The 136,735-nt window shown below is 47.1% G+C and overlaps 1 protein-coding gene across 1 annotated transcript; it reads left to right on the forward strand.

The window, feature by feature from the left end:
* Positions 1–5,093: 5,093 nt before the first annotated feature.
* LOC137543819 (uncharacterized) lies at positions 5,094–113,875 on the forward strand (the record flags this gene model as incomplete). Its single annotated transcript, XM_068264904.1, has 15 exons — positions 5,094–5,166; positions 7,731–8,060; positions 41,663–41,962; positions 42,935–43,219; positions 46,428–46,535; positions 50,934–51,061; positions 51,092–51,254; positions 59,443–59,790; positions 60,058–60,375; positions 61,361–61,705; positions 64,085–64,381; positions 81,138–81,428; positions 84,318–84,716; positions 85,150–85,233; positions 113,608–113,875. Coding segments are annotated over 14 exons (3,465 nt in total), but the record flags the coding sequence as incomplete, so codon positions are not given.
* Between the last annotated feature and the right edge of the window lie 22,860 nt (positions 113,876–136,735).

Genomic DNA, 136,735 nt, shown 5'->3' on the forward strand with positions numbered 1-136,735 from the left:
GACCAGTGTGGTTTGAATTATAAAACAACATATTTTTCTTATGAAATCTTTATATTATGCAGGACTAGGGGTGTGCGAGGGGCGTGATCAGGGGTGTGGCAAGGGTGTGGCTTAAGTGTCCTTTTTTTTCTCATCTCAAAAAGTTGTGAGGTATGGTCAGAGTATCAGCAGCGCGAATACAGGAGAAGTGACTTACCTCTCCAGGCTCCACTGACGTTCTAGTTCCCCCTGGCAACCCCGTCTCCATGACTGCAGCGTCCTCTCCTGTCATGTTATGTGACAAGAGAGGTCACACTAATCATAGAGACAGGGAGACCTGGATAAAATAGAACATCAGTGGAGCCTGGAGAGGTGAGTCACTTTTCCTATGCTCCCACTTATGATACGCTGCAGGGGAGGGAGGAGGTACATCTAGCTACTGGTGGGTCCTTCTGCCTACCTGTATAGCCCTTCCTACACTGGGGCCCTTCTGATTACCTTCCTATGCTTCTGGCTACCTTTACTAGGGGACCTTCTCTTTACCTATAATGGGGGTTCCTTCTGACTATCTATACTTTGGGGGTCACATTTGACTACTTATACTGTGGGCCCTCTGACTATGTATTCTTGGGGTAAGGGTTTACATCTAACTTCGTATACCGGGGGATCCTTATGGCTACCTATACTTGGGAGCGACTACTGGATACTGATACTGGGATGTCCCCGCTACCTGTACTGATGGGGCTACTACTGGCTACCTATATGGGGGGGGCTACCTAAACTGTGGGGCAGTACTTCTGGCTACATATACTGGTGGGAGAGCCTCTGGCTACCTATACCGGGACCTACCTGGGGCCAGGGCCGGGCCAAGGCAGAGGTGGGAGAGGCTCCAGCCTCAGGGGGCAGTGTAGAAGGGGGCGCACAGCTCACTCAGCTATCATCCCCCTGCTGTGTTTGAAGCAGAGAGAAATAAGAAAAGGGGATACATGGCAGTGACTGCAAGCAGATAACTAGAGATTGTGTTGGGGGGGGGGTCTGGTTAGAGGTACTGGGGCACCTCTTAGTCTAATAGCAATCAGTGTGTTACGGCTGGGGTGGAAGGATGGGGGGGGGGGCGCGCAATTGGTGTCTCAGCCTTGGGTGCTGGAGGACCTTGTCCCGGCTCTGCCTGGAGCCATCTAACATTGAAGGTACCTCTGGCTACTATTTTTAGAGGGCTGATTAATACGGGGAAGGGGGGGGGGGAGAAGTTCAGGATACTTAAAGTTGGTGCTTGGAGAGGGCAAGAGGGGGCAGTGTTAGGAACCTACTGCATCCACTATTCCCCATCAGGTGGCTCTGCTATTAGTGCAACTTATCTGCAGTTCCCAGTTTCACCACAAGATGGAGTTTCACCGTTTGGACTTCTGTCTCTGATCAGCAGGTGTTCCTTTGCAATCAACCACCTGGATTGTCTATTTAATGGGAGCCGGAGGTGAGAGGGAAATATTTTTTTCCTTTTAAACAACACTAGTTGCCAGGCTGTCCTGCTGATCCTCTGCCTCTAATAATTTTATAAATAGCCCCTGAACAAGCATGCAGATCAGATGTTTCTGATGAAGTGTGACTGGGTTAGCTGCATGCTTGTTTCAGGTGTGTGATTCAGACACTACTGCAGCCAAAGAGATCAGCAGGACTGCCAGGGAACTGGTATTGTTGAAGGTGTTGGCATTATATAAATAAAAAAATAATAATAATAAAATGTAAATTGATATGGCAGCCTCTATATACCTCTTGCCTCTGGTTCCCTTTAAAGTCTCGACTACTGCAATGCCCCTCTGTCTGGTTCCCTATGACCCGAACAGCCCCACTGCAGTCCATCATGAATGCAGCAGCCAGAATTATCCGCTCATCCCATCGCTCCACCACGGCGGCTCCCCTCTGTGAATCCCTCCACTGGCTTCCTATCCAGTCCAGAATCAGATTCAAGATACTGTCTGGCCTACAAATATGTCCACAAAACCTGCCCAACCTACATTTCCGATCTTACTCAGAGGTACACACCTAGCCGCTCACTCCACTCTTCCAATGAACTTCGCCTAACCGCCCCCCCCCCCCCCCCCGCATCACCCAGTCCCATACACGCCTCCAGGACTTCTCAAGAGCTGCTCCAACACTATGGAACTTCCTACCTCCACCCATTAGGGCAGCCCCCTCCTTCAACATCTTCCTAGAATCACTCTGAAATCCGCTCCAAAAAACGCTAGCTTTTTGTGGAACTGCTAGCGGTTTTGTTGTGCACTGGGCCTTACCTAGGGAGAGGGAAGGCTGTGGGTCCTAATGAGCCTTCCTTCTCCTCTCCCGATGCCTGTTCCAGCGCAGGATCCCCCTTAGCAGTATTCAGGGCCGGCCTTAGGTTTCACAGCGCCCTGAGCGAAACCTGATTTTTGTGCCCCTCCTTCATTCTCTTTGCGCACACACACACACACACGCGCACGCACCACGCATGCACGCATGCACACACGCACGCACACATGCACACACACACACGCACACATGCACGCACACTCACACACATGCACACATACACACACACACACGCACGCACGCACACATTCAGGCCCATATGCAATTCACCTTTTCTCCAGAGATATCTCCTAGGACAGCGGTTCCCAGCCTTTTTGATGTTGTGACACATCACGCCAAATGCTCAGATCTCCGTGACACGTCACATATGTATATAGGAAAAATACTATTAATAGCCACGAATGGATGGAAAGAGTGCATTATCCTGAATAGACTTAAAAATGAAGGCTAGAACTTTTCAGGAATATTAATAAAAACAATAACAATCAAAACAATCAGTGGGACAGTTAGCCCCCCCCCCCCCCCCATTTAGAATGATAGCACAGCACCGACAATTCGTACCACGCGTTATAGCGCAGTGCGCCCCCCCCCCCCAAAAAAAAGCCTTCAGACTCAGTATAGCTAGGGAGCCAGGTATATGTGCCCCCAGTATAGGAAGTCAGTTGAAGGTCTCCTTCCCCCTCATAGGTAGCCAGGTGTAGGTGCCTCCAGTATAGGTAGGCAGCTATAGGTACCCCCAGTATAGGAAATCAGGTGTAGGTGCCCTCAGTATAGGTAACCAGCTATAGGCGCCCCCTTGGAAGCTGGCGCCCTGAGTGACCGCTCCGGTCGCTCAGGTCAAAGGCCGGCTATGGCAGTATTCAACCAATTTGGTCAAATACTGTTGTCTCCACTGCTGAAGGGAGGCTTCGGAAGTCTTTGGGAGCCGAGACCTCTAGAAGATAGGCCGCTCCCTACTGCGCACGCACGAGCGACCTCTCTTACGTGTGCGCAACATGGAGCCACTTGTCTTCGGGAGGACTTGGCTCTCTAAGACTTCCGAAGTCCCCCGCGGCGGGAGGAGCTGCCCCTGCAATGAGGGCAATGAAGGCACTGGGAGAGGAGATGGAAGGCTCATTAGGACCCAGAGCCTTCCCTCTCCTTAGGTAAGTATCTGGTTTCTTTTTTTTTTCTTTAAAGACTCCTATTAGCTTTAAAGCAGTAGGATGAGCCATACTATGCCAGGGAAAAAAACACATATGTAAGTAGATAAATACTTGATCTACTTAAATAATACATGTATTATACTGTCCACGTTTTGATTTCAGTGAATGTTATATAGTAAATGACGAGAATTCTGTTCCTGGTGGGGGCCATGTCTTTCGCCCACAGTTAAGGCTAACTCGTGATGTCATTTCTGCCCTTTACTTTTTTTCTTGTCTCCTCCAATCACTGAGTCCCCTCATCCTTGCTTGTAAACACAAGTGAGTAGGGGATCAGGTTTCAGATAAGCAGCTGGCAGGGAAATAAAGGAAAGAGGAGGAATACATTATAGATAAAAAGAACCCCCAGCATGCAATTCTTTGGCACCGACCACTAAAGGGCCAGTGCTCCTTAAGTATGTGGTAACTCCAAATCATAACAGCAAAAAAGGTTTTGAAAGTTTTGAATGCAGGATTAGCATCTTTATTACTTAATACACTCAGACCAGTTGCTGTTGAAATTTGATTTTTATGGTGACGATACCGCTTTAAGGCTGTTACTCCCCTTGCAATAGTGCCAGAGCTCCAGTTAGCTTGGCTTCTGCTGCTGGCATATCTTTGTACTCTGCCCTGTACTCGCTTATCTTGAGGTATATGACATTGGCTTGTTTCCTGACCTTTGTTTCTGGCACCTGATGCCTGGGGGAGCCGTAACAGGCACAAAGGTGCCTTATCATTTTGTGGGGCCCTAACAAAAACGTAGCTATGGGTAGGAATGGTTGGAAATGCTGTTTTCCAATTCCGCAGAAAATCCGATTTTCGCCAATGCCAATTTCCCATTTTGCGGATTTCCGAGTTGCCTTTTTTGGGTTATTTTTTAGCATTCTCTGACTGGCCAAATACTTCCAAGTTGTTTTTGCATTCTCTGACTGGTCCAATGCTTCCAAGTTCTGAAATTTCCAAGTTGCGGTAATATAGTAGTTCCACCGAAATCCGATTTTTGAGTCCCGTTTTCCGACTTCCAATCGGAAATACAGATTTCTGAGCAGAAATGCGACAATTTCAATTCTGTGAAATGGGAATGAGCATCCCTAGCTACGGGCCTAATGATTTCTAGCTAAGTCCTGGAATTACCCTTTCATAAAATGTAGAAGGACTTGTTCTGTATACAGAAAGTGAAACTAATATATTGGTCATTCTTCATACGAGACGAGATGTTCAGAAGCATTCTGCTGTTTCTCTGCTTTCACCATACAGGTAAATATAAGCGTAGCAATCACTCCTGCGACCCCTGCCATCACAGGGGGGGCCAGAGGCTATGGGGGCCCGTCCTCCTCCCTCTCCCAAACTACAAGTGCAGCCAATTAGCAAAGAAACCTCCCCATTCATTTACAAAAACCCATGTGCAGGAGGGTGTGTAATATTTCCCTGCTTCTAGAGGCTGCTTCACAGCAGAACACTCTCTGCTGCCATTCCCCAGCTCACGATCCTATGGGGTTAGAGAACCAAAGGGGGCATCATGCTATCATTTTTGCAGTGGGGCCCTACTAAATCTAGTTATGCCCCTGCAGTTATATATACCTGCAGGGTATAGAAGAAGCGTTTGAGTGCCACATACGGCAGCGGATTACCCCCTCCAGTCCTTCTCCTGGGTCCACCTGTAAGTTTCTATTCTCTAGATCTCTCTATGCTTCCTTTCCTGGAATTCTGGGGGGCATCCAAATAGCTGCAGAGCTGTTGAGCACTGCAGAGAAGGTAGCGCTCCACTCACATAGCACTGGATGTCTCCTCGGGACCTTCCACTATGTAACTATGTAACTAAGTATTATGTTCCGTGCACTGTGTAATCACTACTAAGTGTAATGTACATTACTGCTTGCGTTTTGCTGTACCATCACCGACCCTGTATGTGCCAAAAATAATTCCAGGTACAACCCCCGTTGTACTTGGCAAAATAAAATGATTCTGATTCTCTGATTCTGATAATGGTGTGTTGTTTACAACCGATGAATATGATCCACATGCTGTAATCACTGCTGATGACAGGAAAGCAGAGAGGGTGTCTATGGCCCAGTGCACACCAAAAACCTCTAGCAGATCTGCAAAACACTAGAGGTTTTTGAAGCAGATTTTAGAGCTATTCTAGGCATGTATAGAGAGGTTTTCTAAACATGCCTAGTGTTTTTTGGAGCGTTTTTATGTAGCAGATTACAAATATTGTTACAGTAAAACCTGTTACTGAACAGTTTCTGTAACAAAAACGCCCGGAAAACCAATCTGATGTAGCGTTTTCCAGAGCGGTTTTCCACTTTCCTATACTTTAACATTGAGGCAGAGACGCCTCAGAAATCTAAAAAATGTTGCAGCCCCTGAGTTTGCATTTGAGGAAAAAACGTGCCGCTCTGGTGTGCACCATCCCATTCACTTTCATTAGCCAAGCGGTTTTCCCCCCACAATCATTTTAAAAAACGCCCCAGAACCGCTCTGGTGTGCACCAGACCATTCTCTGATCTGTGACAGATAACATCACCGCAGGCAGCTACACATAGGGGTTGTGTTACACAAGGGCTGGAAAGCGTTGGAATACACTAGACAATGTTTGTAAACATTATTATTTAGAGGAATGTGCCCCTTTATGAAAGATGATGTGGGGTGAGTACCCCCAGTATCTATTTATGCTGTATGCCTTTTAATTAACTGAAAAAATACTTATTCAGGCTTATTTATATATAAATTATAATTTTTGAATGCCCAAGAGATTGAAATGTTCAGATCCTTCAGTTCCACACACCCCAAGGGGTACAAAGGCGTCATTAATCCTGGGACATAACAGATTCTGCAAGTCAGTCACTACCTTAAAGCAGACCAGAACTCATAACTTCCTCTCTAGTCGAAAAGACAAGCAACAGCATAATAACCTTTAAAGAAAAATATTACTTTGTTACAGCTGATACAAAAGTCGGGGCAGGCAGCGGAGGTTCAACACAAAATACAAGCCAAGGGTTGGTGCAGGCAGCAAACACGCATAGTGAAGAGCTTTAGCCAAGGATCAAGACAGGCAGCCGGCAAGCGTAAAAGAGGAAACAGGCCTGGTAAGTAACAAGGATCAATATGTAACATCACAGCGAACCTGAAGCTGTGCAGATCAAGGCAGCCTTTTATATGGCAGGATGGTTTGTTTTGGGACAAACATTTGTGCTGCACACGTGCAAACAAACACGCAAAGAGTGTGCATGCTTTACAGAGTCACGTTCTTAATCAAAGAGGTAAAGGTGTGGCCTACCTTGCATGAACAAGGAGGACGCAGGAAGGGATACAGCGTGAGTATAACACTAACAAAGTGTACCTGTGTGGTTAGTGCCTTCTAGAGTTCTTTTCTGATAGCCTATCATGGTTTTAAAAAAGATAATGGTCTATGAGCTGGTGCCAAGGGCGTAACAATAGACCCTGCAAGGGATGCAGCCGCAGGGGGCCCCGTGGAGGGAGAAGTTTCTTTTCCCTGTCCTAAGAGACTGACAACTAAGGGCACAGAGAGAAAATTGTTCTGCTCTCTGCACAACTGTTCTAATGACTTCATCTGTTCAGCCACCGAGAAAGAATCATACAAAGATTTGTAGACAGTCCCTATTCAGTGTGCAGCGGGCTCTTGTGTACTGCGCCCAACCTCTCTACCCCTCCCCAAGTGCTGTGTACTGTAGTGATGCTGGAGAAGTCTGCAGAGCCAGTTCTGTTCCATCAGAGGAGGTCAGAGTGAGTGTAATAACCTGAGGCTGGGAGCACACTCATCTGTCGGTTTTCTGTGAGCGTTTTACTGCACATCATGTGTGTCTGTATGTGTGAAAGCATGCATGTTTTATCACAGAAGCTAATGTAATTGATAGAGAAAATGCCTGCAGTGCTTCACTGCTGTCTGTTTTTCTCTGCATGGGGAAAACACATTACAGTGTGCACTAGGCAATTGAGTAACATTGGTTCTCAGCCTACCTGTGCAGAAAGTGATGGGGGGTAGGGGGGCCCAGCGATTTCTAGTTATGCCCCTGGCTGGTGCAGCTAGTATTTTTTTTCTATTTTAATGTATAAAAAACGCAATGATTTTACAAAAACTTTTATGCATATTTTACAGCAATTTAAAATTATGTCACAATAAATGCAAAATGTGTGCTTTATGAAATCTTTTATATGTACAGTACCTACCGTATATAAACTAAGTTCTACTGTCCACAGGGGGCGCTCTCCTGGTGACTGCTCCTGTAACTCATCAAGCCGGGATGGGGAGAGATGTGACCATTCCCTGCTCCTTCACAGTCAGAGATCCACCAATCGATCACAAACTCCTATCAGTATACTGGTACTTCCAGGGAAAGGAAATATTACGTTTTTTGAATGGAAATGTGGCATCAGCATATCCCCGGCTGTCCTACACAGGGAGAGCGGAAGATGGGAAAGCTGACCTGTCTGTTTACAACGTCACCATAACAGATGGTGGAATCTACAAGTGTTCCATACTGTACAGCACAGAGAGGGGGGAGAAGGAGGTCAGACTAGACATACAAGGTAAGTGTTTCAAATATATTTAACCAACATTGTTACTATAAGCAACAATAGTAAGGGGGCTTTTAGGACCATTGTAGTCCCTTACACACTCCAATGAGTTCTGGGTCACCATGAGCTTGCTGGTTAGTCTGTGCCTCTCGGATTTACAAGCCCTACTCCATAGAGCCAAATTAATCCATGCCATGCACTGATGAGGATCAAACAATCCGAAACAGTCTGTATGCATGTTGGATTATTATGGCTCTGTACAAATTAACAAGCTGACACATCATTGCATTCCAGCGGTTCTGGAGGTGTGTTTAGCTTCTAAGTGTAATAATGGTTAATTTGCATATATTCAGCAGTGGTGCCTGGGAGACATCTCAAGCTCACTCCAACCTGAATTATCGCAAATTCTTTCTGCTTTAGGAAAGCAAACTTTTGTTTTTGTGTTACTATAAGCAGACAGTATTTTTAAGAATTGAATTTTAAAGGATCACTCCGGCGAAAAAAGTAAGCACAACCGAGAGGTTTTGGACTAGTCCAGTCTATAACCTGTTTCAACGTTAGGGCTAAAAATCCAGGGCACATGCCCCAAATCCCTAGCCCTGATTTCCTATTCCTTCAATGGAATTTGATAATGTAGTTTCGGGATCTTTTCAAGTACCTCTGGACAGATGGGCAGCACCGATTAGCTGGCATTGCATTCTGTAGTGTCACCTTTCAGCCCTGGGACCAGTATCAGCTCCCTTCCACCATGTGGTCTGGAGGAGGCTTCACCCTTGGCAGGCAGACTGGTGAGTACTGTATTTTTCTGACTATAAGACGCTCTTAACCATAAGATGCACCTAGGTTTAGAGGACAAAAACCAGGGAAAAATATATACTAAACCTGGTGGATCCATGGGAAGGGGCATCTTGTGGATTACCTTGTACCTCTTGTGTCTCTGTAAGGAAACGCGGAAAAAAAGCCGCGTGTGCTGATAGCAAGGCGGCTGATTCCGCGTCCAGCGCGGCGGTTTGCACGCAGGAGCGTGCGTCTGGTGTGGCTGGGTCTGTTAGTTCACACAGATTGAGGAATACGCGCGCGCGCTGAGAGGCAGAACTTTTGTGATGGCCAAGGGGAGATCAGCTGACCTGGCTGGTCAGCAGACCTCAGAGCAGGTGACTATTGGTCTATCGCTTAGGGGTGGCACCAGAGAGCACTGCTCTGTGTATAGTTACTACTGGCCGGTCGCAGGTTGTCTGCCGTTGCGAACACTACGTGGAAGCACTCAGACCTTAGTCAGATCCTACAGTGTGTTTGAACCAGGAGGACCTGGGAATTCACACTGAGTCAGATTACCTCTATTGTTATCATCCTGTTATACTTCGGGCTGGTTACGGGGTGTCGAGACCACGGACCTCACACCCAAGACTAGGGACTTTGTATTATCATCGTGTTATACTTCAGACTAGTTCCGGGGTGTCGAGACCACGGACCTCACACCCAAGACTAGGTGTTATCAATCAGTTATACTCCAGACTAGTTCCAGGGTGTAGAGACCACGGACCTCACACCCAAGACTAGGCATTGTTGATATATGTTATGACCTATTGCATTCCCGACTATCCCTCTGCTTTCCGATTCGGTACCTACGCCTATCTGATTACCTGTTGCCAAACCCTGCCTGCCTTGGATACCGAATCAGTCTTCTGCCTTTGTACTTTAATCTGTCTGTGTGTTGCCGACCTTGAGAGCTATCTCTCCCCTTAAGAGATAGTCTCCAGACCTGCTAGTGACATCCACCTTCAGGTGTCACTCACTTATAGGTCCCACCTACCTTCACCCTGGGACTCCACCCTTTGGAGGCTCTGATAGCAGTGTTGCACACACTGCCTAAGATCACCTGCTCATCAGGTGCGTTACTCAAAGTCATACTGTTACACCAAAACACTCACGATTATATACAGGTGTCCAGAGGTTAGTACTATATCTGTATTATCGGTGATTCTGCAGATCATCCATAATCAGGTATATATCTGCATTCTTGGTGATACTGCAGATCACCAATAATCAGATTTTCTCTGCGTGCTGACACCAATCGTTAGTCTCCCTGTGTCCTCCTCTGTCCCTCTTGTGTCCCCCATGTGTCCGCCTCTGTCCTTCTCTATGCCCCTTTGTGTCCTCCTCTGCATGGGCACAGTACAGGGAGTCTTCAACATTGCGGCGGGTTGGAGGCTCATATTAGAAGGTCTTCAAGCCTGAGGTTTGTCATGCTCCCAGCCTGCTGTTTCCCAACCTCCCAACATCCAGCACAAAACCTGCACCCTTCCACCCACCCAGGCATCGTCCAGCCATCCACCAATCCCACAATCTCTCACCTAGCCACCCATCCCACAATCTTCCACTCAACCGGCAGATTCCCAGCCAACCTCCCAGTCGACATACTCCCAGCCATCCACCCATCTTGCATTCCCCCACTCAGCCACAAGCCCACAGTCTCCTACAGACCCACCTAGCTCAGTTTCTCCTCAAGCCTCTCACTCAGTCATGCCTGCAGTTTCCTATCAACCTAGCCTACAGACTTCCATCTACCCTCCCAACTCATTCTCCTAGCCTGCATTCTCCCACCCACCCAGCCTGAACTGTGCTACCAAGCCAACCAGCCTGCAATCTCCTACCTAGCCTGCAGACTCCCACCAAGCCACACACCCAGCCCTCAGACTCCCACATACCCTTTCAGCCCACAGTCTCCACCACTCACTCAGCCTGCAGTCTCCCTAATCACTCACCTAGCCCACAGTCTCCCAGCTTTCCAGCCAGCCCTGAGTGTCCCACTTACCCACCCACAGCCTACAGTCTCACACTTGGCCCTTGACAACTTTTCCACCTTCCCATGCAGACTGCATTCTCCCTTCTAGCTTGCTGTCTACCACATAGCATGCAGACTAGCAGCCTCACACCTAGTCACCTACCCAACCTACAGTATTGCATCCTTCCTCCTATCTAACCACATTTTAGGAAGCAAACTCCTAATTTTAAGAAGCAAACTGCCTAATTATGTAATTTTAAGAGTTTAGGGGACATTATCTAGGTGTGTTTTTTGGGGGGATATGCTGTTGAATTATATTGTTTAAAGTTGTTTTAAATTCTGTAAACTAAAATGTAAGCTCCTATTCTTACATAAAAAGAACAATTAAAATTTTGTGTAATTCTGTGTAAAACTTCCAATGTAGATAGCAATAAAAGTTGGTACTGCTCTGATAATCTCTGCCAGGGCCGGGCCGACACAGAGGCCCGAGAGGCTCCAGCCTCTGAGCGGCAGGTCATCAGGTCAGGATGGGGCACTTTCAAAGATATTTCAATCCTCAGGCAGTCCAGTGACAAAAAAAGGTTTTTTTTTCCACTGTCCTGAGAGACACAGCTAAGGGAGGGGAGATAAAAATCTCTTTGCACAGTTGTTCTGAAAGACTGCACCTAATAGGGAGTCCTACATAGTTTAGATTAGTAAAATTGGTAGATAGTTTCTTGTTTGTTTTTTTAACTCTTCTTCACTGACTTCTGTCAGTGATGTCATCCAGCTGCTCCCCCAGGAAGCCACCTAGTCAAGCATGGCTGGCTGATGGAAAATGGAATTCTAATGGCTAAGGCAAAAGGTATGTGTGGTGTGTGTGTATGTGAGAGAGCAGCCCTGTGCCCTTCCTCCATCCTGAACCTGTGCTCTGGAAGTCACGGAGACAGGCTGTAAAGGCTTCTATGCTTCTCCCTACTCCCTTCACTCCCAGTACTGAAAAGGACCTGAACTTACAGAAATGACACTGCAGTGTCCTAATGCTGCCATGCTGGAGTAAAGGCAGCCATACATCTAGCGATGATGGGCAGATTTCACCAAGAGACAAATCTCTCTCTAATCCAATCTGATTAGAGAGATATCTGTCAGATGCCCATACACCTCACACCGATTCCCCATCGATTTTGCATGACATCTCTTGGGAATCAGACGAGTCCCCTGCTTCTGCTGCATCCGCCGCCACCCCCTAGTGTATAAATGTGCCCCCAGTGTGTATTTATACATCACCTGTCCTGTGTTGCCCACCGTGCTGTGCCCATACGTCTTCCGCTCCTCCATTTGCGCTTCACACGCCGCTGGCATTTAGCACACGTGACATCACACATCCGTCACACACTATATGCTGGTGACATGTGAGCCACAAATGGAACAGGAAGAAGCTGAAGACGGATGGGCACCGTGTGGTAAACGACACAGGACAGGTAATGTATAAATGCACACATGGGGGCACATTTATACATTTGGGGGAACAGCACCAGGGGTTTTGTCGCATCCATCCCTTGCACCACTTTACAAAGTACATAGTCGTGTCACTGACTGTCCTCTGATGAGCTCACTTTCTAATCTCTGCCATAGTCATAGTCTAATCTCCTACCATATTATTATTATGTATTTATAAATCACTGACATCTTCTGCAGCACTTTACAGAGTACATAGTCATGTCACTGACTGTCCTCAGAGGAACTCACAATCTAATTCCTACCATAATGTAAGGCTTGGTGGTGTATTCTCCACAGTCAGCATGCAACGCATGAGCTGACGTGGAGGAGGTACACACACTAGCATACGGAAACAGGATATCCCTAGTGTAGTGGAGGGGAGGACTGACTCCAATAGGAGATTGTGGCGCACAGAGCCGGTGCAGATCTGACAGCCACAAACAATGCTTTCGTTATAACGTCTCAGCGCAAAGTAGCGCTGAGCGCACAAACCAGAACTGAGGAGATCAGGACAGGTAGACAGAATGAACGCTTGCTAGCAAGCGGCTACTTAGCGACAGCAAGCGTCCAAAACAAGACAGACTGGAATGAGGCAGCCAATGCGCTGCGGCGATGGCGTGCCTCACAAAGACAGGACAGGAATAGTCAGGAAATAGCAGGATTAAGATAGATGAACGTAACACAAATAAATATACAATAAGTATGTTTTCCTAGCGTATTACAATTACAGCTATCAATGAAACTATTTGTAACGTCTGACTAACATATGTATATATCGGCAATGAACCGATATATGACATAAGCAGGAACGCTGACTAGGACTGGAGTAATACAGGGAACAGGACTCAGAAGGATTCGCTATCTCTTCGCAGAGATGAACGCAATCCACAAACGGTAACAGAACAGGATTCAGAAGGATTCGTTATCTCTTCGCAGAGATGAACGCAATCCACAAACAGTAACAGAACAGGATTCAGAAGGATTCGTTATCTCTTCGCAGAGATGAACGCAATCCACAAACAGAACCAGGAGCAGGGTAACTACCTCAGCACGGGTGGTCACGGTACGCGCAACCTACCAAAACGTGCTGGAAAGCTGACTAACTGCACACAGGATATAAACAGTTCGTGTACGTATACATCAGCGACACTGATGTATCAAACGTAACACGAATACAAGGAAAATAATAAACGTGCTGGTATGCATATATATTGGCAATGAACCAATATATGATGCAAAGACCAGCAAAGTATCTTTATAACAAGAAACACGATCGGGGGCTAAAGCGACAGCAAGGCAGGCTTAAGCTGAAGCTATGAAAACCCGAGGAAACCCTGCAGGAAGCAGATCTTTATACTGAGGTCATCCAATGGGAGCAGACATGCAGATTCCCACACAGGTGAATGATAATCAGTCACAAGCTGACAGCAGGGAAAGGCAGACAAATCTATGCAGCTTGCATGGAAAGAGATCAAAACTGCCTGAGCTGCAGCACTACTACTTCCAGCAATAGCTGCTGCAGCAGCGATCATGACAGTACCTCCCCCTTTAAAAGCGGATTCCAGACGCTTTTCAAAACGGAAATTCCCAACAAAACAGTCTGACTGATAATTCATGATGACCGGGACAGCCCGGCAAGACCAAATTCCAGAATCAGTCCCCACAAGACTGGACCCATCAGAACCAGAACCTACAGAACCATACCCATCAGTACTACAAGCCCCAGTGTGACACCCATCAGAACCATGATTTCCAGAAGAAAGCCCTCCGAAACTCCCTGAGCGATACCCACCGCCTTCCAAGAACCGTTCAAAAACGCCAAAGCCTTTGCAATGCCCACCGGGACTGTCTTTACCAACACAAAACCCACTGTTGAACCAGTCCAAGGCACCAGGACAAGTTTCCTCAGAGATCTCCCAGAACACTTCGAAGCTCCAAAGAGACCCCCATAGGTCAGAACGCCCCTTAGGCTCACATGGAGAACTATCAAGAACCCCTATGGAACCTAGGGCAATTCCCGAGTCAGGGCCACAGGGACAAACATCAAGATCAGGGCTTTCAGAGACCAGAACCATCTCTGGGCATGCAGGCAGACTGGCAACATCAGAACATGTTCCCACTAAGGAAGCATCAGAGCACGCTAACACCTTAGACACACTTGGGCATTCTGGCACACAAAGAACATCTGGGCACACTGGCACAAGAGAAACCTCTGGGCATGTCAAGGAACTGTGAGCCTCAGGGTCAGCCAAGACAGGACCAAAACCAGGACTGGCCAAAAAAAAATCATCATGACTAGACTTCGCAACTACTGGACTTTCACACAAGAATGCAGGATCAGACTTAGATGTCGCTGATTCCAGCAAAGTCAGTAACAAATCAGGTTCAGGGGCACTAACAAGACGGGACAAATCTTCTGATGTATGCACTGAACCAGATAGGGACTCCACAACTACCTCTGGACTGGACAGAGACTCATCTAATACACTGGATTGGAGCTCATGAAGGGCTGCAGAACAAATCAGTATTGCAGCAACCCCCACTGGACCAGGCAAAACTGAGGGATTCCCTGGACAGGAAGGGAACTCCGGAATCTCTGCCACACCGGCCAGAGAATCGGAATTTTCCAAGATACCAGACGGGTTTTCAGGAACACTTACTAAATCAGACTGAAATTCTGAGACTTCTGTTATTTTGACCAGAGAATCAGAATTATCCATGTTACAGGGCAAGACTTCTGAAACATGCAGAGGACAGGGCTGGAGTTCCTCGGCTGTTACAACACTGGAGAGGGACTCAACAACATTGGTTAAATCAGACTGTGTACAGGGCAAGGTATCTAACACACTTGCTGACGAGGACAATATTTCAATGGCTTCTGCTTCTCTGGGCAGAGATTCATCAAGTTTTATTAGAGCAGACTGTAATTCCAAAACAGCTGCTAAACAAGTGAATATTGCTGCAACACCCACTGAGGTAAGTAGTGCCTCAGCGTCTTCTGCTAGAGGGTTTGAAGTATCCAAAGTACTGGGTGAAGCATAAGACTCTGCGACCCCAGCTTCACTGGACAGGATCACTGAACAGTCCATATTGCAGGGCAAAACCATGGAAGCACCTGCTGGACAGCATAATGATTCTGTGACCTGAGTTTCATTGGAGAGATCTACTGCACAATTCATGGTACAGGGCACATTTACTGGAACATTTTCTGAACAAGGTAATAATTCTGCGATTTCAGGTTCACATAGCAGATGCTCTGAGCTATTCACGAAACTAGAGCGAGGTGTAGAAACAGGAAGATCAAGACACAATGTTTGCTCATCTGAATCACCATTCATCTGTAAAATTGGGAAATTCAGATGCTGGGGTTCTGAGGTTTCTAGACAGGATTGCTGGGACTCGGAAACTGATGTAGTGCATCTATTGGCATCTGCTGGATCAGACAGGAGTTGAACTTTATTAACACAGGTAATTTCTGCAGAAGTGTTTGCAGAGGCAGGCAAGATTTTTCTGGTGTCTGTTTCACTGAACAAAGACTCATGAGTACTGGCTAGACTGGACTCGGAAGTCAGCAGGACCTCTGGATTCTCTGCTGAGAAATTTGTGCAGGGCAAGGTTAAGAAAGTATCAGTGGCTTCTGTTTTACTGGGAAGTAACACTGAGTTATCCATGGTACAGGGTGGAATTGCAGGAACTTCAATTTCACACAAAAAGAGCTCCGAATCACCTGCTGAATCAGCGAAAGGTGCTGAAGCAGGCGGGTCAGAACGCCATATTTGCGAATTCGGAGTCACATAAAAATCATCCAAAATCAGTTCCCACACATCAATCAAAGGAGCCACACAGTCATACCTACACACACCAGTCTCTATTAGGTTATAGGCTGACTTAATGCATGCATTCAATACCATTTCACTTTTTGCACTGTAAAATTGACAAAATGAACTTGAATCATTCTTCCATTCACAGACCAGGGCTTCCATCTCTCCCTTCTCGAATGGAGGATCCCATGCATACTTAGCTGAACATTCAGGCTGATTACAGTTTGCAGATATGATTGTGGCAGCGACATGTATTGGGTTAATTAGCAGGTGATTGGCAGATTCCTTATTCTTAAGAATCTCCAATACCTGTAGCAAGTGTTGAACTGTAGTGTATGCAAACTTCCCTTGCTTCACAAATAAGTTGATTTGTTCAATACTCTGTAATATCTCCTCATAATCATACTCAGATAATTCTTTTAAGCAAAAATCTTTATTTTCCCTAGCCAGTGATGAAAGTTCATTAGTAGTTTCATAAGTCCATTTAACTCCCCTGAAAGACAATTGCATTTCATTATCTGTTAATGGCAGAATCTCATTATAGGTCTCAGTCGCTAAGGATAACGACTCTGCAGATCGGATACGTTTCTTATAACGTTTGCGTTTGCGTTTGGCCTTAGACCCTGCTGCGTTTGGTGATTTATTCAAAGCTGCAGGAAAATTATCAGGAACACTCTCTGCTTGCTGAACATTTTTGCAAGCAATTGAAGGAGAAGCTGATTGGCCTGCTGCCAGGAGTTCATTAAGAGGAAAAGGCAATGGATCTATGCGCAACCAGTTATGGATCACAAACGCTAGAAATTCCAGCGGTCTCTCTTTCAAATCGGAATGATTGAGAACATCAAATGCCCACTGGAATAATTCCCCTTTAAATAAAATATAACTTAGTTGGAGTGCCCAGGTTGAAACAGGAGTCGCTTGGAGATCGGGATTGGCCAGGAACCTGGCACATTCAGAGAAAAACTCATTTTCTGTTTCAGAGCTAAGTTCTTCAAATTTCTTAAAGGAACAGGAACCATAATTAACAGTGTCATACTTTCTGGGAATCCCCCCCACAATGGGGATTGGTAATGGGGTTTTCATAATGTAAGGCTTGGTGGTGTATTCTCCACAGTCAGCATGCAACGCATGAGCTGACGTGGAGGAGGTACACACACTAGCACACGGAAACAGGATATCCCTAGTGTAGTGGAGGGGAGGACTGACTCCAATAGGAGATTGTGGCGCACAGAGCCGGTGCAGATCTGACAGCCACAAACAATGCTTTCGCTATAACGTCTCAGCGCAAGGTAGCGCTGAGCGCACAAACCAGAACTGAGGAGATCAGGACAGGTAGACAGAATGAACGCTTGCTAGCAAGCGGCTACTTAGCGACAGCAAGCGTCCAAAACAAGACAGACTGGAATGAGGCAGCCAATGCGTTGCAGCGATGGCGTGCCTCACAAAGACAGGACAGGACAGTCAGGAAACAGCAGGATTAAGATAGATGAACGTAACACAAATAAATATACAATAAGTATGTTTTCCTAGCGTATTACAATTACAGCTATCAATGAAACTATTTGTAACGTCTGACTAACATATGTATATATCGGCAATGAACCGATATATGACATAAGCAGGAACACTGACTAGGAATGGAGTAATACAGGGAACAGGACTCAGAAGGATTCGCTATCTCTTCGCAGAGATGAACGCAATCCACAAACGGTAACAGAACAGGATTCAGAAGGATTCGTTATCTCTTCGCAGAGATGAACGCAATCCACAAACAGTAACAGAACAGGATTCAGAAGGATTCGTTATCTCTTCGCAGAGATGAACGCAATCCACAAACAGTAACAGAACAGGATTCAGAAGGATTCGTTATCTCTTCGCAGAGATGAACGCAATCCACAAACAGAACCAGGAGCAGGGTAACTACCTCAGCACGGGTGGTCACGGTACGCGCAACCTACCAAAACGTGCTGGAAAGCTGACTAACTGCACACAGGATATAAACAGTTCGTGTACGTATACATCAGCGACACTGATGTATCAAACGTAACACGAATACAAGGAAAATAATAAACGTGCTGGTATGCATATATATTGGCAATGAACCAATATATGATGCAAAGACCAGCAAAGTATCTTTATAACAAGAAACACGATCGGGGGCTAAAGCGACAGCAAGGCAGGCTTAAGCTGAAGCTATGAAAACCCGAGGAAACCCTGCAGGAAGCAGATCTTTATACTGAGGTCATCCAATGGGAGCAGACATGCAGATTCCCACACAGGTGAATGATAATCAGTCACAAGCTGACAGCAGGGAAAGGCAGACAAATCTATGCAGCTTGCATGGAAAGAGATCAGAACTGCCTGAGCTGCAGCACTACTACTTCCAGCAATAGCTGCTGCAGCAGCGATCATGACACATAAACAGTCTACTGTCCTACCATATTATTATTATGTATTATATAGCACTGACATCTTCTGCAGCACTTTACAGAGTACATAGTCATGTCACTGACTGTCCTCAGAGGAGCTCACAGTCTAATCCTACCATAGTCATAGTCTAATGTCCTACCATAATAATATTATGTATTTATATAGCACTGACATCTTCTGCAGCACTTTACAGAGTACATAGTCATGTCACTGACTGTCCTCAGAGGCGCTCACAATCTAATCTTACCATAGTCATAGTCTAATACCCTACAATATTACTATTATGTATTTATATAGCACTGACCTCTTCTGCAGCACTGTAGATAGTACATAGTCGTGTCACTGACTGTCCTCTGAGCTCACTTTCTAATCTCTGCCATAGCCATAATCTAATCTCCTACCATATTATTATTATTATGTATTTATAAATCCCTGACATCTTCTGCACTGACATCTTCATTGGGGAACATTTATACGTTTGGGGGAACAGCGCCAGGGGTTTTGTCGCATCCATCACTCGCACCACTTTACAAAGTACATAGTCATGTCACTGACAGTCCTCTGAGCTCACTTTCTAATCTCTGCCATAGTCATAATCAAATCTCCTACCATATTATTAGTGTGTATTTATAAAGCACTGACATCTTCTGCAGCACTTTACAGAGTACATAGCCATGTCACTGACTGTCCTCAGAGGCGCTCACAATCTAATCCTACAATACTCGTAGTCTAATACCCTACAATATTACTATTATGTATTTATATAGCACTGACATCTGCTGCAGCACTGCAGAGAGTACATAGTCATGTCACTGACTGTCCTCAGAGGCTCTCACAATCTAATCCCTGCCATACTCATAGTCTAATGTCCTACCATATTATTATTATGTATTTATATAGCACTGACATCTTTTGCAGCACATTACAGAGTGCATAGTCATGTCACTGACTGTCCTCAGAATAGCTCACTATCTAATCCCTGCCATAGTCATAGTGTAATGTCCTAACATATTATTATCATGTATTTATATAGCACTGACATCTTCTGCAGCACATTACAGAGTACAGAGTCATGTCACTGACTGTCCTCAGAGGAGCTCACAAACTAATCCCAGCATAGTCATAGCCTAATGTCTTACCATATTATTATTATGTATTTATATAGCACTGACATCTTCCGCTGCACTTTACAGAATACATAGTCATGTCACTTACTGTCCTCAGAGGAGCTCACTATCTAATCCCTGCCATAGTCATAGTGTAATGTCCTAACATATTATTATGATGTATTTATATAGCACTGACATCTCCTGCAGCACTGTACAAAGTACATAGGCGTGTCACTGACTGTCCTCAGAGGAGCTCACACTCTAATCCCTGCCATAGTCATAGACTAATATTTTCACTATAGGATTGTTTGGGGGAAACGTGTATGGTTTTGTACCAGTATGTTTTGAAGATGTAGGAGAATATGAAGTATCTGAATGAAATCTGGGGGCACTTATACCTGGCTTCCTATATTGGAGGCACCTATACCTGGCTACCTAAAACTCATAGCAAAAAAAGACCTCAAGTGATCTCCAGTACTGATGATTACTGTATGCGTGCCAAATCCACTCCTGTGGAGCAGCTCACTATATACACCAGCCTGTAAAGAGGAACAACGATTGATATGTGGCCGATGGGGGGGGGGGCGCACTTGGGCAGCTCAGCCTCTGTTGGTGGTAGACCTTGTCCCGGCCCTGATCTCTGCTAATCGGCAAATGTAATCATTGCCACCTAGAAGCTCTCTGCCTGGTCTCTTTTATCTGCCCCCCTTCCCTCGGAAGCAGGAAATTTGGGCGCATGAGGCAGGTGGACAAAAAGGGCGCCGCCATTCACTCCCATAATAAATATCGTTTAATCGGCGCCCAACAGGAAAAAAGGGCGCCGGAGAAAAATAACGTTTTAAAAGCGGCGCCCGGAGACTTTTAATGTTTTATAACTGTTTCTCATGATTACACATTATTTAATGATTTATAATTTTTTAAACATTATTTTTAAACGAAAAACAGTACAATATTTTTTTTTTTTTTTTTTACATTTTTAAACGAAAAACCGCACCATATTTTTTTAAAACGTTATTAATGCTTATCACAGGGGGGTCTTAGGTTTAGGCACCACCAGGGGGGTCTTAGGTTTAGGCACCACCAGGGGGGTCTTAGGTTTAGGCACCAACAGGGGGGTCTTAGGTTTAGGCACCAACAGGGGGGTCTTAGGGTTAGGCACCAACAGGGGGGTCTTAGGGTTAGGCACCATCAGGGGGGTCTTAGGTTTAGGCACCAACAGGGGGGTCTTATGGTTAGGCACCACCAGGGGGGTCTTAGGTTTAGGCACCAACAGGGGGGTCTTATGGTTAGGCACCACCAGGGGGGTCTTAGGTTTAGGCACCAACAGGGGGGTCTTAGGTTTAGGCACCACCAGGGGGGTCTTAGGTTTAGGCACCAACAGGGGGGTCTTATGGTTAGGCACCACCAGGGGGGTCTTAGGTTTAGGCACCAACAGGGGGGTCTTATGGTTAGGCACCACCAGGGGGGTCTTAGGTTTAGGCACCAACAGGGGGGTCTTAGGGTTAGGCACCACCAGGGGGGTCTTAGGTTTAGGCACCAACAGGGGGGTCTTAGGGTTAGGCACCAACAGGGGGGTCTAGGGGTTAGGGATAGGTACAGGGAGGGTTCTGTGTGAGAGTAGGGTTAGGTATAGCTTTAGGAAAATTCATATTAATGTTTTATAAAACGTTATTATAAATTTCAATTTTTAAACAGGGAAGATTAACGTTTTTAAAATTGCCGATTTTATACACATTATTTAATGATTTATAACTTTATAAAACATTATTTTTAAACGAAATATAACACAAATTTTTTTTAAACGTTATTCATGATTATCTTTTAAAACCCTGTGCCCTTTTTTTCCCGGCGCCCTTTTTTAACGTACGCCCTTCCCTTGTTGTGAAATACCACAAATCGATGTCTTGGAAGTAAAGTATTGGTTTATTTACTGTACAGGAGACGAAATTTTAGTCTACTGAATAAGGCTCGTAACAGAAGTTATATACCCCAAATTACACATTACAATCATTCCTCCTACCAATAACCTGATTGGATCCTCACAAAATCTCTGAGTTAACTATTGGAATACAGAATACAGCATAAATGAATACATGAATACATATTAATATTTAAGTGGATGAGATCAGTCAGTCGTTAATTATTATTAGAGGTACATATTTCATCAGCAGCTTGTTTAATTTAAGGCTAGTTTGACTGGTGAGATTCACACAGCGCCATCCTTATCTACAAGACAGACAAATCTCCTAGTAGCACATTCCAAACCCCTGAGACCATGTGAAAAAAGAGAACTAGTCTTATGCTGTATAGAACAAAGGGAGTATGGCAAAATGGCTTACAGGTGGCCATTTTATTTATCAATTTTACTTCATTCCCCCCTGTTGTTGGCAACACCAACACGGACAGACAAGGGAAAGGTAATGCTTGCAAAAGGGTCAACTTTTCTCTCTTGGGCATCAAAGGTCCATGGAGTTCCATTTCTCAAGGAAAAATTCTCCATCTTCGATCATCTGCAAAACATCTGTCGACTCAGTGACTTCCAGAAGCTCTGTATGGCTTGGTGTATGTAAACAGGCAACATAGAAGTGGTTGCTTTAGTTACCAGTTTCTTTCAGAATGGAATGAGGAGTACTCCAATGCAGCATAACATGATGATGGGTAAGCAGGGGTAGGCAAGTGATGACGCATGTCTTTATTAAGGACAACTCCCAGGCTGGAATTTCCTCTGACCAACCTGAAAACAAGTCTCCAGTTATACCTTCTTCTTCAACCATCTGTTTCCTTAAAGTATGTAGGCACTTGGAAGTATGGAGCTTTAACCAGTGTCCCATTGTTCATCATCATTAGCAGGGATAAAAGTGCAACAAGAGTCTCCAACCAAAGCACTGACCCTTCCCTTAACTGCTGAGGTCACCCAAGGCATGTCTGTTCTGTAGTGTAGTGAGCCTGAGACCATGTAACTCCTCTTTGACAGCACAGAAAGCTTCATCAGTAATGTTTATAAACTTAAACAGTTCATACCTGTTTTTCTGTATCCACTTGGAATTGGCAGCAGCCTGTACACCAGGGGTTAACCAGCTTGCGAAGAAAGCCTCTGCATCTGAGAAAAGTCTGAACTCATCTGGTACATCCAGTGTTGTAAAGTAGTTGCTTCGTTTAAATCGTTTCTTACCTAGAGCCCATCCACATTTAGGGATAACCAACAAGGGGTGGGTGAGTTGAACTATGGAGCACACACCTGCCCAACCTCTATGGAGGCTAGGATAGCCATTTTACTACACTTCCAGAATATTCATTAATGTATAAGTACCCCCTGAAAACATTTTACTAGTTTCATTAATCTAAGCGCTTGAAGTTGTATACCATTTTGTTTTCATTTAAAATTAATGTTCCCAAATGGCTTGACTTAATAGGGAAAATTAACATTAATATCAGAACCAATATTTCAGTTAAAACCAGATTTAAAGCTTAGACTAAAAGAAAGTAAAATCTTAGGTTAAGTTAAGCGGTAAGTAGAAGTTATTGCCATTAGTAATAAATATTCAATGACAGATTAGTGCATTTCAGTGTTGTCAGTACTTTGTTAAAATAATAAACAATAGTGTTCTTAATCAGAGCAGTTAGTAGCTTTAGACAGTTTAACGTTTACAGCCCACCATTATTGTGCATAGTACAGTCAAATTTAAAAGTTACAACCTTACATTGTTAGTGTTATCAGTTAGCATAAATAAAATGGATCCTGTATAACTTAAAATTCACATTTTTACAAAACTTCAACTCAACCTAACACTACATAGAATGTCATACTAAAGGAGTACATTTTAACAACAGTTGCTTAAAACACAAATTATCCATGAGAGTGATTTTTTTTTTTTTTTTTTAACTACAACTTGAAGAAGTTCTCTTCTGTATAGATAAAAATAGTCCAGTCCAGGTTCAAAAAATAAGCAAAATTAAAATGGCTTATATATGCTGATACCCAACAACTAGGAATGTTCAAGTCCGTTTCTGTATTGGGATAAAATAGGAGTAAAGCACTGTCTTTCCAGATTGTGATGGAGGGCTGTGAAATCAGCAGCACAGGCAGTAAAACACTCATGATTAAGCACAAAGTATAGTTCTCACAGTATGACACAGAAGGAGGGCAAGAGGCAGCTATAGCCACCCACACGAGAAATGCAGACAGATATAAGGTCATCCTTCCAGGGCTGCAGCTGTCCAGTGGATTGGAACCAGACAATCTCCAAAATCTGTAGTAGTTGGAGGACACCACAACGGCTCTAATCTAATAACAAAGAACAACTTGTGTAGACAAATTAGTAAAATGCATAAAAATAAGAGGTCAAACTACATCAATTAAAAATCCATGAAAAGAAAGTTAATACAAGAGTTTCAAGAGCTTAATGGGGTGTGTGTATTTCAACTATATTCCACAAAAATGTAATACTTCCTAGCTAAATACTGGATAAAAGTTCTTTCTCCACTTTCACTAGCATCTCTACTTTCTTCCCTGGCTCTAAGACACTAATACCATAGAGTTTAACTTTAAATACCTGTATAATCAATTAACCTATCCTTCACTCTAGTTTTGAATGTGTCACAACAAATTCATTAATGATGATTGTAACATTGCCCTACCTTTTATAATACAGCACTACTACAAAAGAAAAGTCATAAGAACCGTTATTTTCCTGCAACCCATAACAGTAATACTCTTCCTTAAGACTACAGTTCAATCTAGCACTACGGAATTAACATTACCTGTTAATTACCTGTCTTTGCTCTGTTAAGGCACTACCTGTCAGGAAACTGCTATAGATAGGGGTATGAGAGGCTGTCTGATTAAACTACATGCTCTTTATTTGATCCATAATGTCACCCTGAAAATTGTGGGTGATACAAGGGATCAACTCTGTCTGTCTATGGTACGATCCCAACTTCATCTATCGATTTCTATCTGATTGCAATATCTGTCTGTCTATGGTACGATCCCAACTTCATCTATCGATTTCTATCTGATTGCAATATCTGTCTGTCTATGGTACGATCCCAACTTCATCTATCGATTTCTATCTGATTGCAATATCTGTCTGTCTATGGTACGATCCCAACTTCATCTATCGATTTCTATCTGATTGCAATATCTGTCTGTCTATGGTACGATCCCAACTTCATCTATCGATTTCTATCTGATTGCAATATCTGTCTGTCTATGGTACGATCCCAACTTCATCTATCGATTTCTATCTGATTGCAATATCTGTCTGTCTATGGTACGATCCCAACTTCATCTATCGATTTCTATCTGATTGCAATATCTGTCTGTCTATGGTACGATCCCAACTTCATCTATCGATTTCTATCTGATTGCAATATCTGTCTGTCTATGGTACGATCCCAACTTCATCTATCGATTTCTATCTGATTGCAATATCTGTCTGTCTATGGTACGATCCCAACTTCATCTATCGATTTCTATCTGATTGCAATATCTGTCTGTCTATGGTACGATCCCAACTTCATCTATCGATTTCTATCTGATTGCAATATCTGTCTGTCTATGGTACGATCCCAACTTCATCTATCGATTTCTATCTGATTGCAATATCTGTCTGTCTATGGTACGATCCCAACTTCATCTATCGATTTCTATCTGATTGCAATATCTGTCTGTCTATGGTACGATCCCAACTTCATCTATCGATTTCTATCTGATTGCAATATCTGTCTGTCTATGGTACGATCCCAACTTCATCTATCGATTTCTATCTGATTGCAATATTATATGTCTGTTTGTAGCATACCATGCCCTGCTATCTGACTATGGACATTCTTGGTTTTAAATTTGTGTCAACCTCTGATCTTTGGTTCCATTCCACTAGTTCCCAGCTTTTGGCCTTATCTAGGTCTTGGCCTTAAATTAACATATAATTTATTGCCTTGCCAGCTGTTTATGCAGTGTTCTATGCTGTGTTTGATCTGTGAGTTAAATTTCTGTCCAGCCCCATACAGAGTCTCCTTTAAATCCCAGCCTACAAGACTGAGACTCCCATTCAAACACTTCACCATCTCACCTGCATTCAGTCTGCTAATTAAGATGCTGGCAGCCTGTTTGCATATAGCTAGCATAGGAGGTCAATTTTGACCACTGGTCAGTTTTGAGCATCTGAACTCAAAGTGCATCTGTAACTCTAAGTGTAAAGAAAATACAACGACCAAAATTAGACCAGAAATTGAACCAGAAGGGAACAGAAGGAACTGACAGAAAACTCTGCTTCTCTGGTTAGTTGCAAAAATGTTTAACCTAGTGTTTACTATCTGCCTGCTCTCCCCAGCCATCCTCAAATCTCTCCACACACTACATCCCCCTGCTGTCAGCAATATGCTGTACATTTCACCATCCCTCCTATCCACTCCACAGCTCGCCTCTCATGAGATTTTCTTGTACTTACAACCTCACCTTCCATGTCACACCAAGTCTAAATATAAGTCTACACCACAACTGCTGCTCCGCTATATCTGCCTACTCCTCCTCCTTGTTGCTGGGGACATTTCACCTAACCCTGGACCCCCACTCCCCCCTGCTAATCACACTGTTTGCAATACATCAAATTTCCCTTCCTCTTACTGTAACCTTATTAATATTCCACTCCTTCCCCCTACACCCCCTCCGATCTCGGCTGCCCTCTGGAATGCCCGCTCAGTCTGCAACAAACTGCCCTTCATCCATGATCTTTTCATTTCCAATGCTTTCACATTCTTTGGGATCACTGAAACCTGGCTGACCCCTTCTGACACAGTCTCACCTGCCGCCCTCTCCTATGGAGGTTTCCACTTTAGCCACACTCCTAGAGGTGGGAATAAGCATGGTGGTGGTGTGGGAATTCTCCTCTCAGACAAATGCTCCTTCAAGCCTCTTACTCCTATTCCCTCACTCTCCCTGCCATCCTTTGAAGTCCATGCAGTCCGACTATACTCTCCCTTGAACCTCCAAATTGCAGTTATTTACCGCCCTCCAGGCCCTGCTTCTGTTTTCTTGGACCATTTCTCTGCATGGCTTCTCCAGTTCCTCTCCTCTGACATCCCTACCATCATCATGGGTGATTTTAACATTCCTATTGACACCAATAACACTGTCTCCAAAAAACTTCTATCACTCACTTCCTCCTATGGCTTGTCTCAGTGGTCCTCTACCTCAACCCACACTGTTGGCCATACGCTTGACCTTGTATTCACTCGTCTCTGCTCTGTCACTGACTTTACTAATGATCCACTACCACTCTCTGACCATAACCTACTTAGCTTCTCTCTCTCCTCCTCTTTTCCTACCACCCTGGCACAAGCACGCTCACATACTCGAAGAAACTATCGCAATCTTGACATTCAAACTGTCTCTGATGCCCTGGCACCTCTCCTCAAACAATCCTTCACTGACCCAGACTCGGCTGCTATACACTACAACAGCTCCATTACAAAAGTCATGGATGACTTCACCCCCCTCGTCAAGGCCCGCCCTCACCATGTCTGTCGCCAACCCTGGATGACCAAAACTACTAAACAGTTAAAAAGATGCTCTAGAGCAGCTGAACGGCGCTGGAGGAAAAGTAACACAAGTGAGGACTTCATCTTATATAAAATTGCATTGAACAACTTCAGAAACACACTCTCTGTGGCAAAAAAGTCCTATTTTTCTTCCCTAATATCCGCCCATTTACACAATCCAAAACGCTTGTTCAGCACCTTCAACTCCATTCTCCATCCCCCTCCTCCTCCTCCTTCATCTTGCTTATCAGCTGAAGAATTTGCAACATACTTCACTGATAAAATTGACAAAATCAGAAGTGAATTCTCCATGCGGCCCTCAAATCCCACCTCCACACCTCTCATTGACTGTTCTCTAACTGCCTTCTCTCCACTCTCTGAACACTCTCTTTCCTCTAAAATTGCCAAAGCTAATCTAACCACCTGTTCTTTGGATCCTATTCCCTCCCATTTCATTCCGCAGCTATCCTCATCTCTCTTGCCTGCACTAACAACGCTATTTAACCTCTCCCTCTCTACTGGCATCTTTCCGTCCCCACTCAAAAAAGCTGTTGTGACACCACTACTTAAAAAACCCTCTCTAGATCCTACCACACTTGCCAACTACCGCCCAGTGTCACTTCTCCCATTTGCATCCAAACTACTTGAACGCCATATACATGCAGAATTAAGCCATTATTTATCTGCTAACGCCCTACTTGATCAGTTCCAGTCTGGCTTTCGCTCTAACCACTCCACGGAAACAGCCCTTACCAAAGTGGCCAATGACCTTCTTACAGCCAAATCCAAAGGTCAATTTTCCATACTCATCCTTCTTGACCTGTCATCAGCATTTGATACTGTCGACCACACCTTACTCCTACAAATACTTTCAAATGTCGGAATAAAGGGCCTTGCTCTCACATGGTTATCTTCCTACCTCTCTGGAAGGTCCTTCACAGTCTCCTACTCAGATCAGATCTCTTCTCCTCATGCTCTGTCTGTCGGGGTTCCCCAAGGCTCTGTCCTTGGTCCCCTCCTCTTTTCCATCTACATGCATGGTCTTGGTGATTTAATCAACTCATTCGGTTTTCAATACCACCTCTATGCAGACAATACACAACTGTACCTCTCTGCCCCAGACCTTAACTCCCTCCTTAAACGTGTTCCTAACTGCTTGTCTGCTATATCCTCCTTCATGTCCTCTCGCTTCCTAAAACTTAACATGAGTAAAACGGAACTAATAATTTTTCCACCGTCTCTGTCCACCTCCCTGCCTGAAGTAACAATAAATGTTAATAACACTCCCATAACTTCAGTTCCCAAAGCTCGGTGCTTGGGGGTGATATTCGATTCATCTCTCTCTTTTATTCCTCATGTTCACTCCATAACCAGCTCCTGCCATCTCCAACTCAAAAACATATCTCGCATCCGTCCCTTTCTCACTCAAGACACAACTAAAATGTTAATACATGCTCTCATAATTTCTCGTCTGGACTACTGCAACGTACTACTTTGTGGACTACCGTCTAACAAACTGGCCCCGCTCCAGTCAGTACTGAACTCAGCTGCTCGTCTCATTCATCTCTCTTCTCGTTCTTCCTCTGCCGACCCTCTTTGTCAAGCTCTTCACTGGCTGCCAATTAACCAGAGGATTCAGTTCAAACTCCTAACCCTAACCTACAAAGCTCTCCACGATCTCTCCCCCCGGTACATATCCTCATTAATCTCCAGATACAAACCCAATCGCAATCTCAGATCGGCACATGATCTTCTGTTGTCCTCCTCTAGAATCAACTCCTCACATTCACGTTTACAAGACTTCGCACGCGCTTCACCCCTCCTCTGGAATGCCCTCCCACAACACATCCGTCACTCGCCAACCTTTGCTACCTTTAAACGCTCTCTAAAAACACACTTGTTCCGACAAGCATATGCTCTACCTTAGGCCACTTCCCTTTGTACTAAGACCAAATTGCACTCCTACTAGGTATCCTAAAACACAAAACCTCTATATATTTGCTGCATACTACCCCTCCTCTTGTTTCCCCCCATTCCCTTTAGATTGTAAGCTCGCAAGGGCAGGGCTCTCTCCCCCTTTTGTGTCTTGGTAACCATTATACATTTTATTCATCATGTTAATTTTATCACTGTCATTACCAATTCTATAATTTGTATTTTGTATCATTCTTTGTATTTTGTCACTAATTATGTATCTTGTATATTGGTGTACACCATTGTCTGTATTATTATGTACCCCATGTTTGTTTCTTACTTTGTACAGCGCCACGGAATATGTTGGCGCTTTATAAATCAATAATAATAATAATAATAATAACTCTGCCTCTCGGGAAGCCTGCCCAAAATATACAATGATCAGAATTGTTTCCCATATTTTTCAGATTGTACCCATAGGACTGACAACTTACTTATTAAGGTGTATTCCTTAAAAGCATTAGTATGAATTTCCCTTTTTAGTGCTTTAACATCTTATTAACAAATTCACAGTATTTCCCTTCTGCCAAGTCTCTTTATTAAACATATAAATAGTTAATATTCGTCAGACTAATTTCCACAAACACACTACACAGGAGTAGTAACAGTGTGCCCTCCAATATTAGGGAAAACACCCATCAGCACTTGGATTAAAGCAATTACTTGGTTAAATACAATACCCTAATTATTTTAATGGGAAGTGTCAGTTAAACTAAGGATTAAGTTCTCAGTCTCATAGCTCACTCAATCATTGCTATAAGATTAACATTGAAAATGTGGAGACCGATTTCTAATAGTTTTGTCCTAAACGTCCAGTCCATTACACACACACAGCTTACTTCACTCCAAAACAGCCAGATATGTATTATCACACAGCTCTCATTTTACGCTTTACAGACAAAATAACATTCCCCTTGCGTACAGACTTACTGTATCTAGCATTGTAACATTCTTCCTCTTTCTTAGCTCTGGCTTCATTAACCATACGATAAACATGTACATTTGCTATCAATTTCCCTGATTTTAAAATATCAACCTGTCAAACAGCTCTGAGACACACACACATTCTCACATGAGACATGGATATCTTCACATACAAATCAGCTTTATTCAACCAATTTCTCATTACTATTTAAAATAATGCTATATCTCATAGAGCAAATATTCTTCATTTATTTATATCATTTTATTGTATTCCATGTATTATCTTGATGATCTGCCAATATATGTTTGTTTAACTAATCTACTCCCCCCCTGTTTGTGCAGCGCACTAAAATGTATTGAACACAATTTGCACTGTTACATTTTCCACTATCTTCTTAAAGTTGTAAACATTCAGTCAGACAACCTAGTAAAGGACTGCACTTCTAGCCATACAATCTTACAATATCTAGTATACAATCCCCACACACATCAAACTGCTGCATAATAAAATTCATCAAACAAACATAACACCACCTGTCACATATAGACTGCAGATTATGATGCCGTACAAGTCAGCCCCTTTTTGAATGTATGAAATGGTTAAAATTAGTTAGTAGGTCCCAGTACAAGAACTGATCGGGATATATAGAGTGAAAGAAACATTCCGTAAGGACAATATTTACTATTTTGATTAGAACTAGACAAGCAAAGGGCATAAATTAAAGTTCCCCAAAAGAAGCCTTCTGTCTCCATGCTGATAAACAGGGATTGCAGTCAGAATGTGAGTGTAGCAGCTCTGCCAAGTTTGTACTGGGTGTCATATTTTTCATGTTTACAGTTCTCCAGGGCCCATGTGTGTTTAAGTTCTATGGGCCTACATTATTAACCTTAAAAATTATATGTTTAAGGGAAATGGGTTTGATTACTGTATGAAGTGTGATAAGGATACTATACTATTTCTAAGTCTTCTAGTTTCCCACATCCCAACATTGTGAGAATGGGGCCCTTCATTCTTTCCATACCCCTATTATGAATCCCTTCTCGTAAATGTTTTGAGAAACCTACTGTATGTAAAGTAGGAGGTGGTAGACAATTTGTCTTTTGAAAACTGCTATTTCTACCACTACAAACAGGCCAAAAAGTGTGCTCTGTACACATTCCAGTGCTATGGGACCAGAGATTGTAGAACTGTTATTGACACTTGGCTACATTCACACAGAAAAAAAAATCAAAACTTATTAAAAGGCATACAATATCAGACTTAATTATGTTTACCTTCTCTATCAATCATATACAGCATATACTTTATGTAGCTTTTCCTATTTTAACTTTCCTGAACCATCCAACAACAGCTATCAACAAATTCCAGCTTTGATATATTTTTCTGAACAGAACACTATATATTGTCAAGCAGTCTCAGCTCACACACACTGGAAAACACAGTCATCACATGCATTCCCTGCATAACTCACACTAAGACTTCTCAATCTGCTAATTAGACAGAAAATACACCCAAATTAGTAACAACCACTCATAACCCTTCTCCTTTCTTGCACAATCCTCTGTGATTTCATCACACAGAAGCTTCCTTACAGACAAGAGATATCATTTTCATTTTTTCCTCCTCCATTATTATTTTGTATTTATTCATTATATCATAAGTTCTAGATTACCCAGCAAGCTCATGGCGAACCAGAACTCCCAGCAGTGCGCAAGGGGCTGAAAGAGACCAAAAAGCCTCCCCACCAAAATGCTATACAAAACAGAAGCCTGTCTCCCTACCACAGAAGGCACTTGCGATCATTCTACCCTTTAATACTATTATCCCCTACTGGCAGTTCACGTAACCCTTACTAGCCCATGATTTCTGTAGAGTCTTAGTCTGTATACAGGCTGATTCCTTAGGAGGGGGCATAGTGAGCTCACAGCTGCACACAAGCTCTGCTGGTACAGGGGGGTTAATGGAACACTGCAGCAGACCTTTTCACTACCAAATACAGATTTTCCCAATGTTAACCTTAATCTCTAACTCTAACATTTTTGTAGCATGGACGTTTCATTTAGTAACCATTTGGATCTGAACCATGTTGTTTTTCCCAGTAGTAACTTCTTAAATGTATACATAATTCAATTAAATTTTTGTTTTCTCAGGCCATTTACCACTATACTAAATTAAACTTGTTTTACCATTTGGATGTCTAACACATGTGACTTGTAATGGTGATTCCATATTCTGTATCATTTATTTAAACAAGCAGTACTGTGCAGGTCCTGCTGACCTGAATTGTGGACCTGCATGTGGAGAATGTGATTGAGGATGTGGCTGGGGTTGTCTGGCAGGTGGAACATGTGAGGAAAGACAATTATTAAATCTACACTGTCTGGATATGTGTCCTAATCGTCCACAAATCCAACATTGTGATGAAGAGGGTCCTTTAAAAAACCCTCGTCTAGAAGGATATCCTCTCCTTTCTCCTTCACCCCCCTGTTGTGCATCCCAGCTAGACATTAGTGTTGGGCGAACATCTAGATGTTCGGGTTCGGGCCGAACAGGCCGAACATGGCCGCGATGTTCGGGTGTTCGACCCGAACTCCGAACATAATGGAAGTCAATGGGGACCCGAACTTTTGTGGTTTGTAAAGCCTCCTTACATGCTACATACCCCAAATTTACAGGGTATGTGCACCTTGGGAGTGGGTACAAGAGGAAAAAAAAATTTAGCAAAAAGAGCTTATAGTTTTTGAGAAAATCGATTTTAAAGTTTCAAAGGGAAAACTGTCTTTTAAATGCGGGAAATGTCTGTTTTCTTTGCACAGGTAACATGCTTTTTGTCGGCATGCAGTCATAAATGTAATACATATAAGAGGTTCCAGGAAAAGGGACCGGTAATGCTAACCCAGCAGCAGCACACGTGATGGAACAGGAGGAGGGTGGCGCAGGAGGAGAAGGCCACGCTTTGAGACACAACAACCCAGGCCTTGCATGAGGACAAGAAGCGTGCGGATAGCATGCTTTGTACCACCATGCAGTCATAAATGTAATAAAGATAAGTGGTTCAATAAACAGGGACCACGCGGCAACGCTAACCCAGCAGCAGCACACGTGATGGAACAGGAGGAGGCGCAGGAGGAGAAGGCCACGCTTTGTGAGACACAACAACCCAGGCCTTGCATGAGGACAAAAAGCGTGCGGATAGCATGCTTTGTACCGCCATGTAGTCATAAATGTAATAAAGATAAGAGGTTCCATAAACAGGGACCACGCGGCAACGCTAACCCAGCAGCAGCAGCAGCAGCAGCACACGTGATGGAACAGGAGGAGGCGCAGGAGGAGAAGGCCACGCTTTGTGAGACACAACAACCCAGGCCTTGCATGAGGACAAAAAGCGTGCGGATAGCATGCTTTGTACCGCCATGTAGTCATAAATGTAATAAAGATAAGAGGTTCCATAAACAGGGACCGGCAACGGTAACCCAGCAGCAGCAGCAGCAGCAGCAGCACACGTGATGGAACAGGAGGAGGCGCAGGAGGAGAAGGCCACGCTTTGTGAGACACAACAACCCAGGCCTTGCATGAGGACAAAAAGCGTGCGGATATAGCAGCAATGCTTTTTGCCGCCATGCAGTCATAAATGTAATACAGATGAGAGGTTCAATAAACAGGGACCGGAAACGCTAAACCATCCCAGATGTTCATCGGTCATGTTACTTGGTTGGGGTCCAGGAGTGTTGCGTAGTCGTTTCCAATCCAGGATTGATTCATTTTAATTTGAGTCAGACGGTCTGCATTTTCTGTGGAGAGGCGGATACGCCGATCTGTGATGATGCCTCCGGCAGCACTGAAACAGCGTTCCGACATAACGCTGGCTGCCGGGCAAGCCAGCACCTCTATTGCGTACATTGCCAGTTCGTGCCAGGTGTCTAGCTTCATGCCCGGTTTCAGGTCCAGCGGTGCCAGCCACAAATCCGTCTGTTCCTTTATTCCCCTCCAAATTTCCTCCCCTGTGTGCTGCTTATCCCCAAGGCAGATCAGCTTCAGCAACGCTTGCTGACGCATGCCAACAGCTGTGCTGCACTGCTTCCACGATCCTACTGCTGCTGGTGCTGGGTTAGCATTTCCGGATGAGGTACAGCTTTGAGATGCGTTGGAGGAGAAGGAGTCAGAGAGGTAGGTGCTGCTGTTGTTATCCAGCTGTTTGCGGCGTGGGCAACACCCGCGCCGTAGCAGGTGAGGAATCGCTGCCAGGCTCCACAAGGTTCACCCAGTGCGCGGTAAGGGAGATGTATCGACCCTGGCCGAACGCACTCGTCCAGGTGTCAGTGGTGAGGTGAACCTTGCAGGCAACGGCATTCTTCAAGCTTCGGGTTATTTAGCTGACCACGTGCTCATGCAACTCAGGCACTGCAGAGCGCGCAAAGTGGTAGCGGCTGGGAACAACGTAACGTGGGATGGCCACTGACATCATGCCCTTGAAGCTGTTTGTCTCCACCACTCGATATGGCAGCATTTCGCAGGCCAGAAGCTTGGCTATGCTGGCTGGCTGTTACTGCCACGGCCCGGGGGTCATTTGCTGGCAATTTCCTCTTGTGCTCAAACATCTCAGAGACAGACAACTCAACCGTAGCGCTGCACACCGAAGGGCTGTTGGTTGTTGTGTTTGATGAACACTGGGAGACCTCAAGAGCACTAGTCCGGAAAGTGACAGTGTCAGCATCGTCTGATGTTTGTGAATGTTGTGAACCACGCAATGGCTGGGCTACTGCTGCTGCTGAAGCGGGTCTGGTGGTGAGTCTGGTGAACCCAAGGGAGGCAGTGTTGCTGGTGGTACCCTGTCCTGCCGCGTTTGCCCACAGAGTGGGATGTTTGGATAGAATGTGGCGGCTCATGCTGGTGGTGGAGAGGTTGTTAATACTTTTCCCCCTGCTCAGGCGGGTCTTGCACACCTTGCAAATCGCCATGGTAACATCCTCAGTGCAGTCTTCAAAGAAAGCCCAGACTTTAACTGGCTGAGGACTCGGACCTCGTGCGTGATGTGCTGGTGCTGCTTAACCCACTGCTGGACGCTTGAGAGGTCATCCAAGTAATTATCTGGTCCTGTTCTTTTGGATCTGTGAGGGTTGTTGTCCTGGACAACATGGGCAGTATTGAGTGGGTTTTCTTGGGTGCTCCCCTGTGGCCTGTACGTGAACCGTCAGGGGAAACACCTCTTCCCTTGCCCCTCCCTCTTTCACCGGATTTCTTCCTCATTTCACTTATCCTTAAAGTACACGCTGACTGGCAGCAGTACAGTGGCAGTACAGAAATGCTATACAGTGGTGGGTGAGCGGTGTACCACTATTGTCAGCAGTGACACAGAGCACAATGCTATACAGTGGCGGGTGAGCGGTGTACTACTGTTCCCAGCAGACACAGAGTGGAAGTAAACACAATGCTATATAGTGTGGCTGAGCCGTGTACACAGAGTGGCATTAAACACAATGCTATATAGTCTGCTATATAGTCACCCCGAACAGGGTGATGTTCTGCAGAACCCGAACAGTGGCAAACACTGTTCGCCCAACACTACTGGGAGGGAACGCAGATTTTAGTACCTAAACACACGATACAACATGTTTTCCGGGGTCGGACTCTGAGGCACATACAGATGGTCCCGATCATCATCCTCATCATACAACTCTTCTCCTGAGTCTGACCCACCCACCACCTCTGCCACCCCAACATCCCCAGACACAGACCCCTCATCGTCCTCAACATTAACTTGGGATGCTGGCCTGAGCCAGACCTCCTCCTCCACATCAGGCCCCATCATCTCCTCAATGGCAGCCCTCATTAATCGCTCTGGCGACGGACTGATGGACACAACGTTCTCCTCCGGGGAGGGCTGCTGCTGACCACTGGCTGCTGGGGTGGATGTTATAGCTTGCGTGGGGCGTTGGCTGTTGCTGTTGTTGGGAGTGCTGCTCACAGCGGAGGTCTCTGGGGAACTCATGTTGAGCTCATATAGTGGTTGACGGTGAGTGGAGTATTACTGATCCCAGCAATATACACACTGACTGGCAGAGTACGCAATGCTATATAGTGTGGCTGAGCGGTGTACACAGAGTGGCAGTAAACACAATGCTATATAGTCTGGCTGAGCGAGCGGTGTACTACTGTTCCCAGCAGAATCAGAGTGGCAGTAAACAATGGTATATAGTCTGGCTGAGCGGTGTACACAGAGTGTCAGTAAACAATGGTATATAGTCTGGCTGAGCGAGCGGTGTACTACTGTTCCCAGCAGAATCAGAGTGGCAGTAAACAATGGTATATAGTCTGGCTGAGCGGTGTACACAGAGTGTCAGTAAACAATGGTATATAGTCTGGCTGAGCGGTGTACACACAATGCTATATAGTCTGCTATATAGTGTCAGTAAACAATGGTATATAGTCTGGCTGAGCGAGCGGTGTACTACTGTTCCCAGCAGAATCAGAGTGGCAGTAAACAATGGTATATAGTCTGGCTGAGCGGTGTACACAGAGTGTCAGCAAACAATGGTATATAGTCTGGCTGAGCGAGCGGTGTACTACTGTTCCCAGCAGAATCAGAGTGGCAGTAAACAATGGTATATAGTCTGGCTGAGCGGTGTACACAGAGTGTCAGTAAACAATGGTATATAGTCTGGCTGAGCGAGCGGTGTACTACTGTTCCCAGCAGAATCAGAGTGGCAGTAAACAATGGTATATAGTCTGGCTGAGCGGTGTACACAGAGTGTCAGTAAACAATGGTATATAGTCTGGCTGAGCGGTGTACACAGAGTGTCAGTAAACAATGGTATATAGTCTGGCTGAGCGGTGTACACAGAGTGGCAGTAAACACAATGCTATATACTCTGGCTGAGCGAGCGGTGTACTACTGTTCCCAGCAGACACAGAACAGTGAACAGAATGCTATATAGTGTGGCTGAGCGAGCGGTGTACCACTATTCCCAGCAGACACAGAACAGTGAACAGAATGCTATATAGTGTGGCTGAGCGGGCGGTGTACCACTATTCCCAGCAGACACAGAACAGTGAACAGAATGCTATATAGTGTGGATGAGCGAGCGGTGTACCACTATTCCCAGCAGACACAGAACAGTAAACAGAATGCTATATAGTGTGGCTGAGCGAGCGGTGTACCACTATTCCCAGCAGACACAGAACAGTGAACAGAATGCTATATAGTGTGGCTGAGCGAGCGGTGTACCACTATTCCCAGCAGACACAGAACAGTGCACAGAATGCTATATAGTGTGGCTGAGCGAGCGGTGTACCACTATTCCCAGCAGACACAGAACAGTAAACAGAATGCTATATAGTGTGGCTGAGCGAGCGGTGTACCACTATTCCCAGCAGACACAGAACAGTAAACAGAATGCTATATAGTGTGGCTGAGCGAGCGGTGTACCACTATTCCAAGCAGACACAGAACAGTGAACAGAATGCTATATAGTGTGGCTGAGCGAGCGGTGTACCACTATTCCCAGCAGACACAGAGTGGCAGTAAACAGAATGCTATATAGTGTGGCTGAGCGAGGTACACAGAGTGGCAGTAAACAGAATGCTATATAGTGTGGCTGAGCAAGCGGTGTACTACTATTCCCAGCAGACACAGAGTGGCAGTAAACAGAATGCTATATAGTGTGGCTGAGCGAGGTACACAGAGTGGCAGTAAACAGAATGCTATATAGTGTGGCTGAGCAAGCGGTGTACTACTGTTCCCAGCAGTGACACAATGACAGGGGGGACCCTGGCTAGCGTGGCTGGAGCGCGAACTACCCTGCCTGCCTACCCAAAGCTAAACCCACAGACAAATGGCGGAGATATGATGTGGTTCGGGTATTTATTTACCCGAACCACGTGACCGTTCGGCCAATCAGAGCGCGTTCGGGTCCGAACCACGTGACCCGTTCGGCCAATCACAGCGCTAGCCGAACGTTCGGGGAACGTTCGGCCATGCGCTCTTAGTTCGGCCATATGGCCGAACGGTTTGGCCGAGCACCGTCAGGTGTTCGGCCGAACTCGAACATCACCCGAACAGGGTGATGTTCTGCAGAACCCGAACAGTGGCGAACACTGTTCGCCCAACACTACTAGACATCCTGCGTGGTGAGGCAGCATTAGCTTGGCCTTGCTGGGGATTATTTTGTGAAAAAACTGCAGCTTCCACTACAGGAGTAGTCTTCTGTCTGTCCTTAAGGCAGCCATACACTGGTCGATGTGCCATCAGATCGACCAGCTGACAGATCCCTATCTGATCGAATCTGATCAGAGAGGGATCGTATGGCTGCCTTTCCTGCAAACAGATTGTGAATCGATTTCAGCCTGAAACCGATCACAATCTGTTGTGGTGGTGCTGTCGCCGCTCCCCCCGCCGGTATACATTACCTGAGGCTGGCTCCCGGGCGTGATGTCCCCGTCATGTGGCACCTCCGGCTCCGGCATCCGCATAGAACTTAAGCTATCACACCAGTGACAGCGGAAGTTCAAATAGAGCGCCCTCTAGTTGTACTTCCGCTGTCACTGGCATGACAGCGGAAGTTATGCGAGGATGCCGGAGGCGCCATGACGGGAGCAGTGACGGACGGGATGCCCGGGAGCCAGCCTCAGGTAATGTATACCTGATCGGATCGGCCGCCGCTAGCGACGCGCTCCCTACCCGCGGGCGATCGAGGGTAATTTCCCGCACGGCGCGATCGACGGACCGATCCGATTTCGGGAGGAAATCGGATCGGCGGGTGCGTGTTGCGCGAACGATTGGCAGCAGATTCGATCCCAGTGATCGAATCTGCTGTCGAAACTGCCGCAAATCGGGCCAGTGTATGGCCACCTTTATTCTTTTGTTTATCTTTCTCGGACTCCTCAAGCTGTTTGTTGTAATGAACAATGTGTGCCTGTATTTCAGTCCAAGGCTTATTTTCTAAAGCTACTACCTGGCTTAACTTTTTCTGCAGCTCTGGTGGAAAGGTTTTTAATAGTGTCTGGAAAAATAGAACATGGCCTCCTCCTGTAACATCCCAATCCTCCCCTACTCCTCTCACTTCTCTTTCTAATAGTTTATTTAGACTGTCTGATTTATTATCCCCAACTAGCGGATTCTCATATCCTCCTGCCAAATTGTTATCATCAGTAAATTTTAACACAGCCTGAGCACAGGGAATGTTACAGCTTTTTTTCTGAACTGGCTCCTTGTAAGGAGGAGGGGGCATGAGGGCACTCGCAACTGCAGAAACAAACTCTTCTGGCGAGGCAGTTAATAGCAGGTCAGACACAACAGTAGAAACTTTCTCTTTTAACTTCTGAAATTTTTCAAACTGAGTTTGAACCTCTAATCCAGCTTCCTCAGTGGCACGATCTCTCCATTTTTGTAATATCTGCAAGTGGGCCACAGTTTTTTCCCTTTAACAGTGGCTTCAATGTAAGTCTGCAATGATTCAAGATCTTACAATTGAAGGAGCCAGTCTTTGGCCATGCCACTGTTAATACTTTAGTTTTTTCATACCATTTATCATTATACTTAGTAAGATTCTTTGCATCATTTGGATACATATCACAAATAACTTGCAATGGCGATGCCATATTCTGTATGCCAGACAGTTAAGTCACTACACAAGAAGTGAAGATGTCTCAGAACTTTCTGAATCTCTGTGATATGGCTGTCTGGCCTACAGATAGTTAGTACACTCTCATGCACAGTATGTCCCTAGGTTCGTTGGAGGTTGCCGTGAAATACTACAACCCCTTCTTCAAGGAACTGGGTGCAATGTTCCTTCAAGTACAGTTAGCCTTGCACTAACTGCACATGTTAGTAGACAAACAAACAAATGCGCAGCCTGTTTGCTTAATAAAAAGTAACTGTCCCTAATCTTTCCCTAATTATAAATGCATTTTTGAACCAGTTTCCCTTGTGACCCAAGTGTTACTACTATCTTCTAGTTAACCATATGCCAAAATGTTCTAAACCACTTACAAGCAATTTCACTCAAATATAATTATTATTTACCACTGACAACTGCAACTTTCATCCACATTTGACACGCTCTATAACTTTCACTCCTTTACTCTTCCACACAGAATGTCACCTTGCTGGATATATCCCTTCCCACTATAAACTAGTGAGGATTTCCACTAGGCTTAACCAGAGGTAATTACTCTCTGGCCGTGATGAGTCTAATACCCAACCCGTTACCTCTTCCCGTTAAGAACGAAGATTTCCCTAGGAGTTATCCAACTGCCTGCATACAGATGATAAGTCCTCTTCTCAGCCTATTGGTGGCCATAAACTATGCAACCTGAGGTGCAATCCATCCCAGCCTCACTTCAGCTATGCAGTACAAGGGACTGCTCAGAGAAGACTAGGATCAAGTGCAGAGGCTGCACAGTATACAGGCAGCACATAAGTGAGGATTTCCACATTTCCTACAGACGTCTCTTCCCACTATTCACAGACAGTGAGGATTGCCATTTTTACAAGTCCAAATTTTACAATAGTTTACTTCCAGACTGGTTCGGAGTGCCACCTTACAACCAAACCTTCTCTGGTAATTGCGCTCCAGGTACAGCACCAAGTGTGACAGATTTTAGCTAAATGCAAGGTATCTGCTTACCTGTATTGTGCACATTCACACTGGTAGCTTGTCCTCAGAGCGCTGGACCAGATAGGCATCGGGTGTCAGGCTGGACCCTCCTGGCTGCTCGTCAAACTGTTGTGAAATACCACAAATCGATGTCTTGGAAGTAAAGTATTGGTTTATTTACTGTACAGGAGACGAAATTTTAGTCTACTGAATAAGGCTCGTAACAGAAGTTATATACCCCAAATTACACATTACAATCATTCCTCCTACCAATAACCTGATTGGATCCTCACAAAATCTCTGAGTTAACTATTGGAATACAGAATACAGCATAAATGAATACATGAATACATATTAATATTTAAGTGGATGAGATCAGTCAGTCGTTAATTATTATTAGAGGTACATATTTCATCAGCAGCTTGTTTAATTTAAGGCTAGTTTGACTGGTGAGATTCACACAGCGCCATCCTTATCTACAAGACAGACAAATCTCCTAGTAGCACATTCCAAACCCCTGAGACCATGTGAAAAAAGAGAACTAGTCTTATGCTGTATAGAACAAAGGGAGTATGGCAAAATGGCTTACAGGTGGCCATTTTATTTATCAATTTTACTTCACCCTCCTCTGCTGAAGTGATTCAGCATTGCCATGGCAGCATGTCTATTCAGCAGAGGAGGGAGGGGGAGCAGACTGAAAAGGTAAGTTGTGTTCTTAACTTATTTCAAACATTAACACCAACTTATAATGAGCTATATAATGTGCAGATCCCCAATGGTGGTGCTAAATGTTAGTAACATTCAGGCGCTGCATTTCTAGTAACTGAAGTTTCTGTTGCTAGAAATAACATAACTTAGCACATGGTATACGAGTATATGGACTGCATGCAATGCTGTTAGCAGTTAATCATAAACCATTTATGATTCTAGAACAATGAGTTTTATGTGTTACAGCTCCTCCACAGATCACAATCACAGATAAACTAGTTCTGAAAAATAACAAGAGTCTCCTGCAGAGCTCCATCTCCGGTTTCTACCCGGTGGACATTGACATTAAATGGCTCTGGGGTGGAGAGACACTGGACAATGTGATAGTGGAGAAACCCCAGAGACTCCCGGATGGGACGTACAGTGTGACCAGCTCAGTGACAGTAACTCCCACCGAGGAGGACAGAGGGCGGACCTTCTCCTGTAGAGTCCAACATGAGTCCCTCACCCAACCTCTCCAGGAAGACTTCACGCTGGAGTACGGAGGTAATATTATCATTAATCTATTTACAAAGTGCTATAAATTTAGATACTAGAGGGAGGAGGTACCCCTAGCAAATAAAACATTTAAAGACATTGTAAAACATGATAAGAGGTGGATTACCTCAGACTATAGTTAATAAACACAAATTTATTGAACACTTTAACACAACGCATTTCACGGCCATTTCCTGCTTCTTCAGGTTAATATAGTGTCTGAAGCCACACTGAGAATGGATGGGAGCCGTTGGTTGCCATAAATTAGTTACATGAAGCAGGAGGTAATAATGGCTAGGTTAGCTTATGACCTAGAGAGGGGTCACCATGGGTCGGGGCTATTAAAGTAGGAAGGGGGGGTACAGGAAAGGTTGTCTGTGGTACTCCATTATTTGTAGTCATGCCCTGCCCAGTCCACACCTTTTTTATGCTGGTAAAAAGTTAGTGTCTTACAAAAAGGATAAATAAAAGCACATAGTGCAATGACTTTGTGGCAGGCAGGACAGGAAGCTAATTTCGGCACAGACCTGCTCTGATGATTTGGGCGCCGCCATAGGCCATAATGAGGACAACGGCTATAGCGGCGCTCAGTGACTAATTTGAGCTGCCGGCATTAGCCGGTGCCTGAATTACATCTCCCACCAAGTTGCTACAATTCAGAGGGGGAATAGTTTTAACGCCACCCAAGAGTTTCAGCAGGCGCAGGGTGAGCCTTCTTTCGCTTCTACCCAGCAATGAAATTTGGCCGCGCCCGTTTTCAATGTACACCTGGGGAGGGTATAGGAGAGGTTCAATGCTTGATTACATACTATGTAAGGAGGCAGTGGACAGAAAGTAGGCAGTGGAAAATCACCGGCAGCCTTCTGTCTGAAAAAGCCCTTACCGCAATTGGATGAGATTTGTACGTATCAAAGATTTATATATACAGAAAGTGTCCATGCACAACCATTAGGATGACCTGACCTGCTACTTTTATTTCAGCTCTTCCATCTGTTCAAATTTCCTCCCAAACATTTAAACTGAATGTGGAGCAGGATTTGGTGTGCAGTGCTTCTGGGTATTACCCAGAATCCATTGCTGTAAAGTGGTTCTTAAACGGTTCCCTGGTGGAGAGTCCCAAGACCGAGAAGATAAACAGCTCTGCTGTGGAGTCTGTCTACCGATTCCTTCCGACCAATGAGAACTGGGGCCTGGAGATCACCTGTGAGGTGGAGCATAAAACCCTCAGCAGCCCGAGGGCGGAGAGACTGCTGGTAACTGGCCCAGGTGAGTGACACAGCTACAGACTACAAACAAAAATTTGAATGCAGGTTTAATTGAAGTTAACAATAGTACCTTGGATATACTCACAGTAATGCGATGCAGCACAGTATAATGTCTACTTTATAGGCCCGGATTTACATCACAGGAGCCAATAGGCACCTTAGAGTTTGCCCTCCATGGACCTACAAACCCCTGCCGAACCATGACACAAGTGTGCTGGTGTAACGATTGGTGTTAGCAAGAACAGACTTCTGATTATCAAGTGATCTGCAGTATCACCTATAATCAGATATATACCGGATTATATGGTGAGCTGCAGAATCACCAATAATACTGGTATATAGGTGCTGATGTGTAACAGGTAAGTAATACCACTTTATTGCACTGTGTGTAGTGATTGGTGCAACAATAAGTACTGACAGTTTCAAGCAGTACCTCACCAGAGGAGTAGATGGGCACTGCCAGTACAGCACCTCTCACCAGAGACGAGGGCTCCCTGGTGAGAGTAGAATGGTCAGACAGAACGGTTCGGCAACAGACAGACAGATTACAGTACAGAATCGACAGGCAAAGGCAGAACGTTATTCAGGCAGAGTTTGGCATTAAGGTCAGATGGGCAAAGGTACAGAATCAGGAGACAGAGACAGAGTGTTTAACAAGCTGAGTTGGCAACAGGATCGGATAGGCTAAAGTACAGAATCACTAAGATTAAGATAGGTCAGAGCTAGCCAGAGTCATACACAAATAATACACAGTAATAGTACAATTTAAGCTATCAAGTGTGAATTCCCAGCTCCTGCCGGTTCTAACACACTAGGGGCTTGATTCACAAAGCGGTGCAAACACTTTGCACGCCTGTGAAAACCCCTTTATCACGCCTAAACTCAGTTTAGGCATGATAAGAAGAAACTCGCGCGAATTTTCCGCACGCAAAACTGGCAGCGGCCCCCGCTTCGCGCAAAGCTCCCATTAAGCTCTATGGGACTTTGCGCGCGCACGTACGCACGGAAACTTCGCGCGAGTTAGAGCACAAAGCGGTGATAACTTTGCTGGTGCAAAGGTTATCACGCCTAAAGTCTTTTAGGCGTGATAACTGAGTTATCACCGCTTTGTGAATCGAGCCCTAGAGGACTGACTAAGGTCTGAGCGCTAACATGAAGTATTCACGACAGCAGACAAGTGAAGCAGAGAGGCTTAAGAAGCGGAGGAGACCCTCCAGGCACGCCCATCAGCCTCAGCCAATCAGGAGAGGCGAGCGTGCTCCCTGACGTCAGCCGACCAGCTGGTCAGCTGACACGCCTCCTCATGGCATAAAGCTCCTGACGGTGAGCACACGCTAATGAGCCCCTGACACGCGTCCCCGGCGTACTAGACGCCTGGGACATGGAAAACCTGGCAGGCAGGGACCCAGTAATGCCCGCGGTGGACCCACCATCCACCGCAGCCAACAAGTGACGACCACCCACACCTGTCCTCGGCGTGCTAGACGCCTGAGGCACAGGGAGACTGGCATGCAGGGAACCAGCAGCAGCTGCGGTGGTACTGCTATCCACCGCAGCTGACCATTCACTATTCATTACAGCTGGCTGGCCCAGCTGTCACCTCCCCCTTAATTCCCCTGCCTGGTGTAGATAGCTACAGGTGCCACATAGTATGAGGTAGCCAGAGGTTCCCTCAGTATTAAGTAGCTAACAGTGCCCTTTGACTGAAGGGAAATCTCATCAGCGGAATCCTGAGAGTGAGTAACCTCTCATTACACTCTCATCAGGACTCTGCATAGGGAAGGAGGGAGAGAGGCACTCGGGCAGGGGCGTGAGCCGCCTTTCCATCATCAGGCGCCTGTAGGCATGTGCCTATAATGCCTTATGGTAAATCCGGCCCTACATGGCTTACCGCACTGCAATGCACTACCTACATGCGTCATTCACAGTGCAACGGAAGCATTGCGGTATAACAGTGTGCAGCATTGTAATACACTGCATGCAGTGCGTTACCACACAAGGCACACATTAACAATTATACTGAAGCATACTTTTCATTAATTGTATGTTTCACTGTATAATACGACGCAACACGCGGATAACGTGCAGTGCAACGTTCACGTTCTGTTGCATTCTTGCTGTCACAGGCCACTGCGAACCTAGCCTCAGATTTTATTTGTAGCTTATACTAATACAAATATCAACTTCACTATCATCCTTAAAGGAAATCTGTAATAAAAAAACACAGCCCCTGGGAGGTACTTACCTCGGGAGGGGAAAGCCTCTGGATTCTAATGAGGCTACCCCCTTCCTCCTCACCCTCTATACAGCGCTGGCAGCCCCCTAACACCACGTCCGGCAATATTTACAATCTATGCTCCTGCACAGCCACAGTATCAGCCTTTAAGCTGGAATTTTTTATTGACTTGAGTATAAGTCTACCCAGCAAAGTTAATGGCGGCATTTGGGGCTCATGAGGGGTGAATGACTGCACTGCATACAGTGTTACAGCCATTAACCCCTTCTGGCCCTTAAGTGCAGCCAATATCTCCTCCAGGTCCCTAAGTGCTGCAATTATTCACTCCCCTTCCTGCAGCCCAGTATTTCCCTCCTGCCCCTTTCCTTGTTAATTGTTGTGGCCGGGACTTTCAGACCTGTGCTTTCTTGGCATTTCTTTTATCAAGAAAGTATCACTTACCACTGGGTAAATTGCTGCAAATGGGAATGTCACTATTAGTACACACATAACTCAGTGCGCTCAGTGTTGCATGTGACTCGTGTATAAGCCGACCCCTATACTTGTATGAAGTGAATCATACCTACATTTCTAGCCTTGTACTCGAGTATGTAATGGTTAAGGGCTCTGCCTCTGACACAGGAGACCTGGGTTCAGTAAGCCAGCACCTATTCAGTAGGAGACCTTGGGCAAGACTCCCTAACACTGCTCCTGCCTATAGAGCGCGTCCTAGTGGCTGCAGCTCTGGTGCTTTGAGTCCGCCAGGAGAAAAGCGCGATATAAATGTTCTGTGTTTGTTTGAGATATATATATATATATATATATATATATATATATATATATATATATATATACACTGTATATACTGTATATAATTTGCTTTTCCAATAAAACTATTTGTGAATGAGAAATTAATGTGTGCACATCAGGGAAGATATTCCAGTTGCACAATGTACTTGCTGATTAACTGCCTTCTATGTTATTTCCATTTCAGACCTGAGAGCTCACGCTAAACCCTACATTGTCCCTGTCTCTGCATTGCTGGTCACAGCTCTCGCCACTGCTGTCATCACTGTGCTGCTCACTAAACACAGGAAAAAACGTAAGTGTTCTATTTCAGCATAGAGGACAGAGCTGGAATACGGCTACACAGGGCCCAAGCATAGCAAGGTTTACTCAACAAAAGATTGTTGTCGGAAGGTGGATTCGTTTGCTAACTAGCAAATGATTTGCCTTAAAGCAAACCTGAACAGAAAATTAGAAGTCAAAATAAACACACTGTTAAACTGTAATTTTGCCCACTTGAGCCATAGGGAAACATGGACATTACCTTGCACATCAGTTGCCCTTTCAGTTATAACTGACAGCAGCTGATATATAACTGACATCAACTGATATATTTCAGTTGAAAGGGATCATTGTTAGAAGAAAATGGTGAGCTTCTGAAAGGAACTGACAGCGAGGAAAGTATGTAATAATAATAATTTTACTCGGTTCAGGTCCACTTTAACCATTTAAGCCTTTTGGAAGTAACTGCTACATCTAAAAGGCTGCTGCGCACTCCCGTGGCCGATCGCGTGCACTCCCGCGCGCTCCTGTGCCACCGCCCGTTAGCCCGGGGATCAATGAATGGGAACACTGTTCCCATTCAAAGATCTAAGTCTTCGTTAGAATGATCGCTGGCTTCTATGAGAATCATGATCGTTCTAAGTCACACATTCCCTCTTCACTTCCTGTAAGCGTACGTGGTATGCTTAAAAAGACTGAGGCCATCTTGTGGCCAACTAGTAAAACTACATCTACATACATTTTTGTCAATGAACAGACCCACACTTACATTTAAAATTAACTGTTTACCTCCCACACTCTCCCAAAAATACCCAAATAACATTTTTAATTTAAAAAAAAAATTACAATTCAAAAAAAAGTAATAAACTTTTTTCATACGTACGTCAAGAGGGTATATTACTATTATTTTTTAAATTATAAGCTGGTAAATAGTGATGGACACAAAACTGAAAAAAATGCACCTGTATTTCCAAATAAAATATTGGTGCCATACATTGTCATGGAGACATAATTTAAATGGTGCAATCACCAGAACAAATGGGCAAATTAAATATGTGGGATTTAATTATGGTAGCATGTATTATTTTAAAGCTATAATGACCAAAACTGAGAAATATTTTTTTTCTTAGTATTCCTGTTAAAATGCATTTAGAAATAATAAATATCCTTTGCAAAATGTACCTCCCAAAGAAAGCCTAATTGGTGGTGGAAAAAACAAGATATACCGTATATACTCGCATATAAGCCGACCCGCATATAAGCCGACCCCCCCCCCCCCCCCCCCCCCCAACTTTTCCCTGAAAAACCAGGGAAAAATGATTGACCCCCATATAAGCCGGGGGTAGGAAATGCTGGATTGGTGCAGCCCCCCAGTGTGTCCCAGTATAGCTAGTATAGTGCCCAGTATGGGTAGATAGTGCCTCAGTATAGCTAGTATAGTGCTCAGTTTAGCTAGTATAGTGCCCAGTTTAGCTAGTATAGTGCCCAGTATAGCTAGTGTAGTGCCCAGTATAGCCAGTATAGTGCCCAGTATAGCCAGTATAGTGCCCAGTATAGGTAGGTAGTGTCCAGTATAGCTAGTATAGTGCCCAGTATAGCTAGTAAAGTGCCCAGTTTAGCTAGTATAGTGCCCAGTATAGCTAGTAAAGTGCCCACTTTAGCTAGTATAGTGCCCAGTATAGCCAGTATAGTGCTCAGTATAGCCAGTATAGTGCCCAGTATAGGTAGGTAGTGTCCAGTATAGCTAGTAAAGTGTCCAGTATAGCCAGTATAGTGCCCAGTATAGCTAGTAAAATGCCCAGTATAGCTAGTAAAATGCCCAGTATAGCTAGTATAGTGCCCAGTATAGCTAGTATAGTGCCCAGTATAGCTAGTAAAATGCCCAGTATAGCTAGTATAGTGCCCAGTATAGGTAGCTAGTGCCCCAGTATAGCGCTCCCCCCTCCCCGCTCCACCCGCGGCCGCCGCTGCTATTACCTGCTTAGGCAGCGGCCACTTCCTAATCCGCGTTCCCCTTCTCATGTTGCAGAGTGTATCACAACAGCGTGCCCGGCGCTGCTGCTGTGACGATGCAGGGGGCAGGAAAGAGCACGGCTCCCTGTGGCGGCGATCTGTATCGCCGTTACCAGGGGAACCACTCTTTCCTGCCCCCTGCATCGTCACAGCAGCAGCGCCGGGCGCGCTGCTGTGATACACTCTGCAACATGAGAAAGGGAACACGGATTAGGAAGCGGCCGCTGCCTAAGCAGGTAATAGCAGCGGCGGCCGCGGGGGGAGCGGGGAGGGGGAGCGGGGCGCGGACCACCCGACCACTAGACCACCAGGGAAGGCTCGCATACAAGCCAACCGCCCAACTTTTGACCCCCTTTTTGGGGGTCAAAAATTTGGCTTGTATGCGAGTATATACGCTAGATCATTTCATTGTGATAAGTAGTGGTAAAGTTATTGGGGAATGAATGGCAGGTGAAAATTGCTTGGATGCATAAGGTGAAAAAACACTGAAGGCTGAAGTGGTTAAAGGAAAACTGCATGACTATAGTAGAGCACGATATGTGTGGGAAATGAGTACAATAACCTAATTTGCTCATCAATGCTAGAATTTTGGTTTTAAATTAGTCCAACTGAGGTGGTAGTACAAATCAACAGGTCCCCAGAATTGGAGGTAAACAGCTTGAGAGAAGGCACTTTTCCCCATGGATAGGAAAGGATACGTAAATATAAACTCACATACAACGCACAATGCATAAGCCTGCCATAATAAGTTAAAATTACCACTTCCTCTCGTGGGTAATCCTCGCTCAAGGGTAATTCGGGGCTCCAACGATCACCAGACCCTGAATTACATAGTATTTAACACTCCTAGGGCTTGATTCACAAAGCGGTGCGAACTGTTTAGCATGGGTGTGCTAAACAGTTAGCGCACGAAGTGCCATTCGCGGACTTTTGCGCGCGCAAAGTGCAGCGATTCGTGCGATCGCGGCACTTTGCGCGCGCGCAAAAGTCCGCGATTGCGCAAATCGCGGCACTTTGCGCTCACAAAAGTCCGCGAACGGCACTTTGTGCGCTAACTGTTTAGCACACCCGTGCTAAACAGTTAGCACCGCTTTGTGAATCAAGCCCCTAGGGTATTAAGAGGCAGCAGGGGGACCCCTCATTCACCTCACCCTGCACCTAGCTCATGCATGGCCGAATGACACAAACGCCTCTCCTGTAACCTGTGATGTCACTTCCTCTCCTGTAACCAGTGATGTCAATTCCTGATGAAGTATAACTGCACACAATTCAGTCCACATATTTAGAAGATCTGCAATACTTACCACAGTTAACCTGTAGGCCTTGCCTCTGTGAGACCCCCTGTTGTCCCCAGTCCACATGCTGCAAAAAAACCCACTCTTTCCATGAACTGTGGTACAGAATTTAAAGCCTTAGTTCAAGCTGGTTTTAGTTTTGTATTTTAGTTTTTTTGTTTTTCTTTTCAATGCACATTGTGCAAAATATGTAATAATTTGCAATGCACAATTAGCAGTCTATGAGCTGTCCAAATGGTAGCTTATGCGATTCTGAATTTTCAGACCCGCGCCCGCAGTCCACTACCGACAGCCAACCGGCTACCTGTTTTACTGGCTGTTCCCTTCTCAGCACCCAATCTAACCCACAAGTGCAACCCGACCCATGATCAGAAGCCACTTTTTTCCTTTATTTATTAAAATACACTCTGAATGTCTTATGTGAAGCAGAGCAGGTGCTACCATATGGGCAACCTGGGCAATTGCCCCAGGGCCTTAAGCCTGCTGCCACCACCCAAGGTCACCTCCCAACTTGATTGTATTCCCCAGGGCACCTGCAGAGTCTTCAGCAGAGTAATGTTTTTCCTGTCGCAGCGGGTGGGCTGGTGTCTCTCCATGTCTTCATGCTCCCTCTCTACATTCCCACTGGTTTCATCTTCTCTGTGATCTGCGGCATGTTATTATGTAATAACATGGACCGGGTCATGGAGGGGAGGTGCTCCTGTGAGGATGAAGACGGGTGTGCACAGAGCCATGGACTGGCAGACAAGCATGCCCGCCATGACACGTAAAACATTACTCTGCTGGAGACTCTGTAGGGACCACAACTGTAAAGGACTTATCCAAATAAAATTTCTATAGAGCAGCTGCATCAATTTGTGAAAACCCTAAGAGTAATGGCACACTGATCCCAATTCACCTTTCCTTACAAAAAATAAAAATGCTGTGAGGGTGAAGCAGGTACATCTCAGTTTAAAGTGTCTGGTGGTCAAAATATGAGGAAGAAATTACAAAATAAGAAGTCGGAGACATACTGCACTCCTCTCTGCATATGAGCCTCACAGCAGCTACTATGGCTATTATTTTTTTTACTACACCATATCTACACTCTGTGTCTCTATTCAATTCTACAACTTGTGTTTCAGGGCTTCCAAAGGTGAGGAACATCACTCGCTCCGGAGGCGGCTTCTTCAGCTTAGATGTGCATCATTTTTACCCAGAAGACATCACTGTATCCTGGGCAGTGATACAACCACCATCCAGCTCACAGCCCCGCCCCTGAAAAGAATCTAGCATTGTGAAGCATAAGAACCAAGATGGCACCCTAAATGCCACCAGCACCAGTGAGAGCCTGAGAGGCCTGATACGGGAGAATGAGCCGTATATTGTGACAGCCGAGGTGGAACACAAAAAGCTGAGACGTCCGGTACAGAGAGAATGGAAGAGTGATGACAAAGAGAACAAAGGTTATAAACAATATTTGGGACACAAAAGCATTTTCTGAAACATGATACATTACCCTTAAAAAAGGATTCAGTAGGGGTTGTTAGTATATAAACGTCCTTTCATCCAAAGTATTGTGAAACTCTTTTGTAGAAAATTTCCACACAAATCTCCCCTAGCAAGCTCTACACCTTACAAGCATTTTTGCAGATATTAACAACAACAAACATTTGTAAAGCTTTTTTCGCCCGTAGAACTCAAAGCGCATAAGTATAGCTCAGACCAATAATTGGATGATTGGTGAATTGTGGTACAGAGGAAAAACTCTATAAGTCCGGAAATGCCAGGCTAAACAGGTAGCTTTTCAGTCTGGATTTGAATGACTCCAGGGAAGGGGCTGCCTTTACTGGGTGTGGTAGGGAGTTGCAAAGGGTAGGGGCAGCATGACAGAAAGCTCTGTCTCCAAAGGTTTTGAGGTGCACTCTAAATGTTTTGAGGCCAAGTTTATGGAACCCGCTGATCTGAGGTTGTGAGAAGTACGGTGCAGTTTCAGCAAGTCCTTCATGTAGCCAGGGCCCAAATTATGCAGGGATTGGAATACCAACAATCCAATCTTGAAGAATAATCTCTTTTATACAGGTAGCCAATGCAGTAAGTGAAGAAACGGTGTAATGTGACAGTGGCGAGGCTGGTTTGTTAGCAATCTGCAAGCAGCATTCTGCACTAATTGTAAGCAGTATACGTCCTTGTTTGGGAGGCCTACATAGAGGGCATTGCAGTAGTCCTGCTGTGATGTGATGAAGGTGTGGACTAGGGTTGGAAGATCCTCTGGGAGAATGAGATGTTTAAGTTTTGCAATGTTCTTCAGATGAAAGTAAGAAGTTTTGACTACAGCCAAGATTTGATTTCTGAAGCTCAATTCCCCATCGATTAGCACACCAAGGCTGCGCATAAAGTCGGAGCTGTTTATGTCTGAATTCCCAATCCTGATTGGTGTTGATTTTGGGTAGAGCGGTTATGATACCAAGCGCTGGCTTTGGACAACAAGGACCTCAGTTTTGTCAGCATTCAGAGTTTCAACCAGTTTGTTATGATCGCTTCTGCAGCGTTTACTGCTGACTGCACTGGTATTGCAAACCAAGCAGTTCTAATGTCATTACATGCATTTGCTTGCATAGTTTGGTTTGCACTTAAACTAGTTGCTGATTCCATCTGCTGTCGCTCTGAAGTTTATGACAGTTTAATATGCTTTTGTGTAAACAAACATTGTCTGCTGCAGTGGAGGGGCGGTCCCTTTCCTGCAGGCTGCATATCATTGTCTGCCTTTTCCTGCTATCAGCCTGTGATTAATTACCATTCACTTGTGTGGGAATCTGCAGGTCTGCTCCCATTGGATGACCTCAGTATAAAGAACTGCTTCCTGCAATGCCTCATGGGCTATCATAGTTTCAGACTCTATCTGTTACTCTGCTCGTGCCCCACCTCGTTCCTGGTCCGTGTGGACTGCGCTGACTCCTGCGAAGGGGTCAGCGAGTCCTCCTAGTTCTGCTCTTGTTCTAGAAGTTGCTACTTGCTTGTCTTGTGTCATATATTGGTTCATCGCCAATATATACGCATACTTGCGCATTTTGTTATTTTCCTTGTATTCGTGTTACGTTAATATATCAGTGTCGCTGATATATACGTACACGAACTGTTTATTTCCTGTGTTCAGTTAGTCAGTTTTCCAGCACGTTTTGGTAGTTTGCGCGTATCGTGAACACCCGTGCTGAGCTAGTTATCCTGTTCCTGGTCCTGTTTGTGGATTGCGTTCATCTCTGCGAAGAGATAACGAATCCTTCTGAATCCTGTTCCTGGTCCTGTTTGTGGATTGCGTTCATCTCTGCGAAGAGATAGCGAATCCTTCTGAGTCCTGTTCCCTGTATTACTTCAGTCTTAGTCAGAGTTCCTGCTTATGTCATATATCGGTTCATTGCCAATATATACATATGTTAGTCAGACGTTACGAATAGTTTCATTGATAGCTGTAATTGTAATACGCTAGGAAAACATACTTATTGTATATTTATCTGTGTTACGTTCATCTATCTCGATCCTGCTATTTCCTGTCTCTCCTGTCCTGTCTTTGTGAGGCACGCCATCGCCGCAACGCATTGGCTGCCTCATTCCAGTCTGTCTGGTCTTGGACGCTTGCTGTCGCTAAGTAGCCGCTAGCTAGCAAGCGTTCATTCTGTCTACCTGTCCTGATCTCCTCAGTCCTGGTTTATGCGCTCAGCGCTACTTTGCGCTGAGACGTTATTACGAAAGTGTTTGTGGCTGTTCAGATCTGCACCGGCTCTGTGCACCACAATCTCCTATTGGAGTCAGTCCTCTCCTCCACTAAACTGGGGATATCCTGATCCCTTGTGCTGGTGTGTGTATCTCCTTCACGTCAGCTTATGTGTTGTATGCTGACTGTGGAGATTACACCCCCAAGCTTAACATTATGATAGCCCCATTACCAATCCCCATTGTGGGGGGGGTTCCCAGCAAAAATGACACTGTTTGTTATGGTTCCTGTTCCTTTAAGAAATTTGAGAAGCTCAATTCTGAAACAGAAAATGAGTTTTTTTCTGAATGTGCCAGGTTCCTGGCCAATCCTGAGCTCCAGGCTACTCCTGTTTCAACGTGGGCCCCCCAGCTAGTTTATGTTTTATTTAAGGGAAGATTGTTTCAGTGGGCCTATGATGTCTTGGATCATACCAATTTAAAAGAAAGGCCACTGGAATTTCTAGCGTTTGTGATCCATAACTGGCTGCGCAAAACCAATTTGCCTAGCCCTTTTGATAAGCTCCTGGCAGCTTGTCAATCAGCTGCTCCTTCTACTGCCTACAAAAATAATCAACAAGCAGATAATTGTTCTGATAACTTTTCTTCTGCTAAGGCAGCAGGGTCTAAAGCCAAACGTAAACGCTCCAAAAGAAAAGCGTTACAATCAGCGGAGTCGTTGCCCTTGGCGACTGCGCATCAGATCTGTAACGAGACTCCACCATTAGCAGATAATGAAATTCAGTCACCATTCAGGGGAGTCAAATGGACCTATGAAACTACTAATGAACTTTCATTGCTAGCCAGGGAAAATAAAGGTTCTTGTTTAAATGAATTATCTGAATATGATTATGAAGATATATTACAGAGTATTGAACAGATCAATTTATTCGTGCAGCAAGGGAAATTTGCATACACTACAGTTCAATACTTGCTACAGGTATTGGAGATCCTTAGGAATAAGAAATCGGCCAATCACCTGCTAAATAACCCAATGTATGTTTCTGCCACTAACACATTTGCAAACTATGATCAGCCGGAATGCTCAGCTGTTAATTATGCATGGGATCCTCCATTTGAGAAAGGAGAGATGGAAGCTCTGGTCTATGAATGGAAGAAAGATGCAAGTTCATTTTGTCAGTTTTACAGTGCAAAAAGTGAATTAGTATTGAATGCATGCATTAAGTCTGCTTATAACCTAATAAAAACTGGTGTGTGTGGGTATGACTTTGTGGCTCCATTGATCGATGTGTGGAGAATGATTCTGGACGATTTTTATGCAATTCAATCAGTTGATACCAGGGAAGACACACTGTCAAGTGGAGATTGTTCCACTTCCTCAGTTCCTGAGGACTCGCCTGCTTCAGCACCTTTGGCTGAGTCAGCGAGTGATTCTGAGCTCCTTTTGTGTGAAATTGAAGTTCCTGTAATTCCACCCTGTACCATGGATAACTCAGTGTTACTTCCCAGTAAGACAGAAATTACTAATACTTCCTTAATCTTGCCCTGCACAAATTTCTCAGCAGAGGACCCAGAGGTCCTGCTGACTTTCGAGTCCAGCCTAGCCAGTACTCATGACTCTTTGTTTAGTGAAACAGACACCAGAAAAATCTTGCCTGTCTCTGCAAACACTTCTGCAGAAATTACCTGTGTTAATAAAGTTCAACTCCTGTCTGATCCAGCAGATGCCAATAAATGCACTACATCAGTTTCCGAGTCCCAGCAATCCTGTCTAGTAAACTCAGAACCCCAGCATCTGAATTTTCCAATTTTACAAATGAATGGTGATTCAGATGCGCAAACATTGTGTCTTGATCTTCCTGTTTCTACACCTCGCTCTAGTTTCGTGAATAGCTCAGAGCATCTGCTATGTGAACCTGAAATCACAGAATTATTACCTTGTTCAGAAAATTTTCCAATAAATTTGCCCTGTACCATGAATTGTGCAGTAGATCTCTCCAATGAAACTCAGGTCACAGAATCATTATGCTGTCCAGCAGGTGCTTCCATGGTTTTGCCCTGTAATATGGACTGTTCAGTGATCCTGTCCAGTGAAGCTGTGGTCGCAGAGTCTTATGCTTCACCCAGTACTTTGGATACTTTAAACCCTTTAGCAGAGGAGGCTGAAGCACTGCTTACCTCAGTTGGTGTTGCAGTAATATTCACTTGTCTAGCAGCTGTTTTGGAATTACAGTCTGCTCTAATAAAACTTGATGAATTTCTGCCCAGCGAAGCAGAAGCCATTGAAATATTGTCCTCGTCAGCAAGTGTGTTAGATACCTTGCCCTGTACACAGTCTGATTTAACCAATGTTGTTGAGTCCCTCTCCAGTGTTGTAACAGCCGAGGAACTCCAGCCCTGTCCTCTGAATGTTTCAAAAGTCTTGCCCTGTAACATGGATAATTCTGACTCGCTGGAAAAAATAATAGAAATCTCAGAATTTCAGTCCGGGTTAATGAGTGTTTCTGAAACCCAGCCCTGTATCCTGGAAAATTCTGGTTCTCTGGCCGGTGTGGCAGAAGTTCCAGAGCCCCCTTCCTGTCCAGTGAGTTACTCAGTTTTGCCTAGTTCAGTGGGGATTGCTACAATATTGACTTGTTTTGCAGCCCTTCATGAGCTCCAGTCCAGTGTATTTGATGAGTCTCTGTCTAGTCCAGAAGAAGCTATGGGAACCCTGTCTAGTTCAGTGCATACATCAGAAGATTTGCCCTGTCTTGTAAATGCCCCTGAACATGATTTGTTAATAACCCTGCTGGAATCAGCGACATCTAAGTCTGATCCTGCAGTTTTTAGTGAGAATCCAGTAACTATGAAGTCTAGTCATGATGAATTTTTTTTGCCCAGTTCTGGTTTCGGTCCTGTCTTGACTGACTTTGAGGTTCGCAGTTCCTTGACATGCCCAGAGGTTTCTCTTGTGCCGGTGTGCCCAGATGTGCTTCGTATGCCAGACTGCCCAGATGTGTCTGTGTTAGCGTGCTCACGTGCTTCCCTAGTGGAGACATGTTCTGATGTTGCCGGTTGGCCTGCATGCCCGGAGATGGTTCTGGTCCCTAAAAGCCCTGATCTTGATGTTTGTCCTTGTGACCCTGACTCTGGAGTTGCCCTGGGTTCCATAGGGGTTCTTGATAGTTCTCCATGTGAGCCTAAGGGGCGTTCTGACCTGTGGGGATCTCTTTGGAGCTTCCAAGTGTTCTGGGAGATCTCTGAGGAAACTTGTCCTGGTACCTTGGACTGGTTCAACGGTGGGTTTTGTGTTGGTAGGGACAGTTCCGGTGGGCATTGCAAAGGCTTTGGCGTTTTTGGACAGTCCTTGGAAGGCGGTGGGTATCGCGCAGAGAGTTTCTTGGGGTTGTTTTCTGGAAGTCGTGGTTCTGATGGGTGTCACACTGAGGCTTGTAGTGCTGACGGGCATGGTTCGGTAGGTTCTGGTTCCAATTGGTCTAGTTTTGGTGAGACTGATTCGGGAATTTGGTTTTGTCGGACGGATCCGACCTTCATGAATTTTCAGTCAGATCAGTTTGCTGGATTTCCCACTTCTGATTTTTTGGTTTGGGTGGTTCAGGAGAAATATGTCAGTTTTCATAGGCGTCCAGAGGCCGCGTTTAAGGGAGGGGGTACTGTTATGATCGCTTCTGCAGCGTTTACTGCTGACTGCACTGGTATTGCAAACCAAGCAGTTCTAATGTCATTACATGCATTTGCTTGCATAGTTTGGTTTGCACTTAAACTAGTTGCTGATTCCATCTGCAGTCGCTCTGAAGTTTATGACAGTTTAATATGCTTTTGTGTAAACAAACATTGTCTGCTGCAGTGGAGGGGCGGTCCCTTTCCTGCAGGCTGCATATCATTGTCTGCCTTTTCCTGCTATCAGCCTGTGATTAATTACCATTCACTTGTGTGGGAATCTGCAGGTCTGTTCCCATTGGATGACCTCAGTATAAAGAACTGCTTCCTGCAATGCCTCATGGGCTATCATAGTTTCAGACTCTATCTGTTACTCTGCTCGTGCCCCACCTCGTTCCTGGTCCGTGTGGACTGCGCTGACTCCTGCGAAGGGGTCAGCGAGTCCTCCTAGTTCTGCTCTTGTTCTAGAAGTTGCTACTTGCTTGTCTTGTGTCATATATTGGTTCATCGCCAATATATACGCATACTTGCGCATTTTGTTATTTTCCTTGTATTCGTGTTACGTTAATATATCAGTGTCGCTGATATATACGTACACAAACTGTTTATTTCCTGTGTTCAGTTAGTCAGTTTTCCAGCACGTTTTGGTAGTTTGCGCGTATCGTGAACACCCGTGCTGAGCTAGTTATCCTGTTCCTGGTCCTGTTTGTGGATTGCGTTCATCTCTGCGAAGAGATAACGAATCCTTCTGAATCCTGTTCCTGGTCCTGTTTGTGGATTGCGTTCATCTCTGCGAAGAGATAGCGAATCCTTCTGAGTCCTGTTCCCTGTATTACTTCAGTCTTAGTCAGAGTTCCTGCTTATGTCATATATCGGTTCATTGCCAATATATACATATGTTAGTCAGACGTTACGAATAGTTTCATTGATAGCTGTAATTGTAATACGCTAGGAAAACATACTTATTGTATATTTATCTGTGTTACGTTCATCTATCTCGATCCTGCTATTTCCTGTCTCTCCTGTCCTGTCTTTGTGAGGCACGCCATCGCCGCAACGCATTGGCTGCCTCATTCCAGTCTGTCTGGTCTTGGACGCTTGCTGTCGCTAAGTAATCGCTAGCTAGCAAGCGTTCATTCTGTCTACCTGTCCTGATCTCCTCAGTCCTGGTTTATGCGCTCAGCGCTACTTTGCGCTGAGACGTTATTACGAAAGTGTTTGTGGCTGTTCAGATCTGCACCGGCTCTGTGCACCACAATCTCCTATTGGAGTCAGTCCTCTCCTCCACTAAACTGGGGATATCCTGATCCCTTGTGCTGGTGTGTGTATCTCCTTCACGTCAGCTTATGTGTTGTATGCTGACTGTGGAGATTACACCCCCAAGCTTAACACAGTTGTCATTCATCCACGCCTATAGCTCAGCTAAGCAAGAGTTTATTTTTGGATTAGGGTCTGTTCCAGCAGGCTTGAAGGACAGCTATAGCTGCATGTCATCAGCATAGCAGTGGTATGTCAGGCCATGTTGTTGGATAATTGTGCCATGTGGTAGCATGTAGATTGCAAACAGCAGAGGGGATAGGATTGAACCTTGTGGCACTCCAAATTTTGGAGGTGCAGTGTCAGATATGACAGGTCCTGGGGATACCCTCTGTGTTGTGTCAGTCAAGAAGGATCTGAACCACTGGAGGTCTGAGGCACTATACTCCTTCAGTCTGTTGAGCAATATTTCATGGTCAACTGTATCAAAAGCTGCTGAGAGATATTATTTCTAATTCTGATTCTTACTTTGCTGTGTTGTGCATATACCAAAGAAGACTAGAGTAAATGGCTCTGTACAGGAAAGGCTCAGTTAGAGTGACAGTCTGCTATAATCACATCATCAGATGGTAAAAAAACTGGATTAACCTTCTGGGGACCTGTGGCTGGTTAACGCTTGTAGAGCTCCCGACACCTTCGTGCACACCCGACAGGGGAGATTAAGCTGTCATATGACAGCTGACATCTCCCCTCAGTAATCAGGAGCCATGGCAATTGGCTCCTGATTTTAGTTTGGGGAGTATATTCCCAACTTTTAAAAAAATGCAATGGCCCCTGTAAAGTGCAACAGGGAAATAAAGCATCAGAACTGTATACATGCTTCACAATCATCATAGAAATAAAGATTTTAGGACAGCACATGATTCTTTATGTACAGACTGCATATATATTCTTAGGAAGTCCAACATTAAGCAACAATGTATGTCTGCATTTGAGGAAACGTTTACTCTCTTGTCTTTCCAGATTTTCTTGCACGGCCAGAAGTAGAGCTCATACAACCATCAAAACTATTTATAAGTGAACAGGCACAACTGCAGTGCAGAATGTCACACTTCTACCCCAATGAAATGGCTCTGCATTGGTTCCAAAAAGTGAACGGAAAGGAGGAATTATCTCCTATAACTAACAGTGGAAGATTCAGGATTGTAGACAGCAGATCTGAGCTCCAGACAGATAAAACCTTTACCCATAATGCAATTCTGGAGATCACCCCGTCACTGGAGGATCAGGGGTCAGAGGTCATCTGCAGGGTGGAGCACCCCAGTCTGGAGAAGCCAATAGAGAGGACAACAGGCCCCCTACAGGTGATGGGTAAGTAAGTCCAGCTATTTGTTAGTATGTTCTTCAACCAAACACCTGCTGCTTCATACTAAATGGAGAGCAAACCAGTCAGCCTGAAACAGCTGGAGAAGGCATACAAATTCAGTCCGCAGCAGACCAGCTGGAACAAGCATAGCAGAATATGTATTTCAAGACTCTGTGCTTCTAATAAGGCGTTATGAGTTTAAGTTCTTAGATAATAATGGCTACATAAAAAAAATCATAAGCATACTCTGAATAATTGTAACTCTTTTACAGTAAAACCAAAAGTGCAGCAGCCCATACAACTCCCGATTGATGACTCTGGAAATATGGTTGCATCTTTTAGCCTTTCCAACTACTATCCTGAAGAAACAAAAGTCACTTGGACCTGTGGGCCCAACCTGGAGCAGAAGCCTTCAGAGATGCAGACATTCAGAGATGTACTAAAGAATTCAGATGGCACTTTTACCACCACAAATCAGTGTACAATTCCTGGACATCTATTTGAAGACCCACAATTTACAGTCAGAGTGACTTGGGAGCATCCATCCATGGAGGAACCGGAGTATAGAGAGATATCTGCACACAGTCCAGGTAAGGAAACACATTACTTTGCAATATAGTGATACATATTAGCCAATTAAATTTTTTCTTCAGTCTCTCGAAGATGATCAATAACTTTGTTAATTCAAAAAGATACCTTTTGCTTTAACAAGACAAGGCAAATAACATTTATATTGTGCTTTCCTCCTGACTCAAAGCTCCAGAACTGCAGCCACAAGGGCACACTATATAGGCACTGGCAGTAGCAGTGTTAGGGAGTCTTGCCCAAGGTCTCCTCACTAAATAGGTGCCAGCTTACTGAACAGGAAGATTCATCCCCAGGTCTCCTGTGTCAGAGGCAGAGCTCTTAACCAGTACACCATCCAGCCACTAACCCCATCTTCACAGCTGCCATGCCGTACTTTAAAGATAAATTGCGTCCAATTGATTATGAATTGAGACGTAGGCCTGTGTCCTAAATTGTGCGCATCATATCCTCTATCATTGATGTGCTACCATTAGCCAACTGCCACTACACCAGTGCCCACTAATCCTGTCACCAAGTGGAGATAACCAGTTACTGTAACTAAATACATTCCCCAACCCAATTTCAACCAAGCATGATTTTGTGTATTTTAACGCTTTCATTTCACTCTTGTGATACCTTCACTCTCCTCAAATTAATGGAGGTCGATCTACCTGGCATGAATTCGGTCTGATCAATATCTATGACTTGTGTGATGGCCTTCTTCAGTCTATTGGCAAGAATCTTGGTTAGTAACTCATAATCAGAATTCAATAATGAAATAGGCCTAAAGGAGGCACAATTAAGGAGGTCCTTATCTGGCTTCAAAATTAACACAATAGTGACCTCCTCCATAGATGCTGGTAAAGACCCCTGGTCCAGACTCATCACAAAGGTCTCCAAAAGACGGCAGCAAATGTTTCCAGTTCATCTGTATTGTGATATCTTACCCAGCTGAGTAAATGAACCTGTGTATATATTTGTTTTTCACTGCAAATGAATATGGCACAGATTTTCCATGGCATCCAAGAATTGAAGACCTCACTCCCCTCATCCTGCAAGCAAACAGACAGAACACTGTGAAGTGTAAGATCTCCGGCTACTTCTCAGACAACATCAGAGTGACTTGGTTGGAGAAGAAGGGAGAACACATAATAGACTGCTCACACAACAAATATGACTTCAGTATTATTAACACAGGACATAGTACAAGGGCTGATAACTCATTTACCTGCACATCTTCCTTATCCTTCACTCCAACATCCAGCGATGAGCTCCTGGAATTCATCTGCAGAGTGGAACATCCCAGCCTGGAGCAGCCAATAGAACGAAGCACTGGACCACCCAGGAGAAATGGTGAGTTGTTTTTAGAGGCAAAAAACTTTCATAATACATGCGGTAATTCTTAAAGGACATCCGAGACCAAAAAAATGATGTGTAACAGAGTACATACTTGTGTTACTTATGGCATCCTTTGGCAGGCTGTGTCCTCTGTTCCTCCCCGTCCGCCTCCTTTCATCTGTTATAAGTCCCGTTAGTAGGCCGGACTAGTACTAGTCAGGACCTCTGAGCTGGAAGTAATGTCACTCCCAGTGGCCCTCCTTCTTCCTGGCGCTGACTCATAAGTCAGTTAATTTGTGCATGCGCGAGGGCCATTACTTCCTGTTTAAAGGTCCCGACTACTACTAATTGGGGCCTACTGACAGGACTTACAACAGATGAAAGAAGGCAGGCGGGGGAAACGGAGAGCACAACCTGCCGAATGATGCCATTAGTAACAAAAGTGTGTCCTAAGAATGTCTATGCATGGAATACTAGAAAAATAGTCCTTATCCACACGTAGAAGGTTATAAAAATACACAAACTCTCAACAGCTGCTGGCTCGACAAAAGCAGAGACAAAAACCTATGCCTAAAAAGAGCCCACATGTCAGATAACAGTGAAAGGGCAAATAGTGAGGATATGTACAGCAGGTGTTGACAAAACACTCCAGGGTCCATATGCAATTCATTTTTCCCCCCGGGTTTTCTCCTAGGAGATAATTTTGATCTTCTCTTTAAACTAAATTTTCAGCATTTTACAATTGAAGAAGTGCTATCAAATTTATTTTGAGTATTTTCTTGCTTGCTGGTGGCAACAAATGCTTTTTATGTCAAGCTGTGAAAATACCACCTAGGAGAAAAGTCAGGAGAAAAAGTTAATTGCATATGGGCCCAGATGTGCTTAGGAAAGCTGGGTGGGTGGGTTGAAACATACAAGGCAAATGGGTAGGACTGGAGGAAGCACATACAGTAGGTAAGACTGGTTGGAGGTAGGTAGGATAATATGGATGAAGCACACATTGTAGAGCAAACTGGTTGGGGTTGTGTAGGAAACTTTGAAGGAAGCATACAGTGCATGAGGCCCACACAGTGCTGTTTCTTGGGCACTGTGGAATGGGCAACCGCCCTTGGTGCAGACCGGCAATTAGAAGAAGGTGGGCGAAGGCAGACGTTTATAACCGCTAGGGAGCTGGTAAAGAAGAAAGACGATTACCAGCACGATCACCTTCCTTGACTCCTCCTGGGCTGCCTGCGTCAGACCTCAAGTCATCATCATGTCACCCCGCATGATGACACCTGGTGTCCTGTAGCGGTACTGCAGGCTGTCAGTGCGCGGTGCCAATTGAGGAGTCGGCTTTCCGGGCTCTCCCCGCCAGTGTGTTTTCCTGGTCCCTGCTTCCTCCTGGATGAACGGCTGGTCGCTAGTAAATAGGCAGATCTACTTGTGACCTGTGGCTGTGTGACTGTCCCTAAAGAGTAAGGGTTTGCAAGTCTATGGGGGTGGGGGGGAGGGGACGCAATTTTTACACCCTCACCCAGGGTGCAATTTAGCCTAGAAACTTCCTGGTACATAATTTGATCATTTGAAGGAAACATGTGGGTCAGACTGGTTAGGGAAGTTCTGATTAGACCTGCAAAGAGATAAGTAGTTCAAGCCAACAAATGAGAGAGAAAGGAACACTTTAGAAGCAATGGGAAAGATGCAAACTGATATTTTTCAAACCGGGATCAGCAGAAAAAGCAACTAGTGCCTCTCAGCATAAGCTTCGCTACACATGTCAGAAGGTAAACATTCTGCCTCTGAAGAAGCTGGTTTAGCCAGCGAAATAGCTGTCAGGCACTTGATACCTCCACTGTACCTGCTAGTATCCCACTGGAATAAAGGGATTTTAAAAGAAGTGGTGCCCCGCTTTCTTCTTTCTACTACATATCAAAAGGGACATGTCTGCATTACAAAGTAGAAATGCAATCAAAACTGAAAGTATTTTGCAAGTACAGGGCCTCACGTTAAGACATATTTAAAAAATATACTAAAGTACCGTATAATAATACCGATATGACTTATTTTAACTGTACCATGTTCCATGTTTAGACGACCCATATGCAATCAACTTTTTCTCCTGAGTTTTCTCCTAGGAGATAATTTTTTATCTTCTCTTTAAAAAAAGTTTTCAGCACTTTGGCAAATCAAAAAGTACTACATAGTAGGTGAAAAAAAGTACTATCAAAATTATTTTGAGCATTTTTTGCTTGCTGGTGGTCTAAAAGACACTTAATTGACAAGTTTGAAATTATCACCTAGTAGAAACTGGAGGAGAAACAGTGAATTGCATAAGGGCGGACTTATTTTGAGTATGTGTTATCATTGTGGGATCTCTGTAAGTTCACTAACTCTCATCCTCTCTATTTCCAGCGGCCCCTGTGGTAACAGATCCATTGAGAGTAACCGTTTGTGAATCTGGGGAGATGCGATGCTCTATACGCCTAGAGAAGTTCTTTCCCAAAAAGATTGATCTCACCTGGAGTTTTGGTGGGAGACATCACAGAGATCTACCATCGAAGGAATTCCTTCTTAGAGATGAGGACATGGAGATGTTCGGTGTGATCAGTGAGTGTAGAATTCCTTGGAACCGGCTACAATTTCCTGTACGAGTCAGCTGGAGACACGAGTCTATGGAAGAACCTCAGTCTACAGAGCTGCAGAGATCAGGTAATGACTGCCGAGCACAATGTAAGAACATAACAAGAAAATCAGAATCTGAATCAGAATAATTTTATTCGGCAAGCATGACTAGGTCGTGCCCAAAATTGATTTGGCACTTACAGGATTTAAAGTAGGAGATGGGGCATACAATAAACAGCAGTGTAAGTGAGATACATATGAGAAGCAGTCATTCAATAGACAGTTAATCGATAACATATACAGCCAACTGCCACAGCCCTATAAGGGGAAAAGGGCATGATGAAGGTTCAGGAGGTTGACAGCAGAGGGGAAAAAAAGTGTTTCTGAGCCTTGAGGTCCTGGTGGAGATGGCCTGAAACCTCCGACCTGATGGGAGTCGATGGAAGAAGTAGTGGCCTGGGTCAGAGGCGTAGCTAGGGTTTTTAGCGCCGGGGAACACAGACAGTTTTTGTTCCCCCTTGCCCAACCGTAGCTACTCTTCTGGCCTGGGTGTGAGGGGTCGTTAAAGGGACACGAGGAGTAAAAATAAATGAAATCGCTACTGCGCGTCATAAAGGCGGCCGGCGTGACAGTACGGTTAACCGTGCATGCGCAGTACTGTCACGCCGGCCTCCTTGATGACGCACAGTGTCAGAGATCAGGAAGCTGTAGCCCGACACCCGAGACGGGTGTTGCCTGTGCTGTATGTGGCAGCGGGACCGGGAGAGAAGCCAGGTGGATGCTGGGGGACCGCCTGACCCACAGTGGGCTGGAGAAAGCCCCAGGTAGGTAGCGATTTCATTTATTTTTACTCCTCGGTGTCCCTTTAATGATCCTCAACGCTCTGGAGAACAGTCTAGAGTTGTAGAGGAGGTCATGTGGGGGAAGGGGTTCCATTGTTGTCAACGGACAACAAAGTCCCTTCCTGCATGAGTTTTCTGGACAAGCATTAGAAGCCTATGGTGGAAACTAGTGTTGGGCGAACAGTGTTCGCCACTGTTCGGGTTCTGCAGAACATCACCTACACCAGGTCACAGTTACTCAGGTGGGAGCATGCCACAGCCCTACACCCAGAAGACAGGCTACTGGCCGACTCCATATGGAGCCATGTTCAGAAAATTATGGCCTCTCCGACAGGGACCCACGCGAGCAAGCGCCGGAGAGGCTGCCGGGCAGGTGTTCGTGTGAGGTTGCAGAGAAAAGGCTTGAGGTCAGCTATACCAGCAGTCCTCCTGGCGAATGTCCGCTCCCTTCCCAACAAGCTAGAGGAGCTACGGCTCCTAGGGGAAAAAAGAGATCTCGGCAACAACACCCCAGTCTTCTGTTTCACAGAGACGTGGCTCCACGATAACATCCCGGACAGTGCCCTACACCTTCCAGGCTACAACCTCATCCGAGCAGATCGCGACAGCACCCTCTCAGGGAAAAAGAAAGGTGGCGGCATCTGTTTCTACATCAGCCCCACCTGGTGCTCCAACACCTCTGTCCTTGCCAAAAAATGCTCACCAGAGCTTGAACTACTTTTGATCAACTGCAGGCCTTTTTACTCTCCCAGAGAGTTCTCTTCCTACGTGTTTGTCGGTGTTTACATCCCACCCGATGCCGACGTCAAAACTGCCCTGCGCGATCTCAGCGACACTGTCACTCGATGGGAGTCGTCCCTGCCGGACTCACTGTTCATCATTCTAGGAGATTTTAACAAGGCTAACCTCCGCCAAGAGCTTCCACGCTTTTACCAGCACATCACCTGTCCCACTCGAAACGTGAACACTCTTGACCACTGCTACACGGTCTTGAGGGACGCGTACAAAGCCACCTCATGGGCAGCTCTAGGCGCGTCTGACCACTGCATCATCCATCTAATCCCCACCTACAGGAGGCGCCTGGAGACTGCAAAACCAGTCCTTAAATCAACCAAAATGTGGTCAAGTGAGGCCAAGCTTCAACTCCAGGCATGCTTTGACTGCACGGACTGGAAGGCTCTGGAAGCACCAAACTTGGACGAGTGGGCAGACAATGTGAGCTCATACATCAGGTTCTGCGAAGACTCCTGTATTCCAACAAAGACTCACAGACTCTATCCAAATGACAAACCATGGTTCTCCAAGAAACTTCGGCAACTGCGCAGAAGCAAGGAAGCCGCACACAAGTCAGGGAACCAGGAAGAATACAGAAGAGCAAGGAACAACCTCGACAGGGAACTGAGAATTGCAAAAAAGGGCTACGCAGATAAGCTAAAGGAGGACCTCTCCTCGAATGACTCACAAGCTGTTTGGCGAGGGCTTAAGGCTGCCACCAATTACAAGCCCCCCCCTCAAAACACACCTCCCAGCACTGAGCTAGCAGAAAACCTCAGCAGCTTCTACTGCAGGTTCGAGGAGAAGGAGGCTCCCGAAGGGTCTCCGAAGCTACAGGCTCCCTTCACCTCACCCCAGGCCTCAGTACCACCATGCCAAGACCTGCCTCCCCCGACCATAAGCGAATCGGACGTGGAGTGCCACCTGTCCAGACTAAATGCCAGGAAAGCCTCAGGCCCTGACGGAGTGTCTCCAGCCTGCTTGAAAGCGTGTGCACAGCAGCTTGCTCCTACCCTTTCCGCCATCTTCAACAGGTCCCTTGTGAGCGGCAAAGTACCGGCATGCTTCAAGCGGTCCACCATCATCCCTGTCCCCAAAAAGCAAGGCGCGTCTGACCTCAACAACTTCAGACCTGTCGCTCTCACGTCGGTCATAATGAAAACTTTTGAAAAAGCAGTCCTGCCCCTCCTCAAGCACAGAACGGAAGCCCAATTAGACCCGTATCAATTTGCTTATAGGGCAAATAGGTCGACCGACGATGCCATTAACATCTGTCTGGAGCTTGTCAACAATCACCTTGACAAACCAAATTCATATGCCAGGGTTCTCCTCCTCGACTTCAGCTCGGCATTCAACACCATTAGCCCCCATATACTACAAGAAAATCTGGCTGAGCTCGGAGTCCACCCCACACTTCAACTGTGGATTAAGGACTTCCTAACAAACAGATCTCAGGTTGTCAAGCTAGGCTCCATCACCTCGCAGCCAAGGATCACCAATACAGGGGCCCCACAAGGCTGCGTCTTGTCACCATTCCTGTTCTCCCTCTACACGAACAATTGCAGATCCTCAGCGAATTCCGTCAAGGTAATCAAATTTGCGGACGACACCACCATAGTCGGCCTGATCTCCAACAACGATGACCAGGCATACCGCCACCAGGTCGACAGGATTTGCCACTGGTGCAGGGAGAACAAGCTGGTCCTCAACAACGCAAAAACCGTTGAAATCATCATTGACTTTAGGAAGCATGCCCCCACCCCACCTCCACTGCACATTGGAGGGATGCTGGTGGAAAAAGTGCCCTGTGCCCGCCTCCTGGGCACCACCATCTCCAGCACCCTGAAGTGGAAGGCAAACACTGTCTCCATCCAGAGGAAAGCCCAACAGAGGCTCTACTTTCTCCGCCAACTGAAGAAGTTCGGCATGTCCCTGAAACTCCTGACAAGCTTCTATACCGCAACCATCGAATCCGTCCTCTGTTCTTCCATCCTTGTCTGGTATGCTGGCTCCACTGAAAGTGACAGGCGCAAACTACAGAGGGTCATCAGGTCAGCGGAAAAGATAATCGGGCACTCACTCCCTGCCCTGGACTCCCTCTACAATGCCAGACTACGCTCCAGAGCAACGAAGATTGCCAAGGACCCCTCACACCCTGGTCACCAGTTTTTCAATCAGCTCCCCTTGGGGAGGAGGTACCTGAGGTATAGGTCCATCTCCACAAAGACCATGAGACACAAAAACAGCTTCTTCCCCTCAGCAGTAAACTCGCTGAACTTTAACTCTGCTCATGCTCTCCTCCTGTAGACTTTCTGCCTGTAACCAACCTAGTTATGGAGAATTGTGGTTCATGTATATATGTGTGTTGTATTGATGTCTATTATGCCCTATGTTCTGATGTCTCAGATGTTTCTATGTATATGCCCTGTATTCAAGTGCCAAGCCCAATTCCGGGCACGACCCAGTCGTGCTTGGCGAAATAAAAGTGATTCTGATTCTGATTCTGATTCTGTTCGGGTGATGTTCGAGTTCGGCCGAACACCTGACGGTGCTCGGCCAAACCGTTCGGCCATATGGCCGAACTAAGAGCGCATGGCCGAACGTTCCCCGAACGTTCGGCTAGCGCTGTGATTGGCCGAACGGGTCACGTGGTTCGGACCCGAACGCGCTCTGATTGGCCGAACGGTCATGTGGTTCGGGTAAATAAATACCCGAACCACGTCATATCTCCGCCATTTGTCTGTGGGTTTAGCTTTGGGTAGGCAGGCAGGGTAGTTCGCGCTCCAGCCACGCTAGCCAGGGTCCCCCCTGTCATTGTGTCACTGCTGGGAACAGTAGTACACCGCTTGCTCAGCCACACTATATAGCATTCTGTTTACTGCCACTCTGTGTACCTCGCTCAGCCACACTATATAGCATTCTGTTTACTGCCACTCTGTGTCTGCTGGGAATAGTAGTACACCGCTTGCTCAGCCACACTATATAGCATTCTGTTTACTGCCACTCTGTGTACCTCGCTCAGCCACACTATATAGCATTCTGTTTACTGCCACTCTGTGTCTGCTGGGAATAGTGGTACACCGCTCGCTCAGCCACACTATATAGCATTCTGTTCACTGTTCTGTGTCTGCTTGGAATAGTGGTACACCGCTCGCTCAGCCACACTATATAGCATTCTGTTTACTGTTCTGTGTCTGCTGGGAATAGTGGTACACCGCTCGCTCAGCCACACTATATAGCATTCTGTTTACTGTTCTGTGTCTGCTGGGAATAGTGGTACACCGCTCGCTCAGCCACACTATATAGCATTCTGTTCACTGTTCTGTGTCTGCTGGGAATAGTGGTACACCGCTCGCTCAGCCACACTATATAGCATTCTGTTCACTGTTCTGTGTCTGCTGGGAATAGTGGTACACCGCTCGCTCAGCCACACTATATAGCATTCTGTTTACTGTTCTGTGTCTGCTGGGAATAGTGGTACACCGCTCGCTCATCCACACTATATAGCATTCTGTTCACTGTTCTGTGTCTGCTGGGAATAGTGGTACACCGCTCGCTCAGCCACACTATATAGCATTCTGTTCACTGTTCTGTGTCTGCTGGGAATAGTGGTACACCGCTCGCTCAGCCACACTATATAGCATTCTGTTCACTGTTCTGTGTCTGCTGGGAATAGTGGTACACCGCTCGCTCAGCCACACTATATAGCATTCTGTTTACTGTTCTGTGTCTGCTGGGAATAGTGGTACACCGCTCGCTCAGCCACACTATATAGCATTCTGTTTACTGTTCTGTGTCTGCTGGGAATAGTGGTACACCGCTCGCTCAGCCACACTATATAGCATTCTGTTTACTGTTCTGTGTCTGCTGGGAACAGTAGTACACCGCTCGCTCAGCCAGAGTATATAGCATTGTGTTTACTGCCACTCTGTGTACACCGCTCAGCCAGACTATATACCATTGTTTACTGACACTCTGTGTACACCGCTCAGCCAGACTATATACCATTGTTTACTGACACTCTGTGTACACCGCTCAGCCAGACTATATACCATTGTTTACTGCCACTCTGATTCTGCTGGGAACAGTAGTACACCGCTCGCTCAGCCAGACTATATAGCATTGTGTTTACTGCCACTCTGTGTACACCGCTCAGCCAGACTATATACCATTGTTTACTGACACTCTGTGTACACCGCTCAGCCAGACTATATACCATTGTTTACTGAAACTCTGTGTACACCGCTCAGCCAGACTATATACCATTGTTTACTGCCACTCTGATTCTGCTGGGAACAGTAGTACACCGCTCGCTCAGCCAGACTATATACCATTGTTTACTGACACTATATAGCAGACTATATAGCATTGTGTGTACACCGCTCAGCCAGACTATATACCATTGTTTACTGACACTCTGTGTACACCGCTCAGCCAGACTATATACCATTGTTTACTGCCACTCTGATTCTGCTGGGAACAGTAGTACACCGCTCGCTCAGCCAGACTATATACCATTGTTTACTGACACTCTGTGTACACCGCTCAGCCAGACTATATACCATTGTTTACTGCCACTCTGATTCTGCTGGGAACAGTAGTACACCGCTCGCTCAGCCAGACTATATACCATTGTTTACTGACACTATATAGCAGACTATATAGCATTGTGTGTACACCGCTCAGCCAGACTATATACCATTGTTTACTGACACTCTGTGTACACCGCTCAGCCAGACTATATACCATTGTTTACTGCCACTCTGATTCTGCTGGGAACAGTAGTACACCGCTCGCTCAGCCAGACTATATACCATTGTTTACTGACACTCTGTGTACACCGCTCAGCCAGACTATATACCATTGTTTACTGCCACTCTGATTCTGCTGGGAACAGTAGTACACCGCTCGCTCAGCCAGACTATATAGCATTGTGTTTACTGCCACTCTGTGTACACCGCTCAGCCACACTATATAGCATTGCGTACTCTGCCAGTCAGTGTGTATATTGCTGGGATCAGTAATACTCCACTCACCGTCAACCACTATATGAGCTCAACATGAGTTCCCCAGAGACCTCCGCTGTGAGCAGCACTCCCAACAACAGCAACAGCCAACGCCCCACGCAAGCTATAACATCCACCCCAGCAGCCAGTGGTCAGCAGCAGCCCTCCCCGGAGGAGAACGTTGTGTCCATCAGTCCGTCGCCAGAGCGATTAATGAGGGCTGCCATTGAGGAGATGATGGGGCCTGATGTGGAGGAGGAGGTCTGGCTCAGGCCAGCATCCCAAGTTAATGTTGAGGACGATGAGGGGTCTGTGTCTGGGGATGTTGGGGTGGCAGAGGTGGTGGGTGGGTCAGACTCAGGAGAAGAGTTGTATGATGAGGATGATGATCGGGACCATCTGTATGTGCCTCAGAGTCCGACCCCGGAAAACATGTTGTATCGTGTGTTTAGGTACTAAAATCTGCGTTCCCTCCCAGTAGTGTTGGGCGAACAGTGTTTGCCACTGTTCGGGTTCTGCAGAACATCACCCTGTTCGGGGTGACTATATAGCAGACTATATAGCATTGTGTTTAATGCCACTCTGTGTACACGGCTCAGCCACACTATATAGCATTGTGTTTACTTCCACTCTGTGTCTGCTGGGAACAGTAGTACACCGCTCACCCGCTACTGTATAGCATTGTGCTCTGTGTCACTGCTGACAATAGTGGTACACCGCTCACCCACCACTGTATAGCATTTCTGTACTGCCACTGTACTGCTGCCAGTCAGCGTGTACTTTAAGGATAAGTGAAATGAGGAAGAAATCCGGTGAAAGAGGGAGGGGCAAGGGAAGAGGTGTTTCCCCTGACGGTTCACGTACAGGCCACAGGGGAGCACCCAAGAAAACCCACTCAATACTGCCCATGTTGTCCAGGACAACAACCCTCACAGATCCAAAAGAACAGGACCAGATAATTACTTGGATGACCTCTCAAGCGTCCAGCAGTGAGTTAAGCAGCACCAGCACATCACGCACGAGGTCCGAGTCCTCAGCCAGTTAAAGTCTGGGCTTTCTTTGAAGACTGCACTGAGGATGTTACCATGGCGATTTGCAAGGTGTGCAAGACCCGCCTGAGCAGGGGGAAAAGTATTAACAACCTCTCCACCACCAGCATGAGCCGCCACATTCTATCCAAACATCCCACTCTGTGGGCAAACGCGGCAGGACAGGGTACCACCAGCAACACTGCCTCCCTTGGGTTCACCAGACTCACCACCAGACCCGCCTCAGCAGCAGCAGTAGCCCAGCCATTGCGTGGTTCACAACATTCACAAACATCAGACGATGCTGACACTGTCACTTTCCGGACTAGTGCTCTTGAGGTCTCCCAGTGTTCATCAAACACAACAACCAACAGCCCTTCGGTGTGCAGCGCTACGGTTGAGTTGTCTGTCTCTGAGATGTTTGAGCACAAGAGGAAATTGCCAGCAAATGACCCCCGGGCCGTGGCAGTAACAGCCAGCCAGCATAGCCAAGCTTCTGGCCTGCGAAATGCTGCCATATCGAGTGGTGGAGACAAACAGCTTCAAGGGCATGATGTCAGTGGCCATCCCACGTTACGTGGTTCCCAGCCGCTACCACTTTGCGCGCTCTGCAGTGCCTGAGTTGCATGAGCACGTGGTCAGCTAACTAACCCGAAGCTTGAAGAATGCCGTTGCCTGCAAGGTTCACCTCACCACTGACACCTGGACGAGTGCGTTCGGCCAGGGTCGATACATCTCCCTTACCGCGCACTGGGTGAACCTTGTGGAGCCTGGCAGCGATTCCTCACCTGCTACGGCGCGGGTGTTGCCCACGCCGCAAACAGCTGGATAACAACAGCAGCACCTACCTCTCTGACTCCTTCTCCTCCAACGCATCTCAAAGCTGTACCTCATCCGGAAATGCTAACCCAGCACCAGCAGCAGTAGGATCGTGGAAGCAGTGCAGCACAGCTGTTGGCATGCGTCAGCAAGCGTTGCTGAAGCTGATCTGCCTTGGGGATAAGCAGCACACAGGGGAGGAAATTTGGAGGGGAATAAAGGAACAGACGGATTTGTGGCTGGCACCGCTGGACCTGAAACCGGGCATGAAGCTAGACACCTGGCACGAACTGGCAATGTACGCAATAGAGGTGCTGGCTTGCCCGGCAGCCAGCGTTATGTCGGAACGCTGTTTCAGTGCTGCCGGAGGCATCATCACAGATCGGCGTATCCGCCTCTCCACAGAAAATGCAGACCGTCTGACTCAAATTAAAATGAATCAATCCTGGATTGGAAACGACTACGCAACACTCCTGGACCCCAACCAAGTAACATGACCGATGAACATCTGGGATGGTTTAGCGTTTCCGGTCCCTGTTTATTGAACCTCTCATCTGTATTACATTTATGACTGCATGGCGGCAAAAAGCATTGCTGCTATATCCGCACGCTTTTTGTCCTCATGCAAGGCCTGGGTTGTTGTGTCTCACAAAGCGTGGCCTTCTCCTCCTGCGCCTCCTCCTGTTCCATCACGTGTGCTGCTGCTGCTGCTGCTGCTGCTGGGTTACCGTTGCCGGTCCCTGTTTATGGAACCTCTTATCTTTATTACATTTATGACTACATGGCGGTACAAAGCATGCTATCCGCACGCTTTTTGTCCTCATGCAAGGCCTGGGTTGTTGTGTCTCACAAAGCGTGGCCTTCTCCTCCTGCGCCTCCTCCTGTTCCATCACGTGTGCTGCTGCTGCTGCTGGGTTACCGTTGCCGGTCCCTGTTTATGGAACCTCTTATCTTTATTACATTTATGACTACATGGCGGTACAAAGCATGCTATCCGCACGCTTTTTGTCCTCATGCAAGGCCTGGGTTGTTGTGTCTCACAAAGCGTGGCCTTCTCCTCCTGCGCCTCCTCCTGTTCCATCACGTGTGCTGCTGCTGCTGCTGCTGCTGGGTTAGCGTTGCCGCGTGGTCCCTGTTTATTGAACCTCTTATCTTTATTACATTTATGACTACATGGCGGTACAAAGCATGCTATCCGCACGCTTTTTGTCCTCATGCAAGGCCTGGGTTGTTGTGTCTCACAAAGCGTGGCCTTCTCCTCCTGCGCCTCCTCCTGTTCCATCACGTGTGCTGCTGCTGGGTTAGCGTTGCCGCGTGGTCCCTGTTTATTGAACCACTTATCTTTATTACATTTATGACTGCATGGTGGTACAAAGCATGCTATCCGCACGCTTCTTGTCCTCATGCAAGGCCTGGGTTGTTGTGTCTCAAAGCGTGGCCTTCTCCTCCTGCGCCACCCTCCTCCTGTTCCATCACGTGTGCTGCTGCTGGGTTAGCATTACCGGTCCCTTTTCCTGGAACCTCTTATATGTATTACATTTATGACTGCATGCCGACAAAAAGCATGTTACCTGTGCAAAGAAAACAGACATTTCCCGCATTTAAAAGACAGTTTTCCCTTTGAAACTTTAAAATCGATTTTCTCAAAAACTATAAGCTCTTTTTGCTAAATTTTTTTTCCCTCTTGTACCCACTCCCAAGGTGCACATACCCTGTAAATTTGGGGTATGTAGCATGTAAGGAGGCTTTACAAACCACAAAAGTTCGGGTCCCCATTGACTTCCATTATGTTCGGAGTTCGGGTCGAACACCCGAACATCGCGGCCATGTTCGGCCTGTTCGGCCCGAACCCGAACATCTAGATGTTCGCCCAACACTAGTGGAAACGCATCTGCTCTGGACTCAAACCAGACCACTGCACTGTCCACTCCGGTTGGCCGTTGAAGATCCAGCTGAGATGTGAACTGAGCTAAAGGAAGGAGATGTGAAATGGAGTGGGCATCAGCCAAACCAGACAGTCAGTGAAGATGTGAGGACTTCTTCTGTCATAGCAGAATAAACCTCTCATTAGTGTCTGTGGTAGACTACATTTTTCTTGGTTTAGAAGTTGGAACTAGGAGTAGCGGGGAAGCATCACATAATTACTCACAAGCACCTTTATGAACTCTCCTTGAGGAAATGTACAATAAACTGATCTGCTCTGCTGTTTATTAAAGATGAAAGCCTGTAAGAAAATCCATGAAGAAGCATGGAATACCCATATAGCCCATCGGTGACCCATAACCACCAGGAAAGTTTTTGGGCTTAAAGTGTACCCGTGATGAGCAAAGTGAAAGATTTTATACTTACCCGGGGCTTCCTACAGCACCATAAGCACTGCTGAGTCCCTCACTGTCCTTCCGGGTGCCTCCATTCTCTTGCTATCAGTTCCGGTAGTCTGTCTCCATTGCTCCAGTCAGCTCTTCTGCGCATGCGTGGCCCCTCCGTGCATGTGCAGGAGAGCCTGACTGGCGCGACTAAGCCAGTTATCGGTAGAAATGGCCCGAACTGTTCGCTGGTGAGCAGTATTCTGCGAACCTCCACTGTTAGCATTCGTGGCGAACATTTGGCGTGTTCGATTCACCCCCTATACATTATCGTGCTAAACTTTGACCCTTTACCTCACAGTCAGCAATCAGCTAGCATCTCCTCCTGCACTCCCCACCCCCAAAAGCAGTTGTAGTGGCCATGTTGGATTCATTCTCTGCTGGCTGCAGTGATAGTGAGAGCAGGGTCAGACTTGCTGCAGATACGTAGGGAAAGCATTAGCTAGGCCTGTGTTCTTTTTCCTCACTTGCTGTGAAAGCACCCCAAACAGCCCTTTTGAAGGCTCTCCACATTGGTCTCCTGTGGGTTTTTTTGTGTGTGACACTCCACAGCCCACTGACACCCAGAGCTATGAGCACACTACTGCTGTTGCCTCATTAAGTTACAGATACAATACCACTCCAGTGCATTATTATTTCACTGTATTCTGATAGTACTATTGCATTTCTCTGTGTGTGTGGCACCCACAGCCCACTGACACCCAGAGCTGTGCATAATGTGATTTCTGCCCTTTAGGGATTAAAACCCGACTCTACGTCAACTCTGTAATTTTTGGTGGGATTTTTGGCATGGATCCCCCTCTGGCATGCCCCTGTCCAGGTGTTAGACCCCTTGAAACAAGTTTACCATCACTTTTGTGGTCTTTGTAGGCTTTAAAATTCACATGCCCATTGAAGTCTATGGCGGTTCACCAACATTTGTGGAAGTTTGCATTCGTCGTTCACGAATGGAAAATTCTATGTTCGCGACATCTCTAGTTATCGGGACCGATAGCAGGAGAACAGATGTACTCGGAAGGACGGCAAGCGGTGTTTAGGGGGCTGGAGGAAGCCCCTTTAAAAAAACCTAAAAGCCCTCCTACTAAAAGAAAAAATATTAAATATAATTTTGCCTCTGTAAAACATGTGGCATTTGCAATAATTCATCTTTAAGTTACCACTTTAAAGGGAACCAGAGAGGAAGCACCCTTGTGTATTTTACCATGTATATCAGTAAGAACATTAGAGAAAACACTTACTATGCTCTCTGTTTCCTCCTCACTGCTAAAAGTGTCTGTTAACAGCAGTCACAAGAATCCCAGACTGAGCAATTAAATCTGGCTTTGCTGGGAATGATTATAGCTGAGTCATTATAGCAAAGCCACAAGGGGGCAGGCTTGGGCTTGAAATAACACCACAGAAGACAGACTTAGCTATAATCTTTCTGTAGCAAAGCTAGACGGAGCAGCCTGACTTCTCAGTCGGGGATTCTTATCAGACGTGATAACAGTCAGATTACACAGAGAACAATGAAACAAAGGGCAGATTAGGTGTTTACTGTCATGTTCCCACTGATTTATAAGGTAAAATACAAGAGGGTGCTTCATCTCTGGTTCTCTTTAAGTTACCAAGTAAGGTGTCCCATGATGCATCACTGCCAAATACACAAATCATCTCTTCATGCTCATAAATGCCAGGCACACATCCAGAACCGCTGGTATATAGAGAGCCTATAGCTTATACATTTTACAGAGTCACATCCATTGATGTGGCTCTGTAAAATGTATTCCTTCCTCAGGCGGCGTCACACATCAGGCGGCATCCCGGGCTCTGCCGAGAGAAGGAGGGGGTAACAGCGCAGAAAGGAGGAGCAGCGGGGCACCATGGCGTTCACTGTGCTTCCTACAGTGAACGGCATTGAAGGCGGAGACCTGTGGCAGGAATGCAGAAGGGGTGGGTCATTCCTGCCCGCTGCCACTACTGATCTTTTATCTGGAGGGGCCGTAGTGTTGAGCCAAAATTTTCGAAATTTCGCGTTACTATAATTACGCATGCGAAATTTGCTATTACGATGCGAAATTATGGTAGCGTAATTGCCATTAAAATCGTAATTGAAAATACCGTAAGCGTAATTTTCAACGCGTAATTTCGCGTTTCGTTCATAACGTAATTTCGTGTTAAACCATAACGTAATTTCGGGTTCGCTTAATTTTCACGAAATTTAGCTTATTTTTTTCGCGTTTTCGTTTGCATGGCGAATATTGATGCGAAATATCACTACATGGCGAATTTTATATGCGTAACGCGAAAATGACACGAAAATTAACGCTTACAGTAATATGAACCATCGCGAAATTACGTTATGTAACTACGCTTACAAACGGTTGCATGCAAGGCAAACGTAATTTCGCGATACCCACTGTAATGCGAAAATTACGCGAAAATTACGATTACGCGGAATTTCGCGAAATCCTTCCTCATTACGATTATGTACTTACGGCCATAATCGTAATTACACTAATTACGCGAAATTTCGCGAAATCGTAATTAAGTCATTACGCTCATCTAGGAGGGGGGAGTGCGGAAGGAGGGGACCCAGGTGGGAGGGGTCTGGCCCCCCTCCCCGCCACTGTGTCCGCTGCTCCTCCTTCCAGGCTACCTATACTGGGGCAAACTATGCTACCTAAACTGGAAGCAATTATACTAGCTACCTATACTGGGGGCAACTATGCTACCTATACTGAGGGCAACTATACTAGCTATCTATACTGGGGCAACTATACTACCTATACTGGGGGCAACTATACTAGCTATCTATACTGGGGCAACTATACTAGCTATCTATACTGGGGCAACTATACTACCTATACTGGGGGCAACTATACTAGCTATCTATACTGGGGCAACTATGCTACCTATACTGGGGGCAACTATACTAGCTACCCATACTGGGGCAACTATACTACCTATACTGAGGGCAACTATACTAGCTATCTATACTGGGGCAACTATACTACCTATACTGGGGGCAACTATCCTAGCTATCTATACTGGGGCAACTATACTACCTATACTGAGGGCAACTATACTAGCTATCTATACTGGGGCAACTATACTACCTATACTGAGGGCAACTATACTAGCTATCTATACTGGGGCAACTATACTACCTATACTGGGGGCAACTATACTAGCTACCTATACTGGGGCAACTATACTACCTATACTGAGGGCAACTATACTAGCTATCTATACTGGGGCAACTATACTACCTATACTGAGGGCAACTATCCTAGCTATCTATACTGGGGCAACTATGCTACCTATACTGGGGGCAACTATACTAGCTACCTATTCTGGGGGCAACTATGCTACCTATACTGGGGGCAACTATACTAGCTATCTATACTGGGGCAACTATACTACCTATACTGGGGGCAACTATACTAGCTATCTATACTGGGGCAACTATGCTACCTATACTGGGGGCAACTATACTAGCTACCTATACTGGGGGCAACTATACTAGCTATCTATACTGGGGCAACTATACTACCTATACTGGGGGCAACTATACTACCTATACTGGGGGCAACTATACTAGCTATCTATACTGGGGCAACTATGCTACCTATACTGGGGGCAACTATACTAGCTACCTATACTGGGGGCAACTATACTAGCTATCTATACTGGGGCAACTATACTACCTATCTATACTGGGGCAACTATACTACCTATACTGAGGGCAACTATACTAGCTACCTATACTGGGGGCAACTATACTAGCTATCTATACTGGGGCAACTATACTACCTATACTGGGGGCAACTATACTAGCTATCTATACTGGGGCAACTATGCTACCTATATTGGGGGCAACTATACTAGCTATCTATACTGGGGCAACTATACTACCTATACTGGGGGCAACTATACTAGCTATCTATACTGGGGCAACTATGCTACCTATACTTGGGGCAACTATACTAGCTACCTATACTGGGGGCAACTATGCTACCTATACTGGGGGCAACTATACTAGCTATCTATACTGGGGCAACTATACTACCTATACTGGGGCAACTATACTAGCTATCTATACTGGGGCAACTATACTACCTATACTGGGGGCAACTATACTAGCTATCTATACTGGGGCAACTATGCTACCTATACTGGGGGCAACTATACTAGCTACCTATACTGGGGCAACTATACTACCTATACTGAGGGCAACTGTACTACCTATACTGGGGCAACTATACTACCTATACTGGGGGCAACTATACTACCTATACTGGGGGCAACTATGCTACCTATACTGAGGGCAACTATGCTACCTATACTGAGGGCAACTATACTAGCTATCTATACTGGGGCAACTATACTACCTATACTGGGGGCAACTATACTAGCTATCTATACTGGGGCAACTATGCTACCTATATTGGGGGCAACTATACTAGCTATCTATACTGGGGCAACTATACTACCTATACTGGGGGCAACTATACTAGCTATCTATACTGGGACAACTATGCTACCTATACTTGGGGCAACTATACTAGCTACCTATACTGGGGGCAACTATGCTACCTATACTGGGGGCAACTATACTAGCTATCTATACTGGGGCAACTATACTACCTATACTGGGGCAACTATACTAGCTATCTATACTGGGGCAACTATACTACCTATACTGGGGGCAACTATACTAGCTATCTATACTGGGGCAACTATGCTACCTATACTGGGGGCAACTATACTAGCTACCTATACTGGGGCAACTATACTACCTATACTGAGGGCAACTGTACTACCTATACTGGGGCAACTATACTACCTATACTGGGGGCAACTATACTACCTATACTGGGGGCAACTATGCTACCTATACTGAGGGCAACTATGCTACCTATACTGAGGGCAACTATACTAGCTATCTATACTGGGGCAACTATACTACCTATACTGGGGCAACTATACTAGCTATCTATACTGGGGCAACTATACTACCTATACTGAGGGCAACTGTACTACCTATGCTGGGGCAACTATACTACCTATACTGGGGCAACTATACTACCTATACTGGGGGCAACTATACTACCTATACTGGGGGCAACTATACTACCTATACTGGGGGCAACTATGCTACCTATACTGAGGGCAACTATACTAGCTATCTATACTGGGGCAACTATACTACCTATACTGGGGCAACTATACTACCTATACTGGGGGCAACTATGCTACCTATACTGAGGGCAGCTATACTAGCTATCTATACTGGGGCAACTATACTACCTATACTGGGGGCAACTATACTAGCTATCTATACTGGGGCAACTATACTACCTATACTGAGGGCAACTATACTAGCTATCTATACTGGGGCAACTATACTACCTATACTGGGGGCAACTATGCTAACTATACTGAGGGCAACTATACTAGCTATCTATACTGGGGCAACTATACTACCTATACTGGGGGCAACTATGCTACCTATACTGAGGGCAACTATACTAGCTATCCATACTGGGGCAACTATACTACCTATACTGGGGGCAACTATGCTACCTATACTGAGGGCAACTATACTAGCTATCTATACTGGGGCAACTATGCTACCTATACTGGGGGCAACTATGCTACCTATACTGAGGGCAACTATACTAGCTATCTATACTGGGGCAACTATGCTACCTATACTGGGGGCAACTATGCTACCTATACTGAAGCGATTATACTACCTATACTGGGGGCAACAATACTAGCTACTTATATTTTGGCAACTATACTAACTATAGGCGCATCCTGACAAGTTTTCCTCAAGCAGCAAAAAGTTTAGAACCGGCTCTGGCCTCTTGACACACTAGGCCTCAGGCGCCTGCCTAGATTGCCTGGTGAATGATCCTGCTCTTGTGCTACTGTGGGTCTCAGCCCTACAAGATGATAATAGACGATCATGATTACAGTAATTACCACGACAGTGTAATGTGTGTTGTGTTTGTGTCTAGTGTCTCCGCAGGTGATAGAGCCGGTGAGATTCTCCATCAGTGACACAGGAGAATTGCAGTGTACCCTGACTCTCCGGAGATTCTACCCCAAGGAGATTATCATCACCTGGACATGTGGCACAGATCAAACCATTATAAATTCACGTAATAACCACAGATATGTTTATGAGGATGAAACATGTGATGTCACCAGTGTGTGCACACTGCCCCGCCCTCTCTGCTTCCCTGTGCATGTGACCTGGGCACACCAATCCGTGACACAGCCTCAGCATACCGTACTCACTATAGCAGGTAATAATGATGGAATGCAGCATGACTCCTAATCTTGATACTGCCCAGTACAATAGTTTATAGTAGTTTATTGTTCCTGAGCCTGTTTCTGTGTCATTACATGCTGCAGTGTAACTGAAACCTTGAACGGGCAAGACTCTTTCCCCTATTGTTCCTTGTATTGTTGTGTGTTTTAAAAAAACCAAAACTGATTTCTGTATCAAAATTACAAGAAATAAGCAAACTAATTCAAATCTTTAGGTACCTTTCAAACATAACAGAATTTGGAGGCGATTTGCATTCTTCCAGATTCACTTTATTGCACATCAAATGCAAGTCAATGGCGTCACATTTGACTTGTGTTTCTGTTTGAATTTTTAAATGTTAATTTGCTGCAGAAAGAAATTGGTCGGCATGAATGCTTTTTTTCACAACTGACTTTTTCTTTACACCTCAGCAGACGTGGGGGGGGGGGGGGGGGGTTGCCTGGAGGGACAGAGTGCAGGCACAGTGACAGGGAGATTCTTGCCTTTGTCAATAACCAGAGATAAGCAAGCCTGTACTGTTCTCTGCAGTGAAAATAAACACTTTTTATACACAGGAAATGCTTGAGAATGCTTTTAAATGTTCTATTATGCGACTAAAAAATGTTAGTGTTGGGAGTATATTCCCACTTTAAGACTTTTAGAAATTATAGCATTGCATTCATTACATTGCTTCTCCACAAGAAAGCTTTCTCTAACCATAGCCCATCCTCTTGGATGTTGCAGTCAGCACACACAGAGCTGGGAATGATGAGTAGGACATAAAAGCTCTGTGGCGTCGTTGAGCGAGAAACCTCTGCCACTGTGCCCCGATTCTACTCCTAAGTGTCCAGCAGACCCCAGAGACTGACAGCGAGAGACTGATTACCTGGCCAGGAGAGAGACATACCTGATCCATGGTCCAGCACCGCTTGGCTGCACCAGTGCAGAGCTTCTGTCTTCTTCCTTCCCCCGCATGGTGCGCACTGCCCAAGCGAGAGGCTTGTCCCAACATAATGATGTGGCAACTTCAAATATCCATCTGGTCGGCACAAGCTGTGCGCACCATGCGGGGAAGAAGACTAGAGCTCATGCCACCAAGTGCCCCCGGACCGTGGATCAGGTATGCCCACCTCTTGGCCAACACTACTTTGGCTCATTGTCTGATTCTGTTTCTGGGGGCTGTTTGTGTTCATAAGTGGGGTGCTTAACAGGGAAGTGGGGGGTTGCAAGCTGAAGTGGGCTGCCTGACCATAAACGAGGGGCTGGACAATTTATTCCTCTTTTAAAGTGTGATTAGACTCCCAAAACTAAAATTTCAGTAACTACTCTTCATTATGGTACTTAACAGAACATTTAAAGGCATTCCGAAACATTCCCACACATGAGTAAAAACCTTTATTTTCACTGCAAAGAGCAAGCGAAGCTTGCTTATCTCTGGTCATTGGCAAAGGTGATCATTGCCAGCTGAAGCTCTCTGAGAAGTGTATCTTCACTCTGCCCCACTCCCTCTGCTGAGCAGACACATCGCCCTGGCAACAGCTGAGTCACTTCTGCAGAATAGGAGGGGGCAGAGTGAAGACACAGGCAGTGAGCTTCAGCCGGCAATGATTACATTTGCCGATGAGCTGGAGATAAGCAAGCTTCTGCTGCCCTCTGCAGTGAAAATAAAGGTTTTAACACATAGGGATGGCACACACAGGGATGTGTGATCTCATAGAACAGAACTGCAGTTGGCTATCTGTTCCAATTGCTAGGAATGGCCATTTACTGCTGCAGATTGTTCCCACTTATTATTATATACCCTCAGAACAGCTCATTATGGAAAGACTTTACACCAGACCTCTTCTATGGTACACTGATTTTCTGTTTCATGTCCTTTATTCAGTTTTCATTTATAATTTATACTTTAAGCAAACCTGAGGATAAAATACACTTATGATATAATGAATTGTATGTGTTGTGCAGCTAAGAAATTGAATATTAGTAGCAAAGAAATGAGTCTCAAGTTGTTTTCTAGTACAGAAAGAGTTAGGGTAGGAAGACACTAGGCAGAATCGCATATGTGTTTTCTACTATGTGCTATGGCGAAAACTCGTGCGATTCTGCCTAGTATTTTCCTACCCTCAAGAAACCTTAGTTGTTATCTATGCAAAAGTGCTTCTCAGCTCTGCCACAGTCCTGTTTTCTGAAGCACACACCAGTATACATCATCAAAGAAACAGCTTTAGATAAGGTTTTATTGCAGAGAAGTTCAAAGTGTCATTAACCACCCTGGCGTTCTATTGTTTGCGCCAGGGTGGATGCGCAGCGCTATTTTTTTAATATTTTTTTTTTCAATCATGTAGCTAGCCTAGTGCTAGCTACATGATGCCCCCCTCCCTTCCGCATCCCTCCCACCCCTTTGATTGGCCAGGCTGCACAGGGGTCTCAGGAAGGGGGGGGGGCCTTTACGCGGCAGGTAGCGGCGCATCGGCGGCGAGCGGTGGCGACCGTGCACAACACGCAGCAAGCAAAGTGCTTGCTGCGTGTTTTAAAAAAAATATGAAAATCGGCCCAACAGGGCCTGAGTGGTGCCCTCCGGAGGTCATGGATGAGCTGAGCTCGTCCATACCGCCAAGGAGGTGAACTCTGCTCTGTTTTATAGTTTAAAATATAGAGTGTGGTTTGTAAACTGCAAATGTGACAGAATGACGCAATGTTACAAAAAAAACCCATATAACTGAAAATAAAAATATGAGACTCTTTTCTTCACCACTAATCTTCTATCAAGTATCCCTACTACACGTACAGTTCATTATATCATATGTTTTTGTTTCACTTCAGTGCCACTTTAACTATTGGAGAAGATAGTTGGAGTACTACTAAACTATCTACTATCCCACAGATTATCCTTGGTGGCCTGTGGTGGCAGACATCCAGCATTCAGCCCTGCAGGAGGGCACTGAGTGTAGGCTGTGGTGCAAAATCTCTGGATATTTCCCTGAGGATCTGACTGTGAGCTGGTATAAGAAGACTGAGAGGACAGGAAGCGTTGTTTATGTTGGTAATAATAGTTACAATAAAATCATCACCAGAGCCCAGGAGCCGTCATACTTCACTATCCACAAGCTGCCAGACATTACACCCCAGAGACAGGAGGATAAGACATACAGCTGTATAGCCTGCCTGGTATTCACCCCAACACTGGCAGACCAGGGGTCAGAGTTCATCTGCAGTGTGCAGCAGCAGCACCCCAGCCTGGAGTGCCCCCTAGAGAGAAGTACAGGACCTCTACAGGTGATGGGTGAGCTAAGTTATCTGTACTGGCATGCAGAAATATGATTATGATCAATGGCATAACTACTATTCATATCCCCCCGGCAAAACATTGATGGGGTCCCCACCAATGGTCACACCCCTTCCCTTGCCTCTTCTTGGCGCCCTTCACAGCCTGGGAGCCCATCTAATAGGGGTCATACAACAAGTGTGGTCACATGATCTTCACACCCATAACAAGTGTAGCCACAAAACCCCTGATGTGAGGTATAGTCCCTTCTATCAGAGGAAGGGAAGGTTAGTAGTGGCCCCCCCACAGCTCTGGGCCCCTATGCGATTGCTGGGGCTGCCTCCCTCTAGTTACGCTCTTGATTATGATTATACTGTATGTTTGGTTGGACAGGTACGGTTACATGGTGGACTATAATTCACAGTGCAATATTTCTTGCATTTTTATACAGCCAGACCTCACTACCGGCCCAGTCCAAGGGTCTACAACATTTATGCATCTTATCCTTCGCGCTGGGATACCGCTCTATAAATAGGTAAGTAATAATTACATGACGCACAATATATACATTATGTACACATGAGGGCACACGACATGAAATGTAACTCTTGCCAGTGAGATAAAAGGCTGGAGTTTGGGGCTGATGCTGCAGTGTACACACACCACAGCCATTAGGGTGAATGATGCAAGCTAACACTTATTACTTGTTGCCAGTATGTGATGTTAGTAGCACACTTTACATCACAAGCACAAACACATCAGCAGGAGGAGGAAGTAGTTGAAGGCTTGCAGCTATTTCTAGTGAGTGGTAATTAGTCGGTACTCGGTAGGAGAGTGGGTGGGCAGGTGGCAGCAGAAAATAGTTCTTCTTCTGTTCTCCCTGGCAGTGGTAGCAGCACACAGACAGCAGAAGCTCAATGCAGCTACAGGAGGAGGAGGAGTGTGTGTCAGGCAGTGTGATGTGACTGACATAATAGGCCCTGGTTCCTAGCGGTGGTACCAGGGCTGTAAATAAGCAGCATAAGGTTCCAGACAGCAGTCGTGAAGCCCACATTGTGTCCAATACACAATTGGGACAGCACAGTTTTCAACCCGGACAGCTCTAAAATAATTACAATTTTTTTTTTCAAAATAATGCAGCTATTGTTGAGCGTAATAGCTGGTGGCGCATGGGCAGCAGCACCTTGTAATGTGTTCCCTGGCAGTGGAAACACACAGACAGCAGGAGGAAATATAACAGCAGGCAGCGTGAGGAGGATAAGTGTGTGGCAGATTGGCAGCAGGCAGGAGGGCAGGCAGCGAGACATAGTAGGCCCTGGGTCCTAGCGGTGGTTCCAGGGCCGTAATACACAGCATGAGGTTACAGACAGCGGTCGTGAAGCCCACATTGTGTCCAATACACAATTAGGACAGCACAGTTCTCAACCCGGACACCTCTAAAATAATTACAATTTTTTTTTTCAAATAACGCAGCTATTGTTGAGCGTAATAGCTGGTGGCGCATGGGCAGCAGCACCTTGTAATGTGTTCCCTGGCAGTGGAAACACAAAGACAGCAGGAAGAAATACAGCAGCAGCAGCAGCAGGTGTAATGTGTGTGCGCGCCACTTCATGTCCCCCTCTCGCCGACAACAGGGGACAGGAATTCGCCTTCCACCCAACCCTGGTTCATTTTGAGAAACGTCAGTCTGTCCACAGACTTGTGAGACAGACGAGATCGCTTCTCAGTGATGACTCCACCGGCTGCACTGAAGCAACGCTCTGACAGTACGCTGGAAGGGGGGCAGGAGAGCACTTCCAGGGCGTACTGCGCAAGCTCGCTCCAGATCGTCAGGTGCTTGACCCAATACTCCATGGGATCAACAGGGGCCACGCTGTCAAGCCCGCTGAAGGACCCCATGTAGTCAGCCACCATGCGGGTGAAGCGCTGCCTGTGACTGGAGAAGGATGCTGCTGCAGGCACCTTCTCTCTAGTCCTTGGCCGCTCTACACTCAGGTAGAGCTCTTGGGTCAGAGACAGCAGGTCTGTGGTGCGCATGCGCTTGCTGCTGGTGGATGCAGGCACCTGCTGCTGCCTCTGTGCTGGCTGGACAGTGGGGGTGGATGTCTGAGGGAAGGCTTCCTCCAAGCGCTCAACAAGGGACAGCTGCAAATCCCTCATTTGTTGCGCACGGTCTCCTCCTGCAGGCAGGAACTGGCTGAGCTTCCCCTTCAGACGTGGGTCCAGCATCATGCAGATCCAGATGTCCTCCCTCTGCTTCATCTGGATCACCCTTGGGTCCTTGCGCAGGCACCTCAGCATGTGCGCTGCCATTGGGAAGAGTCTGGCCACGTCTGTTGGCACATCATCGGCAGCCCCAGAGCCGACAGTGCTGTCCTCCTCTGCCTCCTCCACCCAGGGCCGGATTACCGACCAGGCAACAAAAGCAGTCACTTGGGGCCCCATTCCGAGTCAAAGGGGCCCCATCAGCACATAAACCAGCCCTCGCCATCCTGTCAGCGGTGGCTGGATGGTATAATGGTTAAAGGGACTCTGAGCAGTGCAGTAACTATGGAAAGATGCATATCATTTTAAAGCTCTCTTTCTCCTCTTTCCAATGGTATATAAAAGGCTGCCCTATGCATTTTAGTTTTTGCTATTTTCGCGATCAAAATCGTGGCCACAGGATGACTTTTCTCCAAAGTCGGCAGCTCGATTCAGCACAATGCAATGAAATATAAGGAACCCAGGGGGATATAATTACAAACATCATGCTGGTAGGTGTGAGGATGTAGTTAATTAGTTGTGGCTATGCTTAAAGGCATACCCACAGGCACTGTTCGGAGTCCCTTTAAGGGCTCTGCCTCTGACACAGGAGACCAGGGTTCGAATCTCGGCTCTGCCTGTTCAGTAAGCCAGCACCTATTCAGTAGGAGACCTTAGGCAAGTCTCTCTAACACTGCTACTGCCTATAGGGCGCTTCCTAGTGGCTGCAGCTCTGGCGCTTTGAGTCCGCCAGGAGAAAAGCGCGATATAAATGTTATTTGTCTTGTCTTGTCAAATGATGCCGTGCGCTGCTGATTGTCTTCAGAGCCAGGCTCTCCTCCTAGGTCCCCCTCCTGCTACTGTGCACTCTGCCGTTGCCCACTCCGCCCTCCCTTCCCACAGAGAACCACAGCTGCAGCAAGAATGATAGCAGCAGATGGCAAACGCTCACTCACCTATCCGTGATCCAAGCGATAGAGATCCCGTCATCTGAAACTCATCTGTCTCTTCTACAGTGCAGCCACTCGCTCTGAACTTCCTGATTCTCAGATCAGACAGGAAGTAGGAAGTAGTAATAGTAGTAGTAACAGAGCGGCAGCACTCTAGAGGAGACAGATGGGCTCCGGATGACGGGACCTCTATTGCTTGGATCGCAATAGGTGAATGTGAGTCATCTGGTGCTGTCATTCTCCCCCGCTGCGGCTGCCTTCTCTGCTGGACTATCATATTCACTGGGATGGAGGCTGCATGGTGGCTGTCTAGTTTGGGAGGAAATCAGTTGTTCGGTGGTGGGGGTGGTTATGTAATTCTGTCTGGGGAACGGCTTCCGGTTTTGCGGTGTCCAGAGCTTTCTGCTATTGCCAGGCTGGAGATGAAGGGGGAAAGTGCTGCTGCTGTGATATCTGGCACCCTCTTCACAGGGGTGCCCCAGCCCCTGAGTGCAAATGTCCCAGCCATTCATCTCTCACTCTGCATTTTGCAACTACTATTCCCTGCATTGTGCACCCACAGAGGAAAGCGGGCTGTTGCCCATAGCAACCAGTAGCTCGGCTGCCCCGGTGTGTGTGCGGCATGTTGCTGTGCAGCTGCATCTTCTGATTCTATTAAGACATGATGGGGGGGCCCAAATCAGTTACTTTGCTTAGGGCCCCATTTAGCCTTAATCCGGCTCTGCCTCCACCTCATCCTCTCTTCACCCCCGCACCAGTCCAACTGCGCTCTGCTGCTCCCCCTCATCAGCAGCAAGGTCAGGGACCTCCACCAACTCCAAGCCCTCTTCCTCCTCAGAAGTGGCCTGTGAAGCTGCCTGCAGCTCCTGCTGGTCCAAGACTGCCGCTCCCTCTTCCACCAGTGCATACAGGGCCCTGTCCAGAACACACCAAGGGGACCCACTCGCACACCATTGCATGGTCCCTGCTGACCATGTTGGTGGCCTGCAGGAAGGGTGCCAGGACTGAGCACACCTGCTGCATGTGCCCCCAGTCCTCCGTGGAGATGATGGACGGGAGGTTGGTGTTAGTGTTGGGCGAAGATCTAGATGTTCGGGTTCGGGCCGAACAGGCCGAACATGGCCGCGATGTTCGGGTGTTCGACCCGAACTTCGAACATAATGGAAGTCAATGGGGACCCGAACTTTCGTGCTTTGTAAAGCTTCCTTACATGCTACATACCCTAAATTAGCAGGGTATGTGCACCTTGGGAGTGGGTACAAGAGGAAAAAAAATATTTGAAAAAGAGCTTATAGTTTTTGAGAAAATTGATTGTAAAGTTTCAAAGTCTTTTAAATGTGGAAAATGTCATGTTTCTTTGCACAGGTAACATGCTTTTTGTCGCCATGCAGTCATAAATGTAATACAGAGAAGAGGTTCCAGGAAAAGGGACCGGTAACGGTAACCCAGCAGCAGCAGCACACGTGATGGAACAGGAGCAGGCGCAGGGGGAGAAGGCCATGCTTTTTGAGACACAACAACCCAGGCCTTGCATGAGGACAAGAAGCGTGCGGATAGCATGCTTTTTACCGCCATGCAGTCATAAATGTAATAAAGATAAGAGGTTCAATAAACAGGGACCGGGCGTCAACGCTAACCCAGCAGCAGCAGACGTGATGGAACAGGAGGAGGCGCAGGAGGAGAAGGCCACGCTTTCAGGTGCAACTCAGGCCTTGCATGAGGACAAAAAAATGTGTGCGCAAAGCAATGCAATGAGTAGTTTTCAGGACACAATGGGCTATTCGGAGGAGCTATTCCCACCCCCACAATCTTCTACCTGTGAAAGGTCAATGGAACAGCCACAAATGTTGTGCCCGGATTCACAACCTTTTTCTGTGGAAAATGCACCTCGCACTGAAATGCAAGGCGAGGCCGAGGATGAACATGACGTCAACAACTCAACATGACGCAAAATGGGGGCGGAACAGAAAGCTGCTTTCAATGTTTTGAAGGCCTTAATTGCCTCCGGTGGCCAGTTAGATGCATCATTCATCACACCCAAATCCCAGAGCAATGTGTGCAGGAATTTGAATCTCAGGAGGTGTACCGAGATCATCTGGACAAGTGACCAAGTGACAAAGTGACTAGTGACAAAGTGACAAAGTGACAAAATGACAAAGTGACAAAATGACAAAGTGACAAGTGACAAAATGACAAAGTGACAAGTGACAAAGTGAGAAGTGACAAGTGACAAAATGACAAAGTGACAAGTGACAAAATGACAAAGTGACAAGTGACAAAGTGACAAGTGACAAGTGACAAAGTGACAAGTGACAAAATGACAAGTGACAAAGTGACCAGTGACAAAGTGACAACTGAGAGGTTGTTCTGGGGAGCTCCACTGCACTCAGTCGCATATGAGGAGAGGTCTCGTCGGGACTGCTGATCCTCCTCAGCTTGCTCAAAGCCTTGAGGGTTCCTGAAGATCCTCTGCTTGGAGTTCGCCGGGGTTCAGCTTGGTGTCGGGGTCGGCGGCGTCCTCCTCACTCCAACGTGGCAGATCTTCTGTTGAAGGAAAAAAAAAAAAACATTGTTAAAAGTCCAGTACCGCTTCTGAAGGACTCACCAAGAGATGCAGGAGCGCTTCAATCCAGCGCACCATCGCTCGCTGGGTGATGTCCCTGCCTACGCGCTGGAATTCTACGCTGCACATGCTAGCACGCTTTTGCGCAGTGCCGAGGCGCATTCCAGCAGCTAGTAGCTACCAAGCTTCTGTGGATCTGATTGGGCAATCATGTTGGATCTCTGCCAAGTCCTCCAAAATTTTGAGCAATCCACGTTGCGTGACTGAGCAGTGACAACTCTACAGTCAGCATTACAATACCACTGCTGTGTTTACTGAAGAAATCAATGTTGAAGATGGAAACCGCTGGCATGATGCAAGTGGGGGATTCTGAAGATGAAAACGATCAGCGTGATGATACCAACATCAGGCAACCTGCCTCAGGAAACGCTGGTCCCAGCTATGACAAAGAACAGGACGAGGAACAGCTGGAGTTGGAGCAGGTATTGGATGCCCCCACTGCCGAGGGACAGAGCGGTGCACGTTGGACTTCCACAATTTAGCGGGAAAGGACAGCAGAAGAGGAAGAAAGTGATGCTGGTGACGAATATGGTGCATCACAACAATCACAACTCTTACAAGAACATGAAGATAGAGGAGTCTGGCAGGACTCTCTGGCACACATGGCTCAATTCATGCTAGACTGCATTGAAAGCGGCCCGCGCATTATTCACTATTCATTATTATTCATTATTCTGGAATCTGGACAACACCAATTACTGGGTTTATACCCAGTTTATACAAACACAATGTTAAAAAACTGATTGAAGAAAGTGTCAGACAGGTCAAAAATGGAACAATTCCAGCAGGCCCTTGAGGATGGAGACTTTAGAGAGGAGATTGACATCCTCCTCCTTCTCTAGCCAGTTGTACGCCGACAGACTGACTTCAGCAAACCCAGGAGGACCAGGAGGGCAGCAAAGAACACAAGCTGCTGCTAGTGCCCAAAAGGGAATGGTATTGGCAGTGTCCTTGGAGTGGGAACATTTTCTGACACCCATGCAGCAGCCCACAGAACAGCAATCGGGCAGTTCCATGTCCTCCAACACCAATCGCCTAGAGAAGATGGTCAAGGTCCAGGACTACATGTCAGATGGCGTAGCTGTGTTGAACAATCCATCTGCAGACAGACGGTGAGTGTGACAGGCAGCACAGAAGGACCATGGCAACTCACTCATAATACCACAGTTTGATAGTGCTGCCCAAAAAATTATATGGATCCGTGGACCCGGGCACTGCAGGCAGTACTGGGAAGTGGGAACGCAGATTTTAGTACCTAAACACACGATACAACATGTTTTCCGGGGTCGGACTCTGAGGCACATACAGATGGTCCCGATCATCATCCTCATCATACAACTCTTCTCCTGAGTCTGACCCACCCACCACCTCTGCCACCCCAACATCCCCAGACACAGACCCCTCATCGTCCTCAACATTAACTTGGGATGCTGGCCTGAGCCCGACCTCCTCCTCCACATCAGGCCCCATCATCTCCTCAATGGCAGCCCTCATTAATCGTTCTGGCGACGGACCGATGGACACAACATTCTCCTCCGGAGAGGGCCGCTGCTGACCACTGGCTGCTGTAGTGGATGTTATAGCTTGCGTGGGGCGTTGGCTGTTGCTGTTGTTGGGAGTGCTGCTCACAGCGGAGGTCTCTGAGGAACTCATGGTGAGCTCATATAGTGGTTGGCGGTGAGTGGAGTATTACTGATCCCAGCAATATACACACTGACTGGCAGAGTACGCAATGCTATATAGTCTGGCTGAGCGGTGTACACAGAGTGGCAGTACACACAATGCTATATAGTCTGGCTGAGCGGTGTACACAGAGTGGCAGTACACACAATGCTATATAGTCTGGCTGAGCGGTGTACACAGAGTGGCAGTAAACACAATGCTATATATAGCGTGGCTGAGCGAGGTGCACAGTGGCAGTACACACAATGCTATATAGCCAGGCTAAGCCGTGTACACAGAGTGTCAGAAAACACAATGCTATATATAGCGTGGCTGAGCGAGGTGCACAGTGGCAGTACACACAATGCTATATTAGTCAGGCTAAGCCGTGTACACAGAGTGTCAGAAAACACAATGCTATATATAGCGTGGCTGAGCGAGGTGCACAGTGGCAGTACACACAATGCTATATAGCCAGGCTAAGCCGTGTACACAGAGTGTCAGAAAACACAATGCTATATATAGCGTGGCTGAGCGAGGTGCACAGTGGCAGTACACACAATGCTATATTAGTCAGGCTAAGCCGTGTACACAGAGTGTCAGAAAACACAATGCTATATATAGCGTGGCTGAGCGAGGTGCACAGTGGCAGTACACACAATGCTATATTAGTCAGGCTAAGCCGTGTACACAGAGTGTCAGAAAACACAATGCTATATATATAGCGTGGCTGAGCGAGGTGCACAGTGGCAGTACACACAATGCTATATAGCCAGGCTAAGCCGTGTACACAGAGTGTCAGAAAACACAATGCTATATATAGCGTGGCTGAGCGAGGTGCACAGTGGCAGTACACACAATGCTATATTAGTCAGGCTAAGCCGTGTACACAGAGTGTCAGAAAACACAATGCTATATATAGCGTGGCTGAGCGAGGTGCACAGTGGCAGTACACACAATGCTATATTAGTCAGGCTAAGCCGTGTACACAGAGTGTCAGAAAACACAATGCTATATATAGCGTGGCTGAGCGAGGTGCACAGTGGCAGTACACACAATGCTATATAGCCAGGCTAAGCCGTGTACACAGAGTGTCAGAAAACACAATGCTATATATATAGCGTGGCTGAGCGAGGTGCACAGTGGCAGTACACACAATGCTATATATAGCGTGGCTGAGCGAGGTGCACAGTGGCAGTACACACAATGCTATATATAGCGTGGCTGAGCGAGGTGCACAGTGGCAGTACACACAATGCTATATATAGCGTGGCTGAGCGAGGTGCACAGTGGCAGTACACACAATGCTATATTAGTCAGGCTAAGCCGTGTACACAGAGTGTCAGAAAACACAATGCTATATATATAGCGTGGCTGAGCGAGGTACACAGTGGCAGTAAACAATGCTATATATAGTGTGGCTGAGTGAGCGGTGTACTACTGTTCCCAGCAGCGACACACAATGACTGGGGGGGACCCTGGCTAGCGTGGCTGGAGAGCGAACTACCCTGCCTGCCTACCCAAAGCTAAACCCACAGACAAATGGCGGAGATATGACGTGGTTCGGGTATTTATTTACCCGAACCACGTGACCGTTCGGCCAATCAGAGCGCGTTCGGGCCCGAACCACGTGACCCGTTCGGCCAATCACAGCGCTAGCCGAACGTTCGGGGAACGTTCGGCCATGCGCTCTTAGTTCGGCCATGTGGCCGAACGGTTTGGCCGAGCACCGTCAGGTGTTCGGCCGAACTCGAACATCACCCGAACAGGGTGATGTTCTGCAGAACCCGAACAGTGGCGAACACTGTTCGCCCAACACTAGTTGGTGTAGGCACGCCCAGTTGCAGTGATGGAGGCAACTGTTGCATGTGCAAGGTACTGGCTGACAGCCTGCCTCTGTTCAACCAGACGCTCCAACATCGCCAGGGTGGAATTCCAGCAAGTTGGAACATCGATCATGAGCCGGTGCTGTGGCAGGTGCAGCTCCTTCTGCACCTCTTCCAGGCTCGCTACGGCTGCAGGTGAGAGCCAGAAATGGCGCACGACCTTCCTTACTGCCTCAAGGAGTTGGTCCATCCCCTGGTAGGTCCGCAGGAACTTTTGGACTACCAGGTTCAGGACGTGCGCCAGGCAGGGGATGTGGGTCAGGTCTCCCCTGCTGATGGCAGCATCCAGGTTTGCCCCATTGTTGGACACCACCTCTCCAACTCTGAGGCCTCTGGGGGTCAGCCAATTCCTCTCCTGCTCTCGGAGTTTGGCCAGGACGTGGTTCGCCGTCAGTTTGGTCTTCCCCAGGCTGACCAATTCCAGCAGTGCTTGGCAGTGGTGGGGCTTCACGCTGCTGCTGAGGCGGGGGGTTTGGGCTGGTGTGCCGGAGGATGGAAGCGGATCAGAGGAACCTGCTGCTGTTCCGCTGACCCTGCATGATGGCACCACCCACTGCGTTGTTGGTGCTGCTGCTCTGACAGTGCCCGATGCTGCTCCCCCCTCCTCACCCCCTTCCACCAAGCTGACCCAATGCGCGGTGAAGGACAGATAGCGGCCTGTCCCAAACTGGCTGCTCCACGAGTCCATGGTGATGTGGACCCGTTGAGTTGACCCACCGCGTGCTCCAGCTCTCTCCCGACATTGGCCATCACAGAGCGGTGAAGTGCAGGGATGGCCGTGCGTGCGAAAAAATGTCAGCTGGGGATTGGCCAATCGGGGGCTGCACACATCAGGAGCGCACGCATGTCGCTCCCCTCCTGCACAAGGGAATAAGGCAGGAGTTAGGAGCACATGTCCCGTGCCAGCAAGCCGTTCAGCTGACGCACGCGACGGCTGCTGGGAGGCAGAACCCTGACCACCCCCTGGAAGGTGTTGCTGAGCAGGGTCTGGCGACGCCTTTTGCTGGCACGGGAATCAGTGGAGGGAGCAGAGGAGGCCACTGAGGAATGGCTGCCAGAACAGGCCTCAGTGTCAGCGGCAGGAGTTGCAGAGGGAGGAGGAGCAGTGCGTTGCTGATGCACTCCTGCTGGTGCTGCTGGAGGAGGTGGAGGAGGGCGGGTGGCTGCTGCTGACGGCTTCGCAGTGGTGGCGGGTCTGCCACTGCCAGCTTTCTTCAACTTCACGAACTCCTCATGCTCGTGAAAGTGTTTCCCTGCAAGATGGTTGACCAGAGATGTTGTGCCAAACGCAGAGGGCTCCTTCCCTCTGCTGAGCTGCTTGCGGCACTGGTTGCAGGTGGCATACTTGCACTCCAAATATGGCAGGGTGAAAAATTCCATATTGGGGAGGTGAAGTTGCCCCTTCAGCTGGAAGGTGCTGCTGCCGCTGGTCTCCCTGTGGTGGCTGGGGGGGGGGGGGGTTTCTTGGTGCGGCTGGTGGTGGCACTGGCAGAACTCGTCTCCTGATCAGCAGGCCTGCATACCATGCCACTTGTGATCCTGCCCATGCCTGCGATGCTGATCCTTCTAGCAAGGCCCACAGCCGCATCCTCCTCCTCCTCCTCAGAGCTGATGACATCCCCACTCCCAGGACCTGGCACCCAGTCTTTGTCCTGCACCCTGTCATCATCATCCTCCCCCTCCGCAAACATGTCCTGCTGGGATCCCCCAAACTCCCCTTCTGCATGCATGGGCAGATGGACAGTCTCCACTGTCTGACTGTCCAAAGCATCATCCCCTGAAGTGCCCATGAGCATTCCTTCCTCCGCCAATTCTGCTGCAACAGCATTCCATAACCCCACTGCGCTTGGGGATAAGAGGGTGCTGAGTGACAGGGAGCTGGTGTCGCCCACTGGGGCTGGAGAACTGCACTCCTCCTCCTCCTCCTGCTCCCCAGGCAGTGCTGGGTGGCTGCTGCTGCTCTTGCGAACAGGAGTGGTGGTGGGGGTGGATGACTCGGTTCCAGAGCTAATGGTGGCCTGCTCATCCACCATCAGTTCCACCACAGCGTCTGCGTCCTTCTCCTCAATAGGACGGCTACGACCTGGCGGTGGGAGGAACATCTGGGCCACATGCTGCTGCTGCTGCTGTGTCTCTGCAGCGTGACTCCCAGCTGTTGGGCGGCCAAGGCGTCCACGGCCAGTGGCTAATGGCGGAATAGCCACTGGTGCAGACGCAGAACTGCGCATGGTGGCGGTGGCGCGGCTGCCACGCCCACGACCTCCTCTGTTGGCGATGCCCTTGCTGCCCCTGCCCAAACCGCGGCTGCCGGTGCCAGACATTGTATATTTTTAATATTATACAAATGAAAAAAAAAACGTATGTATGTAAAGGCGGGTGGGACAAGTGGGGTACTTTAATGGGGTGGGACTGGTGGTGGTGGGTGTGTGAGGTGACGGACAGATGTACTCTACAGCAGAGATCGGTGTAGTGCTAACGAGAGAGTGCGCACTGCGCACACAAAGACCCTAGCTGACGCTGACTGACGGTGTCCCTATACACAGACTACAGTGCAAGTCAGCAAATACACAATAGAAGTAATATAAACAATAGGACGGGTGTAGCACTAACGAGAGGGTGCGGACAGCGCAGACGTGCACTGCGCACACAAAGACCCTAGGGAAGGCTGTGACGGACGGTCCCTATAGACAGACTAGAGTACAGTACACTACAGTACTACTAACTAAACAATAGAAGAATCTAGCTAAATAATAGAACAGGTGTGACTAGATTACAGAGAGCAGATACAGCAGGACAGGTATAGCAGTAAAGCTGGGCCTTGCTAACTACAAAATAAAGTACAAATCGATCTAACACAGAAGTAGTAGTAGTACAGGAGTAGGACAGGTGAGAGCACAGGTAAGGTAACTAGAGACTAGAGCACAGAGCAGGGCAGGCTGCCTTGCCTAGGCACAGGGCCTAGCTGCTGGCTGCAGGCCTGCAGCAGCACCAGGGACAGTCTCCCCCCCTAGTCCCTAGTAATCACACAAACTAAACTGCCTAAAATACAATCTATCTACAATACAAAGCAATACAGTTGAATATCAAGTGTTGGAGTGTAAAAACGCTTGGTTTAGAACAATAGCAATGCACTTGCACACAGACAAAAAGCACTGGAGCAGTCTCTCAGTACAATCAGTCAGTAAGTTGCAAGCAGGATGAGTGAGGCAAGATGGCGTCCGGTATTTATAGAGGGGGGCTTGGCCAGGCTCCCCCTCTGTGATTGGCTGCAGTCAGAGGGCTGGGAGCCCTCTGATTCGCTTGAGGACTCGAGGTGACGCCTGTGGTGATGCTGTCCGAGCTCGTGACGCTATCCGAGCTCGGATAGCTAGGATATCTCCGGATAGCTGCTTGCTATCCGGGTGCGCTTGGATAGCACAGCCCGGATAGCTAATACTATTCAAGCTCGGTATTCGAGCTCGAATTGTGAAAAAAGAGCTAGGATATCCGAGTAACTCGGATATCCTAGCTCAGATGAGCATCACTAATGGTTAGTAACACCACATATCATACTAACAACATATCTGTCCCTCAAGGTTATTTAACCTCCTTGGCGGTAATCCCGAGCTGAGCTCGGGGTATGCCGCCGGAGGTCGCCGCTCAGGCCCTGCTGGGCCGATTTACATTCTGAAAAAAGCAGCACACGCAGCCGGCACTTTGCCAGCCGCGTGTGCTGCCCGATCGCCGCCGCTCCGCGGCGATCCGCCGCGTGCAGCGGCAAAAGAGGGTCCCCCCAGCCGCCCGAGCCCAGCGCAGCCGGAACAAACAGTTCCGGCCGGCGCTAGGGGCTGGATTGGGCGGCTCTGACGTCACTCCGCTCGTCGCCATGGCGACGAGGAAAGCGAAACAAGATAGGCCGCTCATTGCGGCCTATCTTGTTACTTTCGATTGCCGGAGGCGATCGAAAGTACGCTTCCGGAGCGCCCTCTAGTGGGCTTTCATGCAGCCAACTTTCAGTTGGCTGCATGAAATATTTTTTTTTTTATTCAAAAAAACCCACATTGCAGCCTCCCTGGCAAAATAATTAAACCGCCAGGGAGGTTAATAAACGCAAGTCACCAGTTTTATCCCAGGAAATGATTGACAATGTCCTGATAGTCCATACCATCACATCTCCAGGCAGTGTTATGGCTGATCATAGTTCTGATGTTCAAGTAGCACGTTTGGAGTGGAACACCTTTCCCAAAAGGTGGGTGCATAACCAGGGTGCAAAGCAACATCACCCGTCAATATCAGCAAACGTCCAAAGTATGCTAGCACACCTTGTTTTCTGAAAAAGGAACCCTCTATAGCGCCGAAACAATTATTACACTTGTGTTGAATTATGCATTAAATTGCTTCATGCGTTAAACAAGGTGTGCTATCCTACTTTGGACTTTTGATAATTCTGATTAGTGTTGGGCGAACAGTGTTCGCCACTGTTCAGGTTCTGCAGAACATCACCCTGTACGGGTGATGTTCGAGTTTGGCCGAACACCTGATGGTGTTCGGCCATACGGCTAGTGCTGTGATTGGCCGAACAGGTCACGTGGTTCGGACCCGAACGCGCTCTGATTGGCCGAACGGGTCACGTGGTTCGGGTAAATAAATACCCGATCCACGTCATTTCTCCGTCATTTGTCTGTGGGTTTAGCTTTGGGTAGGCAGGCAGGGTAGTTCTCTCTCCAGCCAGGCTAGCCAGGGTCCCCCCAGTCGTGTCGCTGCTGGGAACAGTAGTACACCGCTCACCCACACTATATAGCATTGTGTTTACTGCCACTCAGTGTCTCTGCTGGGAACAGTAGTACACCGCTCACCCTGTATAGCATTGTGCTCTATGTCGCTGCTGGGAATAGTAGTACACCGCTCAGCCTCCACTGTATAGCATTGTGTTTACTGCCACTCTGTGTCTCTGCTGGGAACAGTAGTACACCGCTCACCCACCACTGTATAGCATTGTGCTCTGTGTCGCTGCTGGGAACAGAAGTACACCGCTCACCCACCACTGTATAGCATTGTGCTCTGTGTCGCTGCTGGGAACAGTAGTACACCGCTCAGCCTCCACTGTATAGCATTGTGTTTACTGCCACTCTGTGTCTCTGCTGGAAACAGTAGTACACCGCTCACCCACCACTGTATAGCATTGTGCTCTGTGTCGCTGCTGGGAACAGTAGTACACCGCTCACCCACCCACCACTGTATAGCATTGTGCTCTGTGTCGCTGCTGGGAACAGTAGTACACCGCTCAGCCACCACTGTATAGCATTGTGTTTACTGCCACTCTGTGTCTCTGCTGGGAACAGTAGTACACCGCTCACCCACCACTGTATAGCATTGTGCTCTGTGTTGCTGGGAACAGTAGTACACCGCTCAGCCACCACTGTATAGCATTGTGTTTACTGCCACTCTGTGTCTCTGCTGGGAACAGTAGTATACCGCTCACCCACCACTGTATAGCATTGTGCTCTGTGTCGCTGCTGGGAACAGTAGTACACCGCTCAGCCACCAATGTATAGCATTGTGTTTGCTGCCACTCTGTGTCTCTGCTGGGAACAGTAGTACACCGCTCACCCACCACTGTATAGCATTGTGCTCTGTGTCGCTGCTGGGAACAGTAGTACACCGCTCACCCACCCACCACTATATAGCATTGTGCTCTGTGTCGCTGCTGGGAACAGTAGTACACCGCTCAGCCACCACTGTATAGCATTGTGTTTACTGCCACTCTGTGTCTCTGCTGGGAACAGTAGTACACCGCTCAGCCACCACTGTATAGCATTGTGCTCTGTGTCGCTGCTGGGAACAGTAGTACACCGCTCAGCCACACTATATAGCATTGTGTTTACTGCCACTCTGTGTCTCTGCTGGGAACAGTAGTACACCGCTCACCCACCACTGTATAGCATTGTGCTCTGTATCGCTGCTGGGAACAGTAGTACACCACTCACCCACCACTGTATACCATTGTGCTCTGTGTCACTGCTGGGAACAGTAATACACCTCTCAGCCACCATTGTATAGCATTGTGTTTACTGCCACTCTGTGTCTCTGCTGGGAACAGTAGTACACCGCTCACCCACCACTGTATAGCATTGTGCTCTGTGTCGCTGCTGGGAACAGTAGTACACCGCTCACCCACCCACCACTGTATAGCATTGTGCTCTGTGTCGCTGCTGGGAACAGTAGTACACCTCTCAGCCACCACTGTATAGCATTGTGTTTACTGCCACTCTGTGTCTCTGCTGGGAACAGTAGTACACCACTCACCCACCACTGTATAGCATTGTGCTCTGTGTCGCTGCTGGGAACAGTAGTACACCGCTCACCCACACTATATAGCATTGTGCTCTGTGTCGCTGCTGGGAACAGTAGTACACCACTTAGCCACCACTGTATAGCATTGTGTTTACTGCCACTCTGTGTCTCTGCTGGGAACAGTAGTACACCGCTCACCCACCACTGTATAGCATTGTGCTCTGTGTCGCTGCTGGGAACAGTAGTACACCACTCACCCACCACTGCATAGCATTGTGCTCTGTGTCGCTGCTGGGAACAGTAGTACACCGCTCAGCCACCACTGTATAGCATTGTGTTTACTGCCACTCTGTGTCTCTGCTGGGAACAGTAGTACACCGCTCACCCACCACTGTATAGCATTGTGCTCTGTGTCGCTGCTGGGAACAGTAGTACACCGCTCAGCCACCACTGTATAGCATTGTGTTTACTGCCACTCTGTGTCTCTGCTGGGAACAGTAGTACACCGCTCACCCACCACTGTATAGCATTGTGTTCTGTGTCGCTGCTGGGAATAGTAGTACACCGCTCGTCCGCCACTGTATAGCATTTCTGTACTGCAACTGTACTGCTGCCAGTCAGCGTGTACTTTAAGGATAAGTGAAATGAAGAAGAAATCCTGTGAAAGAGGGAGGGGCAAGGGAAGAGGTGTTTCCCCTGACGGTTCACGTACAGGTCACAGTGGAGCACCGAAGAAAACCCACTCAATACCGCCCATGTTGTCCAGGAAATCAACCCTCACAAATAAAAAAAACAGGACCAGATAATTAATTGGATGACCTCTCAAGCGTCCAGCAGTGGGTTAAGCAGCACCAGCACATCACGCACGAGGTCCGAGTCCTCAGCCAGTTACAAGGAGCCAGTGGGCACAAAGCTGACACAACCGGCAGCGACACCACGCACACAACTGCCAAATAACCAGTCCGAAGAATTTCCTCAGGACACAATGGGGTATTCGCAGGAGCTATTCCCAGCCCAACAAACTTCCACCTTTCAAAGGTCAATGGAACAGCCCGAAATTTTGTGCCCGGATTCACAACCATTTAGTGTGGGAAATGCACCGCGCACTAAAATGCAAGGCGAGTCCGAGGACTTTGAAACCCAAATCCCAGAGCAAGTTGGGCAGGAGGGGTTTCAATTGCAGGAGGTTGGCCGAGAAGATCTGGAAGACGACGTTGGAGTGAGCTGCGCAGAGGTTGTTCTGGGGAGCTCTACTCCACGGCGGCGGCCCACAATCACATATGACGAGTTTGAGGAAGTGGAAGAGGAGGAGGGTATGGACAATGTTGACAGAGACCCAGATTTTGTATGTGAAGGAGAACATCGCCGTCGTAGCAGCAGCACAGATGAGTCTGTTGAAGAACCCACTGCTGCACGAATTCGCCTTGTGCCACAAGGTAGGCGGCGCGAAATTTCAGGCACCACAAGCGTGGAAGTTCAAGTGAGACGCAAAAGAGGCGCAAACAGAAATCGCCAGCAAGGCAGGTGCTCCAAAGTCTGGCCTTTCTTTGAAGACTGCAGTGAGGATGGTACCATGGTGATTTGCAAGGTGTGCAAGACCCGCCTGAGCAGGGGAAAAAATATTAACAACCTCTCCACCACCAGCATGACCCGCCACATGGTATCCAAACATCCCACTCTGTGGGCGCCAGGACAGGGTACCAGCAACACTGCCTCCCTTGGGGTCACCAGACTCACCACCAGACCCTCCTCAGCAGCAGCAGTAGCCCAGCCATTGCGTGGTTCACAACAACATTCACAAACATCAGACGACGCTGACACTGTCACTTTCCGGAATAGTGCTCTTGAGGTCTCCCAGTCTTCATCAAACACAACAACCAACAGCCCTTCAGTGTGCAGCCCTACGGTTCAGTTGTCTGTCTCGGAGATGTTTGAGCGCAAGAGGAAATAGCCAGCAAATGACCCCCGGGCCGTGGCAATAACAGCCAGCATAGCCAAGCTTCTGGCCTACGAAATGCTGCCATATCGAGTGGTGGAGACAAACAGCTTCAAGGGCATGATGTCAGCGGCCATCCCACGTTACGTGGTTCTCAGCCGCTACCACTTTGCGCGCTCTGCAGTGCCTGAGTTGCATAAGCACGTGGTCAGCAAAATAACCCGAAGCTTGAAGAATGCCGTTGCCTGCAAGGTTCACCTCACCACTGACACCTGGACGAGTGCGTTCGGCCAGGGTCGATACATCTCCCTTACCGCGCACTGGGTAAACCTTGTGGAGCCTGGCAGCGATTCCTCACCTGCTATGGCGCGGGTGTTGCCCACGCCGCAAACAACTGCACCGCCGTCCCTCCCACTGGATAACAACAGCAGCACCTACCTCTCTGACTCCTTCTCCTCCAACGCATCTCAAAGCTGTACCTCATCCGGAAAAACTAACCCAGCAGCAGTAGGATCGTGGAAGCAGTGCAGCACAGCTGTTGGCATGCGTCAGCAAGCGTTGCTGAAGCTGATCTGCCTTGGGGATAAGCAGCACACAGGGGAGGAAATTTGGAGGGGAATAAAGCAACAGACGGATTTGTGGCTGGCACCGCTGGACCTGAAACCGGGCATGGTTGTGTGTGATAATGGGAGTAATCTCATTCGCGCTTTAAGGTTGGCTAAGCTGACACACATCCCTTGCCTGGCGCACGTGATGAACCTAGTAGTTCAGCGGTTCCTGAGGACATACCCAGGCGTGGCCGATGTTCTGTTGAAGGTGCAACGAGTGGCCAAACATTGCAGAAATTCCAGTACTGCTTCGGGGGCACTCGCCAAGATGCAGGAGCGCTTCAATCTCCCCCACCATCGCTTGCTGTGTGATGTCCCTACGCGCTGGAATTCTACGCTGCACATGCTAGCCCGCTTTTGCGAGCAGAAGAGTGCAGTGGTCCAGTACATGACGGCGCAGTACCGAGGCGCATCCGGACAGCTGCCAAGCTTCTGTGGATCCGATTGGGCCAACATGTTGGACCTCTGCCAAGTCCTCCAAAATTTTTATCAATCCACGTTGCTTGTGAGCAGTGACAACTCTTCAGTCAGCATTACCATACCACTGTGTGAGGAATCGCGGAAGAGCCGCCGCCATGAGCCAGCGGCGGGCGGCTCTTTCCGCAGCACACGGAGAGGCAGCCGCCTCTTCACATCATGAGGCGGCTGCCTCCATGCAGCAGGTGGGGCAACGCGGCGAAACCGCCGCGTTGGACGCGGCGGTACGCGCACATGTCCCCGCAGCGGAGACACCGCTGAGCGGGGCTGCGGTGGCTGGGACTCGTAGTCCCACAGGGTTCAGAGTGACGCGCGCGCGCGCACTCAAACAGGCCTTATGACACCCGGGAGAGAGTCAGCTGATCAGGCAGGTCAGCTGACTCTTACGCCGCTCCCCATTGGTCCAGCAATCTGGGAGGTGCTGGGGGATGCATAGGGGCATATATACTGCCGGCTGTTCACTCTTGCTTTGTCTGGCGTTGCGATCACATATGTGGGAGCACCCAGATCCGTAGTCAGATCCTTAAGTGTGCCGGGACCGGCTGGAGCCGTAATCCTACACTTAGCTAGATATTGATAGCTAAAGTACTAGTTTGATTGTGATTATCTGTTATGACAATTTGCCTGCTCGACTACTCTCTTGAACTCTGACCTTGTACCTCGATATTTCTGATACTCTGTTGCCGAACCTCGGCTCGTTCCTAGACTCTGTTTCTGCCTCCTGATTTTGTACCCCGATATATCTGATACCCCGTTGCCGAACCCTGCCTGTACTTTGACTCCGCCTTTGCCTACTGTATTGTACTTTGTCTGTCCGTGTGTGTACGACCTGGCTTGTCCGACCTCGAGAACCGACCTCACTCTTGGAGGCGGTTCCTTGTTCTGTTAGTGACCCTTCCGCCTGAGGGTTACTTCCAGAAGATCCTTCCTGCTGGCAGCCTGACTCCTCCCGTCTTGGAGAGCTCACGGTTGCGTAGGGAATCTGTACAGTACGTCTTGCTGTACTGAGGCCTAGTCCTCTAAGTGTTACTGTTACACCTAAACACTACACTCTACTCAGGTGAACGGAGGTTAGCTAGTATATTGGATTATCGGTGATACTGCAGATCACATATAATCTGGTATACGTCTGTATTCCCCGTGACGCTGCAGGTCACCGGTAATCAGACCTCTCTGTGCTTCACCGATCGTTACAGAACGCCAGACCAAAACAACTGATGGAACGCACTGATCCTCTGACTATGCTTGCCACTTCGGTGGATAGCATTCACCAAGCACTAGGCCAGCACAAAGCCTTAATTGATGCCTTATCCGGCTCCGTGAGAACCCTCCAGACATCAGTTGATTCAGTGCGATCCCCTCCTAGTGATGACATACGTCTGCCTGTCCCTGAGAAGTTTTCCGGCCACAAGTCTGACTTCCGGAATTTCAGAAGTAGAGTGTTATCATATTTTGAATTAAGACCCCGATCCTCGGGGACTGAGACCCAACGGGTCATCTTTATTAAAACGTTGTTGACTGGGGACTCCCAATCCTGGGCATATAACCTGTCTCCCACCGATACCGCCCTGACCTCGGTAGAGGAATTCTTTAAGGCCATGGCCATAATCTATGATGACCCTGACCTTGCTGCATCCTCAGAGCGGAAGCTCAAACTTTTGCGGCAAGGCAGGGGTTCGGTCGAGGATTATACGGCGGAGTTCCGCAGGTGGTCAGTCACCTCCAGATTTGATAACTTCGCACTAATGGATTATTTTTTGTCTGGGTTGACGGAGGAGGTCTCCGATTTAATGTTAACGGTACCCGAGCCCTAGACTCTTGATGAGGCCATATCATCGGCCATTCGAGTAGATCGCAGACTACGCCATCAGAGGCAGGCTAGGGGTAGTCACCGTGTCAGGGTGACTTCGTATGCGGCACCGGTTGCTGCATCCTCTGTAACAGCATCTCCGCCTGTCTCGCCCGCTCCGGCCTTGCCTTCACCAGAGCCGATGCAGATTGGTCGATCAAAACTGACCCAGGTGGAGCGAAGGCGGAGGATGACGGAACAACTGTGCTTATACTGTGCAGAGGCAGGGCACAGGGTGCGAAATTGCCCCAACAGGGCGGGAAACGGGTCTGCCTAGGAGTAGTGGGGGGTGACACCCTGGGCACACAACCTTCACCCCTTAAAGAGAAAAAATTACTTCTCCCTTGTACTATCACATGGGATGATAAGTCTGTTGCCACTGAGGCTTTCATTGACTCCGGCTCAGCGGCTAACTTTATGAATTTTGAGTTTGCTCAGGAGTTGGGTCTACTACTCACTCCCGTGAGACCCCCCATTCAGGTTACGGCTGTTGACGATTCCCCTTTGCAGCGGAATTGTCCCCTGTCACAGACTCCGGTTGTGAAGCTCACCATAGGGGTATTGCACGAGGAGCAGTTACAATTTTTTGTTTTACACATGTCCACCTCCACTATAATCCTAGGCATGCCTTGGTTGCAGGTTCACTCCCCACAAATAGACTGGGCCACAGGACAGTTGACAGCATGGTCACCTCATTGTTTCCAGCAGTGTTTGGGGAGACTAACATTAGGTCTAACTAAGGTACAGGTGGAAGGTATACCGGAACAGTATTCAGATTATGCCGATGTGTTTTGTCCCAAGGCCGCGGATAAATTACCCCCGCATCGCCCATTTGACTGTCCCATTGACCTTCGTTCTGGTTGTATGCCTCCTCGAGGCCATTTATATAATTTATCTGGTCCCGAGAAACTCGCCATGCAGGAGTACATCCGTGAGAATTTGGCAAAGGGGTTTATTAGGCCATCCCGGTCACCCGCTGGGGCAGGCTTCTTTTTTGTTAAAAAGAAAGACGGGGGTTTACGGCCTTGCATTGATTATCGTGGCCTCAATAAAATCACGGTGAAGAATCGTTACCCGTTACCACTTATAGACGATTTGTTCACACAGGTCACTGAGGCTAGGATATTTTCAAAACTGGATTTACGGGGGGCATACAACCTGGTGCGTATAAGGAAGGGCGATGAATGGAAGACGGCCTTCAATACCCCTGATGGGCACTACGAATATAGGGTGATGCCTTTCGGCTTGTGTAATGCCCCAGCCGTCTTCCAGGAACTCATCAATGAGGTTTTTCGGGAGGTCTTGGGGAAGTTCGTCCTAGTCTATCTTGACGACATTCTCATTTTTTCTAACAACCTCCCGGAACACAGAACCCATGTCAGGATGGTTTTAGACAAACTGAGGCAGAATCGGTTATACGCCAAACTCGAGAAATGTATTTTTGAGGTCACGTCGGTGGCTTTTCTGGGGTATATAATCTCCACCTCAGGTCTGTCTATGGACCCTGCCAAGGTTTCTGCAGTCCTGGAATGGCCACAGCCAGTGGGGTTAAAATCATTGCAACGGTTCTTGGGGTTTGCGAATTATTATAGAAGGTTTATAAAGGGGTACTCCACAGTTGTCGCCCCTCTCACTAGCCTTACTAAAAAAGGGGCAGACACCACTCATTGGTCTCCCGAGGCCTTACAGGCTTTTTCTAAGTTAAAGGGGTTGTTCTGCTCAGCCCCCATACTCAGACATGTGGACACTTCGTTTCCGTTTATTGTTGAGGTAGACGCCTCGGAGATCGGGGTGGGGGCTGTGCTGTCCCAGCGTTCTGGTCTTCAGGGTAGACTACACCCGTGTGCCTATTTTTCTCGAAGGTTCTCTCCGGCAGAGAGAAACTACGACATAGGCAACAGGGAGCTCCTAGCCATCAAATTGGCCTTTGAAGAGTGGCGTCATTGGCTAGAGGGAGCTGAGCACACGATCACGGTTTATACCGACCACAAAAACCTAGAATACATCGAGGGGGCTAAAAGGTTAAGCCCGAGACAGGCTCGGTGGTCGCTATTTTTCTCGAGATTTACATTTTTGATCACGTATACGCCAGGTAGTAAGAATACCAAGGCGGACGCACTTTCTAGGTGTTTTGAGCCAGAGACAGCACAGCCCTCTGTTCCCGAGACCATTGTCCCACGAAGTATGGTGTTAGCCGCCACCGAGACTTGGGAGGACTGGAAAGAGACTTTGAGTCCTTTTCAGCAGGATATCCCAGAAGGGAAACCGGACGGGGTATTATTTGTTCCGTTACCACTCCGTTTCCAGATCTTGGAGATGGTTCATTCCCATAAGAACGCGGGGCATCCGGGAGCGTCTAGAACGCAAGATCTCGTGGCCAGATGTGTATGGTGGCCTTCGCTGGCCGCCGACTGTAAGGAGTTTGTCAGGGAATGTGCGGTGTGCGCGAAAAGCAAGCCCTCCCGCCTGGCACCTGTAGGTACTTTACAGCCTTTGCCCACCCCGAGTGAACCATGGACCCATTTGTCCATGGATTTCGTGGGAGAGCTTCCGAGATCGGAGGGCATGTCAGTTATTTGGGTGGTGGTCGACCGTTTTAGTAAGATGGCCCACTTCGTGCCTCTGAAAGGACTCCCCTCGGCCCAGGAACTGGCCGATTTATTTATCATCCATGTCTTCAGACTGCATGGCATTCCAGAAAACATAGTATCCGATCGGGGAGTCCAGTTCGTTTCGAAATTTTGGAAGGCATTTTGTCACCAAATGGGCATGAAATTGTCATTTTCCTCGGGGTACCACCCGCAGACAAACGGCCAGACGGAGAGGGTTAACCAATCCTTAGAGCAATTTTTGAGGTGCTATGTTGCCGAGACACAGAGCGATTGGGTAAATATATACCTTATGCAGAATTTGCCCACAATAACTTGAAGAGCTCTTCCTCGGGTTTCTGTCCATTTCAGATTGTGACAGGTAAACTGCCTAAATTCTCTCCTTTGCCAGTTGCATCCACTCCGTTCCCAGCTTTGGAGGCCTGGCAAAGATCATTTAAAGACATGTGGCGGACCATCAAGAATAATCTCGTTAAAGCTTTTCAGAGTCAGAAAGGTCAGGCTGATAAGAGACGCTCGGTAGAGTGGAAATTTCAACCAGGAGATTTGGTTTGGGTTTCAACCCGTCACCTGACCCTGAAACAACCCTCTGACAAACTTGGTCCCAGGTTCGTGGGTCCATTCCCAGTTACTAGGAAGATCAACGATGTCACGTATACCGTTGATCTTCCCGCCAGCATGCGTGGAGTGAGGTCTTTCCACGTATCACTTCTCAAACCCGCAGCCCAGGTGGGTCCCACTCCTCCTCCTCCTGTCTTAATCGATGCCCAACCCGAGTATGAGGTGGAGAAGATCATAGACTCACGTACTGTACAGAACTCGGTACAGTATCTCGTGCATTGGAAGGGGTACGGCATTGAGGAGAGGCAATGGGTACCTGGGAACCGCATGCATGCGGATGAGCTAGTAAGGGAATTTCACGCTTTACATCCAGAGAAGCCCAGAAGGAGCTGTCCGGAGTCCACTCCTCGGGGGGGGGGGGGGGTACTGTGAGGAATCGCGGAAGAGCCGCCGCCATGAGCCAGCGGCGGGCGGCTCTTTCCGCAGCACACGGAGAGGCAGCCGCCTCTTCACATCATGAGGCGGCTGCCTCCATGCAGCAGGTGGGGCAACGCGGCGAAACCGCCGCGTTGGACGCGGCGGTTCGCGCACATGTCCCCGCAGCGGAGACACCGCTGAGCGGGGCTGCGGTGGCTGGGACTCGTAGTCCCACAGGGTTTAGAGTGACGCGCGCGCGCGCACTCAAACAGGCCTTATGACACCCGGGAGAGAGTCAGCTGATCAGGCAGGTCAGCTGACTCTTACTCCGCTCCCCATTGGTCCAGCAATCTGGGAGGTGCTGGGGGATGCATAGGGGCATATATACTGCCGGCTGTTCACTCTTGCTTTGTCTGGCGTTGCGATCACATATGTGGGAGCACCCAGATCCGTAGTCAGATCCTTAAGTGTGCCGGGACCGGCTGGAGCCGTAATCCTACACTTAGCTAGATATTGATAGCTAAAGTACTAGTTTGATTGTGATTATCTGTTATGACAATTTGCCTGCTCGACTACTCTCTTGAACTCTGACCTTGTACCTCGATATTTCTGATACTCTGTTGCCGAACCTCGGCTCGTTCCTAGACTCTGTTTCTGCCTCCTGATTTTGTACCCCGATATATCTGATACCCCGTTGCCGAACCCTGCCTGTACTTTGACTCCGCCTTTGCCTACTGTATTGTACTTTATCTGTCCGTGTGTGTACGACCTGGCTTGTCCGACCTCGAGAACCGACCTCACTCTTGGAGGCGGTTCCTTGTTCTGTTAGTGACCCTTCCGCCTGAGGGTTACTTCCAGAAGATCCTTCCTGCTGGCAGCCTGACTCCTCCCGTCTTGGAGAGCTCACGGTTGCGGAGGGAATCTGTACAGTACGTCTTGCTGTACTGAGGCCCTGTCCTCTAAGTGTTACTGTTACACCTAAACACTACACTCTACTCAGGTGAACGGAGGTTAGCTAGTATATTGGATTATCGGTGATACTGCAGATCACATATAATCTGGTATACGTCTGTATTCCCCGTGACGCTGCAGGTCACCGGTAATCAGACCTCTCTGTGCTTCACCGATCGTTACACACTGCTGTGTTTACTGACGAAGTCAATGTTGAAAATCAAGGAAACAGCTGTCATGATGCAACTGGGGGAATCTGAAGGAGAAAACGATCAGCGTGATGATACCAACATCAGGCCATCTGCTTTAGGAAACGCTGGCCCCAGCAGCTATGACGAAGAAGAGGAGGAGGAACAGCTGGAGTTGGAGCAGGAATTTCATGCCACCACTGACGAGGGCCAGAGCGGTGCACGTTGGACTTCCACAATTCAGCGCGAATGGTCAGCAGAAGCAGACCAGGAAGAAGGTGACGACTATGATGCATCACAACAACTATCACAACGCTCACAAGAGGATGATGAGGATTCTGGCAGGACTCTGGCACACATGACTCAATTCATGCTAGACTGCATTGAACGCGACCCACGCATTGTGCGCATTCTGGACAACACCAATTACTGGGTTTATACCCTTCTGGATCCACGATACAAACACAATGTTCCAAAACTGCTTGAAGAAAGAGTCAGACAGGTCAAAATGGAAGAATACCAGCAGGCCCCTGTGGAGACTTTACAGAGGAGATTGACATCGTCCCCCTCCTCTAGCCAGTTGTACGCCGACAGACTGACTTCCGCAAACCCAGGACGACCAGCAGGGCAGCAAACAACACAAGCCGCAGCTAGTGCCCAAAAGGGAATGGTATCGGCAGTGTCCTTGGAGTGGGAACATTTTCTGACACCCATGCAGCAGCCCACAGAACAGCAAGCGTGCAGATCCACCTCCAACACCGATCGCCTGGAGAAGATGGTCAAGGACTACATGTCAGATGGCGTAGCTGTGTTGAACAATCCATTTGCACCCTTCAACTATTGGGTATCGAAGCTAGACACCGGGCACGAACTGGCAATGTACGCAATAGAGGTGATGGCTTGCCCGGCAGCCAGCGTTATGTCGGAACGCTGTTTCAGTGCTGCCGGAGGCATCGTCACAGATCGGCGTATCCGCCTCTCCACAGAAAATGCAGACCGTCTGACTCAAATTAAAATGAATCAATCCTGGATTGGAAACGACTACTCAACACTCCCGGACCCCAACCAAGTAACATGAACAATGAACATCTGTGATGGGTTAGCGTTTCCGGTCCCTGTTTATTGAACCTCTCATCTGTATTACATTTATGACTGCATGGCGACAAAAAGCAAATTGCTATCCGCACGCTTCTTGTCCGCATGCAAGGCCTGGGTTGTTGTGTCTCAAAGCGTGGCCTTCTCCTCCTGCGCCTCCTCCTGTTCCATCACGTGTGCTGCTGCTGGGTTAGCGTTGCCGGTCCTTTTTTATGGAACCTCTTATCTGTATTACATTTATGACTGCATGCCGACAAAAAGCAAATTGCTATCCGCACGCTTCTTGTCCTCATGCAAGGCCTGGGTTGTTGTGTCTCAAAGCGTGGCCTTCTCCTCCTGCGCCTCCTCCTGTTCCATCACGTGTGCTGCTGCTGGGTTAGCGTTACCGGTCCCTTTTCCTGGAACCTCTTATATGTATTACATTTATGACTGCATGCCGACAAAAAGCATGTTACCTGTGCAAAGAAAACAGACATTTCCTGCATTTAAAAGACAGTTTTCCCTTTGAAACTTTAAAATCAATTTTCTCAAAAACTATAAGCTCTTTTTGCTAAATTTTTTTTCATCTTGTACCCACTCCCAAGGTGCAAATACCCTGTAAATTTGGGGTATGTAGCCTGTAAGGAGGCTTTAAAAAACACGAAAGTTCGGGTCCCCATTGACTTCCATTATGTTCGGAGTTCGGCGCGAACACCCGACATCGCGGCCATGTTCGGCGAACGTTCGTGAACCCGAACATCCAGGTGTTCGCCCAACACTAATTCTGATGTTGACATTTTGATCGTTAGTCGGTTTGACGGAAATGCCATGTTAGTGAGCACATCTGCACAATTGCTTCTCTGTCCAAATTTTAGTCTATGAGCAGCTTTTTTCCTTTTCCCATGTCTCCATGTGCATGCGGAAATAGGTGCGGGAAAAAGAAGAGGTGTTGAAATCCTGCTTGGGTTTCCACTTTTCTCTGAAACAAAAATTCTGGTCAGCATGGTTAATCAATGGGTGGTTTATGTTGGTGCACATAATGGCCTCAATTCACTAAGCTTATCTCCTGTCTTTAATAACGTTTCTAGAGTGGTCACCATGGTGATGAGGCATGTCCTATTCAGGAAACATTTTACCTCAGGCAAACTTAAAGTTAACTCTTCTGTCTTTAAGTTAACTCTTCAATCCTTAAAATAACTCCACAGTTAAAGACAGGCTGTTTATTAACTGCATGTGAAAATAACTACAGAGGAGGTAAATTAACTACAGAAGAGGTAACGTAAGGAATGAAGAGATGGGATAACTCTCTTACTGTATGGAGGTAACTTTTCTCTTGCCTTATTATCTCCAGCATGATCTTAGTGAATTGAGGCCAAAGTGCACTTCTTTGCTCGCATTGTATGTGCAAAACTATTTCGGACAATTCTTCAGACACTGCACATTTTCTCTATGTTTTTCTGTTTTTGTTTTTTACATTGTGCTGCTCTAACCAAACAAAGATGTACTGTCACGTAATGTATGAAAAAATGTATGTGAAAATATGTGCACGATTTGTATGCAACTACGCATGCCTGTGTGTTTGCCCCTTACAAATTGCGATACGAAAAAAACAATTATGTGAAATTCATGCTCATCAACTACCAGCAAGCAAGAAAATGTTCAGAATAATTCTAACAGTTACAGTACTTATTCACCTATGTTTGGTACTTTGTCAATTGTAGAGTGGTGAAAAGTTATTTTAAATAGAAGATAAAAAATCGTCTACCGCGAGAAAACGTAGTAGAAAAAGTGAATTTAACTGCTTTAAGACCACTCCACACCCATTGGCATGGAGGCGGCGGCAGCCCCAAGACCGCTCAACGCCAATTGGCGTAAAGTCCTAGGGGAGGTTTTGCTGGAGAACGTGCGCGCCAATGTGCGCGCATCTCCACTTGAATGACGGCGCTCTGCTCCATCATCAGTCTCCCAGCTGTGATCACTGCTAGGAGACTGGTAGATGGCAACACTGGCGTTTATTTACACTGTACAGCGCTGCGATCTACGGCAGGCAGCGCTGTACTGGAGACAGCCGTGTGACACGGCTGTCCCCCTGGGAGGCACAAGAGTGATTGGCTGGCGGGGGAGGTAGGGGGTGGAGTGTTATAAAATAAAATATAAAAAAAGTTACATTTATTTACAAAAAACCTCAACATAAATAAAAAAAATAAACAAACAGGGTGGCAGGGATCAGAGCCCACCAACAGAAAACTCTGCTGGTGGGCAGAAAAGGAGGGGGGTCACTTGGGGGGAGGGGTAAAGCCTACTGTCCTCTAGTGGTTAAAGAGAACAAAAGGCAGTTGGGGGGTGGGACCGGGAGGCGTGCTCTCTGCCTCATGAACTGCCTCTGTGTTCCCCAGACGCCGGTATTACAGACCTGGCTGAAGCTATACAGCTCTATTAAAATCTTAAACTGAAACCCATATTGGCTATAGTTTCATATTAATCACATTTACCAATATCCTCCCAGTGCACAGATCTTCCTCTCCAGCATCATGTAGAGGGGCTGCTGCATGCTGATGTCACCTCGTGTTTTTCTGTATTTACACTGCTTTCCCTTCACAGATCTACATAGATCTCCTGACGATTACCAGCAAGAAATGACTCTTCAATGTGACAACAACTCTCCAACACATATCAGATATCACCTGTAAACGCCATAATCCTCTACGCCACCGATCCTCACTGATTCCTAAACGATGGATTAATATGTCATTACCAGGCATTCAGTGACATTCTGGGGGTCAGTTAAAGGGTTTGCGTACTCATACATTCTACTTATAAACAACTCAAGTTACAACGTTTCAGATACAAAGTTGTCTTCATGTACAAAATATACAGTATGTTTTTTTATTACATATTCTTGTTGTTAAATGTTACAGTATTGCACAAACTGTTATAAGTAGTTTAAAACACTTTGAAAAATTATTGAAAACAATAAAAAAAAACTGTTTATACTATATGTCCTCATCTTTTACCTGATTTTACCTGTTAAACATAGGACTCAACTTACAAACAAATTAAATTTACAAACAACGTATTTAAATAATTGCCCATGACAAATCCTGTTTGTAAGTAGGGGACCATCTTTTTTTAAGTCGGCTTAAAATGTCTGTAAAGAGGACACTGATTAATAATGCTGTACATATCTGCATTACTGAGTTATGGGAATGCAAGATACTTTCATGTTACCCAACATTATAAGCTGCACGTGGCACAGGTGTCTAAGATGCAGTGACTGGCTCGCCATGACTAGTAGCTGAACACAATGGCATAGCTAAGGAACTGTGGGGCCCGATGCAAGTTTTACAATGGGGCCCCCCAAGCACTCTATACATAACAACTGATATGGCGCACCAAAACCTGACAATGGCAACTACAGTGTCAGAGCTGCAAGAAGGGGATGGGAAATAGCTTGTTAATGATTACCACTATTCAAAGTATCTATAGAAGTGATTATTATGAGCACAGGACCAATAGAGAGCTAATACTGTAGTTGACGGAGGGCCCTTCGGGGCCCCCCCTGGCCCAAGGGCCCCGATGCGTTCGCAACCTCTGCAACCTCTATTGCTACGCCCCTGGCTGAACCTAGGTTTAAATACATTTTAGTGGTGCTCCTGTGGAGATTTTGTTACCAGTGACTTTATCCTTAGTTGCTGAGCTTCTAAAACTTTCGTTTTTGCTTTGGGGAGGGTTGTTGATTGCCGATGCCGAGCTGTCAGGTTTTCCACTGGTCAGTATAAATCTGCAATAAGTATTTGCATTGTGGCACGTCACTAGTGCCGTAGAGTCAGGGCTTGTGCCCCAAATCTATAGACACTGTGCTCTGATTGTCAAGGGCATTTGCAACTAGAGCAGCTAGGAAACACCAATTGCTTTATACAATGCCTGGTACAATAAGGAAACATTGTGTCACAGCACCTCTTAAGGTGCTCATACATTTAGCGATTTAAAGGCTCGATTAACTTTCCAATAATTGAATCGAGAGAGAATCGATTACGTTTCACATGCACGACCGACAAATAAATGAGCAATATCTCAGAGAATCGTGTCGTTTTGCTGATCAACCAAGATGCAAGATATCGTTTGATCGAGAACAAATCGAGTGATGTATGTGTTGTTTAGACCAATCAATGTCAAATTCAGAATCGATTATGATAGATCAGTGCATGCGCACAGAATACACTCCGGGGTCAGGGTCTAAGAAGGCCGGTTACACCACTTCCGGTATTTTCATATGCAGGCTGAAGACAGCTGCCTGGCACTTCTGCACACGCACCTCAAACAAGTGTGCATCAAACACCACATCTGCCTTCTTGTTCAGCGTCAATGGAAACTTTGAGACACAAGATCACGAGTCAGCAGATGTGTATACAATAGTGGAAAGGACAGAACCAAGGGGGGTAAATAACCTTTCTTCTGACACCTGGTAAAGTTTGTCGTCTGCATACTGCAAACGAAAATTAAAAAAAAAAAAAGCTTTAATTTGCCATCAATCACATGTTTTGTTTGATCGAGTCTCCATTATTACGCTAGTTTAGCCAACAATAACCAACAACTTCCTTATGGTGTCTATTCCCTTAGAGTTCTTTGAGACGGGAGGCTGAAGGCGGTTGTCAGAATATACGGTGTGATGGCATACATAATACAGTAGCCATTTTTTAACTTGTATCCTATGTGGGAATCCATTTTGACTATGCTGTCTGTGTAAAATGTGTAAATGTGATACATTGGCTATCATTCATGAAGCATTTACGCATGCGGAAATGCTTAAAACAGCTGACTTTCCCGACCACTCGGCAAAGTCAGCATTCATAAAGCCTCTTTCCGCATGGAAAAATGACACTACCGAGCAGAGTGATAAATCACCGCCTTGTGCGGTGATTATCGGTACAAATGTAGCAAAATGTTCATTCACAAAGATCACCGCAAGCGGTGTGAGGTCGGGAAGTACCGCTCCCTCTGATGTGGCGATACCAATGTAAATGAATGGAGACACACAGACCTCCCAGGCAGCTGCAGCAGAGCGGAACACGGAGAAATGTATCAACTCGGCAGCTTCCGTTTCTCCGCCTGCCTACCGCCTGCCTAGTTCGGGGAATCTCCGCACTGCTTCCGCACATAGATACTTTTTTATGAATGCCCACCCAGAAGTCTAAAAATCCGCCAGCGGTGTTTTCCCGCACTGATTCTCTTTACCGACAGCCTGTTCATGAATGATAGCCATTGTATGTAATTTCCTCTGGAGAGCGCTGGACATTTGTCTGCTATGCTGGAGGGCTTATGTCTGCCTCCTCATGTGAAGTCTGCCTACAGAGACATTTGAATATAACACCTTATTGTCAATGCAAACACCTTATTGTCACATGTAAACACCTTGGACAGTGGGGATCAAGGAAACAGCATAAGCATACAAATGGAGCTCTGGTGTTTCAGAGAAACTTTGAAACTTGCATGTCACAGCAAGCGGGGCTGTTACCGAGGTCTTTAGAAAAACTTGATGTCAGAATGTGAGGAAATTAGATTATTTCTGGATAGGAATATTGGGTAGCCCCAGGTTATGTTTTTTCCTATAAAAATCAGCGTTGAAGATTCAGAACTTGTACTTCTCCGGAGCTAGCCACATGCTAGGGGTGCCCTGACCAGGGCCAGGCCGAGGCAGAGGCTGAAGAGGCTCCAGCCTCAGGGCGCTGTGTAGGAGGGGGCGCACAATTCATTCTGCTATCATTGCCCTATTGTGTTTGAAGGAGAGAGAAATAAGAAAATGGGATACATGGCAGTGACTGCAAGCTAGATAACTAGAGATTAAGGTGTTGGTGGGGTTAGGGGCCCTGGAGCGCCTCTTAGTCTAATAGCAAGCAGTGAGTGATGGCTGGGGTGGGAGGGATGGAGGGGCGCACTTTGCTGTCTCAGCCTTGGGTGCTGAAGGACCTTGTCCCGGCTCTGGCCCTGACTCCTGGTCAGAACTTCATACTACCGCAAACAACCTTTGGACCTTTACGCTGGTAAAGTCGACTTCTGTTTTATTACCTTTTTTTTTTTGATAAGCAAATTGTGTTTCATTGTACCTTTTTACAGTTTTTTTTTTTTTTAGTAAATATTCTTATATATATATTGTCTTCTGCATTGTACCTCCTTTTTGGAATATTAAATCTTTATTTAATAAGCTAGTCGTCTGAGTACTAAGCAGAGCTTTACATGTCCTAGAGAGCAGGACCGGGTCAGGCAGAGGCGAGAGAGGCTCCAGCCTCAGGACGCAGTGTAAAAGGGGGCGTACAAATGAGGGGCATAACTAGGTCCCCCCGGGCCCCCCTGCATAAATTCTGAGCGCCCTCCCCCCTCGCTGGAGCGCACAGAAGGTATGTAGCTGCCGCTGCCCGCCGCTGCTCACACAATGGTATTGATGCTGGAGGGGAGCGCAGAGGGGTGAGCCCGAGGTGAGCGAGAGGGGACCGTCCCCCCTCCCCTCTGAAGTGCAGAATGGTTTTCCCCTTCATGCTGCGACCCCTCCAGCCCCCCAAAATGGCCCTGAACGGGCCCCTCTGCGAGGGCAGGGGCTGCAGGGCCTATTGTTATGCCAGTGGTACAAATCACTCCCCTACTGTGTTTGAAGCAGAGAGAAATAGGGGACTGCAAGCCAGATAACTAGAGATTAAGGTGTTGGGGGGCACCTCTTAGTCTAATAGCAATCAGTGTGTGACGGCCGGGGTGGGAGGAATGGAGGGGCGCATTTTGGTGTCTCCAGGGCCGGCCCTAGACTTTTTGCCGCCTGAGGCAAATTTATAAAAAAAATTGCCGCCGCTGCCCCCCCACCCCCCCGTGGGGGGCCGCCGAGCCGGAGGGGTAGTGGGCAGGACGGGGGTATTGGGCCTAGCGGTGGGGAGGGGGGTCGGACCCCCCCCCTCCCTCGCCTGGGTCCCCCGATCTGCGCTCCCCACCAGCTGTAATAGGAAGCAGCCGATGCCCAATCGTAAGAGGCACGGGCGGGGAGGACTCACCTTATCCGCGTTCCAGCGTGCGCTCCACTGACGTCACTTCCTGCATCGCCGCCCACTGTATTGTAAGTGGACGGCGATGCAGGAAGTGACGCCAGTGGAGCGCACGCTGGAACGCGGATAAGGTGAGTCCTCCCCGCCCGTGCCTCTTACAATTGGGCATCGGCTGCTTCCTATTACAGCTGGAGGGGAGCGCAGATCGGGGGACCCAGGTGAGGGAGGGGGGGTCCAACCCCCCTCCCCACTGCTAGGCCCAATACCCCCGTCCTGCCCGCTACCCCTCCGGCTCGGCGGCTGCCCCCCCCCCGCACCCGAGGACGGGCGGGTGCCGCCCCTAGAAGTTTGCCGCCTGAGGCAAACGTTTCACCCCGCCTCATGAGCGGGCCGGCCCTGGGTGTCTCAGCTGGAGGGCCTTGTCCCAGATTTACTAGAGAGAGACTGTTTGTAATTGTATTACAGTGCCTGATTGTATGCTCGGATCGTGCATTGCTACCGTGTGAGATTGCATTGCGTGCATGGCATTCTTGTACTTTGGCCTACACAAAATAGTAAAACGCCAGCCTGAGTGCGAGCAGCTCGACAGCAGAGTAGGAATTGTCGTAGTGTCTAGCAGTAGCGTCGCGGACGACTGCTGGTGGTGGCTGAATCGGGCAGAGTGTGGTTGAGGGTGACAGCTTTGTGTTAGCTTGAATAAAGCTGCTCCCCCTCTCGATTTTGGGTTGAAACCCCATCAGGAGCCATCTCTGCAGGCTTGTTGTGGGTCTGGTTACTGACATCGGTGATTTTTGTTTTTCATTGGGGAAATAATTGACACAGATAAAGAGAGACATGACGGTCATGTATTAGGGGGCCACGAGGACCCAAAGTGGGTCGCACTTGTTATTAGAGATGTTAGCGAACTGTTCACTAGCGAATCTCTATGGGCAAATACTACTTCCTAGTCGCTATTACCTAGAGTAGTACGGCCATGTTGGGCCAGTGGTGCGCGTCTTTAATCATGCGCCTGTTGCCGGACACTCTCTGAGCATGAGCGTGACATCACTCATGACGTCATGCACATGTGCAGAACGTGCTCGGCAACAGGCGCACAATCAAGGACGTGCACTGCCGGTCTAGCGCAGCCGTACTACTCTGGGTCATAGCGACCCGGAAGTAGTACAGGGTGAGGGGTTCGCCAGTGAACAGTTCCCGAACCGTTCGCTGACATCTCTACTTGTTATTAAAGGGGCTGCACTAGTTCTAGAGGGAACAAAGAAAGAAAGAGCTCCTACGCAACAGGGGGGACTAAGGGGGCCACAGTTATAATGATTGTTGTACACCATAAGGGGAGGTTATCAAGATACTTTCAGTTAGGTAAGCTGAAGCCGTTCTGGGGCAGTACACAGGTCATGTGACCAACAGTTTGGAATCTGCAAAAAGGTACCTGTGCATTATTTTTTTCTGAGAATGTGGGTGCAGTATTGGGCTGGGGTCACACTTGCCAAAAATTGATTGTGTTTTTTTGCAATGCGAATACACACACAAAAATGCACATGATGCTTCCCTATGGACAATCGCAGGGAAGTGGAGATCATGTGTGATTTATATGTATAATCAAAGTATGGTATTTGCACCTTTAAATCTATATTTCAGCAGCTGGTTTGAGGTATTGGGGTTACCCCTCCCCCATTCAAGGTAAGTATGGCTAATTCAGATATCAAACCACGTTTAAATTAGTATTTCTGCTATAATTAGCTGGTGACAAGCAATTTGAGTAAAATCAATATAAATAAATGAACACATTTAGTACATTTATTTCTGCACAAACACAATAAAAACAAATAGTAGCTTAATTGTATATGGTTATCATATGATTATGAACAATTAAATCACAAAATTATCCATATGCATATAATTCAATCGATAAGCTTTTGATTGATTGTCTATGGTATCCTACAGTCAACCAACGATCATTTGTTTCACTCGTGCACACTGCAGTGAAAAAAGTTAAAATGGTGTCTGCATAAAAAAGTTAGAAATGATAACATATTTAATAAAAAAAAGTAAATAAAATGCAAAAATATGAAAAAAACCACACACACATATATATATATCTATATATATAAAATCGGATGTATGTGTGTGTGTGTGTGTATGTGTGTGTATGTGCCGCGATCACTCGAAAACGCCTTGACCGATTTGAACGAAACTTGGTATACAGATCCCTTACTACCTGGGATGATATGTTCTGGGGGTCTCGCGTCCCCCCTGCACACCTGGGCGGAGCTACAAACAGCAAATCAGATTTCACCCATTCAAGTCAATGGAAAAAATGTAAAAGGCTGCCATTCTCACAGTAATCAACCCAGAGTCCCCACACTTGGCACAGTTGGTCACTTGGTGACCGAGGTTACAAATCCAGGAAAAGTGGGCGGAGCATAAAACAGCCAATCAAAATTCAGCCATTCATTTTAAATGGGAAAAAATACAGCCATTCTTACACTGTTAATCGCAGGGTTAAGCCTACAACAGCCAACTTTTGATTTTCAAAGGGAATATTTAAACTGCAACCATTCTTATACTGTTAATAGTAGATGCCTCAAACCTGGTACAGCTGGTCACTGGGTGACTGGGGTTCAAATTCAGAAAGGGGTGGAGCCACAAACAGCCAATTAGATATACAAAGTATTGATACCAAGGACCCCAAAGCTGATAAACTTGGTAATTGAGTGACTGTATGACAAGGTTACAAAAAGTGGGCGGTGCCAGAAACTTAATTTTTTACATGGCAGGGTTCCCAAACTTGATACAATTGGCCACTGGGTGCCTGGGATTATTATTCAGAAATGTGGGTGGAGCCTACAACAGCCAATCAAAATTCACCTATTGATTTTCATGGGGAATATTTACATTGCTACCATTCTTACACTGTTAATGGCAGAGGCCTCAAACCTGATACAGTCAGTAATTGGGTGACTGGGGACCAAATTCACTAAAGGCGGTGGAGCCACAAACAGCCAATCAGATTTGTTAGATTGATTTCAGCCATTCTGTTATTGGCAGGGTTCTCAAACTTGACACAGTTGGCCACTGGGTGACTAGGATTAATATTCAGGAAAGTGGGTGGAGTGTACAGCAGCCAATCAAAATTCATCTTTTGATTTTCAGGGGGAATATTTACATTGCTGCCATTCTTGCACTGTTAATGGCACAGATTATTATACAGAAAAGTGGGTGGAGCCTAAAAAAAACAATCAAAATTCACCTGTTGATTTTCAAAGGGAATATTAAAATTGCTGCCATTCTTGCACTGTTAATGGCACAAGCCTCAAACCTGATACAGTTGGTCATTGGGTCACTGGTGTTCAAATTCAGAAAAGGGGATAGAGGAGGCATGGGCAAACTTGGCCCTCCAGCTGTTGAGGAACTACAAGTCCCACAATGCATTACAGGAGTCTGACAGCCACGGTCATGACTCATAAAGGCAAAGGCATTGTGGGATTTGTAGTTCCTTAACAGCTGGAGGGCCAAGTTTGCCCATGCCTGGGATAGAGCCACAAACAGCCAATCAGATGTGTTTCATTTCACTGGGAAAATACAAATTATTGATGCCAACTTGCCAAGGACCCAAAGCTCACAAACATGGTCATTGAGTGACTGTGTGTCCAGTTTACAAAAAGTGGGCGGAGCCAAAAACAAATTTCACTGGGAAAATGTAAACTGCAGCCCTTCTTCACTGTTAATGGCAGGGATCTCAAACTTTGCCAAGATGGTCACTGGGTGACTGAGATTAATATTCAGGGAAGTGGGTGGAGCCTATAATAGCCAATCAAAATTCACCTGTTGATTTTCAAAGGGAATATTTCAATTGCTGCCATTTTTACACTGGTAATAGCAGATCAGAGCAGTTTCTAGGCTAAATTTCACCCAGGGTGAGGGTGTAAAAATCACCCCCCCACCCCCACCCCCATGGAGCCAGGCATAGGTGCCCGCAGTACAGGTTGAACAGGTTAGCTACGTAGCTGCCTCCAGTATAGGGTAGCCCTTATAGTTGCCACCAGTGTGGGTTAGATAGGTAGGTGCCCCCAGTATAGTTTAGATAGGTAGGTGCCCGCAGTATAGGTTAGATAGGTAGGTTCCCGCAGTATAGGTTCGATAGGTAGGTTCCCCCAGTATGGGTTAGATCGGTAGGTTCCCCCAGTTTGGGTTCGATAGGTAGGTTCCCCCAGTATAGGTTAGATAGGTTGGTCCCCAGTATGGGTTAGATAGGTAGGTTCCTGCAGTTTAGGTTATGTAGGTAGGTTCCTGCAGTTTAGGTTATATAGGTAGGTTCCCGCAGTATAGGATAGTTAGGTAGGTTCCCGCAGTATAGCTTGGCTAGGTAGGTTCCCGCAGTATAGGTTAGTTAGGTAGGTTCCCGCAGTATAGGTTAGTCAGGTAGGTTCCCGCAGAATAGGTTAGTTAGGTAAGTTCCCGCAGTATAGGATAGTTAGGTAGGTTAACACAGTATAGCTTGGCTAGGTAGGTTCCCGCAGTATAGGTTAGTTAGGTAGGGTCCCGCAGTATAGGTTAGTTAGGTAGGTTCCCGCAGTATAGGTTAGGTAGGTAGGTTCCCGCAGTATAGGATAGTTAGGTAGGTTAACACAGTATAGCTTGGCTAGGTAGGTTCCCGCAGTATAGGTTAGTTAGGTAGGTTCCCGCAGTATAGGTTAGTTAGGTAGGTAGGTTCCTGCAGTTTAGGTTAAATAGGTAGGTTCCTGCAGTTTAGGTTAGTTAGGTAGGTTCCCACAGTTTAGGTTAGTTAGGTAGGTGCCCCGCAATGTAGGTGTTAGGTAGGTTCCCGCAGTTTAGGTTAGTTGGTATGGGCGGCATGAGTTAGGCGCAGGAGCGGGAGGAGCGAACATAATAGTAATAACTCACCTGCTTCTGCCGAACCTGCGCTGCTTCAATGTCCTTCCTTTCCCGGCATCTATCTCATTAGTAACAGTACTTCCTGTGATGACATGTGGTATGTCATCACAGGGGGCGCTGTTACCAGGCGATGGACGCCGGGAGAGGAAAGATATTGAAACTGCGGGGGAACGGATGAAGAAGGTGAGTTATAACTATTATGTCCGTTCCCCCGCTCCGGCGCCCCCCCCTCCTGCCGTACAATAAAGCGCCCCGGGCGATTGCACGTATCGCACGCCCATAGAAACAGGGCTGTAGCAGATGCCTCAAACCTGCTATAGTTGGTCATTGGGTGACTGGGGTTCAAATGTTGGAGAGGAGTGCAGCCACAGACAGCCAATCTGATTTGTTTAATTTCTATGGGAATATACAAATTATTGATGCCAAAGACCCCAAAGCTCACAAACTTGGTCATTGAGTGTTCGTGCATTAGGGTTAGAAAAAGTGGGCAGAGCCAAAACCGGTCAAATACATACACAGGCGGGCAGTTCCACGTCATTAGTGGGTGGAGACAAATACAAATTTCACTGGGAAAATGTATACTGCAGCCATTCTTACACTGTTAATGGCAGGGTTCCCAAACTTTGCACAGTTGGTCACTGGGTGACTGGGTTAAATATTCAGAAAAGTGGTTGGAGCCTACACAAGTGAATCTAACTTCACCTATTGCTTCTCAAGGGGAATATTTAATTGCTGCCATTCTTGCACTGTTAATGGCACAGGCCTCAAACCTGCTACAGTTGGTCATTGGGTGACTGGGGTTCAAATTCAGAAAAGGGGGTGGAGCCACAAACAGCCAATCAGATTTTTTTTCATTTCAGTGCAAATTATTGATTCCAAAGACCGCAAAGCTCACAAACTTGGTCATTGAGTAATTGTGTGTTAGGGTTAGAAAAAGTGGGCGGAGCCAACACTAGCCAAATACATGCCCGGGCAACGCCGGGTAATCAGCTAGTATATATATATATTACTGGTAAGCGAGACTGGCAGGGTAGCTGATTAGCTTGTAGCAAAAGCGCTCTGGAGCTGCATGCAGCAGCTGGTTACTACTCACAGATCCCTGTTGCAGTAATCTTGGATTGAGCAATCTGTGGCAGAGCAGTGGGCGGGTCCTCGTTGCCCTCACAGTTTAAGCAGTGGCAATGCAAACTTGGCTCAGCTACAGACCTGCACTCTACCTACTCCTACCTATTGCCTGATAAAGTGAGGTCATACCTGTGAAATGCATTGCATTTTCCCCTGGAGTAAGGAAATACATTTGTTTTGCTAAACTTTGTTGGCATATCTTGTGTCTGTTTGGAGGAGATTAGTCCACCGCTGCCTCCACACATTTTAAACTTTTTAGACATTTTTATTCTGTTCTACAGAGAGCGACTTCTTAATCCTGAGTGGGGTCAGGTCTAATCTCCCCACCTGCTATTACAGTGGTTGCTTTTGAAGTAAATTGCCTTTGAGGTATAGCAACAGTGGTTGCTTTGTGCGTATATTTGTATTTACTCTACCAATTTCATCACATATTACCAGTGCATACTACACTATGGGCCTGATTCACAACAGTTAGCACGCTGGTGAAAAGCCCTTTATCACACCTTGGGCTCGATTCACAAAGCGGTGCTAACCCAGTTAGAGACTTTAGGCATGATAACCATTGCACCACGCCGGTGAACAGCCAGTTTAGGTGTGATAAGTTTAGGCATGATAAGTTTAGGCGTGATAAGTTTAGGCATGATAAGTTTAGGGGTACAGTCAAAAATGGCGCAGAGTGAATAATGGCGCACCGTTCCGCCGATCATAAAATGTTATTTACAGTTTTAATGTAGATACATTAAAACGGTAAATAACATTTTATAAAACATTTATTGGCAGAACGGTGGGCCATTTGCAGGGGGGCTAGTGAGGCAGCAGGGGTCGGGGGGAGATGCAGCGGGCAGGACAGGCAGCGGGGTGGAGGGAATAGGATTAGGCGGTGTGCAGAGAGATACATTACCTAGTCCCAGCCGGCGATCGCTCCTTCACTTCTTCTGTTAGCTTGCAGGACATCCAGCCAATCAGCATGCGGAAACCGAAGCCGCATAGTGATTGGCTGGATGAGGACTCCTGCAAACTAACAGAAGTGGAGGAGCGATCGCCGGCTGGGACTAGGTAATGTATCCCTCTCTCTGCACACCGCCTAATCCTACTCCCTCCACCCCGCTGCCTGTCCTGCCCGCTGCATCTCCCCCCGACCCCCGCTGCCTAAATTAGTTTAAGATATAAATATCGTTTTATATTCATTATTGCTGCGCCTTTTTTATCCCCTTGGCGCTGTGCGCCATTTTTGCCTGTTCCGTAAGCTTAGGTGTGATAAGTTTAGGCGTGATAAGTTTAGGCATGATAAGTTTAGGGGTGATAAGTTTAGGGGCTCGATTCACAAAGCGGTGCTAACCCAGTTAGCATGCCTAAAAGACTTTAGGCATGATAACCATTGCACCATGCTGGTGAAAAGCCAGTTTATTCGTGATAAGTTTAGGTGTGATAAGTTTAGGTGTGATAAGTTTAGGCATGATAAGTTTAGATAAGTTTAGATCGCTTGCAAAGTCCCGCACGCAAAGCAGCGCCATTAAACTTTATACAAAGTGCACCAGTCTTTGCTAGCGTAAAACTTTTGATCAGCTGTGCACTGCGGTGCTAACGCAGTTGGCGCTTAAACTTATCATGCCTAAACTTATCACACCTAAACTTATCATGCCTAAACTTATCACACCTAAACTTATCACACCTAAACTTATCATGCCTAAACTGAGTTTAGGCATGATAAAGGGCTTTTCACCAGCGTGCTAACTGTTAGCACCGCTTTGTGAATCAGGCCCTAGGTGTTATAAGTTTAAGCACCAACTGGGTTAGCACCGCAGTGCACAGCTGATCAAAAGTTTTGCGCTAGCAAAGTCTGGTGCACTTCGCATAGAGTTTAATGGCGCTGCTTTGCGTGCGGGACTTTGCGCGCGATCTAAACTTATCTAAACTTATCGGCCTCGATTCACAAAGCGGTGATAACCCAGTTATCACGCCTAAAAGACTTTAGGCGTGATGACCTTTTCACCACTGAGTTATCACCGATTTTTCCTGCTCTTCGCGCGAAGTTACCGCGCGTAAGCGCGTTCGCGCGTACGCGCGTGAGAGCGCGCGCAAAGTCCCATAGGGCTTAATGGGAGCTTCGCGCGAAGCGTCGGGTGTTGCGCGCGCACTTACGCACGGCAACTTCGCGCGAGTTTCTTCTTATCATGCCTAAAGTGACTTTAGGCGTGATAAGGGCCTTTTCACCATGGTGCTAACACTTTGCACCGCTTTGTGAATCGAGCCCATCATGCCTAAACTTATCATGCCTAAACTTATCACGCCTAAACTGGTTTTTTACCAGCGTGGTGCAATGGTTATCATGCCTGGGGCTCGATTCACAAAGCGGTGCTAACCCAGTTAGAGACGTGATAATCATTGCACCACACTGGTGAAAAGCCAGTTTAGGCGTGATAAGTTTAGGTGTGATAAGTTTAGGTGTGATAAGTTTAGGCATGCTAAGTTTAGATAAGTGTAGATAGCGTGCAAAGTCCCGCACGCAAAGCAGCGCCATTAAACTCTATGCAAAGTGCACCAGACTTTGCTAGCGCAAAACTTTTGATAAGCTGTGCACTGCGGTGCTAATGCAGTTGGTGCTTAAACTTATCATGCCTAAACTTATCACACCTAAACTTATCATGCCTAAACTGAGTTTAGGCATGATAAAGGGCTTTTCACCACCGTGCTAACTGTTAGCACCGCTTTGTGAATCAGGCCCCTCATGCCTAAACTGAGTTTAGGCGTGATAAAGGGCTTTTCACCAGTGTGCTAACTGTTAGCACCGCTTTGTGAATCAGGCCCCTAAAGTCTCTAACTGGGTTAGCACCGCTTTGTGAATCGAGCCCTATATTTGGCTCTTGGTGTCCCTATCTTTGTCCTCACTGACAGGACAGATTCCACCACACCCTTTGGGCTTGATTCACAAAAGCATGATAACTGCTATCACAGCAGTCATCACGCGAGCTGCCGCGCCCAAATAGCGTTACTTTGCGTGATAAGCGAAGGGTATCGCGTGAACACGTGCCCACTTCACGTGAAAGGCTTTGCATGCGGCAGCTCGCATGATAACTGCTTTCTTCTACAGAGAGCGACATCTTAGCCCTGAGTGGGGACAGGCCTAATCTCCCCACCTGCGTATTCAGTGGTTGCCTAAAGGGTAACCCAGATTTGCAAGTATATTACTTACGTTTCAAAATTACTTCATTTTCCAAAACATACTACACTATATTGGGCTCTCGGTCTCCATTTTTAATTCATTACACAGGCTCTCCCCTGTTAGTAGACCTCTGGCTTGACTCCCCCATGTATGTGGTGTGGTCTGGTCCCAAGCCGCTCATTGCTGCATGCAAAACCAAGCCTCACCATCCCAGCATGCCGATCCAACCTCCATGTGTCTCCACTAGTGTATCCATGCTCTGCTCTGCCCAACATGTTTTGTCACTTAATGACTTATCAAGGGTTTGGAGGTGAATATGCCGATAGAGCCTCAAGTACTATTTGCCACACTCCTCCTCGTCATTGGAGGATCCGCTTACCGGATTGCGCCACCCTACTTCCGCATTCCATCATCCACTAGATGTATTGCCCTTCTTCCTTTTCCAACATAAGAGCGTCCTGACGCTATTGAGCGTGGGTTCTCCCCTCCAAGTGCTGTTTGAATGTTTACCCTGTATCCTAGCAACCACTATAGGGGTTCTCCGCATCCAGCCCTGGATCCTGTTATGCCCTCTGGCCCTGCAGCCTGAAACCCGCCACCTCAGCCTTCATAATTGGGGAAGAGCTCTGCATTTACATTCTTTTTATATACAATAAGCAACATAAGATCCCTTTTTTTCCTTAAATACACAAGTCAGTATGACCATACTCCTCCTTTATGCTAATCCTTATTAGAGCACACCAACTCTCCATCCCCTTTATATATCTTAACCTTCCTGGCGGTAAGCCCGAGCTGAGCTCGGGCTATGCCACGCAGGAAGATATCTCAGCCTGTGGTGGAGCGATTTGCTCCATTTAAAATGCTGTACGCGCAGCTAGCACTTTGCTAGCCGCGCGTACAGCTTGATCGCCGCCGCTCTGCGGCGATCGCCCGTACGCAGCTGTGCAAGAGGGCCCCCCCCCCCCCCCGCCAGAGCCCTGCGCTGCCCGGACCAATGAGTTCCGGGCAGCGCTATGGGCTGGATCGGAGGTGTCTGACGTCAGGACGTCGGCTGACGTCCATGACGTCATTCCGATCGTCGCCATGGCGACAGGAGAAGCCAAACAGGGGAGCGCGTTATATGCTATTGATATTGATGCCGGCGACGATCGCACTAGAGGGACACATGCGCCCTCTAGTGGTGTTTCATGTAGCTACCACTCTGGTAGCTTTACATGAAACACAAAAAATTTTTTTTTTAAAAAAAAGGATTTTTGCCATTTTGGCAAAAAAAATTAACCGCCAGGAGGGTTAAAGGTACAGTGTACCTATATCCATGCATCTTCATTCCATGTGCTACAAATAGGCATATCACCTCTCCTATATTACATTTCATGTATTGCAACCTAAAAATGATTATAAAAACCTAAGAAATTAAACAAAATAAAAGGTTATACAAATTATAGAATATATAAAATATCCACAATCCTATCCCTTCACTTAGGGTACGTTTCCACTTGTGCGGCGCGATTTGCTCGCGGAAAACGCGTCAACGAATCCGCATACGGTTGTGGATTCGATGACGTTTTCATGCAGATTTTTACGCGGAATCGTTCGCGATTTTAACAATGCGATTTTAACCATGTCAATGCCGGCAAGCATTGACATGAGCTTTTTCACGAAATCGCGCGCGGAAACGCCGGGAAAGCCGCAAGACTCAAGTGCTTGCGGTTTTCCTATTTAGTTACCTGACCGACGATTTGCGTGCGGGTGTGCGGCGTGCGAATTCTGACGGCTCTGCTGTGCAGATTTTTTCTGCAGAGCGAGCCGCACAGAATTCCTGACAAGTGGAAACGGCGCCATCCACTTGTATTGTTTGAGCGAATCTGCATGCAGGAAACGCATGCAGATTCGCTCTAGTGGAAACAAGCCCTTATAGTCTCATAGAGCTCAAAGATAAATGTCACTTCATCAATTTCATTACTTATATTGAAAAGAGGGCCACATAAATGACCACCAAGGAAAGACAAGATAACTGAAGAGTGCATACCCTACTATATTACCCCAGAATAACCCATATCCAGGTACAATGCCCTCCAACAGCCACGTATAAAGGTACATTTATCATGTTCTTGGGCCTCTCCTTCACTGTAGCAAAAATATTGTACACCCTCAATTATATCTAAGGGTTCATGGCTGAGAATGTACTCCCTAAACCCTATCCATCATACAAACTCTAAAGGTCCCCCAGAAAACATACCAAACAGGGCCGTGCAGAGGGTCCTTAAGTGGCGGGTGCTCAAATTCAAAAAAGGGGCCTGTCAATGCATTTCCCCGCATGCCCCCCCCCCTTCCTCGTTTCTGGCTAGGGGGGTATTGATTGTCATGCTGCTGAATGCAGATGATGGGTGCCATGTGGGTTCTGTGTGTAAGTACTGAGTGTCATGTGGGTTCTGGCTATGGTTGGATATCGAGTGTCATGCGGGTGTTGATTGCAAGAACTTAGTGCCATGTAAGATCTGGGTGCATGTACTGGATGCCATGTGGGTGCTGGGTGCAGGTACTGGATGTGACATGGGTGCGAATACTTGGTGACATGCCTGTACTGGGTGCTGGCTATGGGTGAGCTTTGGGCATCACATTGGTTTTGAATGCAGGTACTTTTGGTGCGGGTACGGGTTAAGTGGATACTTAGTGCAGATAGTGGGTGCCATGTGGAAGCTGTGTGCAGGTGTGAGTACTGGGTGCAATTTTAGGCCTGGGTGCAGATACTTGGTGTCATGTGAATGTGAGTACTGGTTGCCAGCTATGAGGGGAAGGGGTGGCTGATGGGGAAAGTAGAGGTCAGTGTGGGTGCTGCAGGAAGGGGCAGAGCTATGTAGAAGATCCTCAAGGGTGTCGTGCTCAAATTTGAAATCGATAAATCATGTTAAATTGTGTATGTAATACCCCCTCTCCAGAAAGCAATAAGGCAGTCTTAACCCCCCCCCCCTCCTCCACACACACACACACACACACACACACACCTTTATAGCAGTATCAGGCAGACTTTGTGTCTCCTTCCAACTCTTTTGGTGCTACCACCATCAAATCAGCAGTAATAGGTGCCCACTGTGGGTTAGAGTGGGCACAGTGGAGCCCACTGTGGAGGCGCAGACTCACCTTTCATTATTGGGACCTCTGTCCCTCTTGATCAGCACCCAAGCCTCTTTTCAGGCAAACAAGTGGTTACCAATATGCAGTGGTTGCTAAGCATTAGTAGATGCAAAACTGCAGTAAGTGCCAAGGTGCAGTGGGTGCCAAGATGCAGTAGATGGTAAGACACAAAGATTCACTTTGTGGTAAGTTGCAGTGGGTGCCGAGATGCCAAAGTAAAGTCTGTGTCAAGCTGCTTTGGTTACCAAGGTCCAGTTTGTATTGGGTGTTTATTTGCAGTGGGTGCTATGCAGTATTGGGTGCTGAATGAGTAGCAGATGGTGATAAACAATAGTGGGTGCCATGTGAGTGTTAATTGGTACAGGGAGCCATGTGAGTGTTGGACATGAGTGAGTAGGGAGTGCCATGTGTGGTCTGGATGTGTGCCATGGGAGAATACCGTTTCCCATATGGGTTCGGACCAAGGATGGGTACTGGGTACTATTTGGGTGCTGGCCATGGACGGGTACTAGGTGCATATAATGGCTTTGGAACTTGGTGACGTGTGAGTACTGTGCCATGTGGGTGTTGATTATGGGGGTATGTGGGTCTTAGGTGCAAATACTGAGTGCCAAGTGGGTACTGGGAGTGAGTACATGGTGACATATGGGTGATGGGTGCTGGCTACTGGGGTATTTGTTGTCATGTGGGTGCTAAAGGAAGATGCTGGGTGCCATGTGAGTTCTAGGTGCTGGCACAGGGTGTCATGTGGATTCTGGCTGTATGGGTGTGTATCAACCATCATGTAGGTGTTGATTGCAGGTACTCAGTCCCTTTTGAGTTCTGGGTGCAAGTACTGGATGTCATATGTGAGTGCTTGGTGTGGGTGCTGGGAACCAAGTGGAGGCTTAGTGCAACTGGAACTACTGCAGATGAAACATGTGGGTGTTGGGTGCAGGTACTGGGTATCACATAGGTGCAAATACTTGGTGCCATGCCTGTATTGGGTGCTAGCTCTGGGTGGGTGCTGTGTGTCACGTGGGTTCTGAGTGCAGGTACTTCGGGTGCTAGTACTGGTTATGTGAGTGGGTGCCATGTGGAGGCTGTGTGCAGGTGTGAGTAGTGAGTGACAAGTCAGAGCTGGGTGCAAGTACTGTGCCATGTAGGTTTGAGTACTGGGTGCCAGCTATAGGGTAAAGGGGTGCAGGTATTGGGTGTCATGTGGCTGTTAGATGCAAGTACTATGTGCCATATTGAGGCCGGATGTGAGTATTGGGTGCAGGGTGGTGCAAGTACTGGGTGCTTGCTATAGTGGGGGTTACTAGTTAAGTGTAATGTGGGTGCTGAATATTGGTGGGATTGCTGTGGGTGCAGGGAGTTGGAGGTCACTGTGGGTACTGCTATGAATGGCATAGTTGCTGCTAGGGGAGGTCGAGGTCAGTGTGGTTGATAGGGAAGGGTAGGTCACTGTGGGTGCTGGGGGGAGAAGTAACTGTGGGTGCTGTGGAAGGTAGAGGTCAGTATGGATGCTGGAGGAAAGGGAGGTCACTGTGGGTCCTTTGGGGGAGATCACTGTGGGTCTCGGCAGGTAGAGGTCATTGTGGGTGCAGGGGGTGGGAGGTCACTATGGGTGCTGCTATGAATGGCATAGTTGCTGCTAAGGGAGGTAGAGATCAGTGTGGGTGCTGGGGGAAGGGTAGGCCACTGTGGGTGCTGGGAGAAGTCAGTGTGGTTACTGGAGGAGGGAGTGGATGCTGGGTGTTGGGAGAAGCCACTGTGGGCGCTGGCAATGGGAGAGGTCACTGTAGGTGCTTCTTTTGGGATGGGAGGTCCCTGTGGGTGCTGCAGGGGACAGGAGGGTAGCCACTGGGGGAGGGGAAAATCACTGTGGGTGCTGGGGGAGTGATAGGTCAGTGTGGGTTCTGGGGTAGGCAGGATCACTGCTAGAGCTGGGGAGGGAGAGGTCACTGTGGGTGCTAGGTGCAGGGAGATGTCACTATGGGTCCTAGGTGGAGGTAGAGATCACTGTGGGTGCTAGGTGGAGGGAAAGGTCACTGTGGGTGCTGGGGGAGGGAGAGGTCACTGTGGGTGCTGGGGGAGGGAGAGGTCACTGTGGGTGCTGGGGAAGGGAGAGGTCACTGTGGGTGCTGGGGAGGGAGAGGTCACTATGGGTCCCAGGTGGAGGGAGAGGTCACTGTGGGTGATGGGTAAGAGAGAGGTCACTGTGGGTGCTAGGTGGAGGGAGAGGTCAGTGTGGGTGCTGGGGTAGGCAGGATCACTGCTAGAGCTGGGGAGGGAGAGGTCACTGTGGGTGCTGGGGGAGGGAGAAGTCACTGTGGGTGCTGGGGAGGGAGAGGTCACTATGTGTCCCAGGTGGAGGGAGAGGTCACTGTGGGTGCTAGGTGGAGGGAGAGGTCACTGTGGGTGCTGGGTAAGAGAGAAGTCACTGTGGGTGCTAGGTGGAGGGAGAGGTCACTGTGGGTGCTAGGTGGAGGGAGAGGTCACTGTGGGTGCTAGGTGAAGGGAGATGTCACTGTGGGTAATGGGTAGGGAGAGGTCAGTATGGGTCCTAGGTGGAGGGAGAGGTCACTGTGAGTGCTAGCGGAGGGAGTGGTCACGGGGTACTAGGTGGAGGGAGAGGTCACTATGGGTGCTGGGGGAGGTAGAGGTCAGTATGGGTCCTAGGTGGAGGGAGAGGTCAGTATGCCACAATAGGATTCCTGTCTGGGCCTCTTCACTTGAAAGTGTCCCAGGCGGGGGCGGAGCTTCCCGCGGGTGGGCGGGGCTTACCGCGGTCGGGGGCGGGGCTTATTTTGCGCGGCGAGAGGGGCTTTTTTTGAAGATTTTTAAAAGGGGGGTGCCTGAGCACCCAGAGCACCCCCCTGTGCACGTGCCTGATACCAAATATATATCTATATTTAGCCCATGTCCCAATGAGCCCCACCGGCTTACCATTGTACCCCCTTCGTGCCCCCTTTCCGAAAAAATCTTAAGCTGGAGTCGCCACTGAACAGCTAAACAACGGCAATGTTAAAGTTTATTTGGTTCAACCAAAAATTTTTGGGTCAAAGTTATACTTCACCCAAAGCTGAACTGAGGCAAAACTGAAGCATATGATGACTTACTGGAAATATTATTTAGGAAATTTAGGATTGATTCATAAAAGTAACCTCATCAAACCTCTTGTTGCTCGCCCTAATAAATCAGAGTGACTTAATTTTGTTTGCCAAAGGTACTTCGCGACCTGCACTTGAATGGACTCACAGCTGAATAATTAAAAAGATTTTATACATACCTTGGGCTTGCTCCAGCCCCATCTGCTCCGATTGCTCCCACGCCGCCTTTCTCTGCTAGCCTCAGCTTCGGGAACGGGGTCCCCGCACTTCCGTCAGTCGTGGCCAGCTACGCAGGAGAAGTGCGGCCTCTACGTATCTCTCCGGCGGCTGCTGGAGAGATACGCTAACAGCGCACTTCTCTTACGATAGACTGGCTCCGACTGACGGAAGTGCGGGGACCCCGTTCCCGAAGCTGAGGCTAGCAGAGAAAGGCGGCGTGGGAGCGATCAGAGCAGATAGAGTAGAGGAAGCCTCAGGTATGTATAAAATCTTTTTAACCATTCAGCTCTGGTACAGTTCAAGCAGGTTTATTCTGTAAATATCTTTGGAAACGTTTAAGTTTGTTAAGGCCAGACAAACTAGATGAAGGCCCTGATGCAGGTGAGGTGTGCTGCTTGAGTTGTTAATTCTGCTTACCTGCATGCCTAGCCTAGTGGCAGCCTAGCGTATGTAACTGAATAACGGCCACTACTTACAAAAGCCGCACGGTGGTCAGGGGGCGTTGCTACCCCCAAAGATTAGTGACATGTGCCACAGATCTATTCTGGGGTGCCCCGGATATTCCCAAGGCAGAGTAAGAGCTGTGGAGCCTCTATGGGGGCATGCTGGGAGCTGTGGTGCCTTAATGGCAGGCATGCTGGGAGCTGTGATGCATCAATGGGGTATGCTGGGTTCTGTGGGTGCATGTTGGGTGCTGTGGTGCCATGCTGGGTGCTGTGTCGCCTTTATGGGGCAAGCAGGGAGCTGTGGTTCTTCTATGGGGGCATGCTGGGAGTTGTGGTGCCTCAGTGGGAGGCCTGTGGGAGGGGGTCTGCTAGAAGGTCAGGGAATACTATGGGGGACCTGCCAGACAACCTGGCAGCAGACCAGCCCACTCAGCAGGAAGCCAGAGCAGCCAGCACAGAAGCCAGGTAACTCTGCCTAGTTATGTTTAACACTGTATTTATGTGATATGCTGCATTTTTGTTTTGTATTAATGAAGAGGGCGGCTTCATCTAACATTTTTCTGGGCAGGCCTACTTAGACTGCTGTTAAGTTCATGTACATTTGGCTCCACCCATGACCACACCCACTTTCTGGTGCATGGCCACACCCTTTTTCAGCTGGTGAGCCAAAAAATGCCCTGCATGTCTTATGGACCTAGCAATGCCCCTGGAGGTGCTAATGTATCGCTACCGCGATACTTCACTAGCGCGGCCGCTACTATGTTAATTAAACAAAATTAAAGTGGACTCAAATTAAAAATACAAGATTTCAGGAATAAAATCTATTTTCTAAATTATAATAATAAATAGCAGCCTTTTTTCAGCTGCATGATGACAAGTATAAAATATTTTACATTTATTGGAGGAACCTCTCCCTTCCTTTCATATTGGCGGGACAGAATCCGGCAGACTGGTGGAGAAAAAATTGCAGCTGAACAGCATTTCTAATGCTGGGTACACACGTTACGTTTTTTCCGTGCGATTTTTCCGACCCGATCGTTTTTTTCCGCTCGATTCTGCACTTGATTCTCTTATTTTCGCTCGTTTTTCTTATCCTTTTCCATTCACTTTTATGATAAATCGAGCGCAGAATCGATCTGGAGTAATATCGGACATGAGGGATTTTATCAATCGGATCCATCTATCGCACGGAAAATTGTACCGTGTGTTCCCAACATAACAGTTAAACGCAGCACTTTGTTCTTCAGCTCCTTGCTGCTTTTGGCTGCATCCGAAGAGGTAATAACACTGGCCTCTAATCACTAAGATCATGCTGGTGATAATAAGGCAAGAGAAAACTTACCTCCACAGAGTGAGAGAGTTATCTTATCTCTCCATTCCTTATGTTACCTCCTCTGTAGTTAAGTTACCTCCTCTGTAGTTATTTTAACACGCAGTTAATTAACAGCCTGTCTTTAAAGAGAATCTGTATTGTTAAAATCGCACAAAAGTAAACATACCAGTGCGTTAGGGGACATCTCCTATTACCCTCTGTCACAATTTCGCCACTCCTCGCCACATTAAAAGTGGTTAAAAACAGTTTTAAAAAGTTTGTTTATAAACAAACAAAATGGCCACCAAAATAGGAAGTAGGTTGATGTACAGTATGTCCACACAAAGAAAATACATCCATACACAAGCAGGCTGTATACAGCCTTCCTTTTTAATCTCAAGAGATCATTTGTGTGTTTCTTTCCCCCTGCAGCTATCTTCCACTGAAGTGTCAGGCTGTTTCTTCCTGCAGAGTGCAGACAGCTCTGCCTGTATGTAATTCCTCAGTATGTGAAAGCCCAGCCAGCTCAGAGGACGATTTATCCAGCTTGTAAAAGATAAGAGAGAAGAGAGAAGCTGCCCTAATCTAAATAATACACAGGCAGTGTGCATAGAGGGGCCTGGAAGGGGGGGTTCATAGCAGAACCACAACACTGAAGAACTTGGCAGCCTTCCAGACACAGGCCGACAAGTCTGACAGGGGAAAGATACATTGATTTATTACAGAGACTGTCATAGCAGAAAGTGCTGCAGTAAGCCAGAACACATTAGAATAGCTTTTGGAACTTGTAGGATGATTAAAAACAGGATGCAATTTTTGTTACGGAGTCTCTTTAACTTTAGAGTTCTGGAGTTATTTTAAGGATTGAAGTTAAGTTAAAGACAGAAGAGTTAATTTTAGGTTTGCCTGAGGTAAAATGTTTCCTGAATAGGACATGCCTCATCACCATGGTGGTAACTCTAGAAAAGTTATTAAAGACAGGAGATAAGCTTAGTGAATTGAGGCCATTATCTTGTTTATATTCCTCTGTTGCTACAATTAGCATACAGCAAGCAGCATGCTGAAACTGAACTGCACTGAACTGAAAAGCAGCAATGATCACTATTAGATTTTAATATATAAATAGCTGTGCCATAAAATGCAATGGCAGCTTTCAGAGCAGATATACTGTATTTTGGGAACTTGTAAACTATAGGTAGTTTGTAAACAGACAATATTACTTGGGCACAAAAGCAAATATGGCAAATGTATGAGTAGTAAAAAGTAGGAAAACACATTTTTATTGAATGTTATGTCAGAGTTTTATCCCACTT

The sequence above is a fragment of the Hyperolius riggenbachi genome, unplaced genomic scaffold (assembly GCF_040937935.1).
Source record: "Hyperolius riggenbachi isolate aHypRig1 unplaced genomic scaffold, aHypRig1.pri scaffold_212, whole genome shotgun sequence".
Taxonomy (NCBI): domain Eukaryota; kingdom Metazoa; phylum Chordata; class Amphibia; order Anura; family Hyperoliidae; genus Hyperolius; species Hyperolius riggenbachi.